Source organism: Phacochoerus africanus, chromosome 12 (assembly GCF_016906955.1).
Source record: "Phacochoerus africanus isolate WHEZ1 chromosome 12, ROS_Pafr_v1, whole genome shotgun sequence".
In the NCBI taxonomy this organism is placed as follows: domain Eukaryota; kingdom Metazoa; phylum Chordata; class Mammalia; order Artiodactyla; family Suidae; genus Phacochoerus; species Phacochoerus africanus.
The window spans coordinates 37,491,616-37,613,511 of NC_062555.1; the positions used below are offsets into that span (position 1 = coordinate 37,491,616).

The window sequence follows — 121,896 nt, forward strand, 5'->3', positions numbered from 1 at the left end:
TTGGGTCTTTTACCCATTTGACAGCAGCACCCTGGCAACAAAGAACTTTTATCTTCCCCCATGTGCCCTCCTTATCCATCTCCATCCTTCTTCCCTATCTCATCTTCCTGAGGAAAACCACCCCCACCTCAGTATCCTCAAGTCATCCCATTACCACCAAAAAGGGCCATCTCCCAGCTTCTCACTCTGAATGTGACTGGCCCCGTCAAGACTCCTCCTCAGCCAGAAGGGCCTACTTTAGGGACCCATTCCCATCAGTTTCTCCTGATAAGACAAGCAGGCTAGGGCAGGAAGCAGGGAGGGGAAAAATGAAGGCAAGTTGCTGCTAGCCTGCCCTCTACTCTCACCCTACCCACAGCTCCCCCATCAGAATTGGGGTGTGCTCATATGCTTATATGGTTGGATGACTGTGAAAACAACTGTGTGGGAGTGGGACTTTAAGTAGAACTGGGGCTGGATGAGTCTGTCTGGTTGTCTGACCACGTGAGGTTGAGCCAGTGATGTGTGACTGTGTGAATGTGTAACTGTGTGTGTAACTGTGAGTGTGAATGTCCATTAGTCACTCAGTGTCACTACGGATTCTTGGCTGCCCTTACTCAGTTACTGTCACCATCAGTCCCCACAGGACACAACCCTTCTCCCCAACTTCTCTGCCCAGGACTTAAGCACCCCTGGGAAATGGTACTCCTAAAAGAGGAGGGGGTCTGTGGCACAGGGGTTGGAGGTAATTAGGGCCCAGGAGTATCACAGGATGAGCAATACATCTTCACCTGCCTCTGACTCACCTGTGCCCCAGGTAAAAGGCACCCAGATAAAAGGTAGGGAAAGAAGAGGAGAGGGAAGGAAGTATCCAGGCTGAGCATCATGAAGGGGCCCTCACCCACTAGCAGCCTCCTGCTGCTACTGTTGCTCCTGAGCCCAGATCCTGGAGCAGGTGAGTGCTTGGGGGTCTAGAAGGCCAGGGGTCTGGGTGAATGAGATGGAAGGAAAAGGGTCCAGGAAGCCCAGCCTCCAGGCTGTCTGATGGAGAAATCTGGGGTCAGAAGTCCTCTGAACACATGGTCCCATTGTCCCCTAGCATTGATACTGCCACCCAGCACTACATGCTATACTCAGCTCTACCGACAGCCACTCTCAAGCAAGCTACTGAGGCAGGTCATCCGGGTGGAACTGCAGGAAGCTGATGGGGACTGTCACCTCCAGGCCTTCGTGTGAGCTTTGACCCTGCCTCTGACTTCAGTCCCAAACCCTGATGCTGATCTCAACTCCAGCCCCAACTGCTAATTCTGATGCCAACTCAGATTTTCATCTGGCCTTTGCTTCTACTTCCTGGACTTTAGCCTCATCCCTAGGCTATGATGACCATGGTTTTGGACCTTTCCTTTCCTTTCCTAGGCTTCACCTGTCTCGACGCAGTGTCTGCATCCACCCCCAGAACCGCAGCCTGGCTCGGTGGTTTGAGCACCATGGAAGGAGGCTCCTGGGGACTCTGCCCAAACTGAGTTTGGGGCTGTAGGGGAAAAGGGCCAGGGCCCCCATTAGCCAAAATAATAAAGCAAGACTGGACAATAGTCTCTGACTGTGGTCTCCAAATTCTATGCACTCTCCTCTGAGTCCTGAATCTGGAGCTGGGAGACTGTCAATAAACAGGAGAACCTCCTCATTCTCTTTATTCATGCCTTCACAACCCCCACCGGGGCAAGGCCAAGAGCCGAGGACCCACACACACACTCCATGCACCTGTTTACATACATGCAGAGCACACACATTTCCTGCCTCACATACACTTGGGCACACATGGACACAAGCATACACATCTACACACATTCCTCAGGTGGACCTCCAGCTCTGGGATGAAGTCAGAGGTCCAGGCACCTTTTAGCTGGCAGGTTTGGAACAGTCTCATAGAAATGGGCTCCAAACAGAACTTCCAGCCGAGACCCGCCTCCATGGGGATCTACTGTCCTGTCCATCCATCCACACCAACAAGACAGAGTTATAGATGGAGTCAGCTGAAGCCCTCCAGGGTCCTCTACAGGTTGGGGGCTCCTAGAAGAAGGAGGAAAATCAAGGGAGAAAGTAGGACTGGATCTTACGACACCCTGAGAATGAGGAAGGGCACCCAGCTCTGAGCCCAACACTCCAAGAATGAATAGGGGAGCCCACCTCTGAGTGACTCCCAACACCCTGAAGATGAGGGAGTGGACCTAGCTCTGGGCCCAGGTACATAAAGAATAAGAGAGGGGATTTCCCTGGCAGGCATGGGCAAAATACAGAAAACTAAGGGAGGAGACCCAGCTCTGATCCAGATACCCCAAATAAGGATGGATATCTAGCTCTGAGCCTAATATCCTGAAAATGAGGAAGGAGCCCAGCAAGGAGCTTGAGATTCCTGCAAGAGACAGAAGAGACCCAACTCTGAGCCCAGGGACTCAAGGATGAAAGGCCCATCCCTGAGTCCAGACGTCATAACAATGAGATCTGGAGTTCCCATTGTGGCTCAGTGGTTAACAAATCCGATTAGGAACCATGAGGCTGGGGGGTCGATCCCTGGCCTTGCTCAGTGGGTTAAGGATCCGGCATTGCCATGAGCTCTGATGTAGGTTGCAGACACAGCTCGGATCTGGCGTTGCTATGGCCCTGGCATAGGCCGGTGGCTACAGCTCCAATTAGACCCCTAGCCTGGTAACTTCCATATGCCAGGGGTGCAGCCCTAGAAAAAGACAAAAAAAAAAAAAAAAGATCCAACTCTGATTCCCAAAACCCTTATGATAACTAAGGCATCTGGCTCTTACTTAATCCAGACACTCAAATGAGGGCAAATGTCTCCAAGTCCAAACCTCCTAGAGGTAATACTCACCTGGAAGCTTATCCACTGGAATCATGGGGGCCAAGAACCCAGGCTTTGGGGGTCCGTCCTTCCCATCTGGTCTCAGTCTCAGCCTGAAGCACAAAAAGGAAGATGTCTCCCTGACAATGTGGGGCATCTCAGTCTCCTCCAAAAAGGTGTATTACTAAAGGGCCAAGAGAGGAATCAGTGAGAATCATGAAGTTGGGGGGCAGGAGAGGGAGGAGAAATGCTTCCAGAATCAGACAGGATCACTGGGGAGTCATGAGGGGTGGGAACCGGTGTGGTCTATGGATATCAGAGCATCTGTGTGCTATTAGAGGCTGAAGGGCCAATGGCAGTCACTTACCAGAGCCCCAATGCCAGGGCCCCAGCCACCAGTCCCAGGAGAGAGAAGATTCCCAAAGATGCCAGCACAGCCACCTGCTCCAGGGGGTCTCTGTGGTCTGAGGGGGAAGGTCACATGTCAGCTGTGAGAGCAAGCCTAGCTGATCAAACTCGGTAGGTGCCCTCTTTTCTGGGCCTCTCCCATCCTCTAGCACCTCTGCCCATCCTCCCAAGCTCACCAAGTGGCCGCGGGTCAGGTAGGAGGGACGGTCTTGGGGGAGTGGGGCTGTCCGCCTGAGGTTCTTCCTCTGGCTGTGAGTGTTGCTGGCTCCCAGCTGGTATTTCCTTCAGTAGGAGCCCTGAAGGGAGACGAGACCTGAGGAGGACTGTCCAAGCGAGGTGAGGGCAGAGGCCAGGCTCAGCCAGGCGACGCTAGGGCCAGGGTTGGACACAGAGGTGCCTGCGAGGCGGAGCTTGAAAGGGCGGAACCAGCTTCTGGGGACGGGTAAACTGAGGGGTGGAGCAAGAGGGGCGTGGCTTAAGCTGGGGCGGGGCTGCAGGCACCTGCTGCTGAAGCCTGGCCGCAATTGCCACGCCTGCGTGGGCGGGGCGTGTGTCAAGCGGCCAGCCAGCGCCTGCGGTTCCACAGATAAAAGCTGTGCCCTTGACCCAGGCTCCGTCTCTCACCGGTGCTCGGAGTCCCCCAGGCTTCCGGGCTCCAGGCGCTCCAGGTGCCTGCGTCCAGAAAGTCCCGGGCACTGACCCGCACGGCATGGGGCAGCCCAGCCACGGCGTCCGTGATCACTTCCTCCAATCCAGCCGGCTCCACCTGGGAGTGCAGATGGTTTGTCGTTGCTTTATCCAGGTTATAAGCACGGACCCTACCTGCCGCCCAGGCCCAGTCTACAAAGAGCCCCTTCCTCCCAGTCCTGTCCGTGTCAGCCTGAGGCAGCCGTCTGGGGCCTCACGTAGAGTGGCTGATGGTGTCAGGTCTACACCTAGTGTTTGGAAGACAAAAGTGCAAAGTGGTTATGTGGACAGGCTGTGACATCAGACTGCCCGGGTTCAAATCTTTGCTGTACCACTTACTGGGTGACCTTGGGCCTCTCTCTGTGTCCCAGTTTCTTCATTTGTAAAATAGAGGTGAATACACCTAAATGAGACAATACACGTAAAATGTGTAGCACAGTGCCTGGTGGGCAGACTGCGTTCAATAAATATTGGTTATCCTCTGAGGCAGCAGCTCCCCAGGCCTGATGCTAGCCAATTTTTGCCATTTCTAGACTCCAGAGGTGGGAATTCACCTCTATTCACATCTGAGTATATGAGTGTATGAGGATGTATCCCAGAGTGAAAGGCACTCCTTTTCCTGGAAAAGGTTTTTGGTTATTTTCAGGGTTTTGTGTGTGTGTGTCTGTGTGTGTGTGTGGTGTTTTGTTTTGGTTTGGTTTGGTTTGATTTTTGTTGGGTTTTTTTGTTTGTTTAGTTTGTTTGTTTGTTGGGGGTTTTTTTTTGCCTTTTTTTTAGGGCCACACTTGCAGCATATGGAGGTTCCCAGGCTAGGGGTCGAATCAGAGCTACAGCCTCAGGCCTACACCACAGCCACAGCAACGTGGGATCTGAGCCATCTGAGCTTCATATGCAACCTACACCACAGCTCACAGCAATGTCAGATCCTTAACTCACTGAGCAAGGCCAGGGATCCAACCCACAACCTCATGATTCCTAGTCGGATTCGTTTCCACTGCATTAGCACGGGAACTCCTAGTTTTTTTTATTATAGCTGATTTACAATGTTCTGTCTATTTCTGCTGTACAGCAAAGTGACCCAGTTATACATATATATATATATATATATATATGTTCTTTTTTTTTCATATTATCTTTTATCATGTTCTATCACAAGTGATTAGATATAGTTCCCTGTGCCATACAGCAGAACCTCACTGCTTATCCATTCTAAATGTAATAGCTTGCATCTACTAATCCCAAACTCCCAGAACACTCATTTTTTATTTTTTTAAAGGGACAGTTTTTGGGGTTTTGTTCTTATTTTTGGGTTTTTTTTTGTGTGTGTCTTTTTTTAGGGCCACATACGCAGCATATGGAAGTTCCCAGGCTAGGGGTTGAATGGGAGCTGAAGCTGCCAGCCACAGCCACAGCCACAGCAATGACAGGTCTGAGCCACGTCTGCGACCTACACCACAGCTCACAGCAACGCCTGATTCTTAACCCACTGAGCGAGGCCAGAGATCAAACCCATGTCCTCATGGATACTAGTCAGGTTCATTACCACTGAGCCACAACAGGAACTCCCCCAATCCACTTTTTAAAAGGTTGCTGCTGTCTTCCCACAGATGGGCTGACATCAGAATTACAACCCTGCTGGGCAGAGGCTTGCTCTGCTGGTCCCTGCTACAACCCCAGCACCCAGCACAAAGCCCAGCTCACAGAGAGAACTTTGTAGGGGGAGCCCAAAGGGCATCAGTGACCTGCCAGAGCCAGTCATGCAGAACACCGAGGAACACGAAACTAGAGAGAAGACCCACAGCCCCATATTGGGAAACACGCCAAGGCCTCACCGTGGACCAGGCTGGATGCTGCACTGGACGGTACTGCAGCCGGAACTTGAGCAGGAAGTGGGGCTGGCGGGGCCAGGAGGCAGGGTATGTCCAGCTAGCACGCAGGCGGCGAGGATAGCCAGGTACCGACTCTACACGCAGCCCCTGGGGTGGGTCAGGGCGTACTGAGGGCAGTGGAGACACAAAGTCAGGGCACAAAGGTACTCATCCCTTCCCCACCACCTCCTGGGGGGAAATGAGTATGTGCCTAAAGGTATCTGAGGGGAGGCACTTCCAAGGGGGTGGGGGCAGTCTTAAGCTTGATCATCCATGAGGCTCAGGACCTATCTGTCCTCCCTATTGTAAAGCAAGCTGAGATCTGAGGATGAATTTTTTGAAAGATTTGTTGATTGAATTAAAGAGTGATTCTGCTTTCCATCCAAGGAAGTTGAGTTGGCCCCAATGCCAGCCAGAGGTTTAGTGACCCCCTTCCACATACAGATCAAGAGGAAAGAGAGGCCAACAAGGGCTTCCATTGGGCAGGGAGGACATGAGATAGGGCTGCCTTTAGCACAGGGCCTAGAAGGAAGCGGGCAGTGGGAGCAGCCTCTAGAGGCTGATGTAACGCTGCCTCCTGGGCTCTGATCTCTTTGGCTTCTTAGTCTCTGTGGGGGCCACCTGTGTGCTGAAATGGATCTACGTCAGGAGGGAACCACTTGGGACCTTGCGGGGGTGGTTATGAATCAGGGGGATACCTATACTCTGGGGTCCATTTGGGGTCTCGTGCTAGGGACCTTGGGAGAGCTATAGGAGAGGCTACTCACAGATGCTCTGCAGGCTCACATCCAGCAGGCGTGTGCTGGCCCCCAGGGGGTTCACTTCGGTCACATTGATCCGGTATTGGCTCCAGAACTCTGCTCCATGGACTACACAGCGGGCAGCCCCTGGGGGTTCCTGTGGGCATGGCCAGGGCCCTGTGGATGGACTCATCCTAGGAGGGAGGATGTGGCCTTGAGCTTTGGAAATGCTCATGGTGGGATCCAGCTGGAGCCCCCAGCTCCCCCTTCATGTCCTACCTTTGGCCGTCAGCTCCTGGCACGGTCTTCTTCCTGGAAGGGAGGGGGCCGTCTGAGGTCGGGCAGGAAAAGAGGGTCCTCCCTCCCTGCCTCCCACACCTACGTTTTGCTACACACCCAAGCATATAGGCATACACACCCGATCATGCACACACCTGTAGGAGGTGAGGTAGCGGGTGGGTAAGCCGCTAACCTGGCTGGGACTCCAAGTGCAGGAGAAGTTCTCATAGTCAGCCGCTCGGCAGGACACCACAGGGCGGGCTGGGGGGTCTAGGGGCAGAGAGTGTAGCTGGAGACTGAGAAGTCCCCAGGTCCCCACCATTCCCAGGGGGGCTTACCCAGAGCCAGGATTCCCTCAGGAGCCCCGTGTCTCATCACTGCCACCCTACGCTCCCTCCCCAACTCACAGCCCAGCTGCAGGGTCACCATGCCCCCAAGTGCACCATCCAGGGTCCGGCAGATATAGGTGCCCTCGTCCGTGCTTTCTGCCCGGGCCAGGACCAGTTCGTGGCCGAGCCCAGAGTCGGGTCCCTGGAGCAGCCTTGTCTCCCCGTCCCGAAACCAGGACACCGGGGCCCTGGAGGTGAGATGAGATGAGGATAGAGGGGAGATGTATAGTGTGAGTCAGACACCACTGCAGCTCTCCACTGGCTTCTCACTGTGCTTGCAGTAAAGCTCAAACTCCTTTTGCTGGCCTACAAAGCCCCTGGGGATCTAGCCCTGGCCTTCCCCCACTTCTTCGCCTCACTCTCTCCCCCTCCCCCACTGTACTCCAGTCAGGTTGGGCTTCCTTTAGGTTCCAGTGTGGAGCTCACTCCCACCTCAGGGCTTTGCATGAGCTGTTCCCTCTGTCAGGAATGCTTGCTTAGGTAGTTCCTGTTGTGGCTCACCGGGCTAAGAACTAGACCAATATCCATAAGGATGCAGGTTCGATTCCTGGCCTCACTCGATGGGTTAAGGTCCCGGTGTTGCCATGAGCTATGGTATAGGTTGCAGGCACGGCTTGGATCTGGCATTGCTGTGGCTATGGTATAGGCTGGCAGCTGCAGTTTCTCCTAGCCTGGGAACCACCATATGCCGCAGGTGCGGCGTTAAAAGAAAAGAAAAAAGGAATGCTTGCTTATACCCTAACGTTCAGAAATCACCTTCAATGTCACCTCCTCAGAGAGGCCTTCCCTGATTACCGGTAAAAAGTAATGACTCAGTTATCCTCACCCACATCACTCTCTTTTGATTTCTTGCCCTACAGGTATTACTACCAAGCATCTTGCCTGACTTGTGCCCTGCTGTATCCCAGGGCCTAAAATAGGCCAGGTACTTAGCAGGTGTACAATACATGTTGGTTGCATGTTCTATTGAATAAGGATGGTTTAAGGGTTAAGAGAGGTAGAGAGGTGAGGATTACAGGTACAAGGGACAAGGATGGGAAAGGTATGAGGACCAGGCAGTTTCAAGAAAGGGTTATAAAAGGGTCCTGTCAGCCCAACAGGCCGGTGGAGCACTTACCCAGCAGTCACTCCAGGGCAACACAGCGTCATGGACCTGCCAGGCTGCCCATACTGGACCCCTGTGGAGGGCACTTCTGAGCAGAGGCTCTCCCTTTCCCACCCCACCCCACACTTTATAAGAGTAACAAGGGTAAGGGGTGGACTTTTATGACCTGAGTGGGGTCATGGGGTCAAAGCATCATATTAGAATCTAGAGACAGAGGGCAGAGGGCAGGGTGGAGGGGGGAATGTTGCCAGGTTGGATGTCAGGGGCTGCGTTAGAAGTTTGGCATGAAAATGGGTCACAGTGATGGTGGCAAGTCACAAGTCAGAGTTGGGTCATAAAGCAGGGTTGTTCTCACCTGGGGGGCCCCAGGCCTGGGGGCAGGGAGAGGAGACAGACACCAGGGCTGCAGCCACAGCCACCAGGACCCTGCTCAGCCCTGAGCAGCTGCTGCTCATCTGTGGGGAGAGAGGCAAGGTCATTGATTCCTCCATCCCCACGATGGGAGGCTGAAGCCTGCCTCCTCTTCCATATGGGGTTTCAAGGGAGAAATCAGGATCCAAGTGGAGTAAGGATATCAGAAATCATGGGGGCATCCGATGTAAGGTCCCTTTGGCACCTTACACCCAGTGCCCGTGTGTAAGTGCATGAATACACACACACACACACACACACACACACGCCCTCACACCTTCCTTCTCAGTCATGGGCTTAGGGCCCAGAACAAAAGCCAGAGACGACAGTCTGTGCCAGCACTGCCCCACCACCACCACCACCCTTGGCACCCACCCCTGGCATCAAATGCTGGCACCAGCTCAGCCACTCCCATTAACTCCTCCAATCTAGTTGCTGAGAATTCCATGTCCATCCCCACCTGGCCTGGGAACAGTCATTGCCTTTGATGGACCCGAGGCAGTCCCCAGCACCCTGAGATGGAGACTGTCATGGTGGGTCTGAGCCCACCCTGTACTGCTGCCATGAGGCCTAGCCCTGCTCGGGCTGCCAAGCCTCCTCTTGCCTGGACCTGGCTCCTTGCTCTGGCTCCTTGGGCCGTTCATCTGGGCCTGACTCTGGAATCTTGTTGGTCTCGAGCCTGTGAGGCTGGATGGGGCTAGGGTGCAGGCTGAGGCTGCGGAGTTAAGCAGATCCAGATGCCCTGGCTGCTGCCAGAGGCTGGGGGCGGGCGAGGAGCCAGCAGATGGAGACAGGGTGGCGGGGAGGGGAGAGGAGGCTGAGGAGAGCTGGGAGCCTGCAGGAACAGGGGCCTGGGGTGGGGGCCACAGGACAAAGAGATGCTCAGAGCTCAGTACAGGGAGGTGGTGGGGACTCAAGGAGGCAAGAGCTGAGCTAGGGCAGCAGGATCTCAGAAAAGTCAAAAAGGTACCCAACCACTTGTGTATGGGGGATGGGGGTCCTAGGAGAGAGGGATTCTCGAAGGGAGAAAGAAAGCAGGAGGAAGGCAGTGGGGAAGTGGGAATGGGGACAGAGGTGCACGTGGAGAGAGGGCCCTGGGCGAGGGCTCCTGAAGAGGGAGAGCACAGACCCTTCTCAAGAAGACCTGAGCAGGGGCCTCCACGTGTCTGTGTGTCTGAGTGTGGCTGGTGGTTCCCCCCGCCCCACCTCCAGCACATTTACCCTGATCAGCCCCGCCCTACCTCGGAGATCCCAGTGGCTGAGTGTCCATGGCCTTCAGGACTTCCTCCCACCAGCTACAGCACCCGGCTCAGCTCCACTCAGTGCTGGGACCCCAGAATCGTCCCCTCCTTCCCCTTCCCTGCCCCCGCCCCTCTGGGCCCTGGAGCTCAGCCGCCCCAAGCCAGGCCCCCCTCCCCCTCTTCCCTCTCCCCTCCTCCTCTCTCACCCCCTCCCACCCAAGGCCCAGGGAAGGAAAGACGCCTCCCCCCCAGTCTGGAAAGGAAGCCACAGGCACAGCCAGGCCCAGCAAGAGGGAAAGGAGGGCTGCTGCTGTCCCTGTCAGTGAGACATTCCGTGTTTTCCCACTGCCCAACACAGGCACATTCACGCGTGGACGCCCCAGGCACGGTCAACGAAGACACGCCCTTGAACACACGTGGAAACAGAATGAAAATTCAGACACATGCTCACACTCCCACTCTTTTCACTCCCCAGCAAATATTTCCTTGGGGCACAGCCGGCTGCGTTTGACGGAGAAGAGAGGCCCCATGTTGGGGGCAGAATGAAAAGCCAAAGAGGCCAGTTCCCCCTCCCCTGGACGTTCCAGCCATTTCTTACCTCCCCCTCTGCTCTTCAGGCCCCAGCACCAGGAAATGCCTTTGGTCCCTTGGTGCCAGATACACAAGATCCACACTTACCGTCAGACACACACTCTCAGATCCCGCCACTCACAGTTACACTGATACACTCAGACATCAGCCTCAGACACTTCCATTTACTCACAGCCAGACACACAGCCAGACACACACATCTCACTTTTCCTTGCATCGTCACACACACTTAGCACTCTGTCCCTGGCTGAGGTCACAGCATCCCCCAAAAGCAACTCCTCATCATAGTTTAAGCTCCCCTCTGTTCCAGGGAGCTCTTAGCAAAGCAGATGCCCCATCTCATCACCATTCCAGGCCCCCAGGTGGCCAAAGAGACAAAGGTGAACAGAGAAGTCAGACGTGGGGGCCCAGAGAGAGACAGAGAAGCAGCGGACTGGAGAGGCAGGACTAAAAAGCAGATAAACAGATATCTGGGGAGGTGAAACTCAAAAGACACCGAGAGCACTTGCTCTAGGAAGGCAGCAGTAGGAGAGAAAGAGAAATATAAAGAAACTGAGTCAGATGAGGAAAGAGAAAATAAGGAGCAGCCGACCAGCAACTGGACTCTCAGAAAGGAGGGGACGCCAAGTGTGCTAGGGATGGGGGGTGCCCCTGCCAGCCACTAAGTAGAAAGGTCAGTCCCACTAGCTGTTGAAGTGGGTCCCTAAGACGCAAACCCAGCTCCACTCCTCCAGAGTAGCGGTTAGGACACAGGACACACACAGACTGCAAGCCTCATTCTTACTCTGCCACTTCTGAAGTCACACATTGGTGCATACAAACCCAGCCACCCACTCTCACGCTGACAGAGTCTCAAACCCCACAGAGACCTTCCCCAAACACATCCCCTGATGTGGTCACGGGCCCTCTCCCACACACAAACACAGGACCCAGTCTCTGCCCCCAAACTGCACAGACACACACAATCCCACTCTGGCACAGCCGCATGCACGGTGACACTCGCAGGCACACGAGCTGACAGCTGCAACTAGCGACACTGTTGCGGGGTCGCACATAATGACCTCTTCACACACAGCCTCACACCCGCGCGCGCGCGCGCACACACACACACACACTGACAGTCCATCAGTCACTCCCGGCCCAGCAAATCTCACACCCCCCTGCCCCGCCCTCCCCTGGCCCGGCTCCCTCGGGTACACCCGCCGCCCCATCAGGCCTCACCTTCCGCGGCCGCCGCCGCCAGCGCCCTCCGCCCTCGCCCTCGCCCTCTGCCCCGGCCTCTACTCCCTCCCGCCCTGGGGCCCAGCAGTGGGGGCGGCTCCGCCCCGGCACCAATGGAAGGAAAGGGGCGAAATAGGGGGGCTCTCGGCCCATTGGAGCCTCCAACTGCCAATCACCTCCACCCCCACCTCTGCCGGACACTTCCTGTCCCGTCCCGGACTGAGGAGGCCGCGGGGGGGGATGGAGTCTGGAGCGGGGTTCCTGGGTCCCGGGCCTGAAGGCCTCTCCTCCTGGGACCGCAGGACCAGAAGACCTGAAGCCCTTCCCCCTCCACAAACACACCCCTCAAGTTCGGTGGCTCAGGAGCCCCTTGGCAGGTGACGGTGAGGCTGAAGGTGCCCCCGACTCCAGATAAGATAAGGCAGGAGGTAGACTGGTGTAAGGCAATGGTTCTCAGAGTTCACTGGCCATTGTTGTTTTAAAACTGCCAAGCCACACTCCAGTTAAATCAGTATTGTTTAAACCTCCCCAGGCGTGGAGTCCCCGCCATGGCTTAGTGGTTAGCAAACCTGACTAGTATTCATGAGGACACTGGTTCAATCCCTGGCCTTGCTCTGTGCATTAAGGATCTGGCATTGCCCTGAGCTGTGGTGTAGGTCACAGACACAGCTCGGATCCCACGTTGCTGTGGCTCTGACGTAGGCCAGTGGCCACGGCTCTGATTAGACCCCTAGCCTGGGAATCTCCATGTGCCTCAGGTGTGGCCCTAAAGAGACAAAAAAGACAAATAAATAAAATTCCCCAGGTGATTCCAAAATGCAGCCAAAGCAAAGGTGTAGGATCAAGGGTGTGAGGGTGAGTGGGTGTGTCAAGAAAGCAGCCACCCATCCAGGGTTTTCCCCCACTCTCTAGTCAATGGGGGCTTGAGGGAAATGTGTACCACATCTGTCTGAGCTTCTTCCAGACCAGAGCAACACTCCAAGTCCCAGATCCTTCCCCTTCAGTCTCTCTCAAGAGAGAAAGAATCCTAGACAGGAAGGTTCAGCCAAGGTTCTCCAGGGTCAGGTCATCACTGTCCAGCCTTGCGTGATCTGCCCTCCCAGAGACTCAACTCCCTTGAGAAGACAGGAGACAAAAAGCGTTCTGTTCTGGCCATTCCTGCATTGCTCGCAAGTTCTTATCCTCACCTAAAAGTTTGGAGGACCCAGGGTGTCCTCATATGTCCTGGGCTGCCTGGCTTGTTGCTCCCACACAGTTATAATCTTGCCAGGGAAACAGGTCCCTAGGGGAGAGGGTAGACCCAGGGTCACTCCAAAAAGCATCCCCTCCTTCCAGGCCCTGCGGCTCCTAACTCTGACAGCTCCTTCCTTACTGGAGCTGTCTTTTGCCCTGTGCAGTGATTGGGACACAGGGGCAAGAGAGGTGTGCAAAGCCTGAGCAAACATGCTGCACGTGGGAGTCTGGAAAAGCCAAGGACACAAAGCCACGTCCACGTTCCCTACCCGCCCCTTCAGCCCCTGTGGGCTGGAGCAGAGCCAAGCTGCAGCCACTCACAAAGCCAGGCTTCTGGCCAGCAGCCCAGGGTCTGGCCACTGACCACTGGGACCAGGATCCTGCCCACCCGCTCCCCACCAAAGCCTCAGTCCCAGGCTTGTGGAGCTGACCCCCTAGGGATGGTGGTAAAGGGGGCTCTGGCCTTCCCAAAGGCTCAGCCAAAGACAAGAACAAAGGCTTCTAAAACAGTTTTAAACTGGGATGCCTTTGTTACTCTAGGAGTAAGAGACTCTATAAGCCAGACATGACACTGAGAATTAATTTTGTTCAGAGATTTGGGGCAGGGAGGACGGATGGGGAGGTTGTATGCTTAAGTTTTTGCACATCTATAGGCAAGAAAATTGTAGCTGGAACTGTGCCTTCAGCCTTTAGCCCAAGACCCTAAGGATTGGAGTTCAAAGACCTCTGGCGTTAGAACATGTGATTAAAGTTTGAGAAGCACAGTTTTATTGACCCCAAATCTGCCCAAACCCTAGGCCCTTGTTCCCTCAGGCAGAAAGCTCTGTGGTCAGTGTGGTCAGGCGATGGCTGCTGTCTCCTTGTCCTTCTGCCCCAGGCAGTAATGAACCTCAGGAAGTGCCCTGAGTCTCTCTGCAGCCTGGGAGAGGAAAAAGGGATATCAGGAGGGCGAGGGCTGTCCAGAATGGTGGTATGGGGTTCTGAGTGCCAGACAGTAGGGGAGGGCGCATGGGGCAGGGAGGGTGGTGATAAGGACTTCTGGGAAAACCGGAAGTTGAAGGAATTGAGCAGCTTCCCAGTCCCAAGGAATGCCCAGGTTATAGGGGTTCTCAGGGTTATGATTGTGGGGACTCCCTTGAGGAAAATAGGGAGAAAAGGGGACCCAAGGACTTGGAGTGCTCCAAGTCCTGACCTGCTCGGGGGTGAGGTCCCTCTGAGCCTGGGCAAGCATTTCGTAGCCAACCATGAATTTCCGGACTGTGGCAGAGCGCAGGAGTGGAGGGTAATAATGAGCATGGAGCTGCCAGTGGTCCCAGTCGGCTCCAGCCTCTGATCCTGTGGGAGCACCTGATAGGAAGAAGGCAGAGATGATTGGGATGGGTCCTTTCTTAGTTCTTCAGCCTAGCTCTTACCCCCAAACCACACTAGGTACCTGAAAACTACATCTCCCAGCATTCCCTTCCAGAGAGGAGACCAGGCATTGGAAAGTACTCTGAAAGACATAGTTTCCCCAAGTTCACTTCTCCACCCTCCATCCCAGCATTCCTGCTCTGAACACTTTCCCTAGCCAATGTTCCACGGCCTGCTGGGAGTTGTAGTCCATGGGGCTGGGCCCCAGAAGCCCAGAGATGGTGTTGAGGACAAAGCCCTCAAAAAGCCTCACCGTGCCAGCCCATGGAGTAGGGAAAGGATGTCTCAAATAGGTTGTCATACTTGGTCAAGAGCTTCTTCATGATGGAGGCTAGATCTGAAATCAGAGCCTGACTCTCAGTCTGGGGCCCAGATGCTGGCCCCACCAGGGCCATCCCCATTGAAAACCTGTCCCCGAGATCCCATTTGGGAGGCTAACCATCACGTTCAGAGGGGGTCAGCTCAGGCAGCCGCCGCACATGTCGACGGGGCAGCAGTAGTGTCTGGAAGGGCCACACTGCCCAGAAGGGGACCAGTACTAACCAGTGCTCACTGGTTAGGACCAGACGTTCCTAGGCAGATTGAATGAAGATGAAGTCATCAAGGTGGGTGTGAAGGGGTCAGCAAATAGGCAAGGGAAGCAGAAGAAAAAATGTACCCTGAAGTCAATGGTTTCTCACCACCTCCACCACTACCACCCTAGTCTAAGGCACCATTCTTTCCTTTAGCTCACTGCTGTCCTCCCAGCAAGTCTCTCTGCTACTTCCCTAACACCCTTCTCCTTCTCACACTTCTCTTTTGGGGTGAGGTTAGGGGCTTCTTGGGGACACAAGGCCCGGCTTTCTCCCACCTTCCTGAGCAGCTCCTGGTGGCCATACTCCATTAGCAGGGGCTCTCCATGCTGACTCTGGTAGGCCCGCTGAGATCGCTCCTCACGCTGGGCAACATCTGGCAGGAAACTGCTGGCCCACACCTGTCAAGGAGCAAGAGAAGAACGGGCAGATCCTTCACCCCCAAGCCTGGGCATCACCAGCATTCTTTTTTTTTTTTGGCTTTTTTGGCTTTTCTAGGGCTGCTCCCACAGCATATGGAGATTCCCAGGCTAGGGGTCTAAACAGAGCTGTAGCCACCGGCCTACACCAGAGCCACAGCAACAAGGTATCTGAGCCCCGTCTGCGACCCACATCACAGCTCACGCAACACCAGATCCTTAACCCAGTGAGCAAGGCCAGGGATCGAACCTGCAACCTCACGGTTCCTAGTTGGATTCGTTAACCACTGTGCCACGACAGGAACTCCTCACTAGCATTCCTCCTCTGTCCCTTCTTTTACTCCAGTTTCCTGCCCCACAGCGTTGGCTGGGACTCAGTCCAGAAATCCAGCAAAGACCCTGATGCACTTACCTGGCAGTGGGGGTGGGGGTTGGAACAGCCCATCATGGCTCCTTTGTTTTCAAAGATCTATGAAGTAGGGGTAGGGAGATTTGTAGCCAAAAAAGACACCAAGTCAACCCCTCCCAACCAAATCCTGTTGAAATAAAAATGGCACTCCCCAGAACCAAATTTCACCACCCCCTCCCGGCCCATCCAGGGAAAAGGATGACCTCACAGACCTGCACCCAAGGGTACTGGGCACCCAGCTCCTCCGTGACTGAGGCCCAGGCATCAACGACAGCTCGGATCTCAGGGACTGACATGAGTGGCAGTGTCACATCCGACCAGGGGTGGAAGCACATGACCTTACTAGGTGGTGAAGGAAGGAGAGGTGACAGGGATATAGGGCTCGCTGTGCTGGGGCTGGAGCCCAATTCCAGTCCTCAGTCCAGGCATCGAATTGAAGGATGTAAGAGAGGAAATTCATAGTTACCAAACTCCTCGAGCAGCCTCTGCTTGGAAAAGGGGGTGATCACCGGGTCCTAAGATAAAGGAGTATCACTCTCTGCAACAGAAGTCCCCCAGCAAGGTCCAGCCTCTCCCCCCACCCAGGCCCCACCCGCAGCAGCTCCAACCAGGTTACCTGGACTAGGGGCATCAGGCTGCAGAGCTGGGAAGTCGTTGTCAAACAAGAAGGTGCCTTCATAGTGGGGATTCACCTACTGACAAGGGTGGGCTAGAAGTATTTGCTGGCCCACACCACAAGACGTTTTGGAGGGCATCGAAGTTACAAGGGAGTGGGGAAGGCTCACTCGGGGGTCAAAAAGGCTATGACCAAGGAGGTGCACTCCCTTGTGAGTGAAGGGAAGCTCTAACTGGGGAGGGAAAAGGCTACTCCCCCCAGCCCGGCCCGCACCTGTAGGATCTAAAGACTTACCTCTCCATTGGCCCGTGTGGCCCCCGGACACAGAGGGTTGTGGGGATCATGGCGGGGTACTGACGTAAGAAGCGGAGGTTCTACCTGCCCCTGCCAGGGCCGCTTCATTCGGTGAGCTGAGACCAGCACCCATTCATCTTGCAGCGGGTTGTAGCGGATATGCTGATGCTCTGGGAGCAGAGTCAAGATCAGTCAACAGCTCCCCGCCCCCTTCTCCCCCGGGTCTCACCCACCCGCAGGCCCAAGCTCGGAGGCACCCTCTTGGCCCCGTCCTGCTCAGGAGCTAAAGGCTCGGGCTTGAGTGTTCCCAGAGCTAATTAGCCTGCAGGAACACTATTGTGTCCCTTCGCAGAGCTCGTCTGAATGGATGGGCGCGCCGACCTGCGGGTAGGGACGACAACTTCCTAAGGAAAGGGAGGGCTCGCCTTCGCGTCCCAGGGAGTCCCGGCCGCCCTGCAGTTACCGCTCGCCCGGAAGGTTGTGGCCATGGCGTCCGCCTCTGACGCCTGCTGGCGCTGCTCGGGACACGCTCCGCTGTGCGACAAGAGCAACACCGGGAGATATAACCTGGAACTTCTGTCTCCTCACCACGCCGCACCCTTTAGGTCTGCCCAGCCCCGCCCCGCCCTCGACGATTGGACAGCCGCCAGCACGTGACTGCCTGGAAGGCCGCCCCGGGCACCTGGGGGCGGGGCTCAGGACTCCTATCGCTGCAAGGGGGCGACCTTGTTGATCCCACCCCACCCTCGGGCTCACGCTGGTACTCCTGAAAAAACTTCTGTGAAAACTGCTTACTATAGATTGCGGATGCTTACAAGATTTCTTTGGTGCATTAAGTCATTCATTTGGTCATTCACTCAGCAAATACTTACTGAGCATGTACTAAGTGCCAGGCACCTAGGCTCCATGTGGAGCAAAGGGATGGCCCTGTGTGTACAAGTCAGGTGTGGTCTCTGCCCTCCCAGAGCTTTACATTCTAGGATCAAGTGAGGGTATGTCCCTGGATCCATAATCACCTCATTTACCAGCTCAGTGGCTCTGGTGGAGGAAAGGCAAGGGGTTGGGGGTGGGGGTCTGTGGGATTTAAACTGCTTCAGCTAAACCCAGGCCTCAGGTACTACCTGGAGGAATAGAAACGTCACCATAACCCTACCCTATCCGCACCAGTCAACAGAAATAGGTTTGCGGAAAAAGGGCTAAGTAACCATATTCTCTTTTGTATGCGTGCACACACATACACGCGCAGACAGAACAAAAAGTGGTCAGGGTAAGAGAGCTACAAGAAATCTGAAAAAGTGGGGTGGAAAGGACGGTCAGTAGTTACAGTCACCATCTGGGTGGGGTCGGGGTGTTTCTTTTATATACCCCATTCCCTTCAACTTTTCCTTGGAACAAACCAATTGGCTAACTCTAGGATAAAATTCAAATGAATTCCTCACCTGGCACTTTTATTATTTATTTTTTATTTATGTGGCCACACCCGTGGCATATGGAAGTTCCTGGGCCAGGAATCGAACCCGTGCCACACTAATGACCAAGTGACAATGCCGGATCCTTAACCCACTGAGCCACAATAAAACACCCCTGGCTCTTTTAAACAATCATCTAAATATTGCCTGAATCTCCTTCCCATTTCACAGAAACTGCAAGGTTACCCAGAGGATAAATGGCCAAGCTGAGATTTGAACCCAAGTTTCCAGGCTCTTCCTGATGCTCTGAAATGCTGAGACTTCAGAAAGCCCCAAGATAGAGTTCCTGTCATGGCTCAGCAGGTTAAGAACCCAACTCATATCCATGAGGATGTGGGTTCAATCTCTGGCCTCACTCAGTGGGTTAAGGAGCCGATGTTGCTCTGGGCTATGGTGTAGGCCGGCAGCTCTGATTTGATTCCTAGGCTGGGAACTTCTATATGCTGCAGGTGCAGCCCTAAAAAGGAAAAAAATTTTTAAAAGATCAGGTGTATCCCTGAAAGAAAAAAAAAAAAAAAAAAAGGAAATTTACTGAGCTAGGAGATGGGCTGTAGCACTGAGGTCCCTTCCCCCAAGCCAGACCAGGACAAGTCAGTTTTTGCTGTGCTCAGATGTAAAAACTGGGTCGTAGGTCATTTACTTTATCTCTGCCCTAGGGGCCTCAGGCTGGAATCTAAAGAGGCCACTTGGTAGGAGAAGGGAGCGGTGAGTTTTACCTGTCTCACTGGCTGCTCAAAATATAGGGAAGAAAGGGGATAAAAGATGTGCTTTTGTGGAAAGGGAATGCTGCCTGCTGTTCCAGTAAACAATAAATGTTGTCACTGCATTACCCACCAGTCACTCCCCAAAGGTGCACCCTGAAGGAAATTCAGGATGGAGAAAAATAGGAAGCATTATTGGTTTGGTTACTGGCCTTAGATAGTTAAGATACATACCTAAGGAATAATTTCAGTGAGCTCAGATTCTTATGCCTTCCCTTACCTAGAAAAGTCTAAAATCATTAACTTAAGCTGTCTATATTTATGATCAGCAATAAAACAACAACTTTTGTTGTTCAACTATCTGGTTTTTCCCCTCCAGCAAAAAAAAAAAAAAAAAAAAAAAAAACAACCTCCTATATATCTTGGCTCCTCCCTTGTATCTTGGGAGAAGTTCCTCAGAGTAATCTGAGAGGCCCTCTCCCAGGCTATGGCTATAGTCCTTGGTAAGGTTAAGACGTAACTCGCAACTTTTAGTATGTGTGTTTTTCTTCAGTCTACATTTTCCACTTTCTCAACTATCCTTTTTCTTTTTTTTTTTTTTTTTGGCCTTTTCAGGGCCACACCTGCAGCATATTGAAGTTGCCAGGCTAGGGGTCAAATCAGAGCTGCAGCTGCCAGCCTACTCCACAGCCATAGCAACATGGGAACCAAGCTGAGTCTGCGACCAGCACAACAGCTCTCAGCAACGCTAGCTCCTTAACCCACTGAGCGGGGCCAGGGATCAAACCCGCCTCCTCGTGGATGCTAGTCAGGTTTTACTGCTGAGCTGCAACAGGAACTCCTGTCTTTTGTTCTTTGAGTGACTGGATTTTGGAGGCAGCTCATTTTCTCAAGAACACCAGTGCTTCAGTACCACTCTGTGGATCATGCCAACTCACTCCTGACCCCCTTCAGAAATATCTATTCAGGAACATTTCCAAACCTCTCCTCTTTCTGTGTCTACTTGAGGTCACTTTTTGGAGGAAGAGGAGAATGACTGAGATGGGGCTTACCCAGCTCTTTCCCCACAAGATCCTGGAGGTGTGACCTCTCCTACAATACCTAGGGGAGATGGCTCTGACCGCCCCCCATCCCCGCCACAGTCTTCATTCCTCTTCCTGGGGTCACAGACTCTCTTAAGGCACAAGGGATATTATTTTCTTTTCTTTTAAATAGTGTGTGCTGGAGTTTCTGTTGTGGCTCAGATGGTTAAGAACCCAACTAGTATCCATGAGGCCATGGGTTCAATCCCTGGCCTTGCTTAGTGGGTAAAGGATCTGGCATTGCCATGAGCTGTGGTCACAGATGAGGCTTGGATTCTGCGCTGCTGTGGTAGGCCAGGAGCTACAGCTCAAATGACCACTAGCCTGGGAACTTCCATATGCCTGGGGTGTAGCCCTAAAATAAATAGTAAATAAAGTGTGCTGGAGAAGCTTTTTGAAAGACCAGGAAGGGGAGCAGCAGGCCTAGACAAGACTCTGCCTAAAACAGGGGGGCAGAGGCCATATTTTTGTGCTAGTCCCTGCTACTCAAGGGGTTCTTCAAGAATAGTCAGTTCAGGAGTGTCACAGAAGCCAGAACAAATTGAAAAAAAAAAACCATGTTCCCTCAATCCTTCATTTTCCTCTAAATAACACTTTCTCTTTATTACCAGTCCATCCTAAAAAGAAAACAAAGAAAAAGAAAAAGGAGTTCCCTGATAGCCTAGTGGGTTATGGAGCCAGCATCATCATTGCTTTTGCTTAAGTCACTGCTGTGCTGAGGGTTCAGTCCCTGGCCTGGGAACTTCTGCATGCCACAGGTGTGATCAAGATCTAAAAAAGAAAGTTGAGGAGTTCCCGTCATGGCTCAGTGGTTAACGAACCCAACTAGTATCCATGAGGACGTGGGTTCTGTCCCTGGCCTCGCTCAGTGGTTAAGGATCTGGCATTGCCGTGAGCTGTGGGTAGGTCGCAGACAGGGCTGGGATCCCATGTTGCTATGGCTGTGGTGTAGGCTTACAGCTATAGTTCCGATTAGACCCTTAGCCTGGGAACCTCTGTATGCCGTGAGTGCCACCCAAAAAAAAGACCAGAAAAAAAAAAGTTGAATCAGTAATGATACCTAACTCTTATGCTCTCTCCCTCCTAAGTTTGGTCAGGTTTTCTGACTCTAAAGGCCTCATTTCTCCCTGGCTCCCTCGCTGCAATTCCTCCTGTAGCTGTAAGTGAGCCCTGTAGAGGCCAAAAAAAAAAGGCCCCAGAATCACTAGCCGTCTCTCCCTGGGCCTGTGTCCTATCTCCTGATACTCTGAGCTGCAGATTCTATTCTTCCCAAGGAATTTTAGCCCAAGCTCAGGTTCCAGCCCCTCAAATACTCCATCTTCCCAGCCTCTACTCTTATCTGCACAGTACACTGTAACATATCTTTTGCTCTGTAGCAGTCAGGGTAGATAATCTTAGTTGCTGTAACAAACAGCCCCCAAACTCAGTGGCTTAGCATCACAGTCCATGTGGAGGAGAGGGGGGAGCTCTGTCCCAAGCAGCATTTCGAATTCTCCACTAGCTAATCGTATGTAACCATGATAATAGAGAATATCAAGTATTTCACGGAAGATTCTAGAAGCCAGACCTGGAAGTGTCATACCTTATTTCTATCTATACTTCATTGGCTAGAACACAGTCATACGGCCTCACTAACTACAAAGTAGACTGAAATGTAATACGGCTGCCCAAGGGCAAAATGGGTGGATTTGTGAATGTATAGCATCATCTCTGCTACATGCCCCTACTGAGAAATCCAATGACCATTTCTCATCATTTTATAGGACCATTCAATTATATTTGACTGTGTTGATCCTTCAATCCATCACTCTCATGTGTGAGACAACACTCTTCTAGTTCTCTTCTCCTTTATTTATATAACACATATGACACTACATGCCAGACACTAAATTTTTTTTTTTTTGTCTTTTTTAGAGTCGCACCCAAAGCATATGGAGGTTCCCAGTCTAGGGGCTGAATCAGAGCTGTAGCCACTGGCCTACACCACAGCCACAGCAACACAGGATCTGAGCCCCATATGTGACCTATACCACGGCTCCCGGCAATGCTGGATCCTTAACCCACTGAGCAAGGTCAGGGATCGAACCCAAGTTCTCATGGTTACTAGTTGGGTTTGTTAACAGCTGGGCCACAATGGGAATACCCAGACACTAAATATTAATGTACTTTTTTTTTTTTTTTTTGGCTGTACCCACCACATATGGCAGTCACCAGGCTGGGATCAAACCTGTGCCTAAGCAGTAATCTGGGCTGCTGTAGAGACAATGTCGGATGCTTAACCCACAGTGCGGGAACTCTTGAAGGTGTGTACTTTTATTCATCCCCTTTTACAGGTGGGAAGACTGAGTCACAAATAGTTTAAGTAACTTGTCCAAGATCACACAACTAGTAGGTGGCAGAAGCCAGGCTTTTAACCCTGTCATTCCTGCCCAGAGTGTCTTTCTGTTAGTTAGTTAGTTAGTTAGTTAGTTAGTTAGTTAGTTTTAAGAATATAACGTTAGGAATTCCCGCTGTGGCCCAGTGGGAACCCCACTAGTATCCATGAGGACGCGGGTTCCACCCCTGGCCTCGATCAGTGGGTTAAGGATCCGGCATTGCTGTGAGCTCTGGTATATGTCGCAGACACAGCTGGCGCCTGCAGCTCCAATTTGACCCATAGCCTGGGAACTTCCATATGCTGTGGGTACGGCCCTAAAAAGACAAAATAATAATAATAATAACGTGAATTTATTTTTTAAAAAAACTTTACTGGAACAGAGTGTCTTTCTTATCACTGCACCATGCTGCCTCTTTTCTCTTTTGCTTCTGTTCTTTATCACTCCCTGGCTGGCGATAACCTTCGGCTGGTTTACAAAGGCCCTCCTCTCACATTTTGGGCTTCAGAATAAAGAATGAATTGTCGGTCCCCAGAAGACCCGGCGCTGTGTCTCTCCTCGGTGCCTTTGCTCTTGGAGTAGGTCTCACTGCTTCAACGGAATGACCTTCCCATCTGTCTTAAAGACACTGCTCAAGTGTCACCCACTCCAGAAAGCCTTCCATAACGTTCCCAAGTTGAGGAACCTCCTCCCATCTTCGGTGCTAGCAAAGGCGGGCCTTAAGCATCACAAGTCCCGGAAGGCTCTGCTTCCGGGCTTGCCTGCTTCACCAGTCAGTGAGCTCCGGCAGGACAGTCCATTCTGAGCCTCACTACCTTCCCGCTACCCGCGAGCAGGACTGCGCTAGGAGAGACTCAGACTAGAGCACCCAATACCCGCTGCTGGAAAGGCTTGACCCCGCCCCCTCGCCTGATGCGCGCGGCGTCGCCCGGCCTCTCGGCGCTCCCGGCTCCCCGCTCCTGCCGAAGTAATGGTTCAACCCGGGAGGCGGTGCCCCGGTGCTCCAACAGTTCCGATTGGCCAGGATGAGCCGTACCACGGCAGTGGCGGGGGAACGGGTCGTGGACCCTGAGCCGCAGACCCGGAGGCAGTGAGGGTCACAGCCTCAGGCCCCAGGTTCCTTTTGCGCTGCGCTGTGCCAGGCCCCTCGCGAGAATGCAGTGGCCCGTGGGCCGGCGGTGGGCATGGGCCGCACTGCTGCTGGCGGCCGTAGCTGTGCTGGCCCAGGTGGTCTGGATCTGGCTGGGCACCCAGAGTTTCATCTTCGAGCACGAAGAGATCGCGCTGCTGGCGCGGCAGTATGCTGGTGAGCGGGCGGGTGAGCGGGTGAGTGAACGGGAGGAGGGAAGCGGGCTAGGGAGGGCCGGACCGAGCTAGAGGTTCCGGGAGCACCATTCCCCAGTTGGAGACCGGTGCTGGCCCAGACTTTGTTACTCTTCTGTCCCCGCCAGGGCTGGACCACGAGCTGGCCTTTTCTCGGCTGATCGTGGAGCTGCGGCGGCTGCACCCAGGCCACGTGCTGCCCGATGAGGAACTGCAGTGGGTGTTCGTGAACGCGGGAGGCTGGATGGGCGCCATGTGCCTTCTGCACGCCTCGCTGTCCGAGTATGTGCTGCTCTTCGGCACCGCCCTGGGCTCTGGCGGCCACTCGGGTCAGTGCTGGAGGCGGGCGGGTCTGGGAGGCTGAAGCTGTCCAAAGGCCCATGCCCTCCTTTTCTGGTGTTTGGCCAGGCCATGGGATGGTTCCGATATCCTGATACGCGGTATCCATTTGATTGTCCCACAGGGCGCTATTGGGCTGAGATCTCAGATACCATCATCTCTGGCACTTTCCACCAGTGGAGAGAGGGCACTACCAAAAGTGAGGTCTTCTACCCAGGTGGGTAGGGTGGCTCTGCCAGAGAGGTGGGTCTCTTCATTCTGGGTTGCCTGTAGTTGGGGGAAAGAGCCATAGCCTGGAAAAGGAGTGCGTTAAGGGGGCCCTCCTCCTGTTCCTTGACCCCCTACATGAGCCACAGGTGGTTGGTTGAGGGTCACTGAGCCCCTGTTGCTTTCCTCTATCAAAAGGAAACAAAAGAGCTTCCTATTAACTAGGTCTGATTTTTATCTTCCAAGACACTCTTTTCCTCATGGAGTATTCCAGCAGTTGCTGGGGAGACAGGTAATTAGAAATGCTCTCCTGCCCCCAAAGAGAGACAGACAGTTGTCTTCCTTTTTTTTGTATAATGAAACGTTGGGACTTCTAAGTAACATTAAGGTTGAAGATTACAAGCATGGCAGGCATTGTAACCAAACAGCTGTATTTCTGAGAAAGCCTGGCAAGTCTTGAATTTACCTCTCCCTGTCCAACAGGCCCAGCCCAAGTTTAGTTAAACTTCAGCTTGACCTGTGGGAGACTTCCATGACTCCCAGACAATAGCCCAGGGTGAGGCCAAGGAGGAGAGCTTAGTCGTGGCCATCTTGGCCTTTTAACCCTCCAGATAGGCAACCAGGCCGGTGAGGTTAGGCTTTTCCTCTCTGGAAGCTCCCTCTCCATTCCCTACCTCTAGACGGCCCACAGGCCAGGGAGGTGGCAACAGTGGAAGGGCAGGGCCAGGGTCCTCATGTGGGTGCTCCCTGTGCCCCCAGGGGAGACAGTGGTGCACGGGCCTGGCGAGGCAACGGCTGTGGAGTGGGGGCCAAACACATGGATGGTGGAGTACGGCCGGGGTGTCATCCCATCTACCCTGGCCTTCGCGCTGGCTGACACCATCTTCAGCACCCAGGACTTCCTCACTCTCTTCTACACCCTCCGAGCCTATGCCCGGGGCCTCCGGCTTGAACTTACCACCTACCTCTTCGGCCAGGACCCCTGACCAGCCAGGCCTGAAGGAGGACCTGTGGATGGACAGGAGCGGGCAGGCCCGCACACATCCACTTGCCAGAGCCCATGTGGAAAGACAGGGACACACAACACACAGATACAGAGTTCCTGGTGTACAAGCAGGGCCACACACATGCTTTATACAACCATAGAGACTCATGGGAACATACGGGACACACAGACACTGACTGCTGTGGATATGGCAGCATCACGCATTCGCACCCATCCAGAGAGGGAGCCCCACGTATACCCAGGGGGCCAGTCATGTTCCAGTGTACACCCACAGGCTCAACTCACTAACTCAGGCCTTTCCAGAGCTTCTCTGCCCCTAGTCAGGGCTCTGGAGTTAGGGATGGGGTGGCAGTCACAAACTGCCTGGGTCTGACCCTTCAACCCAGCAGCAGCTTGGGGCGGGTGGGATGAGGGAGAAGAGGAGCTGCCTTTGGAGGCTCCCTTCACCTGCAGCCATGACGCCCTTCCCCTTCATCTCCTTGTCCTCACCATATGCCTTACCCTAGTCTGTTCCCCTGCTATGCAAGTCCCCTCGTGCCTGTCCCCCACCCTCCAAACCAAGTTATCTGGAAACCAGAATAATGCAGAAATTGCTGAGGTCATACTTCCCCCCAGAGTATGATGGGGATGGGGAGGCTGGCCTCAGCGCAGGGCCCACTGGGAGAGGACCTGGATAGGTGGGCCCAGGTCCAAGGGGCCATGGCTGGTCTAGAGAAAGCCTTGTCTGCCCACACACACAGACCCCCATCGCAGTTTCCAGACACTGCCCTTGCTACATTCTCTGTCCATCTGTCTGTCTCTGTTAATAAAGACCTGTTGAACAGTTTCATTTCTTCGTGTGTCTGAGCAGCAGGTAAAGAAGCTCTTAACTCTTGGGGGCCTCAGAAAGGCCTCTCCCTTGCTGCGTATGATTCAGTTTATGACAGACTTTTTCCCTATATACTTTAGTGTTTCCAGAAATCACCTAGCAGGCTCGTTGATGCTGCAAATGATTGTCCCCATCAGTTCTGAGTTGAGGCCTCAAGATTAGCAGGTTTAGTAAGATTCTCTACACCAGGTTTGATTTAAGAAATTTAGGGCGAGAGGTCCCATCGTGGCTCAGCGGAAACAGATCTGACGAGCATCCATGAGGACACAGGTGCAGTCCCTGGCCTTGCTCAGGGGGGTAAAGATCTCGTGTTCCCGTGAGCTGTGGTGTAGGTTGCAGATCTGGTGTGGCTGTGGTGTAGGCCAGTGGCTACAGCTCTGATTCAACTCCTAGCCTGGGAACCTCCATATGCCGCAGGTGCGGCCCTTAAAAAAAAAGAAATTTAGGTCTAGGTGAGGTGGTGCACATCTTGGTCTTGCCTTTGCCTCTGCCAGTAGTGTTCTGGAAGCAGTCCTGGGCATCCACGCCCTGGATGACCACGGGGTGGCAGTGTGCAACCACTTTTGAGCTGAAAGGCATACTCATTCTCCATCTGCTTTTTTTCTGGGTTTTCAGACTATCATCTACCTCTACCCAAGGCAGGAGTTTCCTGCCTTTTCTAGGACCCTCCCACTTCTGTGGAGGCTCCCAGGTATGTGGAGCAGACACACTCTCTGGCGGGTGCTGAGACTAGGGTGAGGCAAGAGGGGTGCCAAAGTTGCACACTCCCAGGGACCCTGCACTGCCTCACCCTCCTGACCCTCCTCTGAGGTTGAGCAAGGCCTCTCACTTCTTAGGACTTCCGGTGTATTAAAAATGGAAGGAACATAGTTATAGAGAATGTCTACTCTGGGAGTTGCTGTCATGGCTCAGTGGTAACGAACCTAACTAGTATCCATGAGGACACAGGTTCAATCCCTGGCCTCGCTCAGTGAGTTAAGGATCCAGCGTTGCCGTGTGAGCTGTGGTGTAAGTCACAGACACAGCTTGGATCTGGCGATGCTGTGGCTGTGGCGTAGGCTGGCAAATGTAGTTCCAATTCAAACCCTCTATGCCACAGGTGTGGCTCTAAAACGACAAAAAAAAGAAAAAGAATGTCTATTCTAAAAACGTGATATTCTAATAAGCAAAAATACAAAAGGCTACATGTATAACCACCTGGAAACAACATCAGTCTAAGTTTGTGGCTCAGAATGAATGTGAGGCCCAGGCAAAATGGCTGAGCTGACCCCACCACCACCACGTTGTCCATGACAGGTCCTAACTGGGGTCTCTCCATTGATCACATGATCACAGGTTGCAAAGTCAAGCCTCGGGATATCGCCCACCCTGTAACCCAGCTTTTCCTCTGAGCCCAGAGCCCACCTCTGTTAGGGATGCCCAGCTCCCTTTGTCCTTCCTCCCTTTCAAACAGGACTAGTCTCCCAGACCCTTCCCCATCTCGCTAGCTAGGTCGAGTGGTTATTTCTTCTCACTTCGATATGACACAATTAATTACTCCTAAAACACTCGGCTTGCAAGACACTACTCTTCCTTCACTGACTCCTTTGCTAGATTTCTTTTTTTCTTCTTTTTTGGCCATTCCTGCAGCATGCGGAAGTTCCCAGGCCAGGGTGAAAACCCAGGCCACAGCAGAGACCTGAGCCACTGCATTGACAATACTGGATCCTTAACCTGTTAAGCTAAGAGAGCTCCCTGTTTGGTCATTCTTACCACGTCAACCTAACTTCCCATGTCTATGCTGTTCTGAGGTGATTGCAACCATTTTTTAAAGTTTTATTGAAACATAGTTGATTTATGGGAGTTCCCGTCATGGCACAGTGGTTGACGAATTTGACTAGGAGCCAAGAAGTTGCAGGTTCGATCCCTGGTCTTGCTCAGTGGGTTAAGGATCTGGCATTGCCGTGAGCTGTGGTGTAGGTCGCAGACGTGGCTCGGATCCCGCGTTGCTGTGGCTCTGGCGTAGGCCGGTGGCTACAGCTCTGATTAGACCCCTAGCCTGGGAACCTCCATATGCTGCGGGAGCAGCCCTCGAAAAGGCAAAAAAAAAAAAGAAATATAGTTGATTTACAATGTTGCAATGTTGTAATAATTTCTGCTATACAACAAAGTGATTCAGTTATACATGTACACACATCTATTCTTTTTCAGATGCTTTTTTCATATAGATCATCACAGAATACTAGGTAGAGTTCCCTGGTATTCTGCTCTGCTGTACAGCAGGTCCCTGTGGGCCAGTCATTCCGTATATCACAGTGTGCATATGGCAATTCCAAACCCCCAATCCATCCTTCCCCCTCCCCACCTGTCCCCTTTGGTAGCTATAAGTTTCTTTTATACCAGTTTTATTGAGATATAATTGACATATAAGTTTCTATTAGTTTAAGGTATACAATATAATGATCTGATAAGTGCCCGTATTCTGAAATGATTACCACAAGTTTAGTTAACATCCATTACCTCACACAGTTACATTTTTTTTTCTTTTGGCCTCACCCCAGGCATGTGGAATTTCCCAGACCAGGGATCAGACCTATGCCACATCAGTAGCGACACCAGATCCTTAACCTGCTAGGCCACCAAAGAACTCCTAGGTTAGCCTTTTTTTTTTTTTTTTTTAGATTCCACATGTAAATGAGAACATAATAGCATTTGCTTTATCTGATTATTTCACTTAGCGTTCTGCCCTCAAGGATGAATGAATAAAGAAAATCTTACACAGAAATATGCTTACACTCACAGAATGGAATATTATTCAACCATAGAAAAGAAGGAAATCTTTCCATTTGCAACAACATGGCTGGATCTTGAGGAGCAACTGTTTGTCTTGATTCCTAATTTTTTTTTAGAGGTGTTTAATTGTGCCTTTTCTTTCTTTTTTTTTCTTTTTTTTTTTTTTGGTCTTTTTAGGGCTGCACCTGCAGCATATGGAGGTCCCCAGGCTAGGGGTTGAATTGGAGCTATAGCCGCTGGCCTACACCACGGCCACAAAAATGCCAGATCCAAGCCTCGTCTTCAACGGCGACACCAGATCCTTAACCCACTGAGCGAGGCCAAGGATCAAACCTGCATCTTCATGGATACTAGTTGGATTCCTTTCTGCTGAGCCTTGATGGGAACTCAATGATTCCTAATTTTTTTGTCTCAACCTAAACTTCCTCTGAGATCCAGATTCTGATATCTGACTGCTTTCATGGCCACTTGCCGTATCTACTTGACCAACTAATTGGCATTTCAAACTTTAAATGTTCAAGGTAAACTGATTTCTCTCCCAGTCTTGCACTTCTTGCAGTCTTTACTGCCTTGGTTAAGGGTACCTCCACTTACCCAGCTGCCTCGGTCCAAAGGCTTGGAGTCATCTTGGATGACTCTCATTCTCTCACATTCTACATTCAAGACATGAGCAGGTCCTTTGAGCATCTAACCACTTCTTTCCACCTCCACTGCTACCACTCTGGTCCAAGCCATCATCATCTCTTGCCTGGATTTCTGCCATGGCCTCCTAATTGAGCTTCATCCTGTGTGGAGTGTTCACACAACAGCTAGAACCAGACATTCACATTCTGCTCAGACACTTCCATTGGCTTCCCATCTCATTCACTGCCTTTCTCTGCCTCTGGGAACCTACTCCAAGATCCATGTTATCTCTGACCAAACATCCAACTGTTCACCTTGGCCACTATGTTCTAGCCTAGTGGCCCCCTTGCTTTTCTTCTGACACATCAAGCAAACTTCCACTTCAGGATATTATGCACCTGCTGTTCTGATTGCTGTGCTCTTCCCTGGGTATCCCCACAGCTCTTGCTCCCCTCCTTCAGTTCCTGCTCAGTGAGTCCTTACCTTAACATTTGGGTAACACAGTCCTTCTGTGTTGGTCTTAAAATACCTCCACACAATTTTTGATGCCCTTCCTTTTAAGAGGTGAAACCTAATTCCCTTCCTCTTATAGGCTGGACTTAGATACTTTTTTTCTTTTTTTTTTTTTAAGGGCCATGCCTGTAGCATATGGAAGTTCCCAGGTTTGGGACTGAATCAGAGCTGCAGCTGCCAGCCTCTGCTACCACCATAGCAATGCCAGATCCAAGCCAAGTCTGTGACCTACACCACAGCTCATGGCAATACCGGATCCTTAACCTACTGAATGGGGCCAGGGATCAAACCCTCATCCTCATGGATCCTCGTCGGGTTCATTACTGCTGAGCCACAACAGGAACTCCTAGTTGTGTACTTTTAACAAAAAATATGATGCAGAAGTGACAGTGTGTGACTTCTAAAACTAGGCCATAAAAAGCTTTATGAATCACCCTCTGGGGGAAACCAGTTGCCATGTTGGTGGACACCCAGGCGTGAGGTCCTCTCCTATGGAGGGATCCACCTGGGGAGAATAGCCTCCTGACAACGGCCATGTGAGTGGATCGGATCCTCCAGTCCCAGGCACATCTTCAGCTGACTGCAGCCCTAGCCAATATTTTTACTACAACCTCAAAAGAGACAGCCAGAACAACTCAGCTAAGCCACTCTCGAATTCCTGAGTCACAGCATTGTGGAAAAATAAATGTTTGTTGTTTTAAGCTGCTAAGTTTGAGTGTAATTTGTTGCACAGTCGTAGGTAACTAATACATTCTCTCTCTCTATTCCCCTCAGCACATTCTTGCTCTTCTGCATTTTACTTATTGTCATGTGACACATTATATACTCCCATTCCTGGGATTATGCCATTATAATCAGGACTTTGTTTTATTTACTCCTGTGTCCAACAGAGCTTCACATAAAGTAGGTGCTCAGGAAGTACGTGTTGGATGAATAGAAGTCTAGTCTGTCTCTCTCTGTGAGGTATAGGATGGGGCGCGGGGGGGGGACCTATGTGTGGGTGTGAGACAACCTTTCCTCTTTACCGATGGAGAGAAAGGGAGAGAGCGAACCCAGGTTACAGGCAGGTTATTCCTCCCCCTCTGGCCTTCCCAGTTGTGCTCTCCTGGCCCAGACCCCAAAGGTGAGTTTACTGTGCTTGATTGATTCTTTTCTTTTTTTCTTTCTTTCTTTCTTTTCTTTTTTTTTTTTTTTTTCTATTTCTTGGGCCGCTCCCATGGCATATGGAGTTTCCCAGGCTAGGGGTCCAATTGGAGCTGTAGCCACTGGCCTACGCCAGAGCCACAGCAACGCGGGATCCGAGCCACGTCTGCAACCTACACCACAGCTCACGGCAACGCCGGATTCTTAGACCCACTGAGCAAGGGCAGGGACTGAACCCGCCATCTCATGGTTCCTAGTCGGATTCATTAACCACTGTGCCATGACGGGAACTCCTGATTCTTTTCTTTTTTCTTCTTTTTTTTTAAATGCTTTTTTAAGGCCACTCCCGAGGCATGTGGAAGTTCCCAGGCTAGGGGTGGAATCAGAGCTGCAGCCGCCGGCCACAGCAACGCCAGATCCTTAAACCACTGAGTGAGGCCAGTGATGGAACCTGCATCTTCATGGATACTGGTCGGGTTTGTAACCCTCTGAGCCACTAGGGGAACTCCCTGATTCTTTCCTTTGGGGAGTGGCTGCCAGTTCTTTGCCCTTCTCCACCCCTGCAAAGCAATCTCCAAATCCTCAGAAGTGAAATTTCCCCAAGACAATTCCTACCTTTCAAGAAGGATCTTAGCTTTGAGGATGTATGAAGAGCAAAATGCTGATGACTGTTGAATCCGTGAGGAGTAGCAGAGGTTCATTACACTACCTACTCTTCTTGTGTATATGTTTGAAAATTTCCATAATGGAACATAAAAAGAGCTAAAAGCAGAATTTCTGGTGGCCTAGCAATTAAGGTACCTCCTTTCCTTTGAGTATCATGGAAGCTGTGTGTGGAAAGCGGAGCAAGCTGAGCACAGGAGTTGCCTTGGAGGCGGTGACAAAGGAGGGGCCTTGACTCTGCCCCAGGAGAACCACACAAAGCCCTGGTGGCAGGGGTATCAGAAGGTAGTTGGATCACCAAGGCTTCTTGGTAGGGAGGGGTCCGACTGGCTGCCAGATCTGAAATCTGAGCAGATGGGCACTGGAGTGATCTAAGGGTGTGAGTGAGCAGAACTGAAACTCAGTGTGGCCAAGGATGGGCCAAAAAGAACAAAGACTTGGTGCCACAGTGGGAGCTGGGCTGGAGACAATGGTAGAGGCTGAAGACAGGAAGAGCAAAGGGATGTCATCCAGCACAAGTGCTTGTAAGAAGAGCTGGTGGGGAGTTACTGCTGTGGCTCAGCAGAAACGAATCTCACTAGCATCCATGAGGACGAAGATTTGATCCCTGGTCTTGCTCAGTGGGTTAAGGATCCAGCGTGGCCGTGAGCTGTGGTGTAGGTTGCAGATGCGGCTCGGATTCCATGTTGCTATAGCTGTGGCGTAGGCCGGTGGCTACAGCTCTGATTAGACCCCTAGCCTGGGAACCTCCATATGCCAAGGGTGTGGTCCTAAAAAGACCAAAAAAGAAGAGCTGGTGGTTCAGACCAAGGCAAGCACAGTCAGAGGAGCCTGGATGGAAGAGGGTGGAGGAGGGAAGAGTCAAAAGTCACACCTGAGTTTCTGCCTATTAGAGGAATCTTGGCCCTGAGACCAGTGTGCTTCCCTGGGTATGAATGAGTTCAGGGATGCTCCTTGGTGCTGAGTTTCACGAAGCAGAGTTTCACACCCATGCCAGGCATTATTCCTACAGAGCATTGCCTTCGTGTTACCCTCAGTGCCTTTTTTTTTTCTTTTTTTTCTTTTTGCCATTTCTTGGGCCACTCCCGTGGCACATGGAGGTTCCCAGGCTAGGGGTCTAATCGGAGCTGTACCCGCAGGCCTACACCAGAGCCGCAGCAACACGGGATCCGAGCCACGTCTGCAACCTACACCACAGCTCACAGCAATGCCAGATCCTTAACCCACTGAGCAAGGCCAGGGATTGAACCTGCAACCTCATGGTTCCTAGTCGGATTCGTTAACCACTGAGCCACGACGGGAACTCCCCTCAGTGCTTTTAATAGGTCAATTCCCTTGGACGCGGGAAGAAATGTGGATGTATGAGGGTGCCTTAGAGGAATGGGGTCCAGGCTGCTGAGGAGCTGCATCTCAGCATCTGGAGGATAACTGGGTATAGGGTGGGCTGGAGAAGTTGGTTCAAGGGGTCTGGAGATAGAGATTGGAGAGTCATGTAAACATGGGTGGAGGATGTATGTGAAAACCAAAATGATGATCACTGTTGTTGTTTTGTCCTTTTAGGGCTGAACCCAAGGCATATGGAGGTTCCCAGGCTAGGAGTCTAATCAAAGCTGCAGCCGCCGGCCCACGCCACAGTCGCAGCAACATGGGATCCGAGCCACGTCTGCTCGGATCCCAAGTTGCTGTGGCCCTGGCATAGGCCAGTGGCTACAGCTCCGATTAGACCCCTAGCCTGGGAACCTACATATGCCAAGGGTGCGGCCCTAGAAAAGACAAAAAAAAAAAAAGAAAAGAAAATATCCATAATAGAACATAAAAAGAGCTAAAAGATGAAGTCCCTGGTGGCCTAGCCGTTAAGGATGGGTGTTGTCACTGGTGTGGCTCAGATCTGGTCTCTGCCCAGAAACTTCCACATGCCTCCAGTGCCACCCAAAAAAAAAAAAAAAAAAAAAAAAAAAAAAGCTGTGTGGCTCTCCACCTGCAAGTGGAATGTGTACCCTGCTGCTGGTGAGGAATCAGCTCAGACACCTCTGAGTGTGTGGATGCAAAAGTGAGTCCCCCACCATGTTCGCATATTGTGCAAACTGCAGCTCCCGGGCAGGCAGTTGGGGGCAGCACCTGGACAGGGGGAGACGCTTCGGTTCCCTCGGGCCTTCCACACTCACCCAGGTACCCTGGGTGGTACCTGGCCGTACCCCTGCAGAGAGGTACACCTGGCCGTCACATCCTGCCCAGGCCATTGGCGCTATAGTGTCTATGTAGCCAAGTATGTGAGTCGGGGCAGCTGTGTACCTTGAACTTGTGACAGCGTGTGTTTGTGTATGAACACAAATGTTTGTGTGTGGATGCCGGGCACTGAGGGAGGGTGTTGTGGGGGCCTCTGGACCTATGAGGCCAGGCGGGGCCCTAGTCCGGAGTTCAGGAGTGGTGGGTGCCTCACTCTCCTTTGCTCTCCAGCGCCCCCTCCCCCGTGAAACTGGCTGTGAGGAGGGTGGGAGACACCTGTTGGGGGCCTGGGAGAGGCCAAGCCCACCCGGGCCTCTCCTCCACCCCTCGCCCCCGCCCGCCCTGCCGGGCTCGGGTCCCGCCCCCGCGGCCGCCGCCAGCAGAGCAGCGAGTGAGCGCACCGCGGCCGGAGGAGCGCACCGCGGCGGCGGCGGGAGCGCAAGGTGGGGGACCCCGCACAGGGAACCGAGCCGAGAAGGGGACGCCCGAGAGGCGGGCGGAGCAGAGGGAGCGCCGTGGAGACACCGGGGACAGCGGGCCGCGCCAGGCTGGTGAGTGTGGCCGCGGGGAGCCAGAGAGCGGGCGTGAAGACCCTTCCGTCCCTGTCCCGTTCCGGGCTCTGCCCCCGGCAGGCATCCTGTTCCCGCTCCTCCTCGGTTCTAGTCCTCTGCGTCTCTGCCCCGTCTGTTTTCTCTCCCCCTCTATTTTACTGTCTCACCCTGTCTCTTTCTAATCTTTCTTCTGTTTCTGTCTCCTGCTGTTTCGGTCTTTCTCCGTCTCTCTCAACCCTGGTCTCACTATTTCTCTCTCTCTGCCTCTGTCTCTGTCCCTGGACCGCCTGTCACTCAGGTCTTTGATATTTTTCTCTTGCTCCTGCATCTCTTACCTTCTCTGTCTCTCTACTCAATCCGTCTGTCAATCTCATCTCTCCCTATCTCTGCTTCTCTCCACAGTGGTCCCTCTCAGTCTCTTGTCTCTCTCAATATCTCTGTCGCATCTCCATTTCTATCCCTGTATCTCCCTGTTATTGTCTCTCTTGGATCTTCCTCTCTCCTCCATCTCTCTCTGTTTCTCGAGCCTCATCACCCTCTTTGATCTGCTCAGTCTCTATCTGTCCTCAGTCAATGCCCATTTCTGTCTCTTTGGGTCTTGTCTCTGTCTCTCCTGCTGGCTTTCTCTCTGCCGACGACCTCTGGGAGAGCTCTCTTTCCGCCTTCTTCCTTATGGTCCTGCTGTACCTCCCTGACTCCATGACTGCCACCTCTTATGCTGGGGGTTGTGGGGGAGCAGGGCCCCAACACCCGTAATTCCCTCCCCCACAGGCAGCCCTTTCCTCAGGGCCCCGCCTGGTGCCAGCACCCCCAGCAGTGGGGGGACTGCGCCTGGAAGCTGTAATGGAGGCCCTGCAAAGACAGCAGGCGGCCCGGCTGGCCCAGAGGGTGGGGCCACTGGCCCCTCCACGCCCACCACCACCACCACCGCCACGACCTTCCTTTCCTGGCACCCGGACCCTGCAGGCCCCTGAGGGGGGCTTGGGGGAGGTTGGAGCTGAGGAAGAAGAGGATGCTCAAGAGGATGAAGAGGGAGAGGAAGCTGGGCCAGAGGATGAGGCAGCCGAGGGGGAGAGCCATCCAGGGACCCAGGATACCAGCTCACCTTCCAGTCAGCCCCCTGGACCTCATCCCCATGAGTGGACCTATGAGGAGCAGTTCAAGCAGGTAGGACCCTCTCAGCGTCAGGGGACCTCCCCCTTCCTACTCTCTGGGCAAAAGCAGGGCAAGGTGATGAGTAGCCCACCGACCCCCCACTGCGTTCTGCAGGATGGAAAGACAGAGACACAGAGGCCTGGAGAGAGACAGTGGGAAGACTGAGGATAGACAGGGACAGGGATGGGGAGGGAGAGACACATCGAGACACAGAAAGAAGTGCATAGACACACACTAAGAGGTGCAGGAGACGCCCAGAAACATGGAGGCCGACAATCTGGAGGTTCTTGGTGAGACTGGAAGGGAAAGTGGGAGGGGTATAGGAGCCTTGAAGAATTCCGAAGGAGGGGGATCTGGGAACTGGGGATTCCAGTGCCAGCGCTACCCTACCTTCCCACACATCAAGTCACAAGGTCATATTCCAGTGACCAGTGGGGGTGTCGTGGGCTGCCTTCTTCTGTCTTTGAAGCAGAATAGAGATTGCCACTCCTTTGGCAAGCTGATACCCCCCTCGACTCTTCCTCGTCGCATTCTTCCCATCCAAATCCTCTTGCTGGCCTGAGTTCTATGGCTGACAGTTCCCAGACTACGATGGCCACTACAGCCGCAGTGTGACTAAAGGGCCCCCGTGCAGTTGGGAGTGATAAGATCGTACTCACAGGGCCTTAATTTGAGGTTCTTCATCCCTGCAGAACCCATGTGGATGTTATTCTAGGCACTGCTCTAGGCTGTCATTAAGAAGGTATCACGCAAGGCTGTGATTCTAGGTGTGCTATTCTGGTGGTGTTACTCGTACAGTGTTGGCTTTGGGTCACTTCCAGAAGTGTTACTCTGTGGGTAGTTATCTGTGGCATTAGTGTGAAACTGGGAGTGTTACTCTGGGCTCTGTTACTCTGGAGATGTGGCTCTAGTGACTGTTCCTCCTGGATATATTCTGGGGATTATTACTTGGAGAATGTGTGTGTTATTTGCATATATTCATCTAAGACTTAGGGTCCACCCTGGTGGCTCAGTGGGTTAAGAATCCGGTGTTGTCACTGCTATGTCTTGGGTCACTGCCATGGCAGGGGTTCGATCCCTGGCCCAGGAACTTCTGCATGCTGAGGGTGAAGCCAAAAAACAAACAAACAAAAGTAGATCTTTCGGGTTTGTTACTTATGGGTGTTTTTTTCCCCCCTCATTTTAAAATATTTTATTGAAGTATAGTTGATTTAAAATCTAATGGGTGTTTTTTACTCTCAGAGTTCTTATTGGGGGATGGAATGTTACCTGGTGGTGTTACTCAAGGACTGTTACTCTGGCTAAAAGATTCTTTTACTGTCAGGACTGTCCTTCCTGGGGGTGTTTGAGAGGTGATACTGAAAGTAGGGCTCCAGAAGATTGAGAAAGGGTGGGGTGACCCCTGGACCTTTCAAGTCCTGACCCTGCAGGTCCTGGGTCTATGGCAGCTTCTGCAGTGGGCAGGTTACTGTACCTGGAAGGAGATCAGACCAGAATATGGGCTGAGAAGCCCCAGGTTTCAACCCAGGAGCTTTTCTGAGCATCCAACCCTGCCTGGGGGATGGCTTAGAGGCATCTCTGGTTCTCATCTCTAGCCCTGGCACACAGAGATGTGTGTGCAAGAAGCCCTTGCAGGAATGAATGAGAGTGAATGAGTGGCTCAGATGTATCCGTGAATTTCCTCAATGTGGAACACAGCCCCAGCTTGACTTCCTCCATGGGGCTCTGGAAGGCCGGCTGAACCTCTCTGTGGTTTTCTCTCTTCCCCTACTCTTCAGATGGGTGGTTTGAGCTGCCCAGGACACCAGTGGCCAGTAGAGGGTTTCTGTGTGTATCGGGGGCGGGGAGGGGGGGAGTGCCACCTACCTGCTCCCAGGGGAGAGAGCCCAGGGCTCTCTTAGGAATTCTGCATCTCAGACCCTACGTACCCCTTCAGCTGAGGACCCTTATTGAGGGATTGCGGTCCAAAGGGTTCCAGGGAGGTGGGGGGAGCAGGACTGGAAAATGACACCAGTTTTTCCCCAGCTGTACGAGCTCGATGCAGACCCCAAGAGGAAAGAATTTCTGGACGACCTGTTTAGCTTCATGCAGAAGAGGGGTGAGTGAGGTGATGTGAGGGAAGGACCTCCACTTACCAGATTTGCAGAAGGGAAACCCTAGGGGTTTAGTCTTCGGTTTGGGTCCTCTTTGCAGAGGCCTGAGCTTGGCAGCACCTATCCTTTGGGCCCTCAATAGCGTCTTTAACCTCTGACCCTGCCCCCCCTTCTCCACCCAGGGATTAATTAGTGGCCAGCCCACTGGCAGGTTAATGAGTGTGGGATCAATTGGGAGGGTGGAAGGGGAAAACTGGTGGGGAGCTGGCTTGGGTTGTGGGGGGGTTCCCAGAACTGGGAGCCTGGAAATGCCTCGGTCTTCCCTGGCCCTTCCTCCAGGTTTGTCTCCCAGTTCCCCCTTGCCTCAGGCAGGAAACACCCAACACATTCTGCAGCAAGAAGGACTGGAATTAGACTGAAGGAAGGACTTTTCCAGGGGTAGGCAGGGGCTGTGAAGGAGAAGGAATTCGTTTCCAGGAACCACAGAGCTAGAAGAGAATGCAGGAAGGGTTCAGGAGGGGATCAGGGTGGGCGGCAGCAGTCCATCACTTAGGCTTCTCCCCAGATTCATGGGTCCGAAGACTGACTCATTATCTCTCTCTACAAAGCTAATTAACTCACTCCGAATGCGGCCTGATAAGCCGCTAATTAACTGGCTGCACTGCCCCTCCCCTCCCCTCGTGCTGCTGCTGGCCAAAGTCCCTCGGGCCCCCACCCCAGGCCCAGCACCCCTTTCAGGTCCCTTCCTAACCAGCGATCCTTGCTGGGGCTCCTGGTCCTTTTGCTCCCCATCAAGGCTCAGTCATTCTGGTCCCAGTGTCCTCTCTCTGCTCCTTCCTCCTTTCAGGTCTCCCCTCCACTAGGGGTGGGTTGGAGTTGGGTGGTCTGGGCAGATCGCAGCCCCCCATCCCCCCCAGCTCTGTCTCCTTCAGGTCCCTGCCTTCCTCTGCTCCCTTTGCGGGGTTGGGGGGGAAGGGAGGGAGTCCCGCGGGGCCGATAATTTCCCCCCATTAATCAGGCCGCAGCTAATTGTTCGGGTCCAAAGGCGGCAGCGGAAGGGGACGGGATCGGTAAGGAATTAACTGGGGCCCATCGCTCAGCGCAGACAGGCCCCTTTGTCAGGACTGGCCAGCGGGGGCGGTGCGGACTGCGGAGTCGGCGAGCCGAGGCAGGGAGGTGGGGGCTGCTGCTTCTCCTATCCACTCTTCCCTGGCCTCTGGCAGCCACCCCAGGGCTGTTTAGCGGAGTCCAGCTTTTCAGCACTGTCAGGAATTCCTTCCTATGGTCTACCCTGAGGTCGGCTAACTAAAGCCTACAGGGCCAAATCTAACTGCCCACGAAAGAGAAAAAAAATGGTTTTCACATTTTTAAATAGTGGGGGTAAATGAAAAGATGAATAATAATCAGAATCTGTAAACAAAGTTTTATTGCAACAGAGCTGCGCGCGATCCTTTAAATATCGTCTACAGCTGCTTTCAGGCTTCAGTGGCAGAGTGGAGTAGTTCTGACAGAGACCGTTTGGCCTGCAAAACCTAAAACCTATATCATGTATCTGGCCCTTTACAGAAGTTTGCCAACCACTGGTCCAGCCGCGCGCCCGCGCCGCACCCTGCCCCCCGCCCCGCCCCCGGTCCTTCCATCCAGGTTGGAGGCTCTGTGGGCTCTGCCTGTATTCCCACCTTCCCATCTCTCCCTCTTCCTCTCCTTTCTCGAAGGTCCTGCCCGGTACCCGGGCCTCGTCCAGGCAGGTCCAGGCAGCGGACTCCTTCAGTCCCTGAGGGTGCCGCAGATAATGTCTTAGTCTTGGTGTCCTGAGTCTCTATCCACCCCGCCCCCACCAGGAACGCCAGTGAACCGTGTGCCCATCATGGCGAAGCAGGTGCTGGACCTGTACGCGCTGTTTCGCTTGGTGACGGCCAAAGGCGGTCTGGTGGAAGTCATCAACCGCAAGGTGTGGCGGGAGGTCACGCGCGGCCTCAGCCTGCCCACCACCATCACGTCGGCTGCCTTTACTCTACGCACCCAGTGAGGCCATGAGCGCGCGCTAGCGGTGGAAGGGGGGGAAGAGGGGGAAGGGGAGGGGGCAGGGGGGAGGGAAGGGGGGAGGGAAAGGGGAAGGGAAGGGGGGGCCAGGGCGCGGGACGTGGAGGGTCGGGGGGTTGGCGTCCGAGTATGGGTCTTGATCAGCTGAGCCCATTCTCCCACTCCACCCCGCCCCACTCCGCTCCTAGGTACATGAAGTACCTGTACCCCTACGAATGCGAGACGCAGGCTCTTAGCTCCCCCGGGGAGCTCCAGGCCGCCATCGACAGCAACCGGCGCGAGGGCCGTCGTCAGGCTTACAACGCGACCCAGCTCTTCGGCTTGGCTGGACCGCCCCCTCGGGGCACTCCGGGCCCCGCCTTGGGCCCCGGCCCCGCCCCACCCGCGGCCACGCCCACGCCCGCCCCTCGCTCTGCTCAAGGCTCCGCCTCCGGCCTACCGGCGCACGCCTGCGCACAGCTGAGCCCCAGCCCAGTTAAGAAAGGTGTGTGGGGGATAGAGGCTGTGCTTTGAGGGTCTGAGACCTAGGCGGGAACATTAAAGTGTGGGAACTCGGGGGTCTGGGAGGCATAGAAATATGGGGACAGTAAGGACTGATGGGGACATTGACGTTTGGTGCACGATAAGGTTTAGGGGCCCTGATATTTGGAGGTCCGTGAAGCCTTGGGAGTTCTGGGATATGGGTTACTGCGGTGTGGGGCTGAGGCTCAGGAAAAGATCCTTTATCCTCAGCAGCTTCATTCCACACCAGGGCTTCTATCTGCATGTGGTTTATGCCTCCTGTTTTTCCTGGTTATCAACCAAGCATAAGGCAATCCCCCAAATTGTCTTGGACCAACCTACTCAGATATATTGGCCTTTTGGGGTTTCCAGCTTCAGAGCCTCTATGCTGAGATGGGGAGATTGAACTTGGTGCATGGGCTTCAGTGACCTCCTTTGATCTCAGGCCTGTAGGGAGAACCAAATGCAGAGACAGAGCTGGTTGGGCCAGGGGCGCTAAATGACCTGTTCTTCCAGAGGAAAGCGGAATTCCAACCCCTCGACTGGCACTGCCTGTGGGCCTGGCCTTTGGACCTGCACGGGAAAAGGTGGCACCAGAGGAGCCCCCAGAGAAGAGGGCTGTGCTGATGGGGCCCATGGACCCACCTCGACATGGGGCACCCCCCAGTTTCCTGTCCCGTGGCAAGATTCCCCTCAGGGGTGAGGAGAGGCTTGTTGCTGAGAGGGCTTAGGGCCGGTGCAATAAGGGAGGACAGACCTGTCACTTGATAGGCATTGGAGGTGGGGCAGATAGATCCCTCAGTAGACAACTGTGTGATGACAGGTGTGGGGCTGAAGTGGAATGGGGGCTGTCTATAGGGATGGAAGGGGGAGGTTGTAAATCTGAAGTCTGATTCCTCAAAATGTGACTCTTCTGCCCCCTCTTGGACAGAAGAGCGGCTGGATGGGCCTCTCAACCTGGCAGGCAGTGGTATCAGCAGTATCAACATGGCCCTAGAGATCAACGGGGTGGTCTACACTGGTATGGGTACTGCAGGCTGTCTATACTGGCATGAGGTCAGGGGTATTTACACTGGCATGGGGATTTTAGACTTTCTCTACTAGCATGAGGTTCAAGGATATCCAAATTGCATGGGTAACATGGGGTTCAGGGTATTGCTACACTGGCATGGGTTAAAGGGGGTATCTACATGGCATGGGTTCCAAGGCATGACCTCTCTGGCATGGGTATCATGAGACATCTTGTTATGGGCCTGTGTATCAGTGTAGATATTTGTTTACTTGTTCAAGGCCATTTATATTGTACAAGTCTTTAGCTTACCCAAGGGGCTTGTGCTCATTGGTTGTGGCAGGACTGTGTGTGTGGTCTTCTAGCAATCAGGACGCTGACTTTTGCTTCTCTCTTCTGTTCCTTTGCCTCATCTTTTCCTGCTTGTGTTTGCCCTCTACCCTCCCCTCACCCCTTTGCCAGGCGTCCTCTTTGCCCGTCGCCAGACTGTGCCAGCTTCCCAAGGCCCAACCAATCCTGCACCCCCACCCCCGACGGGACCCCCTTCCAGCACCTCACCCTGAGAGCTTCCATTTGAAATTAAGAGTCTCAGCCCCCTTGCTGAGGGGGCAGGAGACACCCTGCAACCTATTCTTCCAGGGTGCCCAAACTACCACCCAACCCTGGGAGATGACCCCTTCCCCCCATGCCATGTGGACTTGAAGCCAAAGAGATTTCTTTAGATGCTACATCTACCTCATTGCAAAGAGAGGGCCCCTCCTTCCTGGCCAACTCCAGCAGCATCTACCAAAGAGTTCTGCCCCCAGTAACCCCCATTATCTCATGTGCTCTCTTGTGTCAATGTCATGTCTAGGACCCCACCTCTTTGAGTCAGACCTGCTTCTCTTTAGGAGCCGGGTGAAGGGCTGGGTTGGGGTGTTGTGAAGGCGATGTCCCTCAGGTCACATCTGGATAATAAAGCTGCAGTCCTTCCTCTCCAGTGCCTCCTTTCTTTCTTATTTGGGTCTGTGAGTTGGGGAGGAATTATGTGGTATACACAGGCTGCGTTGGGCTAGGGGTTCTCAGAGGAAGCCCTCAGGAAATAGAACAGCAAAGGTCCGGGAGTTGGAGAACTCTGTCTCATGAATCAGACTGCCTGAGTTCAAATCTCATTCTGCCACTACAATGTTGAGTGTCCTTGGGCACGACACTTAATCGCTTGAACCATAGAAGACTCCAAAAGATTACGATACTCATGGGGTGTCTAACTGATCTGTGGAAATGGGCAATCAGAATAATGGGTATATTTATGTGAACCTAGGGGGAATGGAATGGGGAAACCTCTTTGGTACCCTGGAATTAGGAGAAGAAAGGCAAAGGTTGTTTCGACTAGTAGAGGCTGGAAGTTAGGGGAGGACCTGATATAAATACCCGTCGCCTAGGTTACCAGGGAGCTTCGACACCTTTCTTCGGCCCTTTCCGCCACTTCCGGAACCGAAGGGCTGAATCGTAGCGTCACTTCCTGTATGGCGAGGGCCCCAGTCCACTCGGATTGGCCCGCCTTCTCTATTAGGACGGACGTCCCGCCCTCTGGCAGTTCCCCGGCTGAGGCGGGGCGGCAGGAGCTATGGCTGGTGTGACCGATGTGCAGCGGCTACAGGCCCGTTTGGAGGAGCTGGAGCGCTGGGTGTACGGGCCCGGCGGGTCGCGCGGCTCGCGGAAGGTGAGCGATGTGGGGTCCAGTGGTTCCTCTCTGGGGCAAAGCAAGAGCAGTCTACTGGCTTGGTCTTCGGGATGGATGCTGCTGCTCCAGTCCCGCTGCCCGCAACCCGGCCTTTGAGATAACAAAAGTACGAGATCTCCTGGAGCATATCGGACCCTCGGAGTCCACTCCCATGGAGGACACTGTGGGCGTGAGATGGGCTCATCCTGAAGACTCTGGCGTTGCTCTCGTGGGATAGCTGCCGAGATCTGACACACTGGAGAAGCTGACTAGTGAGAATTTCAGTAAGAGCTGAAGCCCACAGTGGAAAGGTCGTTGTGGAGCCGTGGGTAGTTAATTGCTAAATGTCTTGTGCAAAGAAAGGTCCAAGGAACGCCAAAAGAGGCAGACGAGAGGTGGATAAGACTCCAGGGGGTTAGAGGTGAGGTCTGAGAGGGCCCGGATTAGGAGGGGAAGGGATTGAATACTGGGTGTTCGGATAGGGCCTGACTCTCCTTCACACCAGTGACTGAATTTTGACACCTGTGCAGCCCAGGTTCCCTTCTAGTCCACTTTTCGCTGTGGAAAGACCTTTCACTGAAGGTGCAGTGTCAGGCATACCCTGGAGTTAAGTACCTCAGAGGTAATGATGTCTGTCTGTACACTTCTTGTGAAATTAGTTGTCACTAGCAGATTGTGCCCCACTTGAGAACTGACTTCCCAGAACATTCTTTCCCTTTGACGTCTGTGACACATCTTGATTTTCCTCCTGCCTCGCTGGCTTCACTGCTCAGTCTTTTTTCTTTCTTTCTTCTTTTTTTAGGGCTGCACCCTTGACATATGGAAGTTCCCAGACTAGGGGTCGAATTGGAGCTGCAGGTGCCAGCCTATGCCACAGCCACAGCAACACCAGATCTGAGCCACATCTGCAACCTACACCGCAGCTTGTGGCAATGCCAGATCCTTTACCCACTGAGGGAGGCGAAGGATGGAACCCACATCCTCATTGGTCCTCAGTTTTATTACCACTGAGCTATGATGAGAACTCCCTGCTCAGTCTTATTTTCCTCTCTTTTCTTATATTTGACCCTTGCGTGTTGGCATTCTTTACCCTCCAATGCAAAACCTGTGTGAGATCATTCGCTTCCCTAGTCTCCCCCTCTATTCAGCCCTTTGATATTGGAATTCCTCACCCTGTACTCTTAAAGCCTAGGTAGGTTCAGCCAGGAGGAAGGAATCAGAGAATATATAGTATATGCTAGTGCCCCCTAAACTCTAATTAATAGTTGATTATCTCCCTAATCACCCTTGAAACTCCCCAAGGAATACATGATTGTTTTCCTCTTTACATTGAGGATTCCTGGAAGGTGGGGTTGAATCTCTCTCTCTCTTTTTTTTTTTTTTTTTTGGTCTTTTTAGGGCCACACTTGCAGCATATGGAGGTTCCCAGGCTAAGGGTCTAATCAGAGTTGTTGCTCCTGGCCTATACCAGAGCCACAGCAACACCAGATCCGGGCTGCGTCTATGACCTACACCATGGCTCACGGCAATGCCGGATCCTTAACCCACTGAGCAAGGCCAGAGATGGAACCTACATCCTTATGGATACTAGTCGGGTTCATTTCTGCTGAGCCACAGTGGGAACACCTTTGGGTTTTTTTTGGCTGTAGCCACAGCATGTGGAAGTGCCTGGGCCAGAGATCAAACCCACGCCACAGCAGTGACCCGAGCGGCTTCAGTGACAACACCGGATCCTTAACCCACTGCGCCACAAGAGATCTCCTTGAATACAAGAGAAAGGGATGGTTTTTTTTGGGAATCTGAGGGATGAGGGTTCTTTATCTTCTCCAAGCCTTGAGCCAAGTGGTAAATCTTGGAATTAACTTCCACTCCCCTTGTAGGTGGCTGATGGGCTGGTCAAGGTGCAGGTGGCTTTGGGGAACATTGCCAGCAAGAGGGAGCGGGTGAAGATTCTATACAAAAAGAGTAAGTGCCTCCCTGAGGTGCCTGCCTGCTCTCACTCCCAAGCCTATGCTTCCTGGTTCCTTGCCCAGGCCCTTCAGCACGTAGATCACTGGAGTGGCCCTTTGGGGATAGGAGGTGAAGACATTTCCCTGATGCAGTGATGAATTGGGGTGTGCTTTCTACTTTATGGTTAAACCCCAAGCCCATGGCAATGTCCTTTTAAGTTATAGGATAAGAACTCTGTGTAAAAGTCCCCTGGGGGAAGGAGGGAGGAGGGGTATGGAATCTCACAGGCAAGGTTCAGAGGCAGGAAAGAAATTAGGCACTGAGAACCCCAACCTTGGCTCAGCCAGAGCTAGCAACCTCTTCACTAACTAGAAATCAGATAAAGCTCTGGCATGTCTTGGTGGCACTGAGGGGCAAGGTGCCTTCCACCCTTGAAGATAGGTCACTGGGAATGCTGAGGGCCTCAGGGTGGTGGAGGCAATTGTGTTCCTAGCTTTAAAGTTAGAGGTTAGCCAGCAGGTGATTGGAGGGGAGGGACAGGGAAATGGGGATGGGGGGCCTGGTGGCGGCCTGCTGATGGACACGGTGGGTGTCAGCTCCTCACTCCAGGTTCTCCCCAGGCTTACCCCTCCCCTAATATCCTTCAGATTCCACACTTGCCAACCTTCTTCCACGTTCCATCTTGCTACTTTTCTAGTTGAAGACCTGATCAAATACCTGGATCCTGAGTACATGGACCGCATTGCCATACCCGATGCCTCTAAGCTGCAGTTCATCTTAGCAGGTAGTGCTGGACACGATGCGCACATGCATCTGGGAGGTGGTTGTGGGGGAAGGTGGGCACAGAAATGGTCTCTCTGCCAGTCCTCTCACGGATACAGCCCTGGAAAGCTGCTCTCTGGAATCTGGCCTGGCTCTGGGCTGAAGCCAGAGGCGGTCCTGTGGTCCTCTAGGAAGCATTGGGTATGGTATACTTGGGAGCCATCTGCAGGCCACGGTGCCACCCACAGTGGGAGCTACTCTAGTGTTCTGTCTAAAGCTTGCCTCTCAAATTTTCTTTCAGAACCTTCCTTCCTTCTGCTCAGTAGACAGAGGACCTTCTAGGAAAGGGTGGGGGCAGAGAACATTGCATGGACCAACATCACAGCTCACGGCAAGGCTGGATCCTTAACCCACTGAGCGAGGCCAGGGATCAAATTTGCATCCACATGGATGCTAGTCAGCCTTGTTCCACCACAGGAACTCCTTGACAAGCATTCTTGCCTCCAGAGGTTTGACATGACAGTCCTCCCTTTTTTTTTTTTTTTTTTTTTGCCATTTCTAGGGCAGCATATGGAGGTTCCCAGGCTAGGGGTCAAATCGGAGCTGTAGCTGCTGGCCTACACCACAGCTCACGGCAACGCTGGATCCTTAACCCACTGAGCAAGGCCAGGGATCGAACCCGCAACCTCATGCTTCCTAGTCGGATTCGTTAACCACTGAACCATGACGGAAACTCCAACAGTCCTCCCTTCTTGAATACCCTTCCCACTCTGCAGCCATTGAAAACCCCTGTACACAGGGCCAGCCCAGGGCCCGCTTTGCTCATTGGACTTTCCTGTTACTGTCCCAGCTCTCCAGGAATCTGTAATTGTCTGTGTCTCTCAGATCCACTGAGCAGAACCTGCCTGGTAGTCTTCCTCATGTCTCTCTTTCAGACCTTCCCAGGAGCCCTTGGGTGTGGGGACCTGAATCTGAAGTAGTTTGTCTCCAGGGGCCTGGGAGGGGCTCTCTGAGTTTGTTGATAGGAGGCTAGAGGGCGAGGCCTTAAAATTAAAACTTGGAGGAGTTCCCATTGTGGCTCAGCAGAAACAAATCATAGTATCCGTGAAGACACAGGTTCAATCCCTGGCCTCGCTCAATGGGTTAAGGATCTGGCGTTGCTGTGAGCTTTGGTGTAGGTTGTAGACACAGTTCAGATCTGGTGTAGCTGTGGCTGTGTTGTAGGCCAGCAGCTACAGCTCCAATTCAGCCCCTGGCCTGGGAACCTTCATATGTCTCTGGCACAGCCCTAAAAAAAAAAAAAAAAAAAAAAAGACTACAAAACTTGGAGAAAGGTGGGATTTGAAGGAACTTAGAGGCTCCCTGGCCTCAAGATAGGTCAGACCAGAGGCACCCAGGAGAGGTGGAGGCAGGATGAGGGGCTGTGCATGTAGAGAAGGGGTCAGTAGGCAGAGTGGCTCCCCCAAGCTCCAGGACCCACTGTGTCCCCTGCCTGGCCCTTGGCCTCTCGAATGGGAGTGGCCATGTTCAGGCTTGCCTCACTGCCACTGTCTTGTCTGTTTGTGTCTCAGAGGAGCAGTTTATCCTCTCCCAGGTCGCGCTCCTGGAGCAGGTGGAGGCCTTGGTGCCCATGCTGGACAGTGCTCACATCAAAGGTACCTCTCTGGGATTGCAGCCCCACTGCTCTACTTGGGGATGTGGGTGAATGGGCAGACTTCCCTGGGCTCAGTTTCGCTCTGCTCCTAGTCTTCATGCTTACCCTGCATTAGGATTAAAATTGTCAGGGCGTAGAACTCAGTTTCAGAATCTCAGGCAATTTGGTCCTAAGGATACTTTTGTAAGCCCAGCAGCCCCCAACTCTGGGATTTTGTCTATCTTCTACTCCACCCCTCAGCATCTGTCCTGCAGGGTGCTGCAGAGGCCAGATTTTGCTGTAAGAGTCCCTGCCAGGTGTGTGAATGTGTGTGAATTCTTCCTGCCGCACTGCTGAGTGCAGTCCCTGGGCCTGGGTTTTGACAAGCAGACAGTGGCTTTAATTGAATCCAGATATCCATCTTGTCTGTCTCTGGAGGCATTTTTCCCATCTCCCCCTCCCTACCCTGATCAGCTTCCTGCTGAGCATCTGACGGCCTTAAGCTGTAGGCCCAGCATGGTGGCTGAGGCTCTGGGTGTTGGATTCTAGGTGGCCAGCTTAGGGACCTGGCACTCATCCTCAGCCCACTTGCAGGCTCCCTATTCCCTGGACCAGGCAGACCTGAGAGCAAAGGAACAGATCCCATGATAATCAGAGCTTTCTTTACCTGGCCCTGCTCACAGCATTGGGGTGGGTGTAAGGGGCAACTCTGGGAACCCCAAGGTTTGGTCTTCTAGAGATCTGTATCTTCCCTGCCCCTTTGGGTACTAGAGTGAGACTGGGGTGGGCAGAGAGAGCCCCCCCAACCCCCCTCCAGCTGCAGTGGTCGATGAAGCTGGCGTTTGTTTAGCTTCTCCACTCAATACTCTAATCCTGCCAAAGACCTAATAGACTATTGAGCAGTCCCGGGGGACGGCACAAGCATCATTGGGCAGTGTGCGTTGTGTTTTACAGCCGTTCCTGAGCATGCTGCCCGCCTGCAGCGCTTGGCCCAGATCCACATCCAGCAGCAGGTATGGGAGGGAGAGGACTGGAAGGGAAAGTAAAGGCAGTGAGGCTCCGAGTCCACACCCCAGCCTCCTGGGGATGCAGCCTTAGGCTCCCATAATGTCAGCTTCAGGGGAAACTTAGGTTGTATCCTTGGTCTTCCATCTGCCTTCAAGAGGGGAAGGGACTTGCCTAGAGCCACATGCAGGTCTCCTGCCTCACAGAGTAGAGCTATCCTGAGACACCAGGAGGTTGATGTTGGGAGGTACCCAAGAATTCCTGGGGATGATGTGTCCTTAACCATGAGTGGAAGAGCTGTTTTTTCACTATTCTTAGGCCCTAGTATAAAGTTCAAAGGGGGTTCAGAACTAGGGGACAGGGGAGGAGGAGATAAATACTAGCAGGAATATTTCCTTAACTATGATTCCATTCCTCTCTGTCAGCCTTAGGACTGCAGTTAGATTACTCATCCCAGAGCCTGCAAGTGCCCCTTTAGAAATTTGCTCCTTGTGGCTCTGGGGTTAAACATCACCTTTTCTAGGCCCTCTGGGGAGTGATGAGGCAGGAAATAGGAAGCGGGCTTTATCCAATGCCTTTCTCTGCCACTCCTTGGCCCCACAGGACCAGTGTGTGGAGATCACTGAGGAGTCCAAGGCTCTCCTGGAGGAATACAACAAGACTGTATCCTTTCTGCTGTCCAGAGTCCTATCCCCTTTTCTATTTCTGGCTCTGGCTCTCCCATCCCATCCCAACCAGCCTCTCTACTCCCCTGCTCCTCCACCCTTCCGACAGGTACAAAAATCTCTCCACTCCCTCTTTCAGACTCCTGTTGTCACCTTGACCTTCAATCAGACAATGCTTCTCTCCAAGCAGTTTGTGCAGTGGGATGAACTACTTTGCCAGCTAGAGGCTGCCAAGCAAGTGAAGCCAGCCGAGGAATGATGGCTGCTGCCCACCCCAGGTGGGTCAGGACAACCAGGCTTCAAGCCCTGGGACAACCTGCCCTTGTAACAGACAGAGCAGAGGCAGCTCTCTATTTATTGGATTCACACCCTACCTAGACAGGCTTAGGTGGGGCTCCTGCTACTTGAGATTTGCTATTTGCATCCCTCCCCTCATCAGTGTCCTAGTCCAGTGACAATAAACTGTGGAGATCATTGAAGGAGTGTGCCAGCTTCCTGATCCAGGATGGGGATGGTGGTGGGGATAAGGGTGGTGGGGATAAGGGTGGTGGAGGCCAGAGAGTGGCGTCAGCCTTCCTAGTAGTTTGGACCAAGAGCTATACTCATTAGTCTGGCTTTCTGGGAAATGTAGAGCTCTCATGATAAATGCTCTCATTTGCTTGATGTGAGTGGACATTCGTTTATGTGTCCATTTATCCCATATTTACCAAGTACACGCTAAATATCAGATGCCAGAGTTACTCTTGTGGCGCCTAAGAAGTGAATCCGACTAGACCCTAAAAAGACAAAAAGACCAAAAAAAAAAAAAAGAGAGAGAGAGAGAGAGACATTGTTTGGAGTTCCCGTCGTGGTGCAGTGGTTAACGAATCTGACTAGGAACCATGAGGTTGTGGTTCGATCCCTGGCCTTGCTCAGTGGGTTAAGGATCTGGTGTTGCCATGAGCTGTGGTGTAGGTTGCAGATGCAGCTCGGATCTGGAATTGCTGTGGCTGTGGCGTAGGCCGGCAGCTACAGCTCCGATTAGACCCCTAGCCCGGGAACCTCCATATGCCACAGGTGCAGCCCTAAAAAGACCAAAAAAAAAAGAGAGAATCCGACTAGAAACCAGGAGGTGGCAGGTTTGATCCTTGGCCTCGCTCAGTGGGTTAAGGATCTGGCACTGCCAAGAGCTGTGGTGTAGGTCGAAGATGTGGTTCGGATCTTGCGTTGCTGTGGCTATGGTGTGGACCAGAAGCTGTAGCTTGGATTGGACCCCTAGCCTGGGAATCTCCATATGCCACGCGTAGCCCTAAAAAGCAAAAAAAAAAAAAAAAAAAAAAATTTAAAAAGGTCAGATGCCAACCAGGTGGGGAGGACACAGATAGGGTCCACCTGATCCCTACCCTTTACAGGCTAGCTAGGGAGACAGTCAAGGAAAAGGGAAGGGGACCAGGTGGCACCAGGGTTCTTTGTGGCACAGAAGAAAAAGGAAAGTGGGGGACATCCCTGGAGAGTGATACACAGGGTCTTTGAGAGCCGAGGTTGCAGCATGTGCAAAGGCAGAGGGGAGCTTTTAAGTTTTTTTCTGGGGAGCCTACTTGGTGCTATTAACCGAGAAGGGGAGCCTAAAAGAGGTTTGGAGACGGGGATTTTAGTTGGGTGCGGGTTGGAAAGGAGAAGGGGCAGGTTGGAGCCGAGAAACAGTGGCACTTCACTCCACCAAGTGTTTGCTGCCCCCTTGTGGTCTCAGGGACTGCTGTACCTCCAGGCCCCTTTCATCCGCCGCCGGCCCTCCACCCCACCCGCGCGGTCTCATTGACATTTCGAATTGAGCTCGTCTGATACTGGGAGTCATCCTAGACTCTTCCCTCTTTCTCCGTCGGAACAGTCGCCAAACCTACTTCCTGTTATCTTCCAAATGAATCTACTTCTCCCCATTACTCTGCCATTTCTCTAGTTCATTCTTTCAACAAATAATTTAACAAATATTTGAGCCCTATCATACGCCCCCGGGAGTCACCAGCGGATGCGGCGGGTCCTCGCTCCCTTCTGCGCTGCGGCCAGAGTGAGCTGTGCCAAAAAGATCTGGTTTGACCTGCGCCTGATGAAACCTCCCCGTGATACGCCAGTGTCCACAAGATGAGGTCTAGACTCAGAATTCTGTGACCAAAGTTCTTGTCCCCGCAGCAGCAGCCCCCCTCTTGCTCCCGTCCGAAGTGAAACCCGCTGCTCTGCCTTTGTTACTGCACTGTGTTCAACAGAGGTCAAATCCTTCACCTCCTTCCGACGGGAGACGACTCCTAATACCCTCGTGCCACCGGCCCTCGCGTCGCGGCTGGGCTCATACCCACAAGCTGGCGTCGCGGCCGCTCTCAGTTTGTGGGCAGAGTCGCCTCTGGTCCTGTCTCCTGAGGCCCCGCCCCGTCCGGCGTGCGCGGCCCCGCGGCTTCGGCGCGCCCCCGTTCCGCGCCATTTTGGACTAGGAGCGAAGTGGTAGAGTGCGTGGCTGCTGTGGTGAGAGCTAGAACCCAACGGGGTGAGGGCGCCCGGAGTCGGGGGCAGGAGAGGGGAGGCCGGCTGCTGGGCCGCTGCGCCCGCCTGGACACTGGGAGCAGCCCGGGGCGGTGGAGGCCGCGGACCGGCCGCCAGGAGTAGCCCGAGCAGCCCTCCACGCTATCCCCGACTTACTGAGTGACCTGGGTTAGGGGAATCGACCCAGGGGATCTTTGGGCGAGGGATGCTCGGCCCTGTCCTGGGAGTCCTGGAGTTGGGGAGGGGGTCACTTCTGCCTTTGAGGAGCTTTTAGAAGAGGGCTCTGCCTTGGGGAGCTTGGGGTGTAGAGGCTTGGCCCTGCCCTCCGGGAGCACGAAGTGAGGGAACCTTGTCCTCGTCCCTTCTTGGAGAGTCCAGGGAAAGGAGCACAAAGTCTTGTTCTCAAGCAGCCTGGGCCGAGGGCCCCAGCCCTGTCCCAAGGCGCCCCAGATGACGGAAGTTCGTTACCAGTGCTGGGCAGCTTGGGATGAGGGGGCTCGGCCAGTGGGGAATCTGGTCCTGTCTCTGGGACTGCGGGGGTCGGGGGAGGGTTATGGCTCTGTCCGGAGGAAGGGGATACAGCCCCCTGTCAGGGGGAGGCAGGCATCCCTGCTCTGGGAGTGAGGGGATGTGGTCCTGTTCCTGGGAAGTCTGGGTTGAGGAGCACAGCCATGTCCTAGGGAGCCAGGGATGGGGGGAGGTTGGGGGATGGCCTGGGGCACCTTGCCTAGCATTCCTCTGACACCTCCCTGCAGCGGGCAGCAAGATTGAGACCCAGCAGCAGGCGAGATGGAGCACTACCGGAAAGCTGGCTCTGTGGAGCTACCAGCACCTTCCCCAATGCCCCAGCTGCCTCCTGATACCCTGGAGATGCGAGTCCGAGATGGCAGCAAGATCCGCAACCTGCTGGGACTGGCGCTGGGGCGGTTGGAGGGCGGCAGCGCCCGGCATGTGGTCTTCTCAGGTTCTGGCCGGGCTGCCGGCAAGGCTGTCAGCTGTGCCGAGATCGTCAAACGGCGGGTACCAGGCCTGCACCAGCTCACCAAGCTGCGCTTCCTGCAAACAGAGGACAGCTGGGTGCCAACCTCACCTGACACTGGCCTAGATCCCCTCACGGTCCGTCGCCATGTGCCTGCGGTGTGGGTACTGCTCAGCCGGGACCCCTTGGACCCCAATGAGTGTGGCTATCAGCCCCCAGGGGCACCCCCTGGCCTGGGCCCCATGCCCAGCTCCAGCTGTGGCCCCCCACCCCGAAGACGGGCACGAGACACCCGGTTCTGAGGACCTGCCAAGCAAGCTGTTCTCCAGGCCTGAATGTCTAGGATGGCTGTGCCTTCTTTGAGAAGCCTCTGTAACTGCTCAACATCCCCATCTAGACTTGAGGTTACAGAAGTGGACCTCCCTGTCCTACTTCAACTTCCCTCTGGCTGGTGGAAAGGGACTGTGATGAAGAGTGACAGGTGTGGGGTCTCTTCTGAGTTCTGGATTGCTTAAGAGGAGCTTACTCTGCCTTCCACCTACAGTGACTCTGATCTACCTTCTGACAGAGGTCTGAGGAGTGGGTTAGGAAATAAAAGTTCTGCCCATTTGATGAGCCTCTGCTCGGCCTGCTGTGTGGAGGTGGGATTAGGGGAAGAGGAGTCCTTGCCCTTGACCCCCAGGAGCTCACAGGTGGGAGACAGGAAGGGTAGGCTCAGGTTGGTGCTGGAAGGATCTAGGGTTGATTAAAAAGCCTCAAGTGGTAACCTGTCTGTGTCTAAACCACTGGGTGGCTGACTGCTGCTTGTTTGAGGCTGGTTTAAAGACTCTCTACCAGGACAGACATTTTTCCTCATCTGTAGCATGTTGATACACTTCATTCTATTGCACGTCCCAAATACTGTGTTTTCCACAAAGTGAGGGTTTGTAGCAAGCCTGCATTGAGCAAGTCTGTTGGCGACATTTTTCCAACAGCATCTGCTCACTTTGAGTTTCTGTCACATTTTGGTAATTCTCACATTGCAAACTTTTTCATTGTTATGTTTGTTATAGTGATCTATGATAAGTGATCTTTAATGTTACTATTATAACTCATTGAAGGCTGAGGTGATGGTTCAACTTTTTCTAGCAATAAAATGTTTTTATTTTTATTTCTTTGCTCTTTTTTAGGGCCGCACCTGTAGCACATTGAGGTTCCCAGGCTAGGGGTTGATTCAGAGCTGCAGCTGCCGGTCTACACCAGAGCCACAGCAATTCGAGATCCAAGCCTTGTCTTTGACCTACACCAGAGCTCACGGCAACTCTGGATCCTTAACTCACTGAGCGTGGCCAGGGATCAAACCCACATCCTTATGGATACTAGTCAGGTTAATTACCACCAAACCACAATGGGAACTCCTAAAATATTTTTAAATTAAGGTATGTACATTGGTTTTTTAAACAATACTATTGCACTCTTAATAGACTATAGTATAGTGTAAACAACTTTTGTGTGCACTAGGAAACCAAAAAGTTCTTGTGACTCGCTTTATTGAGATCTTCATTTAATTGAGATGGTCTGGAACTAAACCCAAAATATCTCTCTCAGGTATGCCTGCATTATAGTGTAGTGTTTAAGATCGTAGACTTGAGCACCAGACTACCTGGATTTGAATCCTGGTTTTGCCACTTGCTAGCAAGTTACTGTTTTGTGACTTTGGGCTCTGTGCTTTAGTATTCTAAAACAGGGTATAGTGCTTACCTCATAAGATTGTTATGAGGGAACCTGTTGTGGCTCAGGTGATATCTAAGAATCATATGTGTATATTTTCCACATTTAATCCTAACAATCTTTTTTTTTTGAATCTGACTAGCATCCATGAGGACGCAGGTTCAATCCCTGGCCTCGCTTAGTGGGGTAAGGATCCAGCGTTGCCGTGAGCTGTGGTGTAGGTTGCAGATGTGGCTCAGATCTGGAGTAGCTATGGCTGTGGCATAGACCAATGTCTATAGTTCTGATTCAACCTGTAGCCTGGGAACTTCCCATGTGCCGCAGGTGCAGCCCAAATAAAAAAAGACAAAAAAAGAAAAAAGGTTGTTAAGTGTTCCCGTTGTGATGCAGTGGTTAACGAATCCAACTAGGAACCATGATGTTCCGGGTTCCATCCCTGGCCTTGCTCAGTGGGTTAAGGATCCGGCGTTGCCATGAGCTGTGGTGTAGGTCACAGACTCAGCTCGGATCCTGCATTGCTGTGGCTCTGGTGTAGGCCAGTGGCTACAGCTCTGATTAGACCCCTAGCCTGGGAACCTCCATATGTCGTGCGAGCGGCCCTAGAAAAGGCAAAAAGACCAAAAAAAAGATTGTTAGGATTAAATGTGGAAAATATACACATATGATTCTTAGATATCACCTGGGCCTATATACACTAAGCCCTCTGTATCTGTGGGTGTGGAACCTATGGACACAGAGCTGACTGCCCTACGCCATTTTATATAAGGGATTTGAGCACCTGTGGATTTTGGTAAAAAAAATCCATGGGAGAGTTCCCGCTGTGGAGGGGAGAGGTGCACATTGCAGTGGTAGCCAGGGGGCTGCAGGAACCAGAGCAGGATTATGGGTAGGCAGGGAGGAGTTGAGTGAATTGGGTCTCCCACTGAATTTTACGGTTATCTTCATTATGTCCAGTAGCCTGGGTGTCCAGTTCCAGGAATGCAACATGGACCCTTGTGGCAGGGTGGGCACAGCAACCTGAGAGTGTGGAAGTGATGCTTGGCTGAGTCCAGGCAGATATTGGGAGAGATGGAGATGGGGGACTGGAGGCCTCAAGGTGGGCCTAGAGCAGGGAGGAGGGGACCACAGGGTCAGCAGGCTGTTGTCAAAACTTTGAACACTGCATCCTTTGCTTTCCACGGTAAGTTGCCCAGAGTGGAGGGGCAGGTAATGGAGACTCAAGGGATATTATTAGGATAGACAGGAAACCCTCTCAGCAGCTGCCCAGCCAGGACTCTCAGCTGCAGAAGGTCATGAAGCATCTAACACACTCCTAGAGGCTGCCGTCCTCCCCTTGCTTTTTCTCTGAGCATCTTTTTTTTTTTTTTTTTTGGTCTTTTTTAGGGCTGCACCTGCAGCACATGGAAGTTCCCAGGCTAGGGGTGGAATTAGCTGCTGGCCTATGCCATAGAAACAGCAATATGGGATCTGAGCTGCTGTGGCCAGGGTGGGATGATCATGTAGAATAAGTGTGGTGACATGTGCTGGGGGAATGATCCAGAGTGCTAGGATGGGCTCCCAGTTGGGCACCCACCGGGGATATCTTTTCTTCACATTTTCTCCCTAATCCACTGGAGAACAGCTTCTTTTGTTATTGTTATTATTATTATTATTATTTTATGGTGGCGTTTGGCAGTTCTTGATCCAGGGAATGAATCCAAGCCGCAGCTATGCTGGATCCTTTAACCCACTGCACCCTGCCAGGATCAAAGCCACTCCTCTGCAGCAACCCACTACAGTCGGATTCTTAACTCAATGTACCATGGTGTACAAGTGTTAATGTTTGGGCGCAAAAGGTAAGAAAGTGGAGATAGCTTTTTTAAGAAATCATATTGTGATGGGAGGAAAGAGGTAATTGTGGGATACAGAGAGAATTTTCCTGTTTATTTAAAATGAATATGCAGAGACGTGAGCATGTTTAGGCTGGTGGAGGGAGGGAAAGGGATTAAGATGCAGGAGATTGTGGATAACTCAGTGAGACTCCTGGAGGGGGGATAAAAGCGAATGGGTCTTGGAGCCTGGAGGTAGGGGCCTCCCAAAGGGTAGAGGAGAGATGACTTTATGTAACAGGAGGCCAGGTGATGAGGATGGCTGTGCATGCAGATGGGTGAGGAGGTCAGGGTGAGACATGAGGGAGTTCAGAAGCAGGAGTCCAGCTCTGCTGCTGAGAATGGAGCAAGGAGGCCAATGGGAAGGAATGTGAAAGTTGTAATTGAGAAAGATACCTAGGGAGGTACAGGAGGATGACCAGCAGGGCTAAAAGCCCCCACTGAAGCTGGTGGCCATGAACCTGTAATAGCATCAGTCAGGGCATGTGCACACCAGCTGCACCCCAAGGACAGGTGAGGACTTGAGGGGGCACTGTTGCATTCTTCTAGACTGAGCTTAAGACAGGCAGGAATGATAGGAGCAGAGTGAGGAGACTAGCAGGGGAGTGCATGTGGTGAAGGACCAAGGAATCCAAACTGGTAGAGAGTAAAGTGAAGATCGAAAGGTATGGGGGTCCCTCTGAAAAGGTCTGTGGCAGTGTGGGGTGAGATGGAGTAGATGTGAGCTAGGGCAGGGTATCATAGCAGTACCAGTTTCTAGGGCTGCCCTAACAAGGTACCACCAACTGGGTGGCTTAGAACAACAGAAGTATACTGTCTCACAGTCGTGGAGACTGGAAGTCCAAAATCACAGTGTCAGAGCCATTTCCCCTCTGAAACCTGCAGGGGAACCCTTCCTTGACTCTTCTAGCTTCTGGTTTGCCAGCAGTCTTTGGCCTTCTTGGCTTTGGGATGCATCATTCTAGTTACCCAGCTTCATATGGTCTTCCCTTTATGTCTGTTTCTTTGTCCAGATTTTTCCTTTTTCTAAGGGTGCTGGCCATATTGGATTAGGGCCCTTTTTTTTTTTGTCTTTTTGCCATTTTCTTGGACCACTCCCACGGCATATGGAGGTTCCCAGGCTAGGGGTCAAATCGGAACTGTAGCTGCCGGCCTATGCCAGAGCCACAGCAACGCGGGATCCGAGCCACGTCTTCGACCTACACCACAGCTCACGGCAATGCTGGATCCTTAACCCACTGAGCAAAGGCCAGGGATTGAACCCGCAACCTCATGGTTCCTAGTTGGATTCGTTAACCACTGACCACGACAGGAACTCCAGGGCCCATTCTTAATGACCCCATTTTAACTTGATTACCTCTGAAAAGATCCTGTTTTTGAATAAGGTTACATTTTGAGGTACTAGAGGTTAAGACTTCAACATATTTTTATGGAGGGACAAAATTCAACATGTAATAGGAAGCAATGGATGAAATGAAGAAGTCAGCGAGTTTGGGAGTTTTAGGACTTGGTAGTGGGCAAGAGAGTAGGTAGCCACATGGCCAAGAGGAAAAGTCACTGAAGATGAGGTTGGGGAATTAAGAAGCTGGGGACTTGAGTGGTGCAAGTGTTCAGGATAGAGTGTGCTGAGCATTCTATCACTACCTGCCCTAGGGGGCAGCCTTGAGATGGGGCCTGGAGGAATCCTCTATCTCCCATAGGCAAGTGGGCACCAAGTCCTGCTGATTTTGCATCCCAGGTCTCTCCGTTCCCAAAGCCTCTGCCGATCGATGTCCATCACTGTCTTGCAGCAGTCTCCTTACTCTCCTCCCTGCTTCCCTCTCCTATGAGCTCTCCAAACCAGGCCGCTGGCTGCATGCCCCCTTTGTTTAGAATGTTCTGCCAGATACCTGCATGGCTGTCTCCCTCCCTCCTTTAAATCATTGCTCAGATGTCACCTCAAGGAGGCCTAGTCTCACCACTTCTTTTTTGTTTTGTTTTGTTTTTTTGTTTTTTGTTTTGTTTTGTTTTAGGGCTGCACTGGCAGCACATGGAAGTTCCCAGGCTAGGGGTCAAATTGGAGCTGGAACTGGAGCTGCAATTGCCGGCCTATACCACAGCCACAGCAACATGGGATCTGACCCATATCTCTGACCTACACCACAGCTCATGGCAATGCCAGATCCTTAACCCACTGAGCGAGGCCAGGGATCGAACCCTTGTCCTCGTGGATACTAGTTGGTTTCCTTACTGCTGAGCCACCACGGGAACTCCTCACCACTCCATTTTAAATGGCAGTAAAGCATTTCTGATCTCCTTTCCCCTGCCATTTTTCTTTTAAATTTTTTTTTCTTCTCTTTGAAACATAATTTACTTCTTTTTGTGTGTTTGTCTTTTTAGGGCTGCATTTGTGGCATATAGAGGTTCCTAGGCTAGGGGGTCAAATCGGAGCTGTAGCTGCCGGCTTACACCACAGCCACAGCAATGCTGGATCCCTGACCCACTGAGTAAGGCCAGGGATCGAACCTGCAGTCCTCATGGATGCTAGTCAGGTTCATTAACCACTGAGCCATGATGGGAACTCCATAATTTACTTCTTGAATGTTTTTGTTTATTGACTGTCTCCTCCTGATGAGAATGTAAGCTCCAAATGGGCAGGAATCTGTTGTTGTTGTTGTTCAGTAATGTAAACTATAGATCTTGAACATTCTTGACTCATAGTAAGTAAACCCTAACTCCATAAATATTTAATAAGTAAATGAATACTGAGCCCCCAAGTATGTGACTACACCCAGATCTGTCATTCTTCTGCCCCCTTAGTCTCCCGTGCCCAGATTAGAAGACAAGATCCAAATTTATTCATTAGATGGCCTTAAAAGACCCCTTTATTGGTCACTTCCACGGCATAATCCATCTTTGGCTTGGTCCCCTTGGACTATGGGCTCTGGCAACTAACTCCTCACTCTTCCCACTTGCTATGAGATTTTTCTGCCACTGGGCTTTTGCTCTGCCGTTCTGTCTACTTAGAACTCATCAAGGGTATTCAGAGGACACCAGTGGCACTCTCCTCAGGGCCTGCCTCCTCCCCTGTCATTGCCTGGAGCTCAGGAGTCAGGCCTGATTCTCTAGGGCATCTCCACTCCCGACATGTCTGGCTGCACTTCTGAGTCTTTCCACAAGATGGAAGCATTTGCAAAGGCATAGCTCATCCATTCCCTTTGCAGGGTCTGTTAGAGTAGAGACAAACAGGTTAGTTGAGGCTTGAAATTTGGCCTTCAGTAGGCTCAGTGACCTCTCAGTTATGCAACAAATAGCTAATTATCACCCATAATGTGACAAATAGAGTCCCTGGGTTTGGAGGCTCCAGCCCCATGAGGGCTATAAGCCACATATCTAGTGTGATAAGTACAGAAAATAGGGAAGTTCATCAGACTTCAGGAGTTTAGAGCCTTTGTCCAGTCTTTAGAGACAGGCAGAATTTCGGAGAGGAGAAGGTAACATCTGTGTACCATCTTGAAGAAGAGCTAGAAGAAAAATGGGAAGAACCTTGTGGGTAAAGGGTAGGCATGATCTAAGATGAGAAGAACACAGACGTGACCATTGGAGCATGAAGTTCAAAGCAGGGAATGTGAGGAATGAGGCTCAGAGGCTCAAGTGCCCAGCCAAGGAGCTTGGACTTTTTCCTGAAGGTGGTGGAGAGTCTCTGAAGGCTTTAAGGAGAGAGTGATGTGGGCTATCAGATTGCTGTTTATTTGTGTGGGTTTTTTTTTTTTTGTCTTTTTAGGGGCGCACCCACAGCATATGGAGGTTCCAAGGCCAGGGGTCGAATAGGAGCTGTAACCACTGGCCTACACCACAGCCACAGCAACACAAGATCAGAGCTGCGTATGCAACCTACACCACAGCTCATGGCAATGCCAGATCCTTAACCCACTGAGCAAGGCCAGGGATTGAACCCACATCCTCATGGGTTCTAGTCAGATTTGTTTCCTCAGAGCCATGACGGGAACTCCCAGATTGCTGTTGTGGTAAGTGGACCGGGGCTACTGGGTAGGGGGAGCAGGGAGGAGGCAGCTTTAGGGATCCAGGGGGAAAGGGTGAAGACAAAATTAGGGCCGGAGGAGTTCCTGTCGTGGCGCAGTGGTTAATGAATCCGACTAGGAACCATGAAGTTGCGGGTTCGATCCCTGGCCTTGCTCAGTGGGTTAAGGATCCGGCGTTGCGTGAGCTGTGATGTGGGTCGCAGACGTGGCTCGGATCCCATGTTGCTGTGGCTCTGGCGTAGGCCGGTGGCTACAGCTCCTATTAGACCCCTAGCCTGGGAACCTCCATATGCCGTGGGAGTGGCTCAAGAAATGGCAAAAAAAAAAAAAAAAAGACACCCCCCCCCCAAAAAAAAAATTAGGACTGGAGCAGGTCCTGGAGAGGCCCCTCCCAGCCCGCAAGCACTTTCAAGGCTTGGCACTCTGAAAAGTCCCTTACCCTAGGCACCCTCTCCCCTACTGTTTGAGCCACCTCAGCCCTTCTGTTCCTGAGGACCTGGGCTCCTCTATCCTGGTTATTCTGACTAGAAGCAGGTCTCTGTCAGTATCCATGTGGAGGCCACGATGTCTTAGGTCCTTTGTTGGTAAATCTGTAGCCTTCAACTCAGCCTCTACCCCAGTCTCTCTAAGTCTGATCCTTTCATGCACCCCATGGCAATGCCAGATCCAAGCTGCATCTGAGAACTACACTGCAGGATCCTTAACCCATTGAGCAAGACCAGGGATTGAACCCCCATCTTCATGGACACTAGTTCCACTGAGTCACAACAGGAACTCCAGATACACCCCTTTCTTTGACTCCAGATAGGAGTGTGACTAAAGGCCTCCTCCACCAGACAGCCAAGGTGAGCACTGGTCACTCACTGCCATGCCCCCTCCACCAGGGTTTGCGTGCACACACGTGAGTGAGTGTGTGTGCAAGCACATGTATGTGTGCTTTTGGCAGGACTGATGCCAATGGAGGGGCATCCCTGAAAGGCGGGGGGGGGGGCAATCAAAGTTCCTGTCGTGGCACAGCGGAAATGAATCCAACTGGGAACCATGAGGGTGTGGGTTCGATCCCTGGCCTCACTCAGTGGGTTAAGGATCCAGTGTTGCAGTGACCTGAGGTGCAGGTAGCATACATGGCTCAGATCCCACGTTGCTGTGGCTGTGGTGTAGGCCTGCGGCTGTAGCTCTGATTCAACCTCTAGCCTGAGAATTTCCATATGCTGGGGCATGACCCTAAAAAGACAAAAAAAAAAAAAAAGGGCAGGAGGCATCACCTGAGGGAAGGTCTTGAGAGAGGAAAGTACAGGGGAGTGTTTGGGGGGAGATGTTAGGATCTGGCAGGGACAGTCAGGGCTTTTGAGGCCAGGCCTGGAGCCATGACCATATTCTGCAAGCAGGGGGCACCACAGCCAGGCTTTGAGCAGGAATTGAGAGTCACCTTCATTCACAGTCTCATGAATATGCACAGAAACCTGTTGAATTATGCAGACAGAAAGGATGTAAATGTATATGCAAATTTTGTGCTGCCCTCCCTGTTGCTATGGAAACCAAAGAATACCAAGGGGGGGGTCCACACCCTGGGGAAACCAGGAGACTCTCCTCTGTCACCTGCTTTTCCCATTCCTGCTGTTTTGATCTCATTTTCTGCCTCATCCTGTCTTTGTCTCCCTCTGCCTTGCTCTCCATCTCTCTGCCACTCTTGATCTTTCTCTCTTCTCCATTTCTGCTTCTCTCTCCTCATTTTTTTTTTCTGTCTCCTAGTCTCTGAGTGTCTGTCTGTGCCTGTATATGTTGACTCCATGTCGCTGTTGCTTTGTGACTTGGAGACACTATTTCTCTCTGACTCCATGTGTCTCCTTTTCTTTGTCTCTGGTCTTTAATTCCATAACTCTCCCTCCTTCCGTATCTCCCTGTCTCTGTGTCTCTGACTCACATCTTTCATTCTCTGCATCTCTATTTTTGTGTCTGACTCTGTCTCTGACTGTGTCTGTTTCTTGGTCTCTCTCCCAGGTTCTCTCTTTCTTGACTTTTGGTCTGATTCTTTCTTTCTGAACCTCTTATCCCAATGCTTGTCTCCATCTGATGGGGAGGACAGGAAGCTACACATCTGTCCCTGCCTGGTGGGATGTTCCACCCCGGCCCAGCTGCCCACATGTGCAAGGATTCCTAGGCACTCTCCCCACCTAAAATCCTGTTTTTGGTCTGGCCCCTGTCACAGTGTTGACACAGGATCCCCGTGACAGGCCCAGGCTGACTGCCAGGACATCAGCGCTCCCGGCCTCTGCCTGCTGAGTGACCCTGCCTAGTGTCTCTCCCTCTCTGGATCTGCAGTTCCAGCTCCCTCTCCTTGAACCTGGTGGGCACCTTGAGGCAGTGATATGCTGGGAATGGACAATTGCAAGGCAAGTCTTAGTAGTTCATTCATCTGGCCCTCTGCCCAATGGCTGACAATGAGGGGCCTGGCTGGGGCCCAGGTCTGGGGGTGTCTAGGGCTAGTTGAGACCAATTCTGGTCCCGAGAGGAGACTCCCTGATGAGGCAAGAGTCAAACAGCAGCCTTCCTATGGCTCTTTGTGCTCCTGCCTGCTGTGGCCTCTGCTGTCCAGTTCCCCATTTGGGGTCCTTTGTCCCCCCATCACTTGGTTACATTCTTAGACCACCTATTTTACACATGCTTTCTGCCTCCACAGGGACATAGGAATGACATCTGGACTTTTTGTATCACTCTCCTCCCAAGAAGGGGCTCTTTGGTCCAAATTAAGAACCCAGATTCTTCAACCCCTACAGTTTCCTGTCCCTGGAGGCCTCAGTTTGGGGGTACAAAGCATATGTGGCTGCCAAAGTCATGGGTCAAGGTTAAGAGAGATGCAAAAATACCTCCATATGGAGTTTGGGATGAAGTGTGGGAAGCTCAGAGCAGGACTTGGGGTTGGGGTGGGGAAGGGCAGTGCTTTGAGGGCAGGAAGGCCACCCGATGTAGAGGCTTTCCCTTTCAGTCCCGGGCTCTGGGCAGGTGGTCTCACCTCCAGGCAGGCACTAGATATGGGGGATCTGGCTCAGGCCCCAGTGTGGGGGCGGTCGGGACAGGGCAAGTCTCTCCTCCTCCAAGAGGCTGCCAGGCCGAGCCCCTAGCACTCTTGCCTCTCCAGAAAGGACGCAGATAATCATCCTTCCCACTAACTGTGATTCACCCATGTTCAGGCCCAGGCGTGATCTGACTGCCAGGAATTCCATGTTTGAATTAAAAACCTCCCTGGAGGAGTTCCTGTCATGGCTCGGCGGAAACAAATCTGACTAGTATCTGTGAGGACACAGGTTCAATCCCTGTCCTCGCTCAGTGGGTTAAGGATCCAGCATTGCCATGAGCTTAGGTGTAGGTCGCAGACGCGGCTCAGATTTAGCTTGCTGTGGTTGTGACCTCGGCTGGCAGCTGTAGCTCCAGTTCGACCCCTAGCCTGGGAAACTCCATGCGCCGCGGTGCAGCCCTAAAAAGACCAAAAAAAAAAAAAACCCCAAAAACCCTAAAAAACCCTCCCTGGACACCCCACCCCACCGGACCTGGGCCAGTTGTGCCCACACAGGTTGGAGCAGCATCATACAGGGCTGTCCAGGGCGGGGGGCGGGGGGGCCTTCAGGCAGAGCCAGACACTGAGAAAGGACCAGGCATCAGGAGAAAGGTGGAGAGACAAAGACTGAGAGACCGAATGATGTAGATGGGGACTTGGAGGGAAAGACTGCTAGGGAGAAAGCCACAGCCAGAGGGGGCTCCAGTACCAATGGGCTGGTGCTTATCACTTGACTGAATTAGCTCATTTAATAGAATCTTCGCAACAGTCCTAGGAAATAGGCACTATTATGATCCCATTTCACTCCTGTGGTAATTGAGGCGCAGAGACATTAAGTCGCTTGCCTGAAGCCACAAAGCCAGTTAAGTGGTGGAGTAGGTATTTGATTCCTGCCAAGGAGAGAGACAGACTTAGAGACAGAGGTGGGATCGAGTCTCACAGCAGTAACCCCTCACAGGGAATTTGGGAATCCTGGAATCAGCAGGCAGCCGGCAGCCATGCAGCGGGAGGGGGGCCAGACCATCGAGAGAACTGGCTTCCTGTCCTTCTTGTTGGAGACAAGGACTGCTGCAGAGAGAGACCTCAGAGCTGGCCAAAGAACCTTCCTCCTTCCTGCACCCCAATGTGCAGCCTGTCCTGCCCCTGCTTCGGACGCATTCTTATTTTATTTCTTACTGGGCACCTGCTGGTGGAGAGCCACTTCAGCCCCACATCTACTTCTCTCTTTTCTTCTTTTTTTTTGTTTTGTTTTGTTTTGTTTTTAGGGCCACACCACAGCATATGGAAGTTCCCAGGCTAGGGGCCAAATTGGAGCTGCAGCTGCCCGCCTGCACCACAGTCACAGCAATGCCACATCCAAGCCATCTGTGACCTACACCACACCTCATGCCAGTGCCAGATCCTTTAACCCACTGAGCAAGGCCAGGGATCGAACCTGCATCCTAATGGATACTAGTTGGGTTTGTTATCCCTGAGCCACAATGGGAACTCCTCTACCTCTGTCTTTTCTTTCAGTATTGAGAAATCCTTCCCGTTGTCTTACTTCAGCCCCCTAGGATAGCTTTTGACATTAAGGGATCAAGATTAGAACTGGGGGATATGCTGCTGTGAGGGTTCACCTAGTATACACTGAGGTTGTCCATGCCCAGAGAGGAGATCCCTGAGGGGCTGGCTTCAGGTGACTTCTGGTTGGAGGCCCCTTTGGTGGTTTGGGGAGGAGGGTCATTGGCCCAGCTGGTGGGGGCCTAGAGCTCTGAGCTGTCAGCAGCAGGGAGGATCTGGCAAGAAGAAAACCAGGAGCTATCCTGGGGGAGCCGGGGAGTCGACGTTATGGTTTCTAATGTCTTAGCCCTGGTTTCAATTACCCGCGGCGTCCCCAGGGTTCCCTGACCGCTACAGGCTCCCGAGCTCAAGGAAGGCTGAGGACCTTCCTGGGAAGACCCAAAATCAGGGGCTCAGGGATGGACGTCTAGAGGCGAAGGAGCTTTTTCATCCTCTTCTCCCTCTGTGCCTGGCCCAAGCCACCCTCGGGGGACAGCAGGGATGCTGCAGAAGCAGAGCCCACCCTCTACTCACGGTTTCCCATGGAGGGGCGACATCAGCCAGCTCCACTGCACCACCTTGGTACCACTGGCCTCAACCCACTGCTGGCTGCTAAAGCCCAGGGCACTTTCTTGGCCTCCTTAGGCTCCTTTTTGGTCCTGTGAAAACCCTGTCTCCTGGATCTTTTTAATTTTTTTTTTTAATTTTTGCTTTTTAGGGCCACACTTGTGGCATATTGGAAGTTCCCAGGCTAGGGAATTGAGCTGCAGCTGCTGGCCACAGCCACAGCCATAGCAACGTGGGGTCCCAGCCAAGTCTGTGAACTACAGCACAGCTCACAGCAACGCTGGATCCTTAACCCACTGAGAGAGGCTAAGGATGGAACCCAAGGCTTCATGGATACTGGTTGGCTTTGTTACCACTGAGCCACGACGGGAACTCCCCTGGATCTCCTTCTACCTCTGGGTCTATCCCCCTTCGCTGCCCTCTCATGCTTTCCAGGATTTTGGCCTCCATCCTCTCCTGCCTGCATCATTCCCTCTCCCTGCTCCCTGATCTAGCTTGTCATCTTCCAGCATCCTCACAGTGCCCAGGTTAGTCTGAGATTCTGAGGACTGCCCATGCCACCAGCACGAGCCGGTGTAGAGGGCATCAGGAGCTGTCACATGGAGATGGCACGCCTCCGCCAGCCAGCCAGCCCTCTCTCAACTCCTCTGTTCTCCCCATCCTTTTCCCATCCATCCCCCAGACACTTCAGCTGGCCAAGTCAAGCCCCAATCCTCCATCTCTGTGAATGGCGCCATCATTTCCAGTCACTCAAAAGCCAAAAATCTGGGAGTCCCCTGTCCTTTTTAACACAATGTTCCCTCTGAACCTGGCACACAGTAGGTGTTAATACATGTTCCTTGAGCTGAATTTAATCAGTTTTCTTTCTTGGACTCCCCCGAGGCCTCTGTTTCCCTGGGACTTTTTCTGTCTTCTGGATCACCACAATTAAGTGTCTAGGGGAAAGCTGGGGCCTCTTTTCTCCCTTCTCCCTCTACCGCAGGGAATCACTGGCTGTTCAGGAATGGAGCCGTGGGAGATGAAGGGAGGGAATCAGACTTGGGGCCATACGGCCCTCAGTCCTATTCAGATATCCCAGTCCTCTTATCAGGGAGGCAGCTCTGCAGCAGCAGGAATTGAGGCCAGACTCTGGGCTGGCACCAGAAGGGGACCATCCTCTGAAGTCATGTGCCTCTTCTATGAAGAATGAGAAGTAAGGGGGATCAGGGCCCACAGGGTTGGGGAGGGAGGGAGGAAGGGAGGGACTTTGTGCTTCTGAGCGGGAATGTCTCATGCAAATCTCTGCAACACGAAATGAAAAACTGCATCTGTGATTGTGCAAGTCTGTGCTCTCACCCCCACCTTCCAGCACACATCGTCGCTGACCCCTAGTTTCTCTGTCCTCCCTTGTCCCTCTCTCCCTACCCGCCCTGGATCCTCTACCCCTCCCTGACCATCTGCTTCTCTTTCCTGATAGCCCAGAATCTGGGATCACCAGGGTGAGGGGTCATGGGAGAGCAGATACTGGCTCAAGTGTCCAGGGGTCCTGTTCTCTGTATAGAGTAACATGGGGGTTCCCCCAGGAGCCATGGGAGCAGATGAAGAAGAAGAATCTGAGGGCCCACCCTCCCCCACTCCCAAACCTTGTACTCTCTTCGGTCCCATGGCCCTGCCCCTGCTCAGGCTGGAATTTTCTCTCTAAGGGTCACTGCAAGTGACCTCCTCCCTGGCTGCCTCACCTCCAGCCTTAGACTCTCTTACCACCCTCTACCCAGCCAACTCAGTTTTCTCACTGGAAGGCAAATCTAGTTACGTTCCTCACCTACTTTATGCCTTCCCAGGCCTGCCTGGCCTTGGCACCAAAGCCACTTCAGGATGTGGTCTTTGAGATGTTCAGGCTGCCTCAGCCTGCCTCCCGGGTCTCTGCTTAATCCCTTACTGGATTCCAAGCCCTGTTTCCCATCCCTCAAGGCTGTGACCCATTCAGATAAGGGCCCCCTCTCCCTCCCCCACCCTGTGTCCTGGGACTCTATTCTGCCAGGTCCTGCTTACATCATTCATGCACTCATTCAACATTTATTTCAACCTAATTCACGTGTTAGGAGCACCTGTTCAATGCCAGACCTAGCTTTAGATGCCTGGAGATGGAGTTCACAGGCGCCCCAGGAGTAACCAGGCAGCTGAACCCCACACTAACTATTAGAAGGAAAAGGAGATGACACTCTGGGAGAGGGCAGAGAGGCTTAGTCTAGACTTCTCTTAGGTGACATTAGGCTCTCATCTAATCCCTGAGGGGCTTGTGGAGTCAGACATGGCACTTGCACCTGAATAAACTGAACACTTAGCTGTTTTTTTTTTTTTTTTTTTTAAGGCCCCACCCTCAGCATACGAAGTTCCCTTGCTAGGGGTCAAATTGGAGCTGTGGCTGCCAGCTGCTAGCTGCTAGTAGGATTCGTTAACTGCTGAGCCACAAGAACTCCTTACCTATTTTGTATTCCTCTTCCTTGACTAGAATGTGAGTGCCATGAGGGCTGGAGATTTTTTTTTTTTTTTTTTTTTTTGCTTTTTAGGGCCGCACCCGTGGCAAAAGGAAGTTCCCAGGCTAGGAGTTGAATTGGAGCTACAGCTGCCAGCCTACACCACAGCCACAGCAACGCAGGATCTGAGCTGCATCTGCGACCTACACCACAGCTCGCAGCAAGGCCAGATCCTTAACCCACTGATCGAGGCCAGGGATCAAACCCGCAACCTGTTGGTTCCTAGTCGGATTTGTTTCCGCTGCGCCACAGTGGGAACTCTGAGATTTTAAAACTGTGTTTTTTTTTTTTAAAGGCAAAAAGTAAACAGTAGGGAGTTCCTGTTGTAGCTCATTGACTTAAGAACTAGACTAGTATCAATGAGAATGCAAGATCAATCCCTGGCCTCGCTCAGTGGGTTAAGGATCCGGCGTTTGCTGTGGCTGTGGTGTAGGCCAGCAGCCACAGCTCCAATTCAACCCCTAAATGCTGCAGATCTGGCACTAAAAAGAAGAGAGGGAAAAAAAAGCACTAAAGTACACAAACTTTAGTGGCACAACTTAAATTCTAACACAGGTGTGTACACTCTTGGAAACCTTCCCCCACCCCCAACTAAGAAGTTGCGACTGCAATTCCAACTTCTCTCACTATAAATGAGTTTTGCCTGTTGTTGAGATTTATATAAATGAAATCATTAATATGTACTCTTTTGTGTTTAGTTCTTTTTTTTTTCTCTCTGCTCAACCTTTTGGCTGTGAGCTTTATCCATTTTTGTTGTGTGTAGCTATGGTCGGTTCTTTTCCATTGCTGTAACTATATCACTATTCATTCAACTGAATTGTTTCCAGTTTGAGGCTATAATGAATAAAACTGCTAAGAACATGCCTGGTGAACATACACAGTAATTTGTTTTAGGTATATTTCTAGGAGTGGAATTACTTGGTCATAGAATATACATGTGTTCAGCCAAATGGTGTTCCAAAGTGGTAGTACCAACTTCTGCACTCATCAGCAGTGAGTGGAGTTTTAGCTGTTCCACATCCCTGAGATGGAAGGGATTTTTGACTGTTTGGCTTACTGCTGTATCCCACCATGATGGCATATACTTAGTGTACATATTTATTTATTTTTGTTTTTGGCCACACCTGTGGCACATGGAAGTTCCTGAGCCAGGGATCAAATCTGAGCCACAGCTGTGACTTATGCTACAGCTGTGGCAATGCTGGATCCTTAACTACTGTTCCCCGGGCTGGGAATTGAACCTACGTTTCGGCAGTGACCCAAGCTGCTTCAGAGACAATGCCAGATCCTTAACCCCCTGCACCACAGTGGGAACTCCACAGTGTACCTATTTATTGACTGCCTTATGAATGGGGGAGCCATCCGTATTCCTGGAGTCCTGTTCAGGCCCTGGCACTAACTTGCTGTGTGACTGGGGGCAGGTGATTCCCCCTCTCTGAGCTCTTTCCTTGTCTATAGCATAAGGGAACTGATGCTAGGGGCTTTGCCTTCCAGCCTCAGCCAGGTGCTGTGAAAGCTGGACACCTGTTCCTTCATTCACTCCACTTGTATTGATTAACATCCTACCATATACCAGGAGGATGAAGGCGTGATCTGTGTTGTGTCACTGACAGTCTCTTTCAGGTCAGCCCAGACCAGGAGCCACTGCCCATCTTGTCCCCAAGTCATCCTCCTGGAGACCGCTTCTCCTCCCTTTGTCCAGCCCTGACCCCAGGAAGAGGGGGTCTGGACTGAGCCTGCGGATGGAAAATGTGATTAATAATCAAAAAAACATCCAAGAGGAAGAGACCAGGAAAACAACTTGGGGAAGGCTCCTCGCCCAGGGGAGGGGGGCCATGTCCTGGGCCTCGGGACAGCTCCAGCCGCCCTCCGGCCGCCCTTTCTGGGAAGCTGCCACAGGAGTGGGTAATTTTAGCCAAAAGTGAAAAAAAAAAAAAAAAAGCTGCCCTAATTATTTATGAAAAAAGATGCCCCCTTCAATGTAAATTATGCTTCCCTTGGGGCCTGCCCCCTCCTCAGTTACTCCCCTCCTAGTGGTCCCCCTGCTTGTCAGGCTGGGGGACCCTGGAGACATTGGGCTGGGGGCAGAGGAGGAATTTCAACATGAAATGTTTTGTTCATTAACAGAGAACATAGGAGGAAATTCCCTTTCTGCCTGGGCTTGGGCAGCCCAGGCAGATACTCAAAAGCTATTGTGAAAAATTGAGTCTAGGCTGCAGAGTAGGTTGGGGGTTATGTTTGTTGGAGGTGGGGCGGGGGTGATAAACAGACATTCTCTCCCCTCCTCTTAGCCTCCTGACTTTCAGGAGTTTCCTGAGCCTTAATCCTTCCTCCTTTCAGAGATTCCATTCCCAATGTCTCAGGCTGCCCTCAAACTTCCTTCTAAGCAAAACAGGAGGAACTGGGGTTAGACTGGAGTTAGAACTTCCAACTAAGGAGGAAGGAAGGATATCAAAGCTGGGGGGGGGGCTCGAACTATCAAATAATGTCGAGTTCTGATAGACTATGTTGGGATTGCTAGGTGGCAAATCTGAGGGGCCTGGAGCAGGAGTGAAAGCACCTCTTTCTCTCAGTGGCTTCTGAGAACCCAGGGAGAGGAAGAGGAGATGGCTCCGGAGAACAGGGGCCAGTTCCAGGCTGAATACTTAGGAGCCCCTGTGATGGCTTCGGCCCTCACCCATGCTCTACCTTTAGGGAATCTTTGCCCTTTCCTGGTGTCAGAGACTGGAGGGGTCAGGGAACATTTAGGTGGCGATCCAGATTAACAGGATTCCTGAAGGGGGTCTGCAGGGGGTGTTGTGAGTGGGCTCTAGGTGCTGTCCCAGGGTGTGGCTGAGTCGTCTCTGGGGGGCCCGGAGCTGGACCCTGAGTGTGTTGGGGGTTCTTTGGGCCCCCCTCCCTGGCTCGGCCTGGGGCTGTGTCGGATCGGGTTTCTCGGCGCCTGGAGCCTCCGCGAGGCCGAGCTGTTCCCGGGCCCCGGCCAAGCCGCCCCGGGCGCTGGCACTGCGTGAGGAAGCAGGAGGGGGGGTGAGGGGGAGGAGGGGGGCTGCGAGGGCGTTTACGTAACTGCCTCCCCGGAGCCCGCCCCGACCCGCCAAACCCAGCGTGAGACTTTGTGTGATTAAGAGCGTGTGTGACTCTGTGTGTGTGCCTGTGTGACACGCGGTGTGACTGAGTACATGGCTGTGTAGGTGACTGTGTCTGTGGGTGGTATGATGTATAAATGTGTGGTATGGGGAGTCCCGCCCTTCTGAGACCTCTAACTCCCAGCCCTAAGCAGAGGACCCTGACTTCCCCTGCACCATAGTGAGGTGCAACATACACATTTGACTTTTTGAGACTAGGTGTGTGACTTTACATAAAGTGTGTTCGGCATTTGTAAGAGAGCATGTGTGTGAGTGTGACTTTGGGGTAGCCAGGTACTAGGTACGTACCTCCCGGTCAACCTTTCTGATGGTATGCAGCAAGTTAGAAATAAGCACCCTTTCCCCAAGGAGCACTGGGAAAGGTAGGTGGAGCAAGGACTCTCTTACCTTGAGGGCACATCAGTAGGAATGGGGAAGGGTTCTTGCTACCCAAAGGCTTGGGATGGCACAGTTGCCTCCTGGGGAAGGAGGGGTGGGAGATGGTCCAAGTCTAGGTCACCTGCCAAGGTGAAGGACAGTAGAGCCAAAAGTGTTAATGGTGAATGTAGAACTCCAGGGAGTTTTACAAAGTAAAGGGGAACTTCCCCTCCCCCCAACAATTTCCAAAAGTCTTTCAGGATTATCAAATCTGGGATCCCCATCACTTGCAGGGCACTAGGTCTCTGAACTGGGGGCATTATTTCTTGCTGCTCCTCATGGGAGAGGCAGATGGTGAAGATGGGGTGGGACTGAGGTGGGGGGAGGGTGTCAGTGCAGTGGGGTTTGGCTTAAGGATAAGTGTGTCATGAAGGGAGAAGGGGCTGCTGCAGAGCTAGGGACAGCGGGGATAGAGTCGCCTAAGAAAGCTGGAGAGGAGACAAGGCCAGATCCTGCAAGAGCTTTGAAAATCCACTTTGACCCCGAGAAAGTGGGGTCCAGGAGGGTTCAACAGGGAGGCTGAGAAAGCTCGGAAGCTCGTGTGCAGCTAGGGCACTGGAGCCAGCAGGAGCGGGAACCCATGAATAATCTGTTGCCCTAGCTCAGATGCAAGGACAGTCGCTTCTGGGCCAGGCAGTAGCCGTGAGAGGGAGAGGGGTGGCTGCTCCGTAGGTGGGTAGGTGGGCGCTGCCTCTTTGTGGGAGCCGCAGCCTGAGGGGAAACGCTCGTCTCGCACAGCCCGCCAGGTGTCGCTGCGGCCCCAGGGAAGCGGGCGCGGCCGCTGGGTACTGAGCCGAGAGAAGCTGCAGATCGACTGACGCCCGGGATCCTGTCCGACGTGCGCCTCTGGTCCCCGCTAATTCTGACACACCGACTTGTCCCGCCGCTGGACCCCCATTGCTCCGCGAAGGCCCTGCCCCAGCACCCGCGGACTTGGGCACTGCTCATGGCAGTCCCAGCGTCCCCAGGTGGAGAGGAGATGCTGGTCGGGGCAGAACTCCCCACTGCTCTCAACCTGGCAGAAAGTGGCTGAGTCCAGGACACTGGAGGATCTGGAGGTCAAGTCCGCGCACCAGTGACCGGCAGATCTCGACGCCTGTTGGCGCCTCGAGGAGTGGGGGGCACCCCCGGTCCCAGCACCTAACCTCTCTCAGGCCTAGTTTCGGCGCGTTCGCGGGTGGGGTGTGTGATTCCGCCCCACCCCCATTCCGAGGCACGTCTCAACTCCTTCCTGGTGCCCACCACCTTGTCCTCGCCCGCGGCCGGGGTACTTGGAGGCTCCGAGCCCAAGAGGCTGGATAAAGAAATCTGTGGATGGGGATGAGCTGGATCTCAGCTGGGCGTCCACTATTTCTCTGTGTGTTCTTAAGCCCCAGCTGGCCTTCTCTGAGCCCCAGCCCCGGCTGACCCCCGCCGGGTGCACTGAGAGGGATTCTGCAGCCACGGAAGTGAAAGTGAAAAGCCTGGGCAGTGGCGGGAAGGTTTTTCCTCTACATTGGGAGTCCCTGAGGCATTTGTTGGGAAAGGGCCCGGGCGCTCTGGGCAGCTTACTGGGGAAGGGTGTGAGGAAGCAGCGAGATATTTCCTTCCCACCCCCTCCCCTCCCCCAGCCCTTGCGCAGCTCCCGGGAGGGGCCAGGCGCAGGGATTATGGGTCAAAGGTCAGGTGAAAAATCCTTGGGGTGGGGATAGGGGTGGGCCACTGGTTCTCCGCCTCTGGCATTCACCCTTTCTATTGCGCTCTCCCTTGGCCTCAGAAGTCGGGTTGTCTAACCTTAATCCCCCATGTTGTCGCCAGACCGGAGGCCTGGGGGCGAGTGAAGCGAGCACACCCGCCCCTCAGAGGCCCAGGCTGCAAAAAGGAAAGCTCTAGGGGCGAACCTCCAGCGCCAAACTCTAGCCCTCGCGCTCTGGCACTGCCCGTCTAGGCATAGAGGGCGCACCCTCCCTACGCCCCGCAATCCCGGTGGAGGTCTCTCCCGAGGCCGTGGGTCCGGGGCGGTGGGAGGAGGTGAAGAAGGAGAGGGTAGCTGTGGTGTGTCACTGGAGACTTGGTGGGAGGTGAGGGTCTTGGTTCCCAGTCTGGTCCATCCAGGGTCTCGGGGTTAAATAGCCCCCTTCCCTCCGCTCAAGGGGTGTGAGTGTCTGTGACTGGGAGGAGGGGTCACTGCTGGGGGCGGTAGCACCACGGGAGGGACGGAGACGGCTGGCCGTCCCTGCCCAAAGTGGGGCCTGGGGGCTCGGGCTCTCCCTCTTCTCACAGAGGTGCCAGCGGGAGGACCCCGAGAGTTGGCCCTGGGTATGCCAGGGAGTCGGTGCGAGGCAGCCTGGGCCTGAACGTGTGGGAGTGTGCACAGCGGAGACCTGGCCGAGGCTGAGTGAGAGAGTGAGTGTGAATGAGCGACCCCGGGGAGGTTGAGTGCGCGCCCAGCGGCCCTGGGGGATCCCGCGGAGTGGGTGTGGGTGTGGGTGCGCGCGCGTTTTTGAGACCCGCGGTCAGGGCTGCGCGTGAAGCGCGGGGACCACGGCCGTCTGGAGGGCGTTCCCGAGGAAGGGCGAATGCGAGCGGGCCACGCGTGCCAGTGCGGGCGAGTGTGCCCGCGGGGGGAGGGTGCGTGCCAGCGCGAGGCCAGTGGGAGTGGGGGTTCACAGGCCTGCGCAGGGTGAGTGTGCCCGCGCGAGTGGGGCCGCGCGTGCCGGGCGCGGGAGCGTGCCACAGCGGCGGCGCGCGGGGGCCGTGGCCGGGAGGGGGTCGTGGCGCGCGGCCGCGGAGGCGGGGGAGACAAGGCGGGAGGGGGAGGGGAGCGAGGGCGCGCGCGGCCGAGCGGGCGCCCGCGGTCACATGGGCGAGGGAAGGAGGGAGGGAGCGCGCGAGGGAGGGAGGAGGATGGGGGGGTTAAAGCCTCCGAGCGCCGAGGAGCCGGTGCAGAGCGGGCGGCGGCGGCGGCGGCAGCGGAGGCGGCGGCTCCAGCCGGCGCGGCGCGGGGCTCGGGGCTCGGCGGCGGGATCCGGCAGCAGTGGTAGCTCCGCGCTCCCTGCCGGGGCGGTCGAAGGGCGACGTGTGGAGCCCCGGCGGTCCGAGGGCGCGGTGAGTACCCTGCACGGACCGCGCGCGGCCGGACCTTCAAACCCTCGGACTGACCGACAGACCCGCGCGGCCCTCGTGCGCGCGGGAAGAGGGAGGGGACATGAGTGGGCCCGAGACCGGGGTGGAGGGGGACAGGAAAGTTCACGGGAAACTTTACGCGTAAACTCGGGGGCGGGGGCGCTGGAGAAGCGGCCCCCCACGTCCGGGCGCGCCGCGGGTTGGGCGTGGTGGTGGTGGTGGGGGCGAACAGTCGGCCGGCGGGAGGTGGCAGGGGCCGATTGCCCTCTCCTCCCAGTTCTCCCTCACCCCTCGGCAGCGCGCGCAGGGTCTGGGAAAATTCCGGAGCTGGGGGGTCGCAGTGACCCTCGCGCGCCCAGAGGCGGCTTCCTTCTCCAGCAGGAATCTGGACTTCAAAGCGCCCAGGGGTGTGAACGGACGGTTGCGCGTCTGCCAGTGTCTGTGTGTCCGTGTGAATCCGCGCGTGTGTGTGTGCGCGCGCGTGTGTGTCGGCGTGAGGCTGTCTGTGGTTCCCTCGTGAGTCCGCCTGGATGTGTGTCCATTTAGTGGGTTTCCGCCGGTATCTCTTTGTAAGCCCTCCTGTGTTGTGTGTCCATGTGAGTCTGCTTGTGGTCTCTCCCCGTCTCTTTGTGAGTCTGCCGTTGTGTGTCTCCTCTAGTGCGGTTCGCCAAGAGCCGGCCTGGGTGTCCCTGTGTTGCTCAGAGTAGTGTATCTCCCTGTGCGTGGGGGCTGGGCCGCAGGGAGGTCACCAGACGGACAGCTCTCCTCCCCGGCTCCTCGCCTCTCCTCCCGCGTCTAGCTCTCGCGCTCGCCCGTTCCCTCGGCCCCCTCCCCCCTTCAGTAGCTTCAGGCGGGCAGGACTATTTCACGCCTTGTTGAAAATTCAGGATTTTCTTTCTCTTTCCGTCTAGTCTTTCTCTCTGAGAAGCGTCTGTGTGTGTCTGTGGCTGGCAGCTTGTCTGCAGCATTGGGTGTGTGTTTGCGTGCCGCTGTAGGAGTGCGTGTCTGCAACACTAGTTGTTTTGCTTGTAATACTTGGTATATTTGTGTGTCACTGAGGATGTGCGTGTGGCGGTAATCACTGAGGTGGTGGGAGTATGAAGTGCCGGGTGTGTTTGTGCATCTATAATTGCAGTTTGTCCAGGGGGTCTTGACTCTGGATGTGATGGTGTACCAGTGCCTATGTGGGGATGATGGGGCTTGAACAATTGAATAGTCCTCTGGCTGTAGGCTAACCAGGGCTTGGTGGGTGCAGGGTGCTGTGTCTCAATGAACTATGCATCCCTGCTCCACGGCCATAACCCACACAAATCCTGTGGACTGGTTCTTAGGGTTCCTGGTCAGGATTGGTGACCTGGAGCTAAGGTTCACACTCCAGCTGGGACCCTGAGCCTTATATGAAGAGTGGGAGTTTAAAGTTCACATTCAAGACTTCTAGGGGCTCTGGAATTCATACTCAGCTTCACACCGGGACACTTACACTCATATGGGCTTACACTCAGAATTACACCAGGACAACGGACTTGCACTCAGATTCACACTTATGCTCTGGCTCAAACCTAGGTCCACATTTCTGTCCTGAGGCTCATAGACTAACATTGTGACTTAGAGCCCATTCTCAGAACTCACTGGGGTCCTAGGGCTCACACTGGGACTCACACTAAGAACTTGGAGCTTTCTCAGATCACACTCAGACTCTGGAGCTGACACTTAGAGTCACATTAAGATTAAGGGCTCAGACTCACATGGGGAGCCTGGGGCTCACATTTGGACTCAAGGACTCACATAGCACACTGGGGTTCATATACTTACGCTCACGTCTTGGAGCTCACACTCAGATTCACATTGGGACTCCAGTGCACACACGTAAGATTTTCACTTCTGATCTGGGATCACTTAGGGACCCAGTATGCACACATAAAGACCACAGTGCTCACACTCAGACTCACATGGAGGCCAGGGGCTCACATTCAGAGGAACACTAGGACTCTAATGCTTATCCTGACTTGTTGGGCAATCCTGAGGCTCATAGTTGGACTCACACTCTGTCCTGGGGCTTATAGTCACATGCACACTAGGACCGATGCTCACCCCCAAACCTATACTTCCATCCTTGGAGGTCACATTTAGATTGACATCCCTGGAAATGACAGTAGATACTCATCCATCCTGGGCTTATGCTCAGACTCATACTAGGGCCCTAGTGCTCATGCTCAGACTCATGCTTCCATCTTGAGGCTTTCATATTCACAGGGAAGCTCTGGGGTTCACACTTGGACTCACACTTAGTTATACTTCCATCCTGGGGCTCACATTCAAACCCATGTTAGGATTGTGTGTTCACACTCCTAGTGGAACTTGGAACTCATAGTCAGACACACCCATGCTTCCTTTGGTTTATGGTGTGTTTTAGGGCAATTGAGTCAGGAACAGAGACTGTTAACAAGATCTGTGCCCTCTAAAAGTGGGGCAGAGATGAGACACATGTTTGGTCACATCCCTCACTTGGGCTGTGGGTTGATGGAGAGGGTAGTGGGAAACCGACCAAGTTAAACTTTTCTGCCTTTTCTTCCAGGAGACTAGGCTCTTGGCAGGAAGGTCTGAGTGGCTTTTTGGTAGAGAGGTGATATGTACCCATGTGTCCCCCTTAAGTAATTTGGAGGGGAGCAGATGTGGGGGAACAAGACTCATGTTCTCCTAAGACGCCCGTCCCTATCCTAGTCATCCTTGGATGGGAGCAGGGTGAAGACTGCCTGGGTGAGCAGTCGACCTCTGGCTCCTTTGGCCTTTCCAGGATGGTGAATCTCTTGTTCTAAGGGAGATGGTCACCCCAGGTTTGCAGTGAGAAGGTGGCTGGAGGGGAAGGCTGGACTGGATGTCACCCTCTTCTCTCTTCTCTGCCCTTGCTCGAAAGGGGTAGGACCAAGTTATGTTTCGTCTCACAGTGTCTTCTGAAATGCCTCTAGAGTCCTTGTCCTGTCTCTGGGGTAAGCCCAGGGATCTCCACTCTGCTTCCCAGTAGAGTAGTAGCCATGAGGTGGGGGTAGGGGGTCAGCTGGGCCAGGTCGCAACCAACCTTAGGACTCTACTTGCCTTGAAGACACAGCCCCAGGCTTTACCCACCGTCCCACTGTGGGGACCAGTGGGTGGGGCTGCTGAGGTGCACCAGCACCCCTTGGGAGCCCGTGGAGTAAGGACCTGGCCCTCAGGCTCAGAAGCCTAGGCTGTAACTGCTCCCTGTCCCAGAGGGGGACACGTGCTCTCCAGCCCCCCTGTGGGGGTGGGGGGCTTGGAGGCAGGCGCCCTGCTCTGCCCCCCCATGGCGAGTTGAAGTGTAAATGAATCGGAAACAGATGGAGCGTATTTTCTTTGAAATGCAGATGGATGGGGGGGAACCATGTGTGCCTGGTTGGAGGGGTGGGGGGTCCCAGAGAACTAGGAGACTGAGAAGAGAGAGCTGACCCCTCCTCCAGACCCACCATGGGGTGGGGGCAGCGGGGGAGACCTCAGCTGTGTAAACTCCTTTGGCCCTGGGTGACCACACCCACCCAGGCTTGGGCTTCCTGTGGGGAGGGGCTGGGGAGGCCAGTGAGCCCTGTGGGCCGAGCCTGCTGAGGTCATCACCCCCCTTTACCTCTGCAGAGGGCGAAGAGAGCCCCCAAGGCACAGAGCCATGCTGGGTTAGAGAGGTCTCTGGGGATCAAGGGGTGGGAGGAGGAGCTGGGGCAGATGTGGGGGAAGAGGGAGACCCTGCTGCGGAGGGGAACCAGCTCCCAGAAGCTGGGGCTAGACCTCCAGCGGCAGGCACTGAAGTTGGACTATGGTGGTGACTTCGGGCAGTGCTGGGGTTTCCGAATGGACTGCAGAGTCCTCGGTCCTGCGGGAGGTCAGCTTGCCCACCATCCATTCCCTGTGCGTTCTCTTCGCAGTCTTCAGCAAGGCTGCAGAAGTGATGCCTGTGAACTCTGGACCCGAGGGGCTGGGTCTGCTGTGCTCATCACCCACCCGTGCCGGCCCCTGGCACAGGCCAGGTACACAGTAGGAGGGCAGTGCTGAGTAAACAATTCATCTTTTCTTCTCCTGCCAGTCTGAGGACTGTTGTGGGCAGGACCATGTCTCCAACTCCCAGGCACAGTGCCTGGCAGGGAGGGATTAGGTGCTTAAGAAATGTTGAGGAAGAGACATTGACTGGGACAGACCCCCGGGGAGAGGGACTCTCTGGGGTTTGTGGCCTGAGACGCGACAGCCTCTGTGGTATAACCCTCTGTGGCTCAAAGGTCCTCAAAGTGATTTGCAGGCTAGACTCGAGGAAGGACTTCCCTGCATTCAGGGAAGGAGTGCAGAGAATAGGCAGCTTCTTTCTTGGAAAAGTCTGGACTGCAGGAGACTGGGGCAAGGCAATGCCCCCCCCCCCAGCTTCTGTGGCAGAGGTCAGAGGTCACCTCTGGATTTTTCAGAAGGCGGGAAAGTCCTTTTCTCTGCACATGGTGATGAGCATGTGTCCCTTGCTCTCTCTAGGTCCGCATTTTTTGGACCCTAGCTAAGGCAGTGGACTCCCTCGCTGAGCCTTTGAGGCTGGGCTCTAAGGTTGTTTAGCCGCTGTGGGCACCACGGACTGTCTGTATTGGTTATTAATGTCTGTCTGAGAACACAGGGTTCGGATCCTAAAAATACCCTGTCCAGCCAGGGCTTAGGAGTTGCCAGTGTGGGCTGGCATAGCAGTGGCTGCCTCTTGATGGGATGGATACAGAGCTAAGAGAGGCTGGGAGAGTGAGTGTGGGGACACTGAGGCAGCATGGGTGGGAGAGGGACAGAGACAGAGGTTTTGTTTTACATGGAACAAAGGTTTATGAAATAGGGGTGCCAGTCAAATTATGGCGACATTGAAGGTGACCTGTTATCTTACACTGCAGAGAATTCCCTTCTCAGAGTCTGGAGATACATCTGATATCAGACATTACAAATCAAGTAGTCAGTAGTAACCATTTCAAGTCCAGCTTCGGGATGTTCCCCAAAAAGTGTGTGGCGGAGAAAAAACTCTTCCCCAAGTAGCCTTTCCTGAGCACTGCCTCCCTTTTACCTTCTAGAGCCCTTCCTTGCCCCCCAAGTCCTGGTGAGATTCCTTCACACCCCTATCTATGGGTCCCTACCTCACTTCTGACCCCCAGGCCTCTGCGTAGCCCCTCCCCCTGAGGAGAAGGGAACTGCACATGGTCCCCCCAAGGTAATAAGAGTCTAGCCTGAGGGCAGATGTCGTGTGACCTTGGCCCGTGAGCTGACCTCTCTGGGCCCCTCCATGAAATCGCAGGATTGGGGGGCTGGGCCCTGGCCCAGGCCCGGAGAGAAGGCGGTTTTGGCACCCATCCAGGTCCCTGACGTCAATGACTCTCCAAATAATGGAATCAATATTGGGGGGGGGGGGGCAAGCGTGAACCAGGCCCCAGCGATTAGAAACAGATCAGCACAAACCCGCAGCTGATTCTGATAGAGCTGCCTTGGAGAGCGAGGGTGGGAGGCCTGGAAGGAGGTGGACCTGGGGGGGCTCAGGAATGGAGGCGGAGCCACCGAGTGTCCAAAGCCCAAGAGTACACAGTGGGCAGAGGCTGTGGGGCTGCCTGAGTTGGAATGGTGGGTCAGGAAGAGGGGGGCTCTCCCGGTCCCTTCCTCCTTCTAGCCTGTGGGGGTCCAAGGCTGGGGAAAGTTTGCGAACGGAGACTTCTTTCTGCCAGGGAGTGATCCAGAGTGGGTGGGGGGAGTTCAGAGCTCATCTCTGCATCCCAGACCTGGGCCTCCAGGCCACATTAGGGGTCAGAGGTGATACTCAGGGAAGGGGAGAGTTCTGAGTGACACCTAAGGGAGATGACCTTTTGCTTGGCGGTGCTGGGCATTAACCAAGCTAGAGAAGTGGACCTGCCCCCTCAGGTAGGGACTCTGACCTCCTCCACCAGCCCATGCCCTCTCAGCCTCCTAGAAGGCAGCAGGTGAGGGTGGAGGGGGCCAGGGGGTCCACAGGGGGCTGGCCTGGCGGCAGCTGACAAAAAACAGGAAGAAGGGCTGGGGGAGAGGCTGTAATTATGGGGCATTTATTATTAATCAGATGAAATTGCTGGAAGCAGCTGGTGTAATGTGCGTAGTGATACAGACTCTGCATGCGCCCCCCCCCCCAACACAGGCACATGCAAATGCACACTTACACACATACCACACACAGCCTGAGTCTGGTTTGCCTTCACAGTTTTATTCCTGTGAAGGTTGGACGGCTCTATCTGTGTCTATGCCTGTGTATGTTGGTGCGCGTCTGTTTTTACAGGTCAGCTCGTACCCTCCTCTCCCTCTGTCTCCTTTTCCCACTCTCTGTCATTCTCTGGTCCAGTGTGTCTGTCTCTGTCTTCCTGTTTAGGGGCCTATCTCTTGGGGTGTCCATATCTGTTACCACCAGCCAGCCTGTCTCTAACACCTTGTCTTAGCTTCTGGCCACCTCTCCTTGGCTGGTGGTATCTCTGCCTCTCTAGCCATAATTGGATGACATGGAGTATGTGTCATCTTGCGGATGTGTTTAGGCACCTGATCGTGCCTTTGGCAGACACATCTGGGACTTGTTCTACAGTTAGACCCTGAGAATCTTCTGGGGTCTTGCAGAAGTCGAGAGCTCTGTTAAATCCTGAGCACGAGTGACTTTCAAAATAGCCAAGTACACCACCAGCTGTCTTATCAGCTGCTAGCCATGTGACTTTGGGCAAGGTGCTTTTGCTCCGTGAGCCTCAGTTTTCTCATCAGCAAAACAGAAATGGGATTACCTCTGAAGGTTTTGATGATTCAGTGTAAAACTGTATGTTACGTACTTAATGATGGTGTCTGGCTCATCAAGGACCCTGAACAAGTGTTAGCTGTTACTGTTATCATTGGGAAAGGCACTATACTGGCGGGACAGAGATCCGCAGAGGCAAAGTGGTCTAGCAGAAAGGTTTGGGGACTAGATTTGCACTCAAATCTGTGCCCTGCAATTGATCAACTATGTGGTCTTGGGCAAGTTAACTTCCCTGAATCTCAACTTTTTCTGCTGTCAAATGGGAATAATAATAGAACCGACTTCTTGGAGAAGCCATGAAGATTAAATGACGAAGGCTTATAAGGTGCCTAATAGTCCCTGGCACATAACAGATGCTCAATAAGTCATAAAGGTGAGGAGGAGAAGAAGATGGTATGATGGTGGGTGTTTGTGCCTTGCCAGCAGCCACATGTCTCTGGGTGAGTGTGCACGTGAGGATGTGTGTGATGTAGGGCTGCTTGTGACTGTGAACTGGTTGTGTGGGGATTTTGGATTGTCTGTGGTTGTGTATCTATGTGTAGGGTCAGGCCACTGGCTTTTGGCCTCCCTTTGTCCCTGAACCTAAAGGGACAGAGCCTCAAAGAACTGCAAAGGGTACTGCAGGGAGTCTGGGCCACCCCTAACTTTTTTCCTTCTAGACTCTTAGCTGCCGCATGCCTCAGTCTTGCCTTCTCACAGTGCGGTTGTGGGTATGAAATGAGCTCTGAGCTGGACTAAGGTCTCTGGCTCCTCCATGGGCTCTGATTTGTGCCCTTTGCCCTTCTAGAAACCAGCCTGTCATAGCATCCTGCCCCCTTGGTTTTGGAAGTCTTGTCTTGGGAAGAGTTTGGTCTGGAGGAGGAGGAGGAGGACATTGATGTGCTCGGTGTGCGGCCAGTGGTGAAGAGGTAGGTCCTGGGGACCCAGTGCGGGCAGGTCAGTTTCGGAGCACTAGGCAGGTGTGGTGGGGCTGGAGGTCTGGGGATGTGAGTGATGGAGGGCCTGAGACCCCTTCCTTCTCTTCCCTCATCTTTCCTCCTGAGGCTTTTCCTGCCCCCGGGACAGGTCTATAAATGGGAAGAGACTTCCCCACGGTCACATTGGCAAGGGCAAAGCCAGGTCAGAAAACTGGGTTCTGCTCTCAGGGGGCTGAATCCCTGATGTGGGAGTCTGTTTCTGTGTCATTGTCAGCCCCCAAAGCATCTCTCTGACTTGACTGGGGGGGAACAGCTGGGCCTGGAGGAGATAGGACAGAGGGTCAGAAAGTCCAAAATCTTCTGGGGCCAGCCTGAGGGCTGGGCCTGACTCTCCCCGCCTTTCATTCAGGCCGGGCCAGGCCCCCGGATTGGCAGCCCCCGGGGTTGGGGGGGGCGGTCCAAGCAATCGAGGCGCTGGAGCGGAACGGAAGGGCCTATTGTCCAAAACCCGCCAGAGGCCCACAAAGGCCGGCTAGGCTTTTCATCTCAGCTCCCAAACAGACTGGCCATTTTCCCGGCCCAGGAGTGTGTGTGTGGGGGGGTGGGGGGTGGGGGCTGACCCTTCAGAACTAGGAATGGGGTGTTGTGGAGGGTGGGGTGGGGTATCCCAGGCCCACAACAGGGCCATAAAAGGGACTTAAATGGAGCTGGGGTTGTGAAGAGGAGGAAGGGAGGCTCCAGAAGGCTGTGGAGAGTTAAGCTTCCATCTCATTGTTCCCAGAGGACCTAAGGACTTGGAGTAGGGGATCTGCTAGAAGTTCAGATTTACACAATAATAGGGGGCACACCTGGGAGGAGCCTCATGGCTGGGTGGGAAAGCTGCCTGAACCGTGAGGAGGCCGTAATCCTCCCCCCAGGTTAGGGACACCTTAGGGAGATGGGACTGGGATCCGAGAAGAGAAGGCTAGTGGTCAGGCAAGAGAATGGGCTCCCTGCAGCAGGAGGGACTGAGGCCAGACAGCAGGAAGGACTTTATGCCAATGAACAGTAGCTCAGATGCCCTGACCCTGTCCCTGGGGATCCCCGAGGATCGCAGAGAGCAGGGGAGCTGGAGAACAGCCCCCACCCCCACCCCCAGGGTTAAGGCTGAGGCAGCTTCTGCGGGGGCAGAGAGGGAGGCCGAGAGGAAGGACTTGGCAGTTCTGTCCACCCTCCCCCAGCAGCACCTCCAGCACCACTTTCAAAACAGCTTTTTAATTTAAGAAAGTGGATGAAAAAGTGTTTTTGGAAATAAAAGATATGTGCTGTCTCCCAGGCTAGCACTCAGCCTTTGCAGAGCACCTCTCTCTGGCTTGCTCCTCGCTGTCGGTGGCTCCTTTCCTCTCTCTGTGTGTCTGTCTCTTTTTTGTTTGTTTGTTTCTGTTCTCTGTCCCCCAGCTTCCCCTTGGCCTCCCCCCACCCCACCCCACCCCCGCCTCCCCTCCCCCAGTTCAGCCTCCCTGGGAGTGTCATCCTCAGTGTCTTATTTCCATGTCTCTGCATCTCTGTCTCTCCTCTCCCAGTCTCTCTCTTCCGGGGCTTGTCTCTCTCTCCTAATTTGTCTCTGTCTCCCAGCCTGTCTCAATCTCTGTCTCCCTTCCCCCCCTCCTTTCTCCCCCAACCCCTGCTCTAAATGGGTCTATTTAAAACACCCAACGCTGCCAAGTCAGAAAAGCGTCTCCTGATAAAGCGCATTAGGCGGAGGGAGGGAGGAGGAGGGAGGAGGGAGCGGCGGGCGGATGGATTGATCCAAGCCCGTAACCCCATTAATCAGGCATCGTGGATCCCCCTCCCTCCCCCAGCTTCAACCCCTTCAGAGCTAAAAGCCCCTTAAATATTTATCACCCCTCCCCCATGGGGGCAAGGGGAGGGGTGTGTGGCCCTTGGTGTGAGCATCCCCAGCTGCGTGTCCCCCCCACCCCGTTTGAGTACACATGTGTGCATGTGCTCCTGTGTGCATGCATGGGTGTGCACACCTGACAGGACCCGGCCTTAACTGCCAGCTCGTCGTCCCCCCACCCCCACCCCGCCTCTTCTGAGTGGCCTGGTTCCCTGAGCAGCCCTTGGGGACCTTAGGAGTCTGGCTTGGCTCCTGCCCCTCCTGAAGGATTGGGCGATGCAGAATAGGGAGTCCTGGGGGTTAGCTGGGGGGTCCTCATGCCCCCCAAAGTGCAGGACTGGAGGACTGAGTGGCATTGCGCTGGCATTCTCGGGGGGCGGGAAAGTGAGCTGGAGTTCAGTGTTCAGATTCCTCCAAATTCTCAGTGCAAGCAATAACTTGAGGAATAGAGCTGGGGACTCCAGGCTCCTAAGGTGCAGGAAGGTCATTCGGAAGGCAGGCGGAAGTGCCCCCTTTCTCCTCAGAGGGCAGGAATGCCACCTGGGGTGGGATGGGGGCTTCCCATTACGCTCTGGAAGGTGACCTAGGCCAGGTCGGGGTCTCTGTCACCCGTCACCCCCAGAGAATAGGAAGATGGCCACTGGGGGAGGGGGGTTGTGGGACTGACTCCCCCAGGCAGCAAGGTCAGCCCTGAGAGAGGCGGGCAGGGGTTTGTCTGAGCCGCCCTGAGACAACTTCGCCTTGGGAGGGGGAAGGGAGGCCGAGGCAGCCCCCGGGTGTGCGGAGGGGCCCCGGCCCAGAGCCGGGAGGGTCCCTTCCCCCTCCCCACCCCTGCATCAAGTGCCACATCTCCTCCTGACTCAGACAATTAGATTCAAAGGATGACCTCACTGCCTGCCGTCCCTCACTCGCTCCCTCCGCTAGCTCGGCTCGCTCGCTCGCGGCGCGCTCCTTCCTCCCCTCCTCCCGGCCGCTCGCCGCCTCACTCGCTCGCTCGCGGCTCGGCCCCTCGCCCGCCCGCCCGGACTCCTGGGGGTGGGGGACGCTCCTGCTCCCCCGAGCCGGCCCGGGCCGCCCGGGCCCCAGCCCCGAGCCCCCGGGGGCCCGATGCCCGCGGGCGGCCGGGCGGACCCACGGAGCGCCGGAGGCACCGACGGGGCGCCTGCGCGGGGACCCAGGTCAGTGGCCGTGCGACCGCAGGGCCGGAGAACTTGTCACCCCCGCCGCTGCCGCCGCCGCCGCAGAGACGCCCCCGCCCGCGCCGCCCGCCAGCCCGCCTCGCGCTTCCCGCTCCTTTCTCGGCCCCCGCCCCCCGCGGCTGCTCGGCGCTCCCCCTGCCAAGCTGTCTCTCTTCTCTTCTCTTTCTCTCCCCCCCCTCGCCAGCCCCCCTGCCTCTGCAGCCGGTGGGAGGGACTGGGACTTCCTGAGGTCCCAGAGATGGGGCCGGGGCCCATTGGCTGCAACTGGACCAGGCCTCTGAGAGAGGAGGGGGCTCCGGCTGTGTCCATTGGCCTGGGGGAGGGGACAACCACCTGGGTGGGAAGGGGGCTACTGAGGGAGAGGCCCAGGGTGTGGGGTGACATCTCGACAGAGGGGGTGCGCTCCTGATATCTTTCTTTCCTCACATCCTGTGGGCCTCTTGCCTGGCCTCGTTTGTCCCCACCTCCTAGCTAACTTTAGTCCCCACAGCCTGGTTTCATTTGGCCCCCACAGCCTGTGTTCTTCTGGGACCTGTCACCTAGTTTCCGTAGACTCTGTTGCCTGATTTCTTTTGTTCCCACTGTCTGCTTTCCCTAAGTCTCCATCACCTGGCTTTGTGGAGTTGCCCTGCCAGGTGTCTCTAGATCTTTGCTGACTGGTGTTTGCTCCCCAGCCTAGCTTCCATCAAGCCCCATCAGGCTCTCTGTAGGATGGGGCGTCGGGGCCCAGGCTCCACCTGGAGTGGCAAGCGGTGAGGATGTCAGCAGCTTTGCCAGTTTTTCTCAGGTTGGGGCCTGGCCAGCACAGCCTGGATTCCTTTCCGCCTGGACAGCGACAGAGCGTCCTCTCTTGTGATGGGGGCAGGGGGAGGGGGGGGCTGCCTGGTCCAAGGACACTTTAGGATTCTTAGCCTCAGGGGTTTGGTAGGGGAGCACTGGCTTGGCCAGTGCTGCCCCACCCCCACCCCCATCTCTCTTTGGGCCTGACAGTGATGACAGGGCTTTGGCAGGGGCTGGGGGTTGAGTGGAAGCCTCATCTCCTTTCCCTGCCCTCCCTTCCTGCAGTCTGGCCTGACTGCAGGGTGCCCTATAGACAGTTGTAGGCACAGAGAAGTCTTGAAGAGGCCTGGGATCACACAGCAGGTAGCTCAGCTGAGAGCTGCTGCTGCTGCTCATCCTGGAGAAGAGGGGGTGTGGCAGGTATGCGGGAGGACCCAGGAGAGGAGGCTGGTTTCTTGGGTTTTCTGGCTCCTGCTGCCACCAGTGCCACCACCTCTTCACCCCAGGGATTGGGGGGGACTTCCTCACCCCCTCCTTTCTAGCCTGGATCTCCCCCTGGAATGCTGTCAAAAGCCGGGCTAGGAGAGGAAAGAGCCAAATAGGAAGTAGTTGTCTGTTTCCTCAGTTTTTAGTAGGAACCTTTCCCTTCCTGCCTTAGGCTACCCTGAGGCACATGCCAGGCAGCCCGAGATCCCAGCATAGACTGACCGTTCTGAGTGTGTATCTGTGTATTTCCCACAGCCGGGGGTAGGGGCTGAGGGTGACAGGGGTCTGAGTTTCTGGAGGTGCTATGCTGTCTGTGTGGAAGAGTGGCTGTTCTGAGTGTGTGCTGGTATCCATATGTGAGACCAGGAGTGTTTTGATTGGGCGCGGGTGAGAGAGTCTGTGTGACTGCAGTTCGTGTGTGCACGCACACCAGTGAGTGCGGGACTGTGGTGGCGGGGTCCACGTGGGAGGCTGCGATGAGGGGCTGTGATGGGAGGCTCTGGTGCCAGTGTCTGCCAGGGGGCGGGGGGCGGCTGCCTGGGTGTGTCTGGAAGGCTCTGGCTGTGTGTGGTGGAGGTTGGGCTCTGGGGGGCTCTGCCGGTGGGAGAGAGGCGCCGCGTGTGCATCCGTCTCGCGGTGAAGTGAGCACCAGAAGCTGTGTGCCCCGAATTGCCAGTGTGTGTGAGCATGTGTGTGCACGCACACTCGTGCCTGTGTTTACCCATCAGGAACAGATTGCTCTGGCTTCCCCACTGTGAGGAGGGCAGGACGGGGGAGGAAGGATGGCTTGCTTTTGCCCAGCAGACAGAAGCTTCCTCAGCAGTGTGTGCAGTGTGCGTGCGTGTTGGGGGGCAGGGCGAGCATGACACTGTGACGTGAAGCTGGTAGAAGTTTCTGTTCCCCACTCAATTCTGAGAAAGACCATCTTAGTTTTTTCATTACACATTCTTGCTTCGCATGCACTGCCCACCCCCACCCCCCCCGTGTGTGTGTGTGTGTGTGTGTGTGTACGCGTGCCTGTGTACACACACACTCACAGGCGTAGACCTCTGTATGCACTCGAAACTGTGTCTGTGCCATAGCAGCCATGGGGCCAGGGGTGCAGTGTAGTGGGAGATGCCCAGGCAAATAGGTCTCTGTCACAGCCCCCAAGTCTGGAAAGCTATTCTGTCCATCCTCGTGTCTTCATGGAGGGCCCTGCAGCCTCCTTCCTGCCCCTGCCTCATCTGCTGAGGGAGGTCTCATTCAATCCTATTGCTCTGCCCATCCCCCACCTTTCATGGAGTCCTTCCAGCTGTCTAACCTCCTGCTGAAGCCTCGGTCCTTCCAAGAGGAGCAGCCCCCACTACCCCTACACTTAACCTGACCAGTGTGTGGGCCTTTTCTGGACAGAGGGGTCCTCTCGATTCTTCTAGAAGCTGGGAAGGGACTGTGGACTGGGGTGAGGGGATGGGGGATTTGGTGCTTGTACCTCGGTTCTGTGAAGCTATCCAGAGCTTGTGTGCCCAGAGGGAGGATGTGAACTGATCTGCCCCTTCCTGCTCCCCATTTCAGAGGCAGGGGCCTGGATCAGATGGCTTTTGAGGGAGAAAGCCTAGACCTTTTGCACCTCGAGGGCTTCTCAAGTCCAGGCCTTCCTGTGTGTGCGTATCCAAGCTCACGCCCAGGTCACTGGGCAGTAGATAGGGCCCAGGAGGCCTCTACCTGTGGGCATGGCTGGCAGGATGCAGACTCCCACCTCCCCAGGACACCTCCCAGCCACCCCGCCAGGCCCAACATGGGAGGCCCGCGACACGCCTGCACACACGTGCAGCAGGGCACGCACATGCTGATCTCAGGGTCCCCACGGTGCAAGAGGCTGGGGGCGGGGGGGGGGTTTGAGCACTCAGAGTCCAGGCTGCTGCCAAAATCCATCGGAATCTTGTCCCCCCCAGGCCCCCATCTCCGGCTGTGGAGGTCACAACAGCAGGTGCGGATACCCACCCCCCCCAACTCGCTCACATTGGGCCGCCTCCTTTTCCACAACCTCAGCCAGCGGCCGGAGCTGGGGGATTGCTCCCCCCGTCTCCCTCCCAGCCCCCCTCCGCATTGGTGCTCAGCTTCTCCTGCCCCCTTCCATGGGGGAGAAGAGGGCCTATGTTTGGGTGAGGTCCTTGCTCCCCCCCCCGCCACCCCCAGCACTAGGGCTGCCCCTCGAGTAGGGAGTAGGTGGCGATGTGATAGCCCAGGAGGAGATGAGGCTTGGATCCTGAGCCCAGGCGTGGCTTCTGGGTCCTATGCCACTCAGGGTGGGGGCGCTGAGAGGAGAGCCAGGTCTGGGTTCAGAGAGAAAGGAGAAAGAGCCAGAGATGAGAGACTCAGAGACGGGGAGAGACGCCACAGGGAGGGGGAGCCTGCCCCATGGCCAGCCGGCCCCAGCCCAGGAGCTGGCCCCTGACCTGGGCCCGCCCCCTCCCCGGTGGGGGGCCTGCTGGGCCAGCTGCCAGGGGCCAGCCTCTCTTCTTGGCCTCCCCCCACCCCCAGTCTCTGGACGGCTCAGGCCTCTGCCCCCGCCCCCACCGCCCACGCTGTCCAGGCTGCCTAGGCCTGGTGGGATCTGGGGGCCTCCTGGCCTCAGCCCCTCCTCCCCCTCCTGGAGCTTCCCGCCCGCCCAGACCCAGACCGCCTCTCCCAGGCTCCCCCTCGGCCTGCGCCTTTCCTCCCTGCCCACCAGGTCCTTGTCCCTGTGTCTGCCCTCTTCCATCTCTCGTTTTCCCTCTCTGTCTTCAAGTGTAGGTGTCTCTCTTCCTCGATCCACCCCGATTCCTCTGCAGGTCTGAGGCCTCTAGAGTGTCCTAGGCCTTTGAAGCAGTTAGTCCTCCTGTCCTAGGTTCTTGCCTCCTTTGCAGGATGAGTCCTCCCAGGCCGTCGCAGGGAAGGGACGAGGCCCCAAGAGAGAGCGCTTTTTCCCTTACTTCAGGGGATTCTGGAGTCTCAGGTTGCCGAGGGGAACTAGAAGCTGTGAAGATGTCACCTTTGCCCCCCCACCCCCAGGTGGGCCAGATGGCCTCTATCAGATGAATGTCCCTGACCTCACCCCAACGCCAGGCCGTGGCGAAGGTGTCCAGGCCAGTGACCTTCACTGGATCTCAGTTTCTTGGAGACACCACATGGGGCCTCCCTGTTCATTCATTGTCCAGGCCAGTTTGAGCCTACCCGACCCTCAGCACACCCACACCAACCAACATCCTGAAGCTTGAAATCAGAACACGCTATCGCACGTCCACACACACACAGCTGGGCCCTAGGCAGTGGTATCCTGAACCCCCAGCCCCCTCCTGGATGTGGCAGGGATTCCTCAGGCTTGGGCTGAATACTGTGAGCTGCTCTGTTTCTGCAGAGATGAGTAGGGGCTTCCCCAAACTCATGCTTCCCTTACTCAGGTTTTTCCTTCAGCTGGCAGGTGGCGAGGGTCAGGGTGCAGGGCACCTGGGTCCTTGCTGAGGTTGGCAAGAGGGGTCTTGGGCCCTGGATCTTAAGCCAGAAACTAGGTAATTGAGGTCCCTGATCTGGAGCCTATCACTGTGCCTGTCAGTGTCACTGCTGGTGACTGTCAGCCACCGTGGTATCAGTATTACTGTGTGACTGTCCATCTTACTGAGTCTATCAACATCCCTCGATCACTGTGGGTGTCACCGTCATCATTAGCCTGTGCAACTGTCAGTCTCGTTGCATCTTTGATTCTGAGGTTACTATCGCTCTGTGTTAGTATCAACAGGTGTCATTGCCCTGTTTGTTGGTGTCATTGTATGTGACTGTCACTGCATCATTGTCACCAGAGTGACTGTCAGGACCCCTGTGTCATTGTCAGCTGTGCAGCTGTGTCATTTTCACTGGGTGTTGCTATCGCCGTGTAATGGTGTCTTTGTGTCATAGTGGGACAGCGACAGCAAGTTGGGGGTCCAGGGTTATCTCTTGATGGGCTGCCTGTGTGTGTAATGATGACACTGTGGGGTTCCGTGTCAGAGAGGTGCTGGGCTTCTTGTGCTGACAAGGGGGCTGCTGGGCACTTGCTAGTGGGGTGCCCTCTGTTCCCTCCTTGTTTCTGGGGCTGGGGTTGGAGGCCAGGTTGGCCCCCTGACAGGGTCTGCAGGGAGACTGGGCCAGTTTGTGTAGCCCTCATCTGGGGCTTTATGGGTTTTCTGTTCCGGATCTAAATCAGAGCCATGGGGTGTGGCCTCGGAAAATTCCTGGGAAAGATGTTCTTTGCCCTGGGATGGCTGGCCGGAGGTGAGCCAGGGCAGGGCAGAGGTGTAGCCTGGACGCCGCTGGCCTCAGCTTCCCTCTCTGGGAATGGGTCCAGCTGGGACTTGGAGGGAAAAGGGGTGTGAAATGGGCCTGGGGCTCCCTGGATCCACAGGAGCAGAGATGGGGCAGGGTGAGGTGGGGTTTTAGTGCACTCGTGTCCCCTGGGGGCTGGGCTCTTGGATCCACGGGCAGAAGCCTCCCAGCCCCTGGGAAGGCCCTGCTCTTGTCTCAGGTCGGCCAGCACTGCTGCACTGGCAGTGTCCCCCCTCCTTACCCTGGGGGAGCTGGGTGGGCTCAGAGAGATGCTCTGGGTGGGCACAGAGACCCTGCTAGTGTCTCTGTCATCCTCTCTGGGTCTGTCTGTCCCTCTGCCCTTGAGTCTCTGCTCATTTCTGCTCTCCATCTCTTTTTGTGGCTCTTCCTCCATTTCTCCCTCTCTTGGTCTCTTCTGGTCCCCCTGTGTCTCAGCTCACGGCTTTCCCTCTCTCCCTGCCTCCCCGTTCCCCACTCCCTGGGTCTCTTCTTTTTCTGGGTACCCCCAGCCATGCAGTGTCTGTCTTGGCACCCCATCCCCCACTCTCTGCAGCGCTCGCTCTCAGCAGCGCCCGTCTCCCATGGCTGCAGCCCCGTTGGCCCAGGGCCCGGCCCTTACAGTAACTCATCGGGCTGATGGAGGCGACTTTGATGAAGAAGCCACCCCTCCCCCTGCGGGGACCTGGGGTGTGTGTGTGTGTGTGTGTGTGTGTGTGTGTTTGCGTTTGCTTGTATGCATTACACCCGTGCCAGGCCATCTCCTCACCCCCTCGCCCCTCCCAGATGGGGCCAGGAAGGAGCTGGGAGTGGAGGACCACCCCATCCCTCAGGCTCTTGTCCTCTCTCCATGCCGCCTGTCTGTCTGTCCCCACAGGCTGTGGTCCTCTCCCACATGGTGGGCAGTGGGCTGGTACCGAGATGGTGTATCTTCCTGGCTGTGAGGAGGAAGGCACAGAGGCATGGCAGAGATGCTAGGGGAGGGTCTGGGGGCTGCCTGCCAGGGTGGAGGTGGGCAATCAGGTAGGCTTCCAGCCTCTTGTCTCTCTTTCTCCAGCACTAGCTCAGAGTGCAAACCATCCTGGGTTCATTTCCTGGCCCTACCACTTGCTGACCATGACTTTGGCCGTTGTCTTAGCCTCCTAGGCCTGAGGAGTAGCTGAAGATGGGGGAGTGGCTGAGGGTCAGGAGCCAGGCCAAGTGGTAGCAGAGGCCTCAGGAGTCACAGAGGTGGGAAGGGTAGCCAAGGCCACTTGGGGCCTGGACAGATGAACTGTGCCAGGGAGGGGCAGCCGGAGATCCTGTGGTGCGAGGCTGGCGGGACACCTCCTGCAGGTGGGAGCGCTCGCCTGGTGGGGGGCGAGGGTAGCCCTGGCCAGCCAGCAGGAACTCTTCCCAGAAAGGAGCCCCCAGAAGTCAGATTCTCTCCATCTTCCCCGCCCACCGCTCCAGGCCGACACCCTCATTCGTCCCCCCCACCCCAGCCCCACCGCTGTAGCTCTGTCTGCAGTGTCTCTGGCTGTTTCCCCGGCAATGTTTCTGATGGTGTCTGGCTGTGTCTGGCAGTGGGTCTGACTGTGTGTCTGAGTGTCCCTGGCAGTGTTGTGAGTGGTGTGGATACTTCCTGAGCGAGCATCTGGCTGTGTCTCTGGCGCGCGCTCTCACTGTTTTTCTGGGTGTGTGCCTGTTTGTGTCTGTCAGTTTCTCTGGTACTTCTCTGCCTGTGTGTCAGGCAGCTTCTCTGGCGGGGTTTCTGGCCGTGTCTCTGGCTCTCTGGCTTGGTCCCTGATGCTTCCCTGCCTGGGCTTCTTGCTCTTCCTCTGATAGGTCTGCTTGCATCTGGCCGAGTGTTTTACAGTGTTTCTGGTGGGTCCTTCGGTTGTGCATTGGCTGTTCTCTAGCCGTGTCCCTGGCTGGTTATCTGGTTTATACCTGTTTCTCTGGCTCTTTCTGATTGTGCCTCGCACAGTCACTCCAGCACATCTCCGGTTGTGTGGAGCTCTTTCTTAGGGGCTCTGTGTCTTGTTTGGGGCCATGTCTCTACCTAGTGTCTTTGCTGTGTGTCTGATTGTACTTCCGATAGTGGCCCTGGTTGAGTGTCTGGCAGTGTCCCTCTCTGGATCCCTGCTCTGTCTTGTTGACAGTCCCCCTCTCTCCTCAGATGAGGGCGAGAGAATCAGATTTGGAACCTTGGCTGCAGGAGGTAGTTATTTTCCTGCCCTCGGGTATAGGCATGTGCTGGGGCGGAGTGGGCTGGGGGCAGCTGAACCCATCCCAGGAAGCAGGACAGCAGGCGGGGCGGGGGGTACTGGATCTATCTTGGCTTCTGGGCACACGCCCTGAGTGTGCTTTGTGTACTCAGGCGGGAGTGTGTATTCTGATGCACGTCTCTTGGCTGAGACACCTAGGTTCCTGAGCTGAAGGATGGGCTGGGGTCCCTGAGGGACTTTTATGTGAAAATCCCTCATCCTCCTCTTTTGTTTTCTTTTTCTTTTCTTTCTTTCTTTCTTTCTTTCTTTCTTTTTTGGCTGCACCTGTGGCATGCAAAAGTCCCTGAGCCAGGGATCGAACCTGCACCATAGCAGTGACAAAGCTGGGTCCTTAACCCACTGTGCCACCAGGGAACTCCCTTCATTCTTCTCTTGATCATTGGTATACACTAAAGCAAAAGCCACATCTGACCTGGTCAAAATGTACCATTGTCCTGGGACTCCACTGCTCTGAACTTCCCAGAGCTCAGCAGGGCAAGGCTCACTCGGGGTGGGGGCACGTGGGGGGAATGTGGTGGGGGCAGGTCTGAGGGGCTCTCTCCCCAGGAGCGTGGCCACGAGCCTTTCATTCAAGGCAATTTGGAGAAGTACAGACCTCCAATTAAGTTAAAACATTACCCTTTCAGTTTGCAATGTTTATAGCTAATTAGCTAACCTCATCAGTAAAGTTATTTTTTTTTTTTTAGAAAAATGGCCCTAGCATTACCAATATTCTATAACTCATCCGCGGTTGACTACATCCTGCAGCCAGCAGCCTTATCGAACAACAAACCACTGTAGGTTGCCTTCTACCGTTTTAGCAAACCTTTGCCTACAGATGCCAATAATGTTGCTTTCTGTTGCTTGAAGAGGATCCTGAGCCCCATTAAGAAGGGTGTTTGGGGTCAAGATGCCCTGGTTCTAGGGCTGGGATTTCCCAGTCTTGCCTGAGAACAGGGGGGGGCCTCCCCAGGAGGCTTCTGCCTGGGCTCAGCTTGCCCCTTTCCCCACCGTCTCCTTTTTCCCCACAGATGGCTGCTTCTGTCCCGTGGGCCTGCTGTGCCGTGCTTGCCGCCGCCGCCGCTGTGGTCTACGCCCAGAGACACAGTCCACAGGGTGAGTGCTGGGCCAGGGAGCACCCTGCTGACCCCCTCTGGGAGCTGAGCGTGGACCTCCCTGGCATAGCTGTCCTCACCCAGCCCAGAGCCACATGCTGCTGTATGCTGGCATCATCACATGTGAACACGAGAGTCACGGGACACTGACATGCAGGGGGACCCGCTGATGTTGTTCCATAGGCACAGTCCTCCAGTCACTCCAGGGTGGTCTCGTGGTGGCGGTGTCTCGGCTTGAGGTGATCCATCCTTCTGCCCACTAGCGTGAATATAGGGTCCAAGCAGGTGGGATGGGTGTTAGGGGCAGGGCCCTGTACAGTATCTGGTAAAACAGGGTCCCCGCAGGTTTATGGGTGGGGTGGGGTGTGGTGGGAGTCAGGGAGAGAGACAGCGGGTCAGGAATACTGGGACAGAGCTGGTAGATGGAGGATGGGGTGAGGGATGGGCAGGGTGACACGTGGGAGAAGGCTGGCCCACCAAGGAAGGGGACCTATCAGTCAGCAGGACTGGCTGGTGGAGGCAGGGATTGCTCAGGCTGGGCCCTTGGAAGCCTCCTGCCTTTCCCCTACCATTTGTCCAGTGAGGGCCGAGTCCTCCTCTTAGTTCGCGGGGCAAGGAGCTGCACTCCTCCTGGGAACCACGATCGTTCTTACGTTGACTGCTAGCCTTCCTGTGTCTGATGGCCATGGCTGATGTCAGAGCTCCTTGAAGGTGGCTCCAAGTGTGGGGAGCCTCCCCTGTAGCTGCATCCTGCCCCGCCTCAGCTGGCTCAGGCAGAGGCAGAGAAGGTGGGGGCATCTCTAGAGCGCAGGCACAGAGTAGACCTGGACAGTTAAGCTGTGGGTTCAAGGAGGGCACTGGGTTGAGGCTCCTGTGGCCTCTTCCTTGTGCCTGACACTGAGACCCAGCAAGAGCCTGGCCCACCCTAGGGCTGCTCCCCAGTGGGCAGGGACTACAGGGACCACCAGGCCAGCCTGTTGACCCCTGCCTGCAGTCGGCCTTCCCTGGGCTCCTGTGCTGACCCGACCAGCCTGGGCCTGCTGTGGTCTCTCCTTTCGTGTGTGGGCAGAAGTGTGCACCTGAGAGCTTGGGGGGCTGACCTTGGGCATTAGGCTGTGTTCTTGTGCGGGTGAGTCTGTGTCCCTGTTGGGATGCTCCTCTCTGTGCGGTTATGTCCTCATGGGCTGTGCCCTATGTATGTCGTTGTCTATGTGTGGCCATGACCTTTGCGGGGTTGTGTCCTTGTGGTTGAGACTGTACCCCACATGTGATCATTTGTTAATTTCTCTGTTTCTGTCTCTTGGTGTGTTAGCGTCCTTGTTAAACTGTCTCCCTGTGTGTGAGAGATCACATCCTCCTGTGTACCTGCACCTCGGGGTAACAGTGCACTTTCTGTGCACCCATGTGATCTTTTTTGTTGGTCTTTTTAGAGCTGCACCCGCGGCATATGGAGGTTCCCAGGCTAGGGGTCGAATCGGAGCTGTAGCCACTGGCCTACGCCAGAGCCACAGCAATGTCAGATTGAGCCGAGTCTGCGACCTACACCACAGCTCACAGCAATGCCGGATCCTTAACCCACTGAGCGAACCTGCATCACATGGATACTAGTCGGGTTCGTTTCTGCTGAGCCACATTGGGAACTCCTGCCTGTGATCTTTTATCAGGTGTTACCGTCCCTGAGGTAGGACGGTGTCCCTGTGTGGCTCTGACCTTGTGGATGGCTGTGTGTGCTTGTTCTTCTTTGTGGGGACTGTCCTTATCCTCTGTGTGTGGCAACGTCTTAGGATGCCCAGGGGGCTGTTTCCGGCATGTGGTCCGCATGTGAGCCCGTGTGCACAGGTGTGAGGGAGCCCTCAGCTCTGCCCCTCTCTGCTCTCCACATCCATGACCTCATCTTGTCTCTGTCTCTTATCCTGGCTTCTAACAACCTTTTCACAGCTGATTCCTTTGGAGCATTTGTCACCACGTCAGGGCCAAGAACCCCATCCTCCCTCTGCTGCTTGATTTAATTTCTGAAATGGACAGCCCATCAGTAGGGGCACCCACAGGGCGGGAGGAGAGCTGTCCAGAGACAAAGGATTAAATCACTGCCATCTTTGGAGCTGTTGTGTGGCTGTGTATGTAGCTGTTGTTGTGTTATTTCAGCAGTTGTGATGCTGTGGGATTGTCCCTCCGCCTCTGCACTGTGGCCTGTCATTGTCTTCTGTCGTTGGGTTGTCATTTTGTCATTCCTGCCCTGCCCTGATGTTGTTGGTTGGTCGTTGTTGTTGTCAGGTTGTGTTTCTGTTTCCTTGGTGAGGCGGACGGGGTTCCCCACTTGTTACCCCACTGCCATGCCATCTGTGGTGCCACTGTGTTGGTTTCCTCATTCTGTGGCTGTACCTGCTCCCCAGTATTAAAGGGCTGTACTGAGGCCATGTTAGTTCTGAGCCTGCTGTTGGTCAATGTCGCCATGTTGTCGCCGGGACCCTGTGTGCAGCCCCGCCCCCCTCCACGGTCAGTTTCCAGCTTCCTCCTCAGGCAGCTGGAGGCAGAGTCTCTGCTGGGGGCATTGCAGACAGGGGCTTGGCATGTATCCTGGAAGCTCCAGGTTTTTGGAAGGGAGGCTGGAGGGGGGTTCGGTGGCCAGGGCTGGTGGACTGGCAATGGCAGGGGGTGGGGGTTGCTCTATGGTTTGAGCCTTGGACACTGGGCCTCTGGTCAGAGGGAGGCCCTCATTCAGTCTCTGGTCCAGCCTCACAGCTGTGAGCCTCCAAGGCCCCCAGCCACCGCCCTTCCGCCTGTACATCCTCTGTTCAGCTGGTCCCAGGCCCCACAGACAAGTGGTCAGGGCTGGCTGGGTTTCCTGCTTCCCTCTCCTGTGACAGGGACCAAGAGGCTCAGAGAGGGGCAAGGCAGAGACAGGCAGCGGGTGGTGGGGGCGAGACCTGGGGACAGAGAGAGCCCCCTGGCTCAGGGAGGGCGACAGAGGCTGCGTACAGGGACAAATGTTCCACTACAGAGAAAAGCTGAAACTGGGAAGGGGTCTGTGGAGGAGGGAGGGGGCGGCGGGCGGCCTAGGGGGATCCCTACCCCCTGCAGTCCCGGTGGTGTTAACAAGTCTAATTAAGAGGCCACTGGCCCAACTTAATTGGCTCGTTAACAGGAACTGCCTCTGAAAATCCCCCAACTCAGCGGGGTGGCTCTCTGGAGGGGAGACGTGAGCGAGTGTTAACGAGGGATCCCGCAGCCCCCCTCCCCCCTCGCTCTGCCCCTCCCACCCTCACTCCACAGAGCAGGCCGGCCAGCCAGCCCGGGAAGCTTCCATCCTTCCAGGCTTGAGGGGCAAGATGAGGAGGGTAGGTTCTCCGGCTCTGCACGCCTGCTTCTCGCTTCTCTGCCGCTGTCTGTAGCAGCCGTGTCTCGGGCTTTCTCTGTCCCACTCGCCTCCCCCACCCAGCACTCTGCTGCTGGACAGGTGCTCCCTCCCGCCCTTGCACTGCAGTCTCCTGGGCTCAGTCCATCACGCCTGGGTTGCCGAGGCCGGGGCTGGGGTTCTGGTTTTGGCTCTGACAGGCCCCTCCTGGGACAGGAGAGGAATGGTCAGAGAGCTCCCTTAGTCCCAGCACCACTCCCCCCGACACACCCCAAGCAGTTCCTGCCTCACGAAGTTGACAGCTGCCAGGAGTTCCCTAGGGCTTGTCGCAGCCCCTGCCCATGTTCTCATTCTCACTTCTCCTGTTGCTACCAAGCCCTGGATAGTTGCGGGTGGCGGTCAGAGTCGGGGAGAGGGAGAGAGGCAGGGCAGCAGGGATGGGGAAGCTGAAAGATGGGGAGAGATAGAGGAAGGAGTGAGGGAGAGGGGGCCCCTCAGCTCCAGCTGGCCTGGGTAGCAGATGTCAGTGACTGGGGATGGACTTGTTGGTGGCAGGAGCTGGGGGGGGGGGCGGTCACTGGGGTCAAGAACACTTTTAAAAGGACCTGGGGGAGTTCCCGTTGTGGGTCAGCGGATTAAGAACCCGACTAGTATCCATGAGGACGCAGGTTTGATCCCTGGCCTCGCTCAGTGGTTTTAGGATCCAGCATCGCCATGAGCTGTAGTGTAGGTCTCAGATTCGGTTCAGCTCTGGCATTGCTATGGCTGTGGTGTAGCCCGGCAGCTGCAGCTCCGATTCGCCCCTAGCCCGGGAACCTCCATATGCTGCAGGTGCAGTCCGGAAAAAAATAAAATAAAATAAAAGCACCTGGGGACTGGAGAAGAACTGAGTCTTCTCTCCCAGCATTCTGCACAAATTCTCTGTCTCTCTGTCTCTCTCTGTCACACACACACAGGATTGCCCAGTCACAGACGCACGCACAGATCTGGAGACACTCACATACCTGTACATTTTTACAGCCACAGGAATTTTGTGTACCCCTCCCCCCATCTCCCAAGCTACTCCCACCGTGAGACATGTTTGCCTGGAGGGGCTGGGCAGAGATATGACCTGTGACTGTTGCTTTGTGCCCTCCCCATCACCCACAGAGACTCCCCATGTGCAGTACGAACGCCTGGGCTCAGACGTGACTCTGCCATGTGGGACAGCAAACTGGGACGCAGCTGTGACGTGGCGGGTGAATGGCACAGACCTGGCCCCTGACCTGCTCAATGGCTCTCAGCTCGTGCTCCGTGGCCTGGAACTGGGCCACAGTGGCCTCTACGCCTGCTTCCACCGTGACTCCTGGCACCTGCGCCACCAAATCCTCCTCCATGTGGGCTGTAAGTTTTACTCCCATCCTCTCATTGGACCGCCCTCTTCACTCAAGGGGGTTGTCGTTGAGGCCCAGACCCCTGGCCCAGATCAAGTCTCCTTCCTGGTGGTGGCAGGTGGGGTGGCCGCAGCACCCTGACCCTTGCCCTCTGATCCTGTCCTAGCCTGCTCTTCTGACCTCTAAGCTGAGAATTGCCCCCGAGCCCAGACCCTTGGGCATTTTCATATGTGTCCCACCCCCTCCAGAGGTCTTTGAGGTCCTGAAATCCTGTTTCCTATGGTAGAATGGGCAGAGGAGGGCTGCCAGGGCATGGCCATTATGGGGCCCGATGGAGATGAATCCTATGCAGAGCTCTGAGCTGGACAGGGGCTGGCTGTGAGGGCCTTAGGGGAGAAAATGGGATATGTGGTCATGCATGTAGAGGTGCGGGCACTCTGGGAAGCCCCAGGAAGACTTCCTGGACTGGGAGGCACATGGAAACTTGAAGGATTTGGAAGATACATTGAACAAGTTCTTTTGGGGAGTTCCCACTGTGGCTCAGCAGTAACAAACCTGACTAGTATCCATGAGGACGCATGTTCGATCCCTGACCTCACTCGTTGGGTTAAAAATCTGGCATTGCCGTGAGCTGTGGTGTAGGCCGCAGATGCAGCTCGGATCCCTTGTTGCTGTGGCTGTGGTGTAGGCTGGCGGCTGCAGCTCCAATTAGACCCCTAGCCTGGGAACCTCCATATGCTGCGGGTGCGGCCCTAAAAAGACAAGAAAGAAAGAAGAGGGAGGGAGGAAGGAAAGAGAAAGAAAGAAAGGGAGGGAGGGAGGGTTCTTTCTGGTAGAGATCTGAGTGTGTCTGTAGGCCTCAGAGGTTGGGAGGGCCTAAAAGTTCACTGGTCAGTGTAAAAGGCAGAAGGGAGCTAATGGAGGGAATCAGGCAGATCATGATCCTAGAAGCTGGGGAGTGACATGATGAGGGTCATGTCGTTAAAAGACCCCTCTCCCTGTGCTGAACAGGCAGGTGGATGGGGCAAAACCAGGGGCAGAAAAGGATGTTCTTGATGGGATGCAGGAGAGCTGATGTGGACCTAGCACCAGGGCATCGAGTCGGGGAAGTTGAGAGGGAGTGAGCAGACTTCCAGGAGCTGGTGATGGATTGGAGGTGCGGAGGCCAGGAGTGTAGAGAGCCGGTGGAGTCAAGACAGCTGTCGGCACCAATCACTACCACAGAGACCAGGTGGGAGGGTCAGTGGGGAGGAGAAGATGGCGTGTTCTCTTTGCACTGTGTCTCCATGTGGGTTTCCTTAGAATCAGATTCCAAGATGAGAATTCACATGCAAGTAGTTTATTTGGCAGGTGACGGAAACATCATAAGGGAATGGGAAAGTGATAGAGAAGGAAGTTAGGACTTTCCATTGTGGTTCAGCGGTAACGAACCTGACTAGGATCCATGAGGATGCAGGTTGGATCCCTGGCCTCACTCAGTGGGTTAAGGATCCAGCATTGCTGTGAGCTATGGTGTAGGTCGCAGGTGCAGCTCGGATCTCGTGTTGCTGTGGTGTAGGCCAGCAGCCGCAGCTCCGATTCGACCCCTAGCCTGGGAATTTCCATATGCCACCGGCACGACCCTAAAAACAAAAACAAAAGATAAAGGATGTTAGCCAATAAGGAGGGAGTTATCTAGCCATGGCTTCTGGGCAACTGGAGCCTGACCCACTGGGGAAACTCTGGGAGCCCAGGCAGAACATGTGTCTTGGAGGTCTCCTGCCTGAGGGGTGAGGGAACCCAGATGTTTATTCACTAAGGGGTGGGGGTGGGGAGGCTTTCATTCCCCAGCACTTTTGGCCTGATGCCCCGGCAGGCAGTGCAGGTTTTGGTGGCCAAAGAAAGCTTTTAGGCAAATAACTGCAGAAGTGCTCAGCGGGTGTGGGTGAGGGATCTGTGGCATCACCGGGTGCTCTAGACACATGGGGTTGGGGTCCCCAGGGGACTGCTGGGAGCTGATGATGGCTGGTAGCCAGTGGATGTGAGGGTCTCAAGGAGAGGCCTCTGCTGGAGTTGGGAATTTGGGGGATTGTTAGCATTAACTCCTTGGGAGGGGGTGAGCTGACCAAGTATGAGATTGTGGGATAAGAAGAGAAGAGGACCCAGAACCGAGCCCCAAAGATCATCACTGTATAAGGGGTGGATGGAAGAAACAAGTCACAGAAAGAGAGGAGAGATGAGAAGGAGCAGGAAGGCAGAAGGAAGAGCAGGTGAGTGTGGTCAGGAGAAGGGTTTGGAGAATTGGGATGATGAGGTTATCCGTATCGCTGAGGGTCCACAGGGCGAGCCCCTGGTGCTCAGCTAGAGGCACCCTCTGCCAGAATAAAAACTCTGAAAATTGTTCCATTTCTTTTCTTCTTGAGCCAAAGATTCATGCTGCTCTGGCCTCATCCCATTTGGGTGATACACCCTCTGCCTGAAGATGGTTTCTTGACTCCCTGCGAGCTATTGGGAGGAGGAGACGCTTGAGGGACCCGGGAGCAGGCCCTTTTCCCATTGTCAGGAGGTTGGTGTGGACCACCGTGGGAACAGTTAGACTAAAGTGATGCTCAGTCCTCCACAAAAACACTGGCCCCCATCCGTGGGGCTAGAGGAGAGATGAAAGTATGTTTCAGTAGGGATCTTCCTTTCCCCCATAGAAAAGCTTTTTAACTGGAGAGATAGCAGTCAGAACAAAATGTCTTAGGAGTTTCTGCTGTGGCGCAGTGTGTTAAAGGATCCGTTGTTTCCACTGCAGCATAGGTTGAAGCTGTTCCTCAGATTCAATCCCTGGCCAGGCAAGTTCCGTATGCCACGGTGCGTGGCCATTAAAAAAAAATAAAAAAGGAGTTACCGTCGTGGCGCAGTGGTTAGCGAATCCGACTAGGAACCATGATGTTGCGGGTTCGGTCCCTGCCCTTGCTCAGTGGGTTAATGATCCGGCGTTGCCATGAGCTGTGGTGTAGGTTGCAGACGTGGCTCGGATCCCGCGTTGCTGTGGCTCTGGCGTAGGCTGGGGGCTACAGCTCCGATTCGACCCCTAGCCTGGGAACCTCCATATGCCGCAGGAGTGGCCCAAGAAATAGCAAAAAGACTAAATAAATTAATTAATTAATTAATTAATTAAAATAAAAATAAAAAAATTAAAAAAAACGAACTCAGTTGCAGAGCAAGGGTGGAGTGACCCCTGTCGGCCAGCTTGAGAAATGCAGGACCAGCCCACAGGAGGCCTCCCTGGCCCACCAGAGCGTGTTGTTAGAAGTTGGAGTTCCCTTTGTGGCTCTGCAGTAACAAACCTGACTAGTATCCATGAGGATGCGGGTTTGATCCCTGCCCTCAATCAGAGGGTTAAGGATCGTGAGCTGTGGTGTAGGTCGCAGACACAACCGGGATCCGGCGTGGCTATGGTTGTGGTGTAGGCCAGCAGCTACAGCTCCAATTTAACTACAAGCCTGGGAACTTACATATGCCACAGGTGTACACTGAAAAATTTTAAAAAAAGAAGTGGGCAGTTCCCATCGTGGCGCAGTGGTTAACGAATCCGACTAGGAACCATGATGTTGCGGGTTCGGTCCCTGCCCTTGCTCAGTGGGTTAACAATCCGGCATTGCCATGAGCTGTGGTGTAGGTTGCAGATGTGGCTCGGATCCCGCGTTGCTGTGTCTCTGGCATGGGCCGGTGGCTACAGCTCCGATTCGACACCTAGCCCGGGAACCTCCATATGCCATGGGAGCGGCCCAAAGAAATAGCAAAAAAAGACAAAAAAAAAAGTGGACCACTCAGTCGAGCCCTGGACTCTTACGTAGGGAAGAAGGCCATATACTGATTGGCATGGAAGAAGGATAAGGCCAACTTGGCACAAGACACCCACACCCACACCCTAGTCTTCTAAGTCTGAGACCCCAAATTCCTCAGGTTGGAGGAGGCTGGCTGTGAGGGCTCGGCCTTGGTAACTCTGGGCCCCCATTCCTGATGGCTTGATTTCTTCGCGAGGTTATTGGAGGAGGATTGGGTCTAGAAGTAATGGCTGTAGCCATACCCACAGGATGTGCCCACAGCTGCCCTTTGGGACCAGAGCCCAGATCTTTTATCTATATGTTGACCACTCCCCAGGCCCTGCCTGTCAGAGGAGAACTGGCCATGAATTGGCTGTAGCATTAGTAACAGGTACTTCTCTCTCATTGCCTTGTTTCCTTCTAAAGAGTTGGTCAGAGGAATAGGAGACATGAATCATGATTGTTTCAGTCACTTTCTATTAGTAACAAGGGACTGGGTTTGGCAACACTTGATATCAAATTATCCTTCTTGCCAGCACTTAGAAAGCAGGACCAAGTTACCGCTGATTTGTGGGTCATTCAAACCAAAAATAATTTAATAGTTATCCTAAACTTAGAAGAGTTTCACGTCTCTATTTCCAAGGGTGCTTGGTCCTAAAAATATTCTGTTGAGGGGTTCCCACTGTGGCTCAGCAGGTTAAGAACCTGACTAGGATCCATGAGAATGCTGGTTTGATCCCTGGCCTCGCTCAGTGGGTTAAGGATCCAGCGTTGCCGTGAGCCGTGGTGTAGGTCACAGACACGGCTCAGATCTGTCCTTGCTATGCCGTGGTGTAGGCCAGCAGCTGTAGCTCCCATTCGACCCCTAGCCTGGGAACTTAGATCTGCTGCTGGTGCGGGCCCTAAAAAGACCAAAAGTAAATAAATAAATAAATAATTCTGCTGAAAGTCCCCTTCACCGGACTTATCCCTGAACTGCCTCCTCCTGACCCACCTTCCTGCCCCGGGTGGTTGGTCACAACCAACTCTAAGGAGACCCATATCCAGGGTGATGAAAGGACCCTGGACATGAGGAAACAGGATGACAGGGTTCCTTTCAATAGTATCCTTTGGTTTCCTTAGACACTGCTGATTCAGTGTATTCTGATTTTCAGGTAAAATAAATCAGATTAATTGACTGCTTTTAAGTAGTTCCTTGTCCAGTTTTAAAGTATTTGTATTTAGGAGGTTCCATTGTGGCTTATCAGGTTAAGAACATGACTAATTTCCATGAGGACCGAGTTTGATCCCTGGCCTTGCTCAGTGAGTTCAGGATCCGGTGTTGCCGTGAGCTGTGGTATAGGTCATAGATGTGGGTTGGATCCATGTTGCTGTGGCTGTGGCATAGGCCGGGAGTTGCAGCTCTGATTCGACCCCTAGCCTGGGAACGTCCATATGCCATGGGTGCGGCCCTAAAAAGACAAAATATTTGTATTTGATTGCTCAGGGACAGAAACTCCAGACCCCCTGTGGTTCAGCACAGCTTCATCCTCAGCCCTGTTTGGTGGGAAGGGAAAGAGCAGCCTGTGGTTGAAGAAGAAACGGGGAAAAGTGGAAGGCGGCAGGCGGGCATTTGGGAGTCCAGAGGTTAGGGTGCCTGGAGGGATGTCACGAGATAAGGTTGGGACAGGCCAGGGGAGGGGGGAGGACCTTGAATGCCAGGCAGGAGGAGGAGGAGAGTAGGTGGGGCCTGGGCAGGGCCAGAGCTGAAAGGGTCACCCGGCCCCACCCTGCCCCGCCTGCCCTGGCCTGGCCAGGGGTGTGGGCAGCCTGCCCCTCCCCTCAGCCGGCGGGCAGGCCTCATGCGTGCCGGGGGCTCCAGCCCAGGCGGGCTGGCGAGATGAGAGGAAAAACATGCGGTTTGGTGGGCTGGACATGGAAAAACAAGCCAATTAGGAGGAAAACAAACAAACCTTGGGCCAGCAGGGGTACATGCACGCATGTACACGCGCACACGGCCCCGCGTGGGACTCGGGGACACCCTGCCACTCGCTGATGCTGTCACTTGGGCACCTCAGGAGCCCCTGCAGGGGCAACTCGGGAAGTCTAGGCATCCAGGAGCACACCTCTGTGTGATATCGTGACACGAACGCATATGGGCTTTTGCTCCCATGCCATCCCTACTGTGCTCCCACCCAGTGCTCAGCTCAGACGTTTGAACACATTTGGAATTCTGGGCACCATCCCCCACCCACGATTTTGCAAAACGCATTCGGACTTAAGTTCCATCTCATACACAGCACCTTGGGTTTGTGGTTTTGCTGGCGCCGTTTGGCACCCCACGGCACATTTACATGCATTCACCCAGAGGACCTCAGCCACACGGCCTCACACACATAGACAGTCCCCGAATCCAACAGCCTCACCCCGAGTCGCACACACATGCAGTCATGCCGTCACGCACAGCCAATCACAGTGACTCGACTGCCCCAAGTCCCAGACACACACAGGAAGAAGCCTGTTGGAGTTACACACACAGCCTCCCAATCGCAACCTCTTACCCACAGCGTCTCCCCTGACGTGCAGCATACTCAGCCCAGGCCTCCTAACTGCATGCTGTCCCACAGCCTCGCACTTGGTCTCTCACAGCGCCCCCACCTCCATCCACCCGGCCCCTCAGCTGGGCTCCAGCTGCAGCAAGTCACTCCTTTTCTTCCTTTTCTTTGTTTTTCTTTCCTCCTTTCCCTCTGAGAAACCTGGTCCCTGTCAGGAAACCCAAGCCCTTCCCGACTCAGGGCCCAGGGCCAGGCAGGAGTAGCCAGATGACAGACAAACCCTGCCTGCCCCCCACCCCCACTGCCCCCCATGACCTGCCCAGTCAGAGAGGGGAACTTGGGCGGGGGCTGCTGCTTGGAGCAGGGAAGACGGCCAGAGGGGAATGGAGGAAACGGTCGATGGGGAGGCTGGCCAGGGGAGGGGCCCGGTGAGTCCAGTGCCCTGGCCTGTTCTGCCCTCCGAAGATCCCAGGAGGCAGGGAGCTGACTCTGCAGGCTTCAGTCCCCCCCGCCCCCCCCCCGCCACCCCTAGCGCCCTTCTCCTTTGAAGCCGGGGGTGAGGGAGGGTGGTGGCAGGAGGGGGGAGTGGAGGCTTCTCAGCCGACCTCGGAATGTCCTTTCCTCCCGGGGTGGCTGCCAACTCTGGCCTGGCCCACAGGCCCCCACAAGGCACTTCCTGTGTCCTTGGCCGCCCCCCACCCCACCCCCACATGTCCATGCCCCTGGGCAGATAGGCAAGGGTCACAGGAGGCACAGGGGATGAACGTGGAACAGATGCAGGAGGGCCAGGAAGGCTTCCCGGGAGAGGCAGACAGAGGTGGGCAGAAGGCAGGTGGCTCCAGCTTGCTCCCCTGCAAGCCTGGGGCTGGAGCCACCTCTGCCCACAGCGTAGCCCACTCCACCTGCCACACCCAAGCTTCGCTCAGTGCTTCTCTGAGCCCCTCATCTCTCCTGCTGCAAAGCCAGATTGGGCTCTGGGCATTGGGCCCCAGTACACACACTTCATGTGTACTGGACGTGCACACACAATCACACAGGTCACTCACAGTCACATGCATGCTGTGGATGAAAGCCCACAGTTCCCTGTGTCACCATGGCCACTCAGCAGGCATTGACGTGCACTCCCCTTCACTGTCTCCAGCTTATGGAGCTGCCCCCCCCATTTCCTGTCCACCTGTCAGGCAGGGGGTGGGGTGGGGGGGCACAGGAGGGAGGTGTCAGTGTCCCTGGAGCCACGGACGGACATTCCTTGCCTGGGTCAGATCACAGAAGCTGCCTCCTTCCAGGAACCTGAGCTGCCTGTTCTCACGCCTTACTCAGTGCCCAAGGATGGGACAGCTGGGCTAAGTGCTCACAGCAGCAAAAAGAGTGTGGTTAGACAGCAAGGAGGACTTCCCAAGTATGTGTGTGTGGTCATGGAGATGGATTTAGTACCAGCTCTGGCTTGCTGTGTGATCCTGGGCAGGTCCCCATCCCTCTCTGGGCCTCTGCGTGCCCCAGAGGAAAGGCAGCTGCTGACCAGGTAAAGGGTCCGTGATGGAGAAGCTGGGGGCTGGGGCTGGGGTGAGGTACATACTGGGGGGGCCAGCAGCTTCCTTTCAGTAGCCATGCAGTCACCCACCCACGTGCTCCGAGAGCCATACACACAGACACCCCTGCTCATGTACCCACATTCCATCACACGTGACTCGTGCGTGCCACACGCAGACGCACGTGTAACATATGTATGCACATGAACCACCCCCCAGTGCTGCTGTTCCTATGGAGCCACCAGGTCTGTCCTCCTGTTTCTCCTTCTCTCCCTCCTGAGGGGAGGCCTGGATGTCTTTTCCCCAGGGAATGTGCGCCCTGAACACCCCTCCAGCCAGCAGACCCAGTCAAGACCCCCCACCAGCCTATGTTGCACAACCTTCCTCTGGAAATGGACACAGTGTGGCAGGGGGTGTGGGGCTGAGGGCTGATTCCCCCAAACATCACCTCCGCCCTGTGATTGATGAGCTGAGGCCCGCAGCCCCCTGCTCCCCACAGTCCCCGCCTCCATTGAGCAGGTGGGGGGGGCTCCCTCTCCCTACAGCCCTTGTTTTTCTTTAATTAAACATCTGGCTCTCTGTGGCCTGGGAAGCCTCAGACCCTCGCTGACAGCGCCCCCCCTCTGGCATTGCTGATGGGTTGAAGGGGGAGAGCTGGGGTTCTGGGGCCCACCTGTCCCCATACTAGTACAGGGGACTGGGGGCTTCAAGAACGCCCTGACCGTGCTGTCCTCACCCGCAGTGCCGCCGCGGGAGCCCGTGCTCAGCTGCCGCTCCAACACTTACCCCAAGGGCTTCTATTGCAGCTGGCATCTGCCCACTCCCACCTACATCCCCAACACCTTCAATGTGACCGTGCTGTGAGTAGACGCGCCTGTGACCCGCTTCCAACCCTGACCTCTCCCCTGGCCCCTGACCGTCTCCTCAGTCCAGACCTTTGCCCAGCCATGGGCCTGACCTCCCCCCAACCTCTGCCCTGCCTTGACCCTTGATGTTGGTAACAGTGCCTGAGCTTCACACCCCCCCACCCCCAGGCACGGCTCCAAAGTTATGGTCTGTGAGAAGGACCCAGCCCTCAAGAACCGCTGCCACATCCGCTACATGCACCTGTTCTCCACCATCAAGTACAAGGTCTCCATAAGTGTCAGCAACGCCCTGGGCCACAACGCCACAGCTATCACCTTCGACGAGTTCACCATTGGTGCGTGGGGTCCCTGCTTGCACACTCCAGTGGGAGTGTGTGAGTGGATGTTTGCCAGAGGTGTTGAGTGTTGTGGGGATGTTCACATGTGTGCACCGGTATATGTGGCACGTATAATGTGTATATATTTATATGCACGGCGTGTATATACCTGTGAATATCTGAGTGAGTGTCCTTTACCTGCTGGGGCCAAGAGATCTCTCCAGCAGCTCTTCCCATCGTCTCTCTGGCTCCCAGAGCAAGCAGGAGGGGGTGGGGGCAGGCTGGGCCAGACCCCTGTGCAGCTGCAGCCTCCACCCCCCCACACACTAATGGCTTCCTTACGGCCTGTGATGAATGAGGTGTCAGAACAGGAGACAGGACTGGGACAGATACTGCCCTCCCCCCCACCTCCCAGCCGGTCCCTCTGCCTGCCCCTGCCCCCTCCCAGCCAGACCCTCTGCCGGCCCCCGCTTCCCGCCAGACCTTCTGCCTCCCCTGCCCCATCCCAGCCAGACCCCTTGCCTACCCCCACCCCCATTCCTTGGCTGGCTCCCCAGCCAGACTCTTTCTGCATGAGCTGGGCCCTTAGATGCTCCCATCAGATCCTCAGCCCACTTCCAACTCCGATCTGCAACACCTGTGGACTGTCTTTTAACTTTGACCCCCAGAGCAGCTTCAAACCCAGACTCTTCCAAGGGAGACTGTGTCTCAGTTTGGAACTGGAAGAGTTGATGTGACAATCCAGGCTTTGGTGGAGTGTGTGATGCTGGTTCTGGGTGGGGGATGATCCAGGTGATGGGGCTAATGGTAGAGTGTGCTAGAGGCTTAGTAAGTGGGATGCTGGTCCTCATGAAGATGAGTTTGGGGGGACGGGATGAAATTTATGGTGACGATGAGCTGGCGACATGACTGTAGTGACAGTCACTGGCACTGGTGACGACAGGGATGTGAAGGGTGGCAGTACTGAGATGGTGGTTAATGGTGGTGGCCAGAATGGACCCCAGGGAGGAGCGATGGCAGCCATGATGGCGATAATGACTTGGGACGCGCATGGGTTCCCGTGGTGGCTGGGGTTGGCGAAGTGGGACTGTTCCTAGAGGTCAGTGTGGTAATAAAGCTATGTTTCCTGAACAGTGAAGCCTGACCCTCCAGAAAATGTGGTAGCCCGGCCGGTGCCCAGCAACCCTCGCCGGCTAGAGGTGACGTGGCAGACTCCCTCGACCTGGCCTGACCCCGAGTCCTTTCCTCTCAAGTTCTTTCTGCGCTATCGTCCCCTCATCCTGGACCAGTGGCAGCATGTGAGTGCCCTGCCCTGCCCTGCCCAGCCCAGGTCCCAGGAACCTAAATCAGAGCCACACGACATGGGAGGTCCCTGTATCCCTGCTGCTGGCGGTCCCAGCGTGAAGCCCGAGGGCAGCCAGAGAGTCCTTTCCGGGGAAGAAGGCCCCGGGTGGGCCTGAAAGGATGGATGGAGCTGAGGGAGGTGCTCTGATCTAAAGCCCTGAGGGGTTTCAGCTGACCCTCACTAGGGCACTGGGAACCCATCTCTCCCTGTGGCTCCCCAGGGTAGTGGAGAGAAATGCTGGGGGGGGGGGCAGGTGGCAGGCGAGGCCGGCAGTGTTTCCCTTTTCTTCTGGTGCTCAACCCGGAGCAGACATCTCCCCCTTCCACTCTGGCCCAAGGGGCAGGATGGTCCCGTCCTCGAGGCCTCGTAAATAGGCTCAAGGGGTCAGAAGCAGCACTGGAGTCAGGCTTTATTCAGGGTGTGAGCTCAGGCCATGACTAGGGTCATGGCTCCAAAGTCAAGTCTAGCTTGGGGGTCAGCTTAAAGTTACAGGTCAGAAGGTGGTCTGGGCCGGGAACCAAGCAGTGGACAGGGCGGGAGGGGTGCAGTATGGGGTCAGCTTGTGCTCTGGGATATTGGGGAAGCCACAGTGGAGAGTTCTGGGGAATAGCCAAGGGTTCGGGGCAGACTTGGGTTTCTCTCTCCTTGAGAGCCCTGGGCCCATAGGGTTGTGGGTGCTTTGTGGCCCATGAGGTCTGTGAGCTGGGAGGGTACTGCCTGGGTACCTAGCCTGGCACCCAGGGTCAACCTGTCTGTCCACCTCGTCCATCAGGTTGCAGCCTCATCTCCTCATGCCCTGCTCCCAGCTGGCCTTTAAAGTGTGTAATTCGATTCCAGGGCGCCTGTCCTGGTTGCAGGCCTGGCCCCCGCAAAGGCTGCATACATGCTCATATGTTCCCTGACAGAGTCTGGAGTCCCTCCCGCCTGGCCAGCTGCCCGCGACTAATGCATTGCTAATAACCAGGGTCTAGTTTCACAAGCCCCCCTCCCCTGCTAACGAGCTACAGGCAGCAGCCCTGCGCGTCGCGGCGCACACGCCTTGCAGTGGACCTGGCACACTGCCCACCACACACGCACACACACACACGGGAACACGCACACACACACGTGGTCCCCAGCAGGACCCATGTTCCCTCCATGCATGTGACTAACATGCCAAGACCACGCAATGGCCTGTGCCACGGGTAGAACCGCCCCCCACCCTGACACGGGCAGGGCAAATTCTGTGGCTTCCATGGCAAGAACATGCGTGGCTGTGGCACATGTCAGCCCTGGTCCACATTGGCCTTGTGGTTGGCCAGATTTATGGCTCTTTTGAACTTGGGTTTTGCTCTGAACAGAATCTACTCTCCGCAGAGTTCCTGCTGTGGCTCAGTTGGGTTATGAACCAGACTAGTATCCATGAGGATTCAGGGTTCAATCCCTGGTCTCACTCAGTGGGTTAAGGGTCCGTGTTGCCGTGAGCTGTGGTGTAGGTCACAGACGTGGCTCAGATCCTGTGTTGCTGTGGCTGTGGTGTAGGCCGGTGGCTGCATCTCTGATTTGACCCCTAGCCTGGGAACCTCCATATGCTGCGGGTGCGGCCCTCCGCGATCCTTAGTCTTGAAGAGAGGCAGGTGTATGATGGCAGGGAGTGAGGAGGGGAGGGCAGAGAGAAGCATCACTTGGATTTTCTGGAGGAGGTGAGAGATTCAGGCCAGGAATGGCACAAGAATGGTCACCATGAAGGCTGGCAGGGGCTGAGTTGGCAGGAGGCGAATCCTTGGACCTAGCTCAGCAGGAAGAGCAGGAGGGCCTGTGTGATGTCGCTGCCACAGGCTGGATGGAGGACCCCTAGGCCAGGCAGATGCCAGCAACTAGAGAATTCCTGCCAGTCGTGGGGCCATTCTCTTAAGGGGATGATTAAGGGCCCAGGCCTAGGAGATGTGCCTTCCAGGAGAGCAGTGGGCTCCTAGGCTACATTCCGAGAGGAACAGTTGCCTACCCTAAGCCCACCGATGAGGTGATAATTGGGTCAGCTCCCCGTGGCTCTCCCCCCACTTTGGGGAAAGGCAGATGTGGAGAATTGGGGGCAGAATCAAAGGATGGGGCCTGAGGGCCGAGTCCTGGCAAGAGGGAGAAGGAACCGAATGAGCTGGGGCTACTCAGCCAGAGGGGGGCCTCAAGAGCAAAAAGGGAGAAAGGACCAGAGGCAGAACGGGGCCCTGATGCCCACCAGGAGAAGGGGTCTCTGGGGCCCCTGATCTTCCATGGCTGGGAGTAGGACTTGCTGAGCCCAGGTTTGGGCCCCAAATGGCTCTCACACCGACCCTGGCCTTTTCCAGTCCCCCCCACCTCAGGGCCACAGACCCTGGAGGGATTGGGAGAATTTCCCACCCCACTTGGGACCCAGCTGCACATGCACACGAACCCACAGACACACCCGCGCCTGTCCTCCCAGCCTGGCAGGTCAGGTAGCCCAGACCCTGGTTTTCTGGGGGTAAAGATTGGAACAGAGACTGACAAAAGCCCTGAAGCCAGACATGGCCCAGAGCGGCCCCCTCCTCCACCCCTGCCGGCTGCCCCTGTTTACGAGGCGGCTTAATGAGGCGGCGGGTGCCGCTGAGATGAACCAGAGCCCAGCCTGGGCCTGGGAGGGGCGCCGGACAGGCAGGCCAGCCTGGAGGGTGTGGAGGGGGAGACAGCAGGATGGGGCCACGGGGCGGGGGTGGGGTGGCGATGCCTCCAGGAGGAAATGGAGCAGCTGTCCTGCTGTCCTGCCACCCCGGGAGCTGCCCCCCCACCCCTTTTCCACCTCAGCTGGCCAACCATGCTGAGGCCTCCCTGAGGGGAGACCCCGCTGGGGACAGGCTGGTGGGTGCTCTGGGCGTCTGGGCGCCCAGGGCCCTGGGCTGGAACCCATGATGATGATGACAGAGCTGGCGGGGAAGTCTGTTTGGCGCTTACCATGTGCCTGAGTCCTCATTACAGGCCTGGGAGAGAGATCGTTAACGCCATTTTACACATGAGGACCGCGAGGCGTGTGCGAGTTCAGTAACTTGGTCGCCTAGCCAGTAGGGGATGGAGCGAAGCTTTGGACTCCAGCTGACCTCTGCCTCTGTGTTTGTAACCTTCCCTCTCAACTGCTTCTTGGGGAGTTCGCCTTGAGGCTCAGTGGGTTTACGAACCCACCTCGTAAGCAGGAGGATGCAGGTTTGATCCCTGGCCCCTCTCAGTGGGTTAAGGATCCGGTGTTGCTGTGGTGTATGTAGGTTGCAGACTCGGCTCGGATCCAGTGTTGCCGTGAGCTGTGGTGTAGGTCACAGATGCAGCTTAGGTCTGTGGTGTAGGCTGCCAGCTGCCGCTCTGATTTGACCGACTCCTAGCCTGGGAACTTCCATATGCCGCAGGATATTCTCCATGCCCTCCTCTCCCCCAGGGAAGCCCTCATTCCCTGCAGGAGTGTTTCCACTCCTCTCTCCCCACAAGTGTGCTCACTTCCTCTGGGGGTGCCTCGCTCTGCTGACCCTCAGGGTCCGTCATCCTTGTCCCCCTCCCCCCACGGTCTGGCCGCAGGTGGAGCTGTCGGACGGCACCACGCACACCATCACCGATGCCTATGCTGGCAAGGAGTATATCATCCAGGTGGCAGCCAAGGACAATGAGATCGGGACGTGGAGTGACTGGAGTGTGGCCGCCCACGCCACACCCTGGACCGAGGAGCCACGACACCTCACCACCGAGGCCCAGGCCCCCGGTGAGCCCACCCGCAGTGGTCCCTCCACCTCCTCCCAGGGCTCTCTGTGCTCTGTGTGGCTGCCACGCTCCCGGTCTGTCCAGTCCCTCCTGTTCCTGGTCCTTGCTACCTGGACATTCTCAGGAGGGGCCTCTGGATGGGGGAGGGGTCGTCTCTGTGCCTCACGGGAAGCAGGAACTGCCAGATGAGGGGCACGTCGGAGAGAGGAGGCAGGGGCCATCTGATGGAGGAGGCAGCCCTGGTCTGACACGGGAAGTGGGACTAGTGTGCCTCATGGATCCCCAGATCTGGGTGGGACTCCAGCCCTGCCCCTGCCCTGAGTTTCCCCCATGTTCCCCAGAGACCACGACCAGCACCACCAGCTCCCTGGCACCCCCGCCCACCACGAAGATCTGTGACTCTGGGGAGCTGGGCAGCGGCGGGAGACCCTCGGCACCCTACTTCTTCAGTGTCCCCGTCACTCTGGCCCTGGCTGCCGCTGCCGCCACTGCTAACAGTCTCCTGATCTGGTAAGCTGAGTGAGGCTGGGTGGCAGAGGGGAGCCCCGGGGGAGGAGCCCCACCCCACCCTCGTCCCTCACAGCCCCCTGCCCTGTCCCCCCAGAGCCCGGCATCCTGTGAGGACATGCCAGCGCACCTGCAGAGGAGCAGGAGGCCGGAGCTGAGCCCGAAGACCCCGGTTTCTATTTTGCACACGGGCAGGAGGACCTTCTGCATTCTCTTCAGACACAATTTGTAGAGACCCCGGCAGGCCCGGGCCTGCTGACCCCAAGCCCCGCCACACCACGCCGGCCCCCCTCCCTTCCTCAGGGGAGGGGGCCATGCAGCTAACCCACCCACCAAAGACCCCCCCCACGCCCCCATCCCGCCCCCTCGGGCTGGACCCTCCAATGCCAGCGACTCCCAGGAGCCCTTGGGGGGCCTGAGGGGAGCCCCTCACCTCCACAGTTTCTCCTCCTGTCCCTGCCTCCTGTCTGTCCCGGGGTCTCTGTTGCCACCATCAGATTATAAGCTCCTGACGCCGGGGGGGCCCAGCCATCCCCCTCCCCCCAGCGCCCACACTTTTCAATCCCCCCACCTCTGCCCCTGTTTTGTATGCCCCTCCCCTTCTCCTGCTCCTCCCCCGCAGTATTTAATGCCCTGTCAGTCCCTTCTAGTCTGACTCGATGGTAACTTGCTGTATTTGAATTTTTTATAGATGTATATACAGGGGTGGGGGGGTGGGGGGTTCTCATTAAACGTCACCATTTCATGAGTCCTTGGAACAGACCCACTTTGGAGGGTAGCCCTTGTCCAAGACCCCCTCCCCTTCCAGGTGTGGAGGAGGGTAGACGTTAGAGTTGGAGAGAGACAGCTGTTTCCAGATAGGTGCAGAGAAGCAGTTCTGCTCCTGGGCAGAGGTGTCTGGGGAGGGGGCTCTCTGCTGCTTTGGAGGGTAGGGCTCCCCCTGGAGGCCACAGGCAGAATTGTGGGAAATGAGGGGTCCCAGTGAGGCAGGTACCACATGGGGCATCCAGTCAGCTCCAGAGGTGCTGAGGCCTATCAGCTGTGGTCTCTGGAGCCCCTTTCCACAAGTGCTCAAGCCTGGCTTTACCTACAGGGCAGAGGCGCAAGAACGGGAGGAGGAGAGTTCCCCTTGCGGCTCAGCGAGTTAAGAACCCCACTAATATCCATGAGGATGCGGGTTCGATCCCCAGCCCCATTCAGTAGGTTAAGGAACCAGTGTTGCCATGAGCTGTGGTATACGTCACAGAGGCAACTCGGATCTGGCGTTGCTGTGGCTGTGGCGTAGGCCGGCGGCTGCAGCTTGGATTTGACCCCTAGCCTGGGAACGTCCATATCCTGCCAGTGCAGCCCTGAAAAGCCAGAAAAAAAAGAAGAAGAAGGAAAAAAAAAAAAGAGGGGGAGGAGGCTAAGCCCTAGAGGTGGAGGGTTGTCATACTGCCATCCAGGAGACACAGTGCAGGGTTCTAGCAGGTCAATTGGGCTTGCCAGAGTGCAGAGTGGCCTGGGCAGGCGGGGAGGCTGCTTGAAGGAGGCCACTTGGCATGTGACCAGGGATTGGACTTGTGCTTCAGGGCGGGAAGTGTGAAGTACAAGCTTTACCCTAGGGTTAGATTACAGTCAGGACTCAGCGTGAGAGGGGGAGGAACGGGCCTTGGCTTTGCAGGGTCTTTGGCCTTTGGTCTAGCCCCACACCCTTCCAGTCCCCAGATGGGACTCCAGGTTCCCCTTGATTTCTCCTCAGAGGAGGGGTCCCTGGCTGCCTCAGACCTGCTCAGGTCTGGCGCCACCACCCCCACCCCCCCTCCAGAGGAGCCACCTCCCTGCAGCTCCTTGGCCTAGAATGCCTGAGGCTGAGGCTGAGGCCAAGTTGGCAGGCACCGCTGGCCTGGGAGTAGGGGCAAAGGGTTAGACCAGAGCCCCAACCTGGGAGCCAGGCCTGGCCGTGCTCTGGGTGGCTGGATCAAGGAGAGAAGTGGAGTTGAAGCCACGAACACCAGGGCCTGTGCACACCCCTTCCCCGGCAGGCTCCCAGTGCCACGCTGCCACTAAGCTGCTGACCCCGATGTCCCCCACACACGCTGATGCAAACCCTCATCCTCGGACCCAGGTCAGGAAATGGGCCTTCCTTGCTGGTCTTGCCGCCTGTGAGGAGAGGTTCACAGTGCCAGAAGCACTGAGGAGTGAGGCCTGCATAGGACTCCAGGCAGGTGAGTGGCTCAGAGTGCAGGTGGCTGGCTCTCCTCCAGGCCAGGTACTGGAAGCCAAGAGGGGGGATCCCATGGGGAAAAAAGGCCTGGTGTCAGGGTAGAGAGGCCTGGGGTTTTTCAAGCCGAGAAGCCCCAGCTGTGGGAGCCCGTGGCTCCTCGCGCACAGGAAGAGGCTCCCAGGATGAAGATCCTGAGACGTGACCATGGACATGTCTGTGTGTCCTGGAAGCCCAGTTCTGTCTGTCTGGTCCCTGAGGTGTGGCTCGGGCCTCAAACCTGCATTCCAGGCCCAGCATGGGCAGAGGGAGGGAGGGGGTCACCCATTCTTGCAAAGGACATTGTATTCCAGGGCTGGGTCTGGACCTCCCCCATCACTGTCCTTGGGGGAGGTGGGGGCTGAAGTTAGGGGGTCTCTAGCCTGTGCTGCCTTCCTGCCTTGAGAGCGGTGGTCAGCCCTGACCCACCCACCGCCCACCCAGGGCTTGGGCATCAGCAATCTGGCCTCCATTAGCAACATGGGAAAGCAATTACTTGGGGCCTGGGGAGGAGACGGAGGGGAGGGGGCCTGCTAGAACCTCAGAGGCCAATGGAGAGGAGGCCTGGGGCATCTCCCTGCCCCCAACCACAAGCGAGAGACCCAGCCCTGTCCCACACCCTGAGGTGGCTGGAGGGGCATTGTCATTGCCTCTGACCAGACTGAATCGGGGCCTGGGGGGAGGGGGGCATCCCTCCTGGGGGGTCCTGGCCCTTGACCTCAAAGAGGCTGCTTGTCTTGAAGGCTCTTGGCTGCTGACTGCTGCTGCCTCCCAGTGCTGTCCCTCCACATCTTTAGTTATCACCTTCAAAAAGTTACTTTTTGGCCATACCCATGGCATGTAGAAGTTCTTGGGCCAGGGATCGAACCCGAACCACACCAGTGACCCGAGCTGCAGCAGGGACAAACACCAGATCCTCAACCCATGGAGCCACCAGGGAACTCCCCATATTTCTCATCTTGGTCCTGGGAACAACGATAGACATCTGTTCTTGGAGCTAAATCAGAATTTGGAGAATTAAAACTGGTAGGGGAGGAGTGCTGCTGGGGGATGTTTAGATCCCAGGCCCAAAGTGCACAGCAGCCCAACCTCTCAGTTCTTGCTCCCTCTAGGTGCGCTGATGACGGGTACCCTCCTCTATGCCCCATCCCTTCAACATTGACTTGTCCTGCCTCGTCCTCTTCTTGCTGGTCCCATTCCTACCTCTGTCTCCATCCCAGGCTATCTCTGAGCATGTCTTGGTCATGGTCCGTATCCTTGCTGTGTTTCTGCCCGAATGTCTCTCTGCCACCTCTGTCTCTCTGTATGTCTCCTGTCTCTGCTGCCCCCTGACTCTCCAGCCCTCTCTTTCTCTGTCTCCAACCCTGTCTTTGCCTCTGTCCCTCATCCCTGTCTCTTAGTCTTTCCCTTCTCTGCCTTCCTCTCTGTCTCTGTGGGTTTGTCCCCATCTCAGAATCTGTCTCTCTGTATTTCTGTGTGTGTGTGTGCGCGCGCGCGCCTCGCCCAGCTCTGTGTCCGTTCCTGTCCCCTGCCTCCGGCAGTCCCTCCTTTGCCTCCCTCTATGTGTTCCTGCCCCTGGTGCAGACCCCAGCCTGTGGCTGCCATGCCTCGCTGGTGTGAACCGGGGGCTGTCTGGGCTTCTGCTGCCCCCTCTCGGCCACCTGCCTGCCCTTCATTCTCCCGGGCGGGTGGCGATCAGCACGTACTTCCCACATCTGCCTTGAGCAGAGAGGGAGGTGGTCAGGAGACAGCAGGCAGGAACACCTCCGCACAGCCTCCAGCTTTGAGAACTCCCCAGAGCCGGTGAGCTCACTACCTCCCCAGGCTGGGATGCTGAGAATGTTCCCTCTCACATGGAGAGAACAGAATGCTTGGCTGCAAACCCAGCGCCCTGTCCTGCACCTGTGTGTCTTTCTGTCTTGAGGCCCACTTGTTTGCCATGCCCGCAGCCCAGAGCTCCTGGTGGAGATAGGACCTTCAGAGGGTAGCATCTGCCTGGAGATGTAGGGCTAAAGCCCTGGGGACGAGGATTGGAGTGGGGTCCTCACACCCCTTTCCTCTCCTCAGAGAAGGGTGGAGAGGAAGGGGGTCCGGGGAGGGGCATCTGATGGAGCCCGTCTGAGGAGAGAAGCTGGAAGGGACTTTATCGGCGAGAGCCACTCTGATGGGGAGGGCTAATCTGAAAGTGAGTGGGTCTGACAGGGTCTGTGTGACAGGGTTAGTCTGAGGGGAGGCTGATCTGGGACAGGCTGCTGAAGAGATCTTGTTTGGAAGGGCCAATCGGAGGGGATAGACTGAGCTAGAGAAAGTCTGAAGGGTCCAGTCTGAGGAGACACTGCTCTGAAGCACACGGGTCTGAGAGTAGGATCACCAACTAGTCCAGCTTCCCCTGTTTTAACACTGAATATCTCGAGTCTGGGGAGAACCCCTCAGTCCCAGGCAAACTAGCATAGCTGGTCACCCTAACTAGAGAAGGTCTCGCCTAACAGCAAAGTCCGATGCTCTGATGGGAGAGGCCAATCTGTGAGCAAGTGGATCCCAAGGCCTCTGGTCTGGTAGCACGAGTGAATAGGAGGCTAGAAGCTTCTTTGAGCAGGACCCTGAAGGGAGCGGATAGTGTGGGTCCTTCCAGAGGGGCAGTGGCTTGGGCAGTGGCCACCAGGGGGCAGGGCAAGTTCTCAGGAGAATCAGAGCTCCCCAGAGGGAGCCAGACGGTGTGGGGCTGGGTGCAAGGTGTGCTCCCAGCAGCATGTGTGATGGTGTCCAGCTGTGCAGTTATGTTTTTGTGTACTAAGTGAGCAGAGGCACCTCAGTGGTGTGTCAGAGTGGGTCCAGTGTGGCCAGGGCCGAGGTCTTGCCTATGGCTGTGAGGAAGCAGGCAGGAGCCTCTTGGGCCACCAGGACAGGGAGGCCTTGGGGTGGGACAGTCGGAGAAGGCTCCCTGAGAGGAGCTGAGATAAGGAGGAGATGGAGGAACCAGGCCTCCCTACTCTGCCCACCCCTGCCCACCAGAGTATCCGTGAGGGTCCAAACATGAAAGCTAAGTGCTTTGATCACACACAGGGGCGGCCCCAGGCCAGTCCACACACCTAGGCCCTGCCTGCCCTCCTTTCCCGCTTCTCTCCTCCTGCTCCCCCAACCCCACCCACCCTGTTCCCCATCAGTGTTTCTCGCTCTCTTCCCCACGCCCTGCTTCATGCTCTTTTCTGCCTGATGCTCTCCTCTGAAGCATTTGGGGTTCCTCTGATGCTGCCTCCATGAAACAGTCCCTGCTCATTCCCTCTTTACTGTGGACTGGACACCTTCTATGCGCTGAGGCCTAGGCCTGCGGGGCCCTGTTTCACCGCAGGGACTTTTTTTTTTTGCTTTTTAGGGCTGCACCTGTAGCATATGGATGTTCCCGGGCTAGGGATCAAATCAGAGCTGCAGCTGCTGGCCTACACCACAGCCACAGCAATGTAGGATCTGAGCTGTGTTTTTGACCTACACCACAGCTCACAGCAACGCCGGATCCTTAACCCACTGAGTGAGGCCAGGGATCGAACCTGTGTCCTCATGGATATTAGTCAGTTTTGTAACCCACTGAGTCACAACGGAAACTCCCTCACTCCAGGGATTTGAAAGCGATGGGGGCTGGGGCCACTAGGCTCTTCCTCAGGGGAGGGCTCTGAGGGGAACGGTATGGACAAAGCCAGGCTGGGGATCTCTGAGCTAGGACGGCAAAGTGACGCCACCATCACAGAATCACTCTGCTCCATCCTACCCCCCACTAACAAGATGAACAAAAGCCAAAACAAACCCAAACAAAAATGCTGTTACAAGCGCAAGTCCAACCAAACAAGGAAATTTTATAAACTTTAAAATATGATAGCCAAGGAAAGTAACAGAAGATTCTGGTGCAACGAGGGAGCGGTATGTCTCCTAACCCCATGCCCAAAAGTAGCATTGAGAAAAGGCGAGTCAACAAAACACCAAGAATTCTCACTAATACACTGTCATCTGAGAGAACTGGACTGTGAGGGAGTAGGTAACCTTAGGAAAAATCTGGGGAAACAAACACTTTGTAAATAGAAGCCCTTGTGTTTCTCCGTAAGACCTCAGGAGAGGCGAGAAGAGCAACCATGGCTTGGAATCTTCTAGGCTGCTGGGCTGGGGTGAAGGTAGGGGGTGGTCCAGCCAAAGCTTGCAGGGTGGAATGTGCCCTGCCCCTGAGCTGGAGCAGGATATCTAATAGGGCCTTAGAGGAGAGGCAGCACTCAGGCCCTGTCAAGTTCAGCAGGGAGCCCCAGCCAAGCCATCCTCAGGCCACAGAAATAGGGTGGGTGGGTTTGAAAATAAGAGCTAGGAGTTCCCGTCGTGGCTCAGAGGAAACGAATCTGACTAGCATCCATGAGAACTCAGGTTTGATCCCTGGCCTCGCTCAGTGAGTTAAGGATCCATTGTTGCCGTGTGAGCTGTGGGGTAGGTCGCAGATGCAGCTCGGATCCCCAGTTGCTGTGGCTGTGGTGTAGGCCGGCAGCTACAGCTCTGATTTGACCCCTAGCTTAGGAACCTCCACATGCCATTGGTTGCGGCCCTAAAAAGACAACAACAACAACAACAACAACAACAAAAGAGAAAGAAAGTAATAGCTAGCTTTCAAATGGTAGCTCCCAGGGCCAGAAACATTGGTCCAGACAAGATGGGAAGGGGCTCAGCTCCAGAGCAAGGAGAGGTTGGCTAACTGGGAGCTAAGGCACACAGAAGAGGAAAGGAAAGGGCGTGGCCTCTGGGCCTGTGGACGTGGACCTGGACCTGGACGGACGGACCGAAGCACAGGTAGGAAGGAGGGAGGGAGGGATGGAGAGGAAGAAGGAGGGCAGAAAGCAGAAAAACAACCAAGAGCTTAATCTAGAAGAAAACACAGCCAAAGGAATAAAAGCAGCTTCCTGGCGAGTACTTCCTGTTACAGAAGGCCTTAATAATAGTATGAAATCGATAGAACAAGAACTCAAAGACAAAAGGCTAAAACAACAGAATGAGATGAAAAGGGAGGTTGCAGAACCAAGGAAAAAGCAGGAAGGACCAAAACAACACCATTACAGGTGTAATAAGCAATCCAGAAACAGCAAAACATGGAATGGATATAACTGAAAACCGATGTGCAGGAAAGGCTTGCGATATCAAGAGGAAATGTGATGGGAACAGGTGAAGATATTAGAGCAAATACATTTTTAAGATTTATTTATTTATTTATTTATCGGCTGTGCCCACAGTTCATGGACGTTCCTGGGGCCAGGACCTCAGCTTTAGGGCTGCTAGCAATTATTCTTATGGTAGCTTGTCTTTGTCCTATCTAAGTTTTTAAAAATGTTGAGCAGAAATTTATTTCAATTGAGAAATGGTAAATTTTGTTTTATTTTGTCACTTCCATGGCATGCAGAAGTTCCTGGGCCAGGGATTGAACCTGAGCCACAGCAGTGACAATGCCAAATCCACAACCACTAGGCAACCAGGGAACTCCTAAAGCAATTAGAGCTGACTTAATAGATAGAACAAAGAGTTCCCACAGAGTCCCCTGGTGGCTTAGCAAGTTAAGGATTCAGCATTGTCACTGCAGTGGCTCTGGTCACTGCTGTGGTTCAGGTTCAATCCCTGGCCCAGGAACTTCTGCATGCCATGGAAGTGACAAAATAAAACAAAATTTACTATTTCTCAATTGAAACAAATTTCTGCTCAACATTTTAAAAAACTTAGGACAAAGACAAGCTACCATAAGAAGAATTGCTAGCAGCCCTAAAGCTGAGGTTCCAAAAATGGAACAGAAAAAGTTACTAAGGTATGAAATACAGGAAATCTTTCCCTGAAATGAAGGAGGAACTGAATATTCAGATCGAAAGTGCACACCATATGCTAGAAGAATTGATACAGAATAGTTGACATTAAGATACACTGATTTAGTAACCAAACTGAGGATAAAATAAGAATACTTCAGAAATACAGGCAGAAAAAGCAAGTCATGTCAGGGG

The 121,896-nt window shown here is 54.7% G+C and overlaps 8 protein-coding genes across 17 annotated transcripts; 6 read left to right on the plus strand and 2 right to left on the minus strand.

The window, feature by feature from the left end:
- Positions 1 to 711: 711 nt before the first annotated feature.
- CCL27 (C-C motif chemokine ligand 27) lies at positions 712 to 1,571 on the plus strand. Its single transcript, XM_047755132.1, has 3 exons — positions 712 to 934; positions 1,079 to 1,211; positions 1,396 to 1,571. Exons 1-3 carry the CDS (start codon positions 865 to 867, stop codon positions 1,514 to 1,516), a joined length of 324 nt encoding a protein of 107 aa, XP_047611088.1. The 5' UTR covers positions 712 to 864; the 3' UTR covers positions 1,517 to 1,571.
- Positions 1,572 to 1,653: 82 nt separating this feature from the next.
- IL11RA (interleukin 11 receptor subunit alpha) lies at positions 1,654 to 11,853 on the minus strand. Of its 2 annotated transcripts, none has more exons than XM_047755130.1 (13): positions 11,771 to 11,853; positions 8,662 to 8,761; positions 8,319 to 8,379; positions 7,220 to 7,389; positions 6,968 to 7,082; positions 6,813 to 6,845; positions 6,561 to 6,727; positions 5,758 to 5,921; positions 3,863 to 4,004; positions 3,415 to 3,534; positions 3,198 to 3,294; positions 2,861 to 2,943; positions 1,654 to 2,049 (listed from the first exon to the last, which is right to left on the minus strand). In XM_047755130.1, exons 2-13 carry the CDS (start codon positions 8,759 to 8,761, stop codon positions 2,033 to 2,035), a joined length of 1,269 nt encoding a protein of 422 aa, XP_047611086.1. In that variant the 5' UTR covers positions 11,771 to 11,853; the 3' UTR covers positions 1,654 to 2,032. The 2 variants fall into 2 exon arrangements, with proteins under 2 accessions (XP_047611086.1, XP_047611087.1); XM_047755131.1 differs by lacking the exon at positions 11,771 to 11,853 and adding an exon at positions 9,959 to 10,045.
- A 1,867-nt stretch (positions 11,854 to 13,720) lies between these two features.
- Positions 13,721 to 17,342, minus strand: GALT (galactose-1-phosphate uridylyltransferase). 4 transcript variants are annotated; one of them, XM_047755212.1, is made up of 11 exons: positions 17,187 to 17,342; positions 16,724 to 16,893; positions 16,430 to 16,505; positions 16,280 to 16,328; positions 16,026 to 16,155; positions 15,817 to 15,873; positions 15,264 to 15,386; positions 14,853 to 14,985; positions 14,667 to 14,750; positions 14,196 to 14,350; positions 13,749 to 13,922 (listed from the first exon to the last, which is right to left on the minus strand). In XM_047755212.1, the coding sequence occupies exons 1-11, from the start codon at positions 17,209 to 17,211 to the stop codon at positions 13,842 to 13,844; spliced, it is 1,083 nt and encodes a 360-aa protein (XP_047611168.1). In that variant the 5' UTR covers positions 17,212 to 17,342; the 3' UTR covers positions 13,749 to 13,841. The 4 variants fall into 4 exon arrangements, with proteins under 4 accessions (XP_047611169.1, XP_047611170.1, XP_047611168.1 ...); XM_047755215.1 differs by having other exon boundaries at positions 17,105 to 17,308; XM_047755213.1 differs by lacking the exons at positions 14,667 to 14,750; positions 14,853 to 14,985 and adding an exon at positions 14,436 to 14,495 and having other exon boundaries at positions 13,721 to 13,922.
- Positions 17,343 to 23,354: 6,012 nt separating this feature from the next.
- SIGMAR1 (sigma non-opioid intracellular receptor 1) lies at positions 23,355 to 26,054 on the plus strand. The gene is made up of 4 exons (XM_047755225.1): positions 23,355 to 23,656; positions 23,802 to 24,002; positions 24,137 to 24,229; positions 24,979 to 26,054. Exons 1-4 carry the CDS (start codon positions 23,506 to 23,508, stop codon positions 25,203 to 25,205), a joined length of 672 nt encoding a protein of 223 aa, XP_047611181.1. The 5' UTR covers positions 23,355 to 23,505; the 3' UTR covers positions 25,206 to 26,054.
- Positions 26,055 to 33,752: 7,698 nt separating this feature from the next.
- On the plus strand, positions 33,753 to 42,361 carry ARID3C (AT-rich interaction domain 3C). The gene is made up of 7 exons (XM_047755010.1): positions 33,753 to 35,752; positions 37,766 to 37,838; positions 39,675 to 39,858; positions 40,065 to 40,360; positions 40,894 to 41,076; positions 41,309 to 41,398; positions 41,849 to 42,361. The coding sequence occupies exons 1-7, from the start codon at positions 35,429 to 35,431 to the stop codon at positions 41,947 to 41,949; spliced, it is 1,251 nt and encodes a 416-aa protein (XP_047610966.1). The 5' UTR covers positions 33,753 to 35,428; the 3' UTR covers positions 41,950 to 42,361.
- A 576-nt stretch (positions 42,362 to 42,937) lies between these two features.
- Positions 42,938 to 49,582, plus strand: DCTN3 (dynactin subunit 3). Of its 2 annotated transcripts, XM_047755009.1 has the most exons (7): positions 42,940 to 43,088; positions 44,969 to 45,053; positions 45,736 to 45,822; positions 47,372 to 47,455; positions 48,388 to 48,446; positions 49,042 to 49,101; positions 49,273 to 49,582. In XM_047755009.1, the coding sequence occupies exons 1-7, from the start codon at positions 42,993 to 42,995 to the stop codon at positions 49,360 to 49,362; spliced, it is 561 nt and encodes a 186-aa protein (XP_047610965.1). In that variant the 5' UTR covers positions 42,940 to 42,992; the 3' UTR covers positions 49,363 to 49,582. The 2 variants fall into 2 exon arrangements, with proteins under 2 accessions (XP_047610964.1, XP_047610965.1); XM_047755008.1 differs by having other exon boundaries at positions 42,938 to 43,088; positions 49,042 to 49,582.
- A 1,931-nt stretch (positions 49,583 to 51,513) lies between these two features.
- On the plus strand, positions 51,514 to 53,205 carry RPP25L (ribonuclease P/MRP subunit p25 like). 2 transcript variants are annotated; one of them, XM_047755277.1, is made up of 2 exons: positions 51,514 to 51,596; positions 52,370 to 53,205. In XM_047755277.1, the coding sequence occupies exon 2, from the start codon at positions 52,404 to 52,406 to the stop codon at positions 52,893 to 52,895; it is 492 nt and encodes a 163-aa protein (XP_047611233.1). In that variant the 5' UTR covers positions 51,514 to 51,596; positions 52,370 to 52,403; the 3' UTR covers positions 52,896 to 53,205. The 2 variants fall into 2 exon arrangements, with proteins under 2 accessions (XP_047611233.1, XP_047611234.1); XM_047755278.1 differs by having other exon boundaries at positions 51,540 to 51,618.
- A 20,593-nt stretch (positions 53,206 to 73,798) lies between these two features.
- On the plus strand, positions 73,799 to 114,394 carry CNTFR (ciliary neurotrophic factor receptor). Of its 4 annotated transcripts, none has more exons than XM_047755134.1 (10): positions 73,799 to 73,821; positions 82,137 to 82,257; positions 94,208 to 94,292; positions 98,796 to 99,029; positions 107,619 to 107,736; positions 107,911 to 108,077; positions 109,194 to 109,357; positions 112,960 to 113,140; positions 113,481 to 113,649; positions 113,744 to 114,394. In XM_047755134.1, coding segments are annotated over exons 3-10 (1,119 nt in total). In that variant the 5' UTR covers positions 73,799 to 73,821; positions 82,137 to 82,257; the 3' UTR covers positions 113,745 to 114,394. The 4 variants fall into 4 exon arrangements, with proteins under 4 accessions (XP_047611090.1, XP_047611089.1, XP_047611093.1 ...); XM_047755133.1 differs by lacking the exon at positions 73,799 to 73,821 and adding an exon at positions 74,356 to 74,523; XM_047755137.1 differs by lacking the exons at positions 73,799 to 73,821; positions 82,137 to 82,257 and adding an exon at positions 74,361 to 74,523.
- The last annotated feature ends 7,502 nt before the right edge of the window (positions 114,395 to 121,896 follow it).

Coding starts and splice junctions, on each gene's coding strand:
- CCL27 (XM_047755132.1), top strand. CDS start 865: ATGAAGGGGCCCTCACCCACTAGCAGCCTCCTGCTGCTACTGTTGCTC. Junction 935..1,078: donor GAGCCCAGATCCTGGAGCAG/GTGAGTGCTTGG, acceptor ATTGTCCCCTAG/CATTGATACTGCCACCCAGC. Junction 1,212..1,395: donor TGTCACCTCCAGGCCTTCGT/GTGAGCTTTGAC, acceptor TTCCTTTCCTAG/GCTTCACCTGTCTCGACGCA.
- IL11RA (XM_047755130.1), bottom strand. CDS start 8,761: ATGAGCAGCAGCTGCTCAGGGCTGAGCAGGGTCCTGGTGGCTGTGGCT. Junction 5,922..6,560: donor TGTGAGCCTGCAGAGCATCT/GTGAGTAGCCTC, acceptor CACTGCCCTCAG/TACGCCCTGACCCACCCCAG. Junction 3,535..3,862: donor CTGGGGGACTCCGAGCACCG/GTGAGAGACGGA, acceptor GTCTCCCTTCAG/GGCTCCTACTGAAGGAAATA.
- GALT (XM_047755212.1), bottom strand. CDS start 17,211: ATGGCCACAACCTTCCGGGCGAGCG. Junction 16,329..16,429: donor GCCTGATGCCCCTAGTCCAG/GTAACCTGGTTG, acceptor CCTTTATCTTAG/GACCCGGTGATCACCCCCTT. Junction 15,874..16,025: donor CCCAGTACCCTTGGGTGCAG/GTCTGTGAGGTC, acceptor CCTACTTCATAG/ATCTTTGAAAACAAAGGAGC.
- SIGMAR1 (XM_047755225.1), top strand. CDS start 23,506: ATGCAGTGGCCCGTGGGCCGGCGGTGGGCATGGGCCGCACTGCTGCTG. Junction 23,657..23,801: donor GCTGGCGCGGCAGTATGCTG/GTGAGCGGGCGG, acceptor TGTCCCCGCCAG/GGCTGGACCACGAGCTGGCC. Junction 24,230..24,978: donor AAGTGAGGTCTTCTACCCAG/GTGGGTAGGGTG, acceptor CTGTGCCCCCAG/GGGAGACAGTGGTGCACGGG.
- ARID3C (XM_047755010.1), top strand. CDS start 35,429: ATGGAGGCCCTGCAAAGACAGCAGGCGGCCCGGCTGGCCCAGAGGGTG. Junction 35,753..37,765: donor ATGAGGAGCAGTTCAAGCAG/GTAGGACCCTCT, acceptor GTTTTTCCCCAG/CTGTACGAGCTCGATGCAGA. Junction 41,399..41,848: donor CAACGGGGTGGTCTACACTG/GTATGGGTACTG, acceptor CCCCTTTGCCAG/GCGTCCTCTTTGCCCGTCGC.
- DCTN3 (XM_047755008.1), top strand. CDS start 42,993: ATGGCTGGTGTGACCGATGTGCAGCGGCTACAGGCCCGTTTGGAGGAG. Junction 45,823..47,371: donor GCTGCAGTTCATCTTAGCAG/GTAGTGCTGGAC, acceptor TTTGTGTCTCAG/AGGAGCAGTTTATCCTCTCC. Junction 47,456..48,387: donor GGACAGTGCTCACATCAAAG/GTACCTCTCTGG, acceptor TGTGTTTTACAG/CCGTTCCTGAGCATGCTGCC.
- RPP25L (XM_047755277.1), top strand. CDS start 52,404: ATGGAGCACTACCGGAAAGCTGGCTCTGTGGAGCTACCAGCACCTTCC.
- CNTFR (XM_047755134.1), top strand. CDS start 94,208: ATGGCTGCTTCTGTCCCGTGGGCCTGCTGTGCCGTGCTTGCCGCCGCC. Junction 94,293..98,795: donor CCAGAGACACAGTCCACAGG/GTGAGTGCTGGG, acceptor CATCACCCACAG/AGACTCCCCATGTGCAGTAC. Junction 113,141..113,480: donor CACCGAGGCCCAGGCCCCCG/GTGAGCCCACCC, acceptor CATGTTCCCCAG/AGACCACGACCAGCACCACC.